Source organism: Poeciliopsis prolifica, unplaced genomic scaffold (assembly GCF_027474105.1).
Source record: "Poeciliopsis prolifica strain line A6 unplaced genomic scaffold, Auburn_PproV2 SCAFFOLD013, whole genome shotgun sequence".
In the NCBI taxonomy this organism is placed as follows: domain Eukaryota; kingdom Metazoa; phylum Chordata; class Actinopteri; order Cyprinodontiformes; family Poeciliidae; genus Poeciliopsis; species Poeciliopsis prolifica.
Window position 1 is genome coordinate 12,920,856 of NW_026562388.1, and position 111,905 is coordinate 13,032,760.

Here is a 111,905-nt window from a genome sequence, read left to right on the forward strand (position 1 = left end):
AGTCGCTACAGTTTGTGAGCTTGTGTGTTCGCCAACTGTCAGCTGTGAAATTAGATCAGCCACCCTCTACAGATGTGACGGCTAACAGGGAATGCAGCAAGGCACTGAGACAGAAGCTCTGTCACACAGGGATAAAATGTGTAGGAATCCATTTTTGTTACCCAACTGATTTTTGAACAGCAATTTTCCTAAAAAATGTGTAATTTAGAAATCCTTGACAAGAGACAAAAAGAAAGCGTGCATAGCTAAAAAAAACTACTGAACAGGTGGTAAATGTCTTTGTGACAATACAAGGTAACCAAGTGAGGCTTTTTTAGCTCTGAAAACACTGAAAAGTTTTAGCCTCGGTTCCAAGAAAGAACAAACAGATTAGGAGGGTAGTTCATATTCCAACTTACAAGAAGAGTACCATGAAAACAAAGGAGAAGAAGCTCAGGCAATTTTTTAAATGAAAACACAAAGTCATGCTCAGGGTGATAAGAGAGCATAATGGAAATAGTGTACCCTACAAACTCCACTTTGAGACAATACAAAATATGTTTTATCTTCAACATAAAAAAATCATCCAGGAGTCTGGAGTTTCAGAAAGTTTTGTTCATAATACCAACAATAAGTGCAAGAGGGACATCAGTTCAGGGAACTTTTCAGGGACTGCTGTACTGGTACGTCACGGTGAGAGAGTTGTGGGTAATTTGTGAAAGAATAAACACATAACTACAAGTTGAAATGAGATTCTGCAAGAAGGCTAGACTCATTCTTAACGATACGGGACAATGAGATGAGAATAGTCTGATTTTTTTGCTTTAAAATGATCAAGCTCAGGTGGTTTGGATGTCTGAATTCCTCCTTCGGGAGGCATTTTATTCATGGTAAAAGGTCAAACCCAGCATTTACTGGAGAGATTTTATTTCATCACTATCTTTAGAAAGCCAAGATGAGCTGGAGGAGGTAGCTGGGGACTTCTACTGAAGCTACTTACTCTGACTGGATCAAAGATGAGAGTCTAAGATGGATGGATGACTTTTAATGTATAAATTTCTAACTTTTGGTCCCTTTAGCCCTCGATCAGTGCTGACAAAGATATATCTGTAGATCATATTTACATGATTACTCATTTTGAGCTGAAAATTCAGACAAGAGTATGAAGGTGAAGCCTTCAGGATTAAGAATTGCATCCACTTTCCACTGGTGAATCTGTCATTACTGGAATCAAAATGAGTGTGAGACTAAAAGAGCAGTTAATCGTTTTCCGGTTGAAAACATTGTCTCAGACTTTGAGGAGCTGACTCAATAAACTGCAGACTAGAAAAAAAAAGCTGAAAGAGTGGAAAGAAATTGCATCTGTGTTCTTCTGCAGAGCATATGTATCGATCCATTATGTTGAGAAGCAGTGGTTCTACTCTGAGTCTCTTTTAAATGACCAAGCATCTCACCATACATCTAAGGGAGAGTCCAGACACCCTGTGAAGGAAACTCATATTGGACACTTGTTCAGTGACTCCTCAAAGCTCTTGTCCAGAGATAAGGGTAAGAACATAGACCAATTGGTAAATCAAGAGCTTTCTCTTCACCATGAGCATCTGTCTGTTGATCTCTGCCTACATTTAGTTTGTTTTAGAAGAGCATGAAAGTAAGCAAGCCGTACTAATGAACATTCATGAATAGCTCATAAGACCTCATGGACAACATGTTACCTTAGGAGTCTGCTGAGGTCTGTAATACAAAGTTATTCTCAAAAGTTATATTCTCAAAAGCCTTTTCAAACTTTATGGTGTAATAATAAATAAAACATTTTCTTACCTTATTGAAGAGTTGTTAATCAGTTCTCTGGGCTGGGAGGCATTTCAGATGGATCATCACACTATAGAAACGGTTGGTTCGATTAGCATCTATGTCAGAGGAAATGAAGCAAGTAAGAGAAACATAATATAACTGCTTGTCAGAAACGAGTTTCAAATCCAAAGTTTGTGATAGCATGAGATACCAATGGCCTTGGCAATGCTACTGTAAAAAAAACATTTTGCCTTGAGGACCAAATCTTTGTGTAGATGATTGTCTCATGCTATTGGTTTCCACGAGACGTTTGTGAGGAGAATGGGACAAAAAGCATGTAAAACGTTTCACACTCTAGACTTCTCAATACCAGATTGAGCTGAAAGGATTTTCTGGAAACAATCCAAACAGCTTTCCTGAGAGGTAGAAATAGTCATAATGATTAATTCCACTGTAAATCTGAAATCAAACTGAATCACATCCATCATGTTGGAGGTGGAGAGCAGCAAAGGCATATTGGATTTTTAATCAGAAGAAAATGTCAACCTCAGTCTAAATAAGAAGACATTACGACAGGAGGCCTGAGTGAATGAACTCACTGTCAGGAGAATAAAAAGGCAGGACAGAAGGAGGGATGTATTGGGGAATTGAAACACTTACTGTTTACTTACCTCAACGGCTACTGTGTTGTGGATAGCGTGGGCCAATTCCCAGTGACACCTCATTTATTACGCTGAACACACTGGAGCATTGGTACAATGACACTGCTGCCGCCCACACTTCATAGAAGGGCAGCAGCATGTTTCTTCAACTCTTGACAAAGCCAGATTCACCTAACCTAACTCATGGTCTAGGATTAGGGTAAAAACATCGTTTTGTACTGTAACCTTTGGTTCCATGGACTTCGGTTTATGACAACTTTATTTCCAGAAAAAGCTGATAAAAGAAAATGCTGCAAGCAGATGTGGGACGATGATGGTGAATTTGTCGTCATCATCCACTTGATACTCACTGAAATGTTGACTTGTTGATTTTAATCTCAGTCTGTAGTGGACAGACTTTTATTGTGGCACAAGATTTGCTTTGTTGTTTGTATTTCCTAGTTGGATTTCATTAAAAAGATGTGGTTGATTGATGTAGGCTGTGTCCTTTGTCTACTGTGAATACAAAAAGTGAGCCACTATGAAATTGGATGATTCAGATGTATCTGAAGTTATAATTGTATATTTTGCAATTGATTGTTCTGTATGATTCATCTGTATCCCACAAGAATAAAAAAAAAATAAAAAAATTGTGTGGGAATGGATGTCGGACTGGTGGCAAGACGATAGGTTCTTTGGACAAGTCTTTGTGGATAGTGCTTTTGAGTATTCAATATTTTGGAGGCATTGGAACGCTTTGTATCTTTTGAAGATCCAGCATTTTCTGTTTGTTATATTCAACTCTGCTTCATAAAATTGTCTCAAAAGATGCTTTTTGGTACGAGCTCATATTTGTGCAACTTGTATATTAAGTGAAACAGCTTACATGCCAGTAGTGTTTTCATGCACAACACTGTATTGAGTTAAAAAAAAAAAATAAGAAGACGAAGATCCACAGAATTTGTCACCATCACAATTTTAAATGCGTATCTGATCATTTTGTGACTCTCTGTACCACTCCAGGTTTGTTCCATAGAGGGAGGAAAGAGAGAACTGCCCTTATTAACAGTGGCAGGCCTGGGTGGCTCTGGATGATAAAGATGGATGATCCAACTCTCCAACACACACAGAGCGATACATCTGCTGCAGCTATAGCACTCTGGCAAACAGTGGAAGCTAATAAAGAGGAAAATGTGTGGTTTTTGTGTGCATATTACCTCCTTTATGAATTCAATAGCAGCAGCAAAAAAGCTGTTCCTGATATGGAGGCCATAAGAACAGACCCCAAGCTAATTTTAATTCCTGCAACATCCAAAATAAGCACATCCAGCACGCTGTTATAGCAAAATTTACACTGGATTAGATGTCCAAAGTGCAACAGAGAAATTATTTTTCCCTTTTGGACATTTTTCTGCAATTATGCATTTTTGCTGATGAACTGCAGAGAGAAGCAAATTATCAGCCGACTTGGTGAGTGTGTCTCTAAGATTGGCTGCTGGAGGGATTATGGAAATGGAAATGAGAAGTTGATATTTTGAGTCCAGGCTGAATCTCGGGACAAAATGAAAGCTGTTCATTTTGTCCAGACGGTTGGTGTTTGCAGCATTGGGTTGTCCCTGAGGTTCTTATGTTGTGGGCATCCTACCCTCACTATGAGCTGATAAACTCTTCTTATTCCTTTCATTTTTAAGTTTTTTATCACCATTTGGATTAAATAAATCCAGTTTGACTTCAGTCTTAAAAATAACATCCACTTGAAAAAATCTCTTACCTGCTGCACAGAAGAATGTTACAGCCATTCTGAGTATTGTGACATGCCTGCTGACATTAGCTTTCAACTCGAAACCCTGCTGTGCTTAAGTATTTTCCTCACAGCGTGGTTGTACTCTTAATCTGGATTTTCTGAGGTAATTATGGCCTTCCAGCGGTGGATAAATGTACAACCTTAGATATTCGTCAGGACAACAGTACAGTCGGTGTTCTGGAGCTGCTGTGACTTTTCCAATAACTTGCCACTGTGACTGACGTCAGCAATGTCAAGAAAAAGCATGTTTTTTTTGTCTCAGATACTCAAAGACTATATGAGGAATAGTTTGAAAAATGCCATACATTTCTGCATCTTGGGTTGCGACATATACCCAGAAAAGTTGGTTTGTCTGTACTTTTGTGATTTGTGATAGGTAAACAGTCATACACTTAACTAAAGACATTTAACAGGGGTTTAGTGAAGGATAGTGTCTGCATGATGTAGAGATGCACCTCATCTATGATCCTGTTTATGTTCATGAACAGGATTTTAAAGTGTAGTCATGGAAAAGAGGGTGTCTTTTATGAGACATTCGAGGTGTACTCTTTAAATTCTGTGGGAGACTTGAAGTCACTTGCCCCAACTGGAACAATCTGCATCAGTGGGAAAGGGCACTACTCTCATCTGTCATAGGGAAGAAGGAATTGAGCTGAAAGATGACACTCTCCATATACTATCTCCCAAACCTCACCTATGGCCATGATTGGGGTGGGAAATTATATACTTTTGCTACTTTGAAAAGCAAATTGTGATAATAAACAGTCAGGGTGGTAGCAAACACACAACTGAAGTTTGCAACCTCTCTTCCCCCCACACAACTGAAAGTATAATTGAGATTATTACTTTAAATAAACTCTTTTTTCCCACTGTACCTTGAAATGAGTATATGCTGCATTTGCATCTCAAATTATAATTTGGTGTTTGCTGTAGAGCAACTTTCTAGAAGACAAGACTTGTACTGAAGACAAGGGTTGTGGTAAAATACCCAATTTGATGATTAGCAAGTTTACTTTGAAAGTTGCATTTCTCTTTGTGAGACTCTGAATGCATGTAGTGAGAGGCTAACATTAAAAAAGGTGATTAGTTTGTAAATACACTTCATAGGCCATCTGTTGACATGACATATAGATTATGACTGGAAAAGCAAGATCCGGCGTACAATGAGACAGAATGAGTTTCCTATGTAAGGTGGCTAGACTCTACTTTAGATACTATAAGGTCAGGATCTCTGTTATCTGGGTAATGGTTGGGATAGAGTCACAGCTGAGGTGGTTCATCAGATCAGGACAATTTGCAGGTTTTCAAAACCCCTCTTACTGTTACAGACTCAAAACTGTCTTTATATCCATTCTAGCCCAGGAACACCTTGACGCAACTCTGAATTGATGGATGAATAGATCTGAGATGGCACTACCTCAAGACTATTGAGTGAAAAAGAACCAGGTTTTTATCCCCTAGATTAAAGCAGAAATAAGTCACACTGTACATGGTTACTGTTAATTTATGCTTCATTTTAATTAATATTCTCCCTAAAAATGCAGGGTCAAGCATTTAGGATCAAACAACTGAACTTAGATTAGTCATCAGATCAACAAAAACTAAGATGGCAGATAAATAAAAGAATAAAAAAAGTTAAAACGAAATGAAATTAAATAAAGTATCACATTCTTAATCTTTATAAGGCAAATGAACTTAAGAAACACCACAAAACTCTTGATCTTCAACTGCTGAGGTTATTTTTATTTTATCTCTCTGAGAGTAACTCAGAGAGATATTCTCACATTTCTCCCTCAAATGTGATGTGGAACAAGAGGTTAGTTAATTATTTTGAAAGCACCATAAAATAATATCAAAGGATTTGTATTAAGGTTCTGATAGCAAATACGGAGTGAATTCAAAATGGAGAATTCACTCTGTGTTTTGGTTGAAGTTGTGGCACATGAGCATTTGCTCACAAAACATTTGATTTCTTCTTTTTTCTTTTGTGATGAAGTGATTCCAGTAAGTTTAATACAATTAACACAAGCTGGAATACTAATGTTTTCTGCAAGTTTGAAAAACATTGACTTGCAACTTTAAATTTTTTTTTTTTTTTTTTTGCTTCTTCCAGAAGTGAAAAGCAATATTCACAAGGTCCAACAAATAGTCAGAGAAACGTTCTGGAAATAAAAAGGCAACAATCTGCAGAAGTTCAGAGCTGTCCCAGTCATTCCCACATTCCCACATAGACAGACTGAAAATCATCCGAGGTGACATCCCGTTGACTTTGAGTCCGGGAAGAAATGCAAACTCTTGGTGTAAGGGTGAAGGAATAGGATGTGACCAAAAAACAGCAGTAAACATAATCTGTCGGTCTGTAGAAGCCAGGTGGAAAACTGTGATGTGACGGACATTTTGAGGTATTCTGTTGAGTAGCAGGAATGGAGCATGCAAGCAGGGAACCTCAGAGTGAAGCCGCACAGATTCAGATAAAACTCCAAAAATCAGGTCAGCAGCTGCTTATGTCCCACACCTCGGTAGAATTTGAAGATGGGCCTGATGACTCTCTATTTCCAACACTTTGATGATGTTTCAGCAGCCTGTTTGTCATTCAGGTTAAGACAATTTTCCATTTTCATTCGGTCAGTCGTTCATTAAGTAACCTGACGAGCAATGACTTACAACTACATTATTTTCGATAATGTGATACCTCAAATGATAGCTTAAATAAATACAATTAAACTAGTTTTCACCTTATCACATGAGAATCTTACATTTTTTCCAATGTTGCGGTGTGATAAAAGTAAAAAGTACAGTTATGTTTCAATACGAAGTTATGTAACAATATGTGGGACATATGAGCCAGAATGTTTCAGTGTCTCTACCCAAAGATGACAATGATGTCCTTATTTCAGATTTGCCTCAGTGCAGAAACATCAGCAAAGCAGAGAGCCAGCGGGTCATCATAGATCCTTTGACCCACAGTAGAAGTTCATACACGGAGAGTTTCCACAGACTCAAAGACTCAGCCAGCGTAATCTGCAGACGCCGTCTTCTGGACTGCGTCTTGCTCCTCTTCTGCCTGTTAGAGCAACAGAGGAAGAGGAGCTGAAGAGTCACATTTCAGGGTTTACTTACATTTAACTAAAGGAATCAGATTGGGAAGCAGTGAATGAGAAAAAAGGCAATCCTTACTGCTTGCACAGACTTACACAGTCAGGTTTGTCTTAACAATTTCAGGATGGAAAGACATAATGACTCTTTCTACAGTGAAATTTCCAGTGTGTTAAACAACAAGGACATTTCTGTCTTTTTGTGGGATTCTTAAACATTTTCAATTTCAAGATCAAAACTTTCCATTTCAAAATCAAAACTTTCCAATATACTTTTTATTTTTACTTTCAAAATTATGGATGCTTGAGTGGAAAACATTCACCTTGACTATACTTTTTGACCTCTTCTTTTATTACCAGTGGTTTAAAAATCAATTAACTATCAATTAACTCTATCTTTGAGTTGACTTTCTATTCAGCAGTGTGGTAAAGGAATATTCCTCAGTTCTTTAGGGGATCTAGGCTAACCTGGATTTGGTCTTTGACTGAATATTTACCACTTAGAATTAGCACAAACATCTCTGACTGGGCTGACTGTTTGGGCTCGGTTAGCAACCAGAAGAACTAAGTACCATGCATTACCACAAGCTTCTTTGTTGGATAACTTTGTATGTCAAAATTATCAATTTTTTTCTGGTTTAAAACAACAGAATCAAGGAACCCACCTGGCAACAGCACGTATGCAACAGCGGGACATGTTGATGAAGGACGATGACGAGGCTCTGGTTTGTAATGTGGTCTCGATACCCCTCAGCAGGTCATTGGTCTTCAGCAGTAACAGCATCTGTCGGGGAACTCGGTTCAGCAGGTCGCTGATCTGAGGCAGGTAGAGAGCAGCATTGGTCCGAATTTCAACGTCCTGCAGAAAGATGAAGAATATGGATCACCTCTTGGTCCGCCTATTGGTTAAAACCAACAGCTGTGCACCAAAATGTGGACTTACCCATACCTCCACAAAACTGGAGATATGGGATATTTTTTCACACTTTAGTTCTAAAAGTAGCATCTGTTGGTCCATTTATTAACAGAGAATGAGCGCATCGTATCAAGTGTTCAGTGAGTAGAAGGAAACAAGGTTTTCACATGACTGCAACTACAGACTTCCACAAAAATCCAACCTGCAGGATAAGGGTATGGAAACAAGAACAAAAGAGCAGAGGACATATAAAAGATGCAGGAAGAAAGAAAGCAGCGTTTACCTCTATGGAAACCATTTGTTCTCTTTGATGTTGCTGCTTGAGCACCACTGTCTTCCTCTACTCCACTTCAAAGGTTCTGCCTGCTGCACATCAGCCGGCCTAAATTACACTATTAGTCATGGAGGAGAGTGGACTGCAGGCTTACAATCCTTTAGACACTCAGCAGTCTTTAGGCAGAGAGGAAAACCAGGACATGAACAATCTGCACGAGGACGTGACGTTTCAACAAGAAGCTCAACTGCTGTGAAATTAGGAGCTGATTGAAAGTTAAACAGACAATTCTAATTCTAAGCACAAAGAACTGAGTTTATTTGATGTTTTATTAACCTGTATCTGCACACACAGCTCAATTATTTTCTACAGCTAATCGCTGAAGATGAAGAAAACATTTACACCAGTAAATTTCTGTGTCTGCATCCTGTTATTTAGGTGTAATTTAGCATAAAAGAAGCATAAAACAAAATGCCGTTTTTCAGCCATGTTCAATGCATTTGAACAAGAACCGACAACAAAAAAAAACTGATAATTCTTTGGGTGTGCTTCAACACTTATTTTGTGAATGTTTGTGACATTTATTCTTTGGTAATAAATAATGTCTTTTAGAGTTAGTCTGAATTATAGTCACCGATTCCCAAATCTTCAATATTCACTACAGTTTACAAATTTCAATACTGTAATTTAAAACATTTATTAAAAAAGATTCAATTTGTTTTTCCAAGTAGACTGGTCATAATTCATTGCAGCAACCATGTGGAATGAATGAATGAATTAGTTTGCAGAACAGAAGAAGAGCAATTGAACAGAATAACATTAGCAGCCAAGCTTTGGGTGTGCTTTGATCTGAAACACCAACACTTTCTTGAATGGCAGAAGCATCCACCCATGGTGTTTTCATGGTCCTGGGGACATAATTCCCATCTCCAGCAGCCATTGGGTGAAACGGGGGGTACACCTTGGACAGAAAGCTAGTCCATCACGAACAACACAGAGACACTAAGGACAAACTGTTTCCACTGAATCATCCATGGCTTTCTTTAAAGATTTACAGATTATAAATCATTTAAAATATTTCTAGATTTCTAAACTAAACAAAATCAGACAACTAAATGTAGAAAATCTTAGATTTTGTCTCGTCTCATGAGAAATTTTTCATCACGTACGCCGATGGAGCAATCACAGCAAGTGGTGTTGGGTAAATTCTTTCGATATCAAGCCAAACAATAATTCTTGAGTGTGTACTGTACTATGAAATCCCTGGAAATACCATAACTTTTTAAAAATGAAAACCAAAAAATGGCTTTATTTTCAGAACCCTTAATCTAAACTTTTAAAAGAGACAAACTTTGTCAGATCAATTGTCACCTTTACTTAGTTGAATTCACTGTGTTTTCATTTCTTGCAGCAAATACACTTCAGGGTCCAGATCTGTGTAAGCATAAGTGTAACATCATGATTGTCAGAGCTGTCGGACTAGATAAAGAGAGATTTGAGACGCACAGAGGGAGACGGACAGCCAGTCAACAATATGACATGGATAAACCCTGCGTCTGTCTCTGATGCCCACAGGAAGTGCTGAGAAGTGACAACCTCCGTGCAGCAAACATGCACAACCATAATATCCTGCACACATATGACAGAGCATGAGAGGCTTGGCAGAGTAATGTTAAACAGGATGTGTTATCATCATGACATTAAGCATGTTTCTTCACAGAATTATGTCACTTGTTACCTTTAGAGTAAAAAAGGAAACTGCCTCTGTGAACACAGTACGCCTTACTCATTTTCCATAAAAACTGCCCAGTTCATTTGTCAAAAAGACTCAAGTTAAATTCTACACAACACAAGCAGTCAAACCAAAGCAAAACCACAGAATACTTTGTTCTTGGCAGTGCCACTCTGCTTCACAGGAACAGGGCCATTTATAGATGAATGTCGGGATTTAAAAAAATATAAACCACCCAACAGAACAAGGTGAATAAATACTGAAACAAATAACTGTGATGTGCAACAATAACTCGAGACAACATCATGAGTGATTTATGCTCTACGGTCGACCTGATCTAAAAATCTGTGACACCCAAATGCAAATAATTGGTTCTGTACAGAATCTGAGGCAAGTCCAGTAAGGTTTTAGGTTTCTTTTCAAGATAGTTTTCAAATTTTAAACTGGATTTGCTGCACAACATTTAATAGCTATAGAAAGAACAAACTTTCTCTAGAAAATAGACTTGCATTCAGATCAGCTTGATTTTTAATCAAGATTAGATAAAGAAATGGTAAGTGAATTATATATTAACTTGACACTGTTATAACGTAGAAACAAATGGACAGATACACACTGAAGGTGTTCTTGTGTGGGTTTATCATTCCAACCGTTTAGTCTGGTTATCTAAAGCCCATTTTTATTCTGGCTCAAAATACTCAAAATACATGCATTGAGCTGAAGGACCATTACATAAAAAAACAAACAAACAAAAAAATCCTTAAATATTTTAAATAACTGGCATCTATATGAGATGCCAGCATCTCAGACGCCATATCTTCAGAGTCCTCTTGCTAGTAGCTATTGATCTTTCTCAAACTATCTGGACTCTGTGGTTGCAGGTTTCTTTAAAATATTCAGTTTTAACAATGAATCCCTCGCCGACTCGTTTTCCTTGAAGAATTGTGACCCATCCCCTTCACTGTCTCAACCGACACCTCTTCATTTCCTCTACTTACATGATAATCTAAACCCAGAATTACCAAGCTAAAGACATCAACATTCAACACAAACCCGCGCCTCGCCCCCCTCCAGCCCAAATAACAGGGTCTTCAGGAGTGCTCCGCTAAGTCCTGCCTTGGGAATAACAATTAGTAACAATTATCGGAGGCTGGGAGGCTGGCCTCACAGCTGCCAGCAGGACACAGAGAAGGTGAAGGCGCTCTCATTTGCATCTGAATGCTTCAATAAGGACATATTGTATTGCGAGTGGCGCAATAATGGGCTATGCTAAAGGCAAAGGAAATTCATTTGGGAAAGGGAGAGGATCAGGCTGGTGATTTTTCTTTTTCTACAGCATATTCAGAATCAGAAAGCAGACAGTTGGATATAATACTCAGACATGCAGGCAGAAAAAGATTATCAGAACTGTGTTACTAGCTTTTATTAAAGCATTTCTTCAAAAACTAAGAATGTAAAATGCAACTAATGCAGTAAAAGGGTTGCTGAAAGATTTGCTTTCTGGATGTAATGCACAACAATTCCATTTTTCATCTTCTCAGGTCACAATAAATACTTACCAAATCCTCAACTAAAATAAAAAGTTCATTGTACCTGTAAACAACTAATTAATTTAAATAAAAGCTTTAGTTTATTTCCTTGATTAGGCCAAAAAAGCCTGTTATAATATCTAAGATGCATCACTAATCTTCAATAAATGCACAAATAGACCAGCTCAAGGGCGAGAGGGAGCTTGTCCAACTCATCTTCATGTTTTGTTGACTGGAAAAATGCTCATGAAAATGTACTTTACTAATCTTTGTGAAGATAACATTGGAAGCTTGACAGAGTGCAACTGGACAGAGAGGGTGAACTGTATGTCCTATGGATAACCATGAAAAAGTCATGAGATATTTGCTATAGCTTGATAACTTGAAAACAAATCCAAAAGTCAGTTATTTATGTGAAGGAGTGAAACTACTTATACAAAATGTATTTGAATTATTATTATTATTTTTTTTATAAACTCAGAGGAAAGAAATTCACATAAAAAAAAAAAATTTGTAACTCAGAAAAACAACCTTTTTCTCTGTCACAAATTGCAAAGGGATTTATGGTGACTCAGTCTTGTCACAAACATCATAATCCATCAGCACAATAACAATAAACTCCAGTCAGACCAATATTCACACACAGTTCAGCCTCTGCGCCACAAAACTCCACCATTTCTCAAGACGAAAAATACTTTAATTTAAGAGACATGTAGAGACAAATGTAATAAAAAAAAGCATATGCATGAATTAATGCATAAATCAGAAAATATGACCAAAGTATTGACACTGAACTGCTCCACAAGCCCAAAAGAAAAACAGGACAATAAAAAAATGCAGCAGAATATGCTTGGCTTGTTTCAACAGTATTGTTTTGGCTGCATTTGGTAGAGAGACATTCATTAAGGAGGTAAAATATTCCTGCCTGTGAAAGAAAAGGCAGCAAAAAGCCACAGCTTTAAAAGCACTCAACACTGGCTGCGTGCACGTGATTGCATTAACACTAATGGAATGCATCATCGGCTGTTAGGAGAAGAGCGCCAAAATGATCCATGGACAAGAGAGCTTTGGGAGGAAAAAAAAAAAATTGGTATAAATGAAGAGGAGAGCACAGGAAAAATGGAAGGGAACCAAAAATGAGACAATGCAAGTGAGTGGACGTGAACAGGGCAAAGTCTTCACATTTAAAATGAAGAATAAATATGGTGTCGGAATAACATTATACAGTAAAAAGCAACAGGTAAGCCACATGTTTTCAGACAAAAAAAGACAAAAAGGATGCAGATGCAGGCACAACAAATAATATGTGGAAAAACAAATAAAAGTTTCTGCACATCAAAAACAGTTCATGAACTGGTACAGCGTGGAAATTACTGAGCTAAAATAGTTTATGAGAACAACAGAATTTACCGTGAAAAAATACAATTAGAAATCATTCTTCTACACATACTTTCCATTTACTTTATGAAAAAAATTTCTCATGAAGGCCGACACTTGAAAATGTCAGAAATGAGCAGTCATGTCTTTAGGTGTGTAGGAAGGAGCATAAATAGGACATTAAACAATGACTTCCAACTAAAATCTGGCAAATGCTCACCCAGTGAAAGTATAGCAACACATAAAACAATTACTTCTTTTAGATTTTGTTTTTGTATCACTGATGCCTAAATGTGGGCTGGTGCAAGTTTCACATCCAATCCTTTCCCAGTGATTATCTTGAAGTTTACATACTCTACAGATATGTAAAAAAAAAACAAAAAAACTGAGCATTACTTGAGAAAGGTAAAATCCCTTGTTTGTTTATGTTAAATTGTGATTCCTGTCATAATGGACAAGTCTATAAAAAGTTTAAATCAGTATTTCTGCTTTTACGCCTCACCCATGCTACATATCTGGTTAATAAGCACAAAGATTTCCTTTTTCCCCTCAGTTATTTATGTCATGGCCCCATCATCATGTGTGAGGGGGTGGCACACTGTAGCAGACCGTTGTGCCGTACTTCTGCCAGCTTCAACACGTTGCATAAGAGAGGTATAAATAACCTCTCTTGAGGACAGATGGTGTTGTAGAACACCTGAGGGTTTGATGAGACCTGGTCCAGGATGGAGTCTGAAACTCATCTTAAGCGAAAAAAAAAAAAAAACCCAAAAAACTGACAATTATGTCACCCTGAATCCACAGCTTTCAGCACCAAATCCCCCTGTTAGAGGGTTAAACCACCCCTAAATGACTGTGTGTGGAAATAAGCTGCCAACAGGGAGGAGCTGTGATTATGGAAGCTCAAACTGTACAACTCCAGGTTGTACAGTTTGGGATACATTTCACAATGAGTGAAATGTATCCCAACCTTCCTGCTGGAGCTTCACGGGCTAAAATATGAATTTTTACTCTTCTCTCTTAGACCATGTTGATGTTAAACTAGCTCAGTGTGCATATTCCTTTTTTCGGGGTGATTTTCTTCTGCTCAGAAGAAAATTTGAAAGACAAATTAAATTTGTCTTTTGAACAAATGTAATTTGGATTTCCAACTGTTTAAACCACTGTTTGTAATACAGAAGATAATCCACCAGCTGCAGTCAATCACGATTATTATCCAAAAGTTAATAGACCTTGACCATTTCTATTTAAAAAAAAAAAAAAAATGAGGTGAACGTAGGTATATATTTGAGACTAAATATAATTTCAGTGCCGTATGGATCAGAAAAATATAAATAAAATCTACTTTAAGCCACTTTAAGTAATGCAAGCTACTTTTTAAAAAGATCACTCCAGATGTATAGTTTATGCTTATTTCACCATGGAAAAACAATGTTCAAACAAATCACAAAACCTGCCAAACTAATATGACATTTATTCCTATGAGTTTGAAATATACTACTTGTTATGTCAACCAGGTTTGGTCAAAGACGGTTTCTCCAAGCCTCGCTTTTTACGGAAATTCCTGCTAGATTTCTCTATTCACATTTGTGCTGTCTCATGGTTGCCTGTCTCTACTTATCTGTTGGCTTCTGTTTGTGTGTGCACAACCATCAAAACAGCAAAACAATGGTATTTACAACAATCACTTTACTACTACTAAACATATGCAAGCAAAGCCGCAACGATTGAAAACAAGAACCTTGCAGGTGGATAAAAAGGAACAATTAAATAGAAATATTCTATTCAAACCTCAAAATTGGTTTGGATTTCATTTTTCTCCATCATTGAAAATGGCGTATGAAACCTCTTTTTTTATTTAATCAAGGTATATTTGAGTGATATTTAAACTTCCTTGGTGATATGAAACAAACAAAAAGTAAGGGGGCAAATCTTTTACTTGACACTATATGTAGCTATATGAGTGAACAGCAGGATGCCATACCTCTGCATGTGTCACAGGAACAGAACTGATTCCAGTAGTTACAGCATTCCAGGAACGAGCAGTAAGCACACAAGCAAAGAGGGGGTAGAGATCTCCAGCTCCCAGTCTGCGGCTGTAACGCTCCACTCCGGACAAATCGCCTTTAATGAGAGACATCCAGAGTCGGCAGTAGTCCATCCTGAAATCTGGCTCCAAGACCTGAAACGGGACGTTAGTACAAAGCTGAGTTAATGTTTTTGTTATTTATTTCTGTTTAACAACTCAATGGGTGAATTCAGAGATTTCACCCATCTCTGAAATATGAGGTGCTTTTAATCTTTAAGTCTGATGCTAGCATATGACAGGTTTTCCTTTTCATATGAAATCACAACAGCTGTGGAGTCTCAGGACACATTTCTTGACTCTGCCACAGACATTGGTTCATCTGGAGTTTTAAGGGCATTGGTCTGGTCTGTCCTGGTGCAGATCAGAAAGGCCAAACTCTGGATTAGTGGCATATCCATAATGCTGCCTAACCAGTGGTCATGAAAAATGGATCAGGGTGGAACATACAGCATCTGTACCTAAAATGAGTTATTGACTAAATGCATTTTATGGCGTGTATGTCTACTGATCCACCAGAAGGAGCTAAAGAGTGATGTCTGGGTTTCCTTCCTGGACCTATCATACCCCTAGTTTAAAAATGAATTGTGGAGACTCATTTCCACAATTCAATTTGAATTTTTGACTGTATTATTCCTGAAAAGAAATTGATTGCTGACCAATCACACGGACAGTCAGACAAACGGATGTGTAAAGGTGTCGCATAATTCAGCTAAATCTTTTGTCGAGATCTTTACTTATCAACAGTTATTGATACTATCTGCTGATTGAGCCAAGCTTGCAAGGTTAGGGTTGTTGTCTCACACTGACAACCAGGTGAGATTTTTCTCATCTTTAATCTGTCTGGTTAAATCCAAGTAATTCCCAAATAGAAAAGAGCAACTGAAGAAAACAGGCCCTATTCTGGGCTGTTTTCTGAAATTTACTGATTATTTATGCAACATGTTGAAATAATGTTTATTTATGCAGAAAGGTCGGGTTCAATATTTAAAAAATTCAAGTCTCTCAATTTATACCAAGTATCAAGCTTTATCCTACTGATTTTTCCATGTTTTTTTTTTTTTTTTTTTTTGCTTCTGTGTGCATGTGCATTTGTGTGTGTGTGTGTTTGTGTGAGAACACTGGATTAATATTTTATTCCAAAATGACATCTAAAATCACAAGTCATTAGGAATAAATTGGACCCATTATGGTCCAAGGCAAGCAAGTGCATTCATGTGTGTGTATGTATCTGGTTTGTATAAGAGTGTGTGTGTGGCACATTTTGTTCCAGATGATGTAGTTGCATATGTATGATTAAAGTCTCCCATGAATATGGCAACAAGCAGCAAACAAAGTCATGTCAGAGCTCTATGCATCAGCCTGTGGGTGTTTGTAGGCGCAACAGTGTGTGTCGACATGAGCGTGCGTGTGCGCCCCTGTGTGATTAGACTGCAATGCATTCAAACCCAGCACACGGCACTCTGCTAAGAACAACATCAAATTAGTTGTTTATCAAAAAGCTTTTATCCTGCTGTACTCTAATAAAAGTGTGTCTGTCTCTGAGAGTGTGCGTCATCTCTGTGTTTGCGTGTTTGCTGCTCCACCAATTTAGCCAAAGCCTCGGTCGGCAGCATGAAAAATGGGTTGCAATATTACAGCAAACGGTGTTTTGTTTGTGTGCAGGCAGCCTGCAGATTTCCTACCTGATACAGGCCGTGATCGAGCAGAACGATCTCCGTCTTTTGGCTCGGGGGACACTTTCGGACCAAAACGTTGCCTGGGTGGGGATCGCAGTGGACGAAGCCGTGAACAAAGATCATTTCGCTGTACATTTTACCCAAGTTTTCTGAGATCTGATGAAAATATGAAGGAGGGATGTAAAAAATTCGGAAGAAAAAACAAAGGATTACCTCTAACTGATCAAACTGAGCAGGAAACTTCAGCAGAAATTCCATTTGGTCCTTCATAAATCATATGACTCGACATACACAGACACCAACATACAACATAATAATGCATCCATCCAAAAAGCATCAGTTAAGTATTTTCTTTATAACCCATTTTATTGTTTACTGTTTATTGCATGGTACATGCTTTCTTTGGGTTTTGGATTTTCCTACACAAAAAGCTCCTATCCTTCAACCATTAAGGTGTTCATCACCAAATTGTCATTAATTTATTCATCATATCAAATATCCATCCACTATCATTCGATTCATCTATTCAGACATCCTAAATGCATTCATCAGTCCAAGAGTTTTTATCAATGCATTGGTGGATGCATCCAAGTGATCAGATATTTGTCCACTTAGGCATCTACCAGTGTCAATCAATTATTTATCATCCATCCATTTGTTTTTCCATGAACACATTCTGTACTTTCATAGAAACCAATTGGACAAATTATGAGGAATTCAACTCATGTTCTTTATGTAGTTACACAATTATGCAACTACATAAAGAATATAAACAAAAACGTCACAATTATGAAAATACTTCTATTTTCTGACTTTTAACTATCATCCACAGAATAAGTACCTCATTGACGTTGATGCAATGTTTCTTCATGTATTCTCTGTCGTTGACTTGTCCTCCTTCTAAAAACTCCATTGTCAGAATTCTCTTTGTGGACAAATTCCAATAAATCATGGGAACCTAAAACAAAAAGCAAAACATGGGAGATGTGATGTGATGATATGCTTCTTTGACAGCAGAAAAGTCAGATATTGCTTTCAATATTGCTTCTTTTCCAGCGATGTCCATGAAAACCATTCCAGACAGTGGAAAACCACATTCTACATAAATGGCAACCGTTCAGCTGATTATAGGTGTAATCATACCAGGAATGTATTGTAATTTTGAATACACACCGTGGTTTGCTCGATTGTATTCACATTGGCACAAAATATCTGGACCAAAAGAGGAAACCAACTCTGGTTTGTTGAAAGCAAACCAAAAGTGATGGGATAATAAATGGGGTGATGATAGCCTGTTTTTTTTTTTTTTAGAAACCTTAAAACGTGTTTGCAGGAGGAATCCTCCAGAAGCTCTTCATAGCTTATTATTTTCAATATCAGACCCTCTCAGTGCGAGCAGAAGGTCTGGAGACAAAACAATATGTGAAACCTCTCCCATTGAACAAACTTTCTAGAATTTGTTGCGATTTGATGAAATAAAACTTGCTCAATAACTGCAGATTCCTTTCAACAGTTATTTCAATTGTATTTACAGACACAAACAATTACATTTCATTCTTCAAGAGTAATATCTTTCTCAAAGGCCAAGTCATACTATTCAAACGTGCAGAATAAGAATCACTAACTGGCTAAACATAGATGTTTTAATATTTTGAATAACAACAAAAAATAAAAACACAAAAACCCCGCAGAGCATTAAGAACTTAATTCACATTCAGAAAGCTAATAAAAATTCTCAAAGCAACATATTAAAGAAAAGGGACAAAGGGAAATTAAACGATAATGACATGAAATCCAACTTTATCTAGTAATGAAAATATGATTCTTCAAAGGCAGCTTTGCTTGAACGTAGAAGAGCTGACGGGCAACACAAAGAAAGATCTCTGACACAAAGGAAGACTCTGACCTCTATTAACGACAGAAAGGAATGTTTGAAATACCCCGACTTTAATTAGAGACAGACAGCTGTGGAATAAAAGAAGTGTGCTCTTGGTTTACTCAATTTCAGGCTGTAAAACAAAGCTATGGAGGCAAATAATATTAAAATGTGTGTACCTTGAGAAAAGGAAAGTGAGACAGCATTTTGGCCACCTTTTCAGCATTGTGACCCTCGTTTAGGAAGTCTAACTCCAGTGGCATGTTCTTCTTGGCTTCCTCCACCAACCACATGAAGGCAAAGTCTGGAAAGAGCCAGTTCACTGCCTTTACCAGCACCTTCAATGTAAAACAAAGACCCAGAAATTTTAATGGCAAAAAATTGGTTTTATAAATGTTGACCATCTATGTAGATGACATAAAGCTGTACTTTAGTATATAGTTACATATTTGACTGCATCCTGAAAGTAAAGTCAAATCAATTCTAAGAGGAATCTTGTTATAATCCCTGGATTTTTATTAGTCATATCTGAAAAGCATCAGCAGCACATGAAGCAACGGGAGCATATCTGCTCCTTTCAAACTGTTGTTTAACAAAACACCATCTTTGGGAATTGTAATTGTGTTTTTTTGTATTTTAGAATATAAACACTAAAATATTCAAATTTTCCTAGACTGAGACTGAATTCCTAAAAACAGCTTTGAAAATGTAAATGTTTCAGTTAAATATTTTCACACAGGTTAGATGATTTTACTATTATTTTTCAAAATAAACAGCATAAAATACTGTGACATGGTTCCTGAGTGGATGGGTTAGAATGTTGTGTCTTTAAGGGAAATTAAATTCACTCCAGTTGTATAGCTTAAGGTTAAAAACTGGAGTATATCAAACTGGGATGTCAGAAAAAAAAAAAAGTCTGAGTATAATCAACGAGTAGGAAGAGTTTAACAAAGTGCTAGAATGGAGTCCGTGAAAGAAACACACCCAGCACTGCTCTGTATTTTTATTGCAATCTGAAGATGGTGTGCTCACACAATGCATAGTTTGGTCTTGTCCAAGTTCCCCATAAACTTGCATCCAACTCTAAATTGCCCATCAGTGTGCCTGCGTGCGTGTGTGGTGATGGATGACTATGTTACCCATTGTGGTCCATTGATTCCAGCCCTTTCTAATATGAACCTAAACATGATGGAGCTGATACAGAGAGAGGATGTATGGCCCTACGGTTCAAAGAGTGACAAAACAGAAAATCCCACCATCTCAGACTCACCTCAATCACCATTATATCCTTGGCGCTTTGTCGTTGGACTTTGGGGTGCTGGACCTTGACAGCTACCGTCCTCCCATCATGCAGGACAGCTTTGTGGACCTGTGCTAAAGAGGCAGCGCCCTGAGGATCCTCCTCGAATGAAACAAATAACTCACACAGCTGCGGGACAACAGACACAGAGAGGGAGAAAATCACAACTCATTGTCTGGTCATATGTCATATGTAAGAAGTTATAAATGCAGGTAAAAAATGAATTTACATTGCTAATTTATGCACCTTAGATTTTTCTCCTTGGACTATTTGCAACTGGGTGACGCAACTGGGCATAAAACAAGATTAACTACTCATGTCTTGTGCATACCACGATCACAATGTGTTGTCCCATCCATCCCTTTATTTTTTACTTATGTAGTTAAAGGTTCCAAACAGGTATATTTCATGTTGCAAGACTTCTTTTGATTAAAAAAACTAACAAAAAAACAACATTAACCACATGAATATGCATAAAGGGAACAAATTAGTGCACAGATCCAAGCCTGCAGTCTGATCTCCTCAGCCCACCAGCATGTCTCTATCATAGCATTCAGCCTCCAGTTTGTCCTCGGAGCATAGGTGGTCCCTCATTAGTCGCCACTGCTCTCCGTGGACTCCCAGAACACACACAGTAATTAGTGTGTGGGTTTGAAGGTTAAACAGACTTCCCGAGGGACCTTCAGTTATTAGAAACGACTTATTGTGTACTTGGGAATCTAAGAATTGCCCTGAGGCTGCCCTGCTTCACGGAGACAAATCTGTTCTGTTAACAAAGGAAAAAGCAACATACAGCCTCAAGAAAATACTTTTCCCTCAGTGCGACAGCAGCTCCTTGCTGACATTGTTGTTATACACAACAACTTTAAGAGTGAAATGAATCCTGAAGACATATTTAGACAAACACTTGAACTTTGAAACAACACTTCAAATTCAAACAGCAGATTATCTTCTCCTAGGTTTGAAGTGGAGGAACTTTAATCCTCATGTTTTTTTTGTTTTTGTTTTTTCAGAATTAGCTTGCAGGACTATCATTAGCTTCTACCTTTGACAGAATAAGTGCATTCACAAAAATACTTATAAAATGCATTGTTAGTTATTGTAAGAGAAGGATCAAAGCTGAAAGTATCAAAGCAAATTTAATATCAAGGCAAAATCACTGTTCTCCAAAGCAATAAATGCACCGTTTTCCCAAACTCAAATTATTTCTTACATGATTGTGATTTCTATGTTAACAAAAATAACTGACTCACCCTTTTCCACATTTTCTTTTTTCCTACATTCTGAAGAATGTAGGAAAAAATAAAATAATTACTGGTAGTTTCTTTTTTTAAACACCAGTTTGATAGATTACAACTCCAGAAGCCATCAAGCTTACTGTTATGAGGCATAGGAGGTTATTCATTTAGGTCTCATTCCTCTCCATTTCCTCCAGGAGCCTGTGTTGTACTCTTAGAACAACCATCATATTGTTTCCATCTCAAACCAGTCCATAAGTGGGAAAAACTCCCCTGCTGTTTGTGCAACGTGAAAAGAGGCTAATTTGAACATGATGTTGGCCCATCAGGTACAGACAGAACATGAGCCCTGCAGACGATGCCACCAGATATTAAATTATACATCCAGCATGAGCTGCTGTGCGGCCTCAGCTGAGCTATTTATTATGCAAATATGCTAAATGGAATGAAATTGTCTGCACCCACCAGTCTCTACACAGGACGACAACAACAATCCAGTGGGATCTGACATGCCAAAAGTACTTTCATGGGTTAAGAAAACGTGTAATTTCTCTGATAAGCCCATCAATTTAAGCAGCAGCCTGAGCTCCGAGATATTCCAACAAAATCCAAACAGAAACTCGGATCAGCATGATCTAAGAGAGGAGGGAATGCTATGAATGTTTGGAGCTCTCTGCTATGCAGTCAATGCTCATGTTCAATTCGGTTGTGGAGTTAATAAACATGGTAATGCATGCGATTGGGCCCTGCTCCCACAGGGCAGACCCTCAGTGACATACGTTCCCTGAAATGAGTTATGGCACAAATAAAATGGCCCCTGAGGCCTCGCAGTTGGATGGAAACACATCGGTGTCTGTGTCACAGAGGAAAGGTGGCCAGTTTGGCTGCTGGCAGTGAGCCACAGCCCCAGCTGGCTGAAAATACATAAATCATTACAGAGCGGAGAGAAGAAAAAGAAAGAAGCAGGAAAGAGAGATTGCTTTGCAGAAGTTGAAAAACTAACGACCCTTTCAAGGGATCTTAATGCAAACCTCAAAGCCATTTGAAAAAATATATACATCACTTTCTCACATTGGATATATATATAAAAAACAGCCAAATAGCCTAAGAAATGTAACATTTTGCATATTAAACATAAAAAAAAAAGCTTCTAAAATATAGTATTCAGGCAAATAATTAAAAAGGAAATCCATCTCTATTTCAGACTCTAAAAGCATTAGATAGCATGATAAATGTTAAAGTCATGACAGGACAATAAAAAAGAAACCAACCAGGTTGTTTAGGAAAGTTATGGGAGAATATATCTTATGTCTACAAAAAGTATAACCACACTTATTTCCCCATCACAACAAATAGTTATTATTGTTTCCACTTCCAAAGTGATTGGCATCAATCTGTACTGAACCAGAGTTTATCCCCCTGCAGTGAGAAGCCTGGATGCTTTACTTTCCACCACATTTCATCAGTCACTGAACTCATCACAATGTTGGCATCTTCCATCTGTAGTCTCCATCTTCTTGCTCCCACAGGGGTAAGAAAATCTGGTAATCCTCTTCATAAGTGGACTCTTTACTGTCCATTGAAGGTACATGTCATTGAAAAAAGCTTCTGGTGCCCCGATTAATAAAGATCACTTTTCTCCAACATTTAATTTTTTTGCTGACCGCCTTAAGTTAGTATGTTTTTGTCTCTAATCACTGTTTAATTGTACAGGTCCGTTTTTTATGCCGCTTGGACATTGTTTTGCTTGAATATTGACAAAAATAAATATCTAAATGCATCCTGGATTGCGTTTTGATCAGCTGGTGTGTCAACAAGGATTTCCCCTTTTGAGCCGCTCGGCGACTTTGTTTGACAGTCGCTAAAAGGACCGACATTCCACTTCCTGAAAAAGCTACGTCCACAGATGTCCCCACACCCACACTGCCCAACCTGAACAGCCATGTTGCCATCATGTTCTCCCAAGTCACGCCTTTGGTACCAGCTAAGTGTGACATTTGTCCTGGACTCAGTTTGGTAAAACAACATATTGTGGAGAGCAGGCTTTTCAGCAGATTTGCTGCAGCCAGATCTGTGCACAGTGGGAATGCATATGTCGCCACAAATGGTGCTGGAAACAGCATAGCAGCTCTACGCTCCACTCGATCCTTCTACATGACAAAAAGGCCATGTTGTAAAAAAGATGCATGTGCAGTGAAACGGAAATGATGCTGGAGCGGCGGCCGCTTCAGCTCCGGAGCCGCCTGGTACAGCTCATCAGCATCGCTTCTTTCCCAGCCACTTCAGGAGGGAAGAGGGCTGATTCATCCTATTCCCCCTGCTTTCCACATACAAGAGTTGTATCATTGCCTTTTCAGGGATAATGACGCCCCATGCAGAAAGCAGAAGAAATCAAACCCAATGAGCACCTTTTGTAAAAAGCTTGAGAAAAATATTATGTATTGGTTATACATTAGAGGACGAATCTGAATAACTGTACAGATATAAAATATAAGATCAAACTTATAATTTGTGCTTTTTTTCCCCACTCTGAGGGTTTTACAAAAGTTCCTCTGAATGTTGGAGATGCTGCAGGTGCACTGTTGTAAACATGGTTTGAAAATCAAGTGGTACTAATAATTAGCCTGCAACTTGGAGCTGCTTCCTGCTCTATAAAAATTCAAATCTCTAATAATGTTTTTTTTAATTAACTGGATGTGAGTGCAGTCGCCATAGAGAACAACTGCATAAGAGTGAAACTATATAAAATTTACCTGCATAACCAGGCTATTAGGTTTGGTAAAATATATATTTTAAAATATGAACTATTATTTTCCCATTAAATCCCGTTCACTCAAAATGTTCATTTTTTTGAAACTGCACTGCCTAATGAAATGACACAATTGATTTTGTAGTCTAAAGAAATGACTATGTATGTTTTTACATATATAAATGTACAAATTCAAACCAGCTATATAAAGCTGTTTCACAGCTGGAGAGTTCTTTTAGTGACAGATTGCTGTATGCTACATACACTATGGTATGAATCACGGATCCTTCCTCCCAGCAGCTGTCAGAATCTGTAACTGGATCTCTGGTTCCAACTTATTCAGTCAGTGTTTGCATACATGCTGGTATTTTCAGTTATTTGTCGTTATTTTGCAGTTATTTATTTTAAATAAAATTTATTCTAGAATCTGAACATCTCAGTTGTTGCACAGTTTTTATTGTCACTTTTTCTATAGTCTGTTGCTCTTTTATGCTCAAATACAGATTTTGTACATTCTTTTTAAATTAACCAACATACATTGGCTTGGATCAGAGAATGCTATATTTAATAACTGCACAGTATTTACATTGAAACTTTGCCCTCATGTAATTATGTGTTCTGAACAATAAGGGGTATATCTATTCTACTCCAACACCCTTTGATGGAAACAGTAGCCACTTTCAGCAGTGAAATGTGTTTTGCCTTATCTATTCCAAAACCTATTTGAATTGTAAGCCTGAAACTGTAAAATTGTGAAAGTTCAAACCAAAAGTGATCCAACAACAAAAATACAAAGAATGAAGATATGATCAACATGTGCAGGGTAAACTGTGTCGCTCTGACCTTTTACCTGCAGAATGTATTCCTTCTGATCCAATGGAAAAGATTGAAATAACCAGATATATGTAGCAACAGAATAAAGTTTAGTCCAAACATAATGGGTTTTATGCAACTTGACTGAGGCTGCTGATTTAGTGCGTCTAAACAATGGGAACAATAAGTCCACTTCTTTACCAGGGGAGTGTGTGTTAGGAGAGGACCTGTGTATCTGAGTATAACAGAATAATTGCCTGGCCTCCTGCAGGCCCTAAAAGGCTGTCATAACAACCAGTTTGAGAGCAAACATTACACTCTGTGCCAACAGCTGTAACAGCTTTTGCAGCTTATAAAACCAAACAAGGACACAATGTCAGCCTGGTCCAGTTCTGGTTTATTTGCCCTCTCTTTCCCCACAATCCACAAAGTGCACATGTGCAGGCAAGTGCACATTTAACATCAAATCAAAGCTTGTCACAAAGGAGCCTCACTTGCCAAAAAGTGCAGATATAAGTGCATTAAGGAAAAATTGGGAGCTCAAAGACATACTTTGTTTTCACAGAGAATGAAATGCTCTTTGTATTATTTTATTAAGGCAAATCTCACTTTGCTTCAACTGCTGTTATTTGTATTTTAACCTGTACTTTCTCCACTTAACTGTCAATCCACACTGCTTTCACAATGAGAAAATTCCCATATTTTACAATAATATAACAAACTGGATTGGTCTACAGCAATGTATACAGGCTCTTGAACGCCGCATAAAAATCCAAGATTTTCGTAAAACGTTCAACATCTTTTCCACTTCAATGTACACCAGTAGTAAAGAAGCAATGTTCATAAAAACACCTTTTTCTCTAACCTTGCAAATATAAAGCCATTGAAAAAAAATAACACAGGGATGGCTGTACAGTTCAACAAATATGTTACATTTGCTCTGAACAACTGTAACAAATTATTTTGCTAATCTTAAACATGTCTAATAACTCTTATCAAACACCGCGGTTGAGAGAAGAGACTTAAGGTGACATATAGGAGTTGAATCATTCAGGATTCAAATCTGTTTAATTAGTACAGCTTTCATCAAAAGGTCTGTATTTCAATCTGCTGTGGGACTTCACATCACGCCAGACTTTGCGCTGCATCCAAACTGAGCAGATTGTGGTGCAAAGGTGGGAACAAATAAAGCTCTATTTCCAAGGCAGAACAGAGAACTACTGTTGTGCACATAATAAAATACAAACATTTTCCATCCCAATACAGGTAACCAGCAGATTTCTCTGTGCATGACATCATGAAAATGATATAATAATACTTTTTTCATTACTAGTTGGTCAGAGTATTTAGGATGTAGTAGAAAGTATGAAGTATTTATATTAGCTAGTTTTTAAAATAGGATAAAGGCTACCATTAAATTAAGTCAGATATGTATGAACCATCATGAATCTCAAAAATACTACACACTGTGCCCCTAATCATGTCCACATCTACTCAGGGCAGCAATTAAAAAGTGTACCGCATGTGATACTGTGACACACAAGGCTGGACACAGTCAATCTACAGAGAACAGGTGATAAGGACATAAAAAATACCCTAAGATCAAATCATGAATCACCAAGTCTCTTTAAGCACCACTGGATGCTATCTACACACCCACAGGTTGTTTGGAAGGTATCCCAGAAATAACACTTTTTTTTTCTTTCCATCACAATCATAAGCATCTGAGTTTGCAAAACTCTACTCAGACTTAGGTCATATCAAATAAAGACTGAGTTTTTCAGCTGCAAACACTGCTGGTTGGACTGGCATGAAACAATAAGCTTAGGTGAAGCTCCTCATGCCTATTGAGCATGGAGGAGGATTGGTGATGCTGTGGGCAAGTTCCTTCTATAATTTCATGTCTAATCAAGTAAATCACAATTAGCAATTTCTGAAAATATGGTAACATTTTGTTCTCAACCAAACGATCAATGATAGCTGAATGTAAAACCTTTGTTTCATTGTATAAGTACATCAGATTGACCTTCAAATTAACCTAAAATCTGTCATTATTTGGAGTGGCAGGTAATGTTAAACCACATGTACCTCCTTTCCAAGATCTTCTCTGATGACCTGCTGAATCTCCTTCATGGTGCTCTGAGGAGCTCTGCTGTGGAGCACCTTCAGGGTGGAGGTGTACTCCTCGGGTAGCAGATAGTCCAAAGCACCAAGGTGTTGTCCTACTTTGATGAAGGTGCCCCGGTTGGCACAACACAAGTCTCGGAGGCGCTCTGCTGATCGTTGGTGCACCTACAAGAGAAGGAGTATCAGGATAAAATCTGATTATTCTGCAAAACACATAATACTATTTTCTAATTGGTCTCAAAAAGATGTAAGCAGTTATGAGTGGCTTATGAATCAAGATTGGATGAAATCTGAGAATCTGCAGCACGGAGGTTCAAAATTGTGTCTAAAACCTTTCTTCCTCCACAAACAGGAAAATGATAATAGTTTCTTAATGTATCTAGCTTTGTGCTGGAAGGCATCATCACATTGAGACAGAAGAGGGACAAACACAAAGACTGTGTGCTGGTCTCGTTTCGTCTGTCCCATTTGAACCAGCTGGAAGTGATAATGCTTATAGAGACTTTGTCTCCTGAGACCCGTGCAAATAAAAAGGCGTGAAATTAGCTCCCCTTAACCCTGGTAACCCCCACCCCACACACTCACACACACAGCTGACTCCCACAGGAGCGTTTGACACCAGTGTCATCTGGCCGATGATGACAGCGCAATGACAGAAACAAGTCACCAGAGATTACCAGATGAGCCTTTTCTGCTCAGAAATGCATTTTGCTACAGCAGTGCCACCTTCTCACGCTGGGGTGTATGGTCCACTTCTTCTACACCAAAAACAGAGGCTATTATAAAAATGCTTCTAAAAAGACACAAATGGACAGTAAGGTATTCAAAACTTCAAACCAGCTTTTACCCTAAGACATTTAAAAAAAAATATGAAAATAAAGATTGTTCAAATACATCTCAGATGCAACTTTTGAAAGTAATTTTTATTTCAGAAGAAAAAAATATTTTTAATTTATGGTAGCAAAAGATTGTAAATTTTTGGGTTTTTTATATTTTGTATTCTGTATAAAATCTCATTGCAGACTTTGGCAGTAAATGATTTAGTTTTGTTGCTAAACATAAACGACTAAAATATAATGTGATACAACAGAAAACTTTCTACAACGAACCTAAAGGATGGAAAAATTATGTACTTTTCATTTTATGAAAAGTACATAATGTGTTTCAAACCTTGCTTAACCACAATAAAATACATGCATTTTTTTGTTTGTTTGTTTGTTTGTTTATTCCCCATCAGGGATTGTTGCATGAGTTACGGACCTTGTAGTTAGGATGGGGATTTATCTTTCCTTTACAACAATCTGGTAAGGCCCTCCATCATTTAAATACCTATTGCTAACTAACTTGTATCTGCTCTTCTGCTTTTGCTTTGCAGAATATTATTATTGCCCAATATTAATGGCAATATTAATATTGCCATGTTAGAAACTTTCATTTTACCCTAAGTTTGTGTTAAAATAATATTTCATAAACGCTTATGTGATGCGGTTCCCTTTTTGTCATGTTTTTTGAGTAAGGTTTCAAAAACTGTAAAAACTGCAACATTGATCAAGGGAAAACAACAAACTAAATTTTTAAAGTGTTCAGAAGATAAGAAATACATCTTCCTAAGCAATTTTTGTTGCTATTACTAACACCAAAAATTACTTAAACGTGTATCTATACTTCATATTTTTAACAGGAGAAATGGCCAAACAAATAAAAAAGTAAAAATAAAATTTATCAGAGTTTAAAGGTGGTGTAAAAGAAGTACTTAATGGACTTAAAACATTTTTAAAAATCCTATAGGCTTTGTTCTTCCTTTTGATCTGCGTAAGGGCCTGTATCAGAAGGCCTTTTGGTTCTGGAACCATATTGTGAGCATAGCTTTCAGTTACATTTTTTACTGCAACTCTGAAAATGTTGCATTCAGATGAGATTAAATTAAACTGTATGAACCTCTCAGCTTGTTATCATGATTACTTGTTCACAGAAGATTATGTCATCATGATGTCAGTCTGATCAACAGCCTTTAAGGGGAAAACTTTAAAAGCTTGTGACTTAGGAGACGCATCCTGCAAGCTGATCAGACCCAAAGTGACGTCGACTTGTGGTTCGATCATCAGATTGATCGCTGCTCTTCCTCTTCTCTCCTCTCCTCCAGTAATCAGTCAGCTTTGTTGGATGAAGGCGGGCGCTCAGCTTGAGCATGACATCACCATGGCGATGCAGCTCCCTGAAAGCCAGAGGGGGAATGCTGCTCGGGGATAGGCTGGCACCCGCCGCCGCCCACCACCTCAACACATGCGCAATCGAATAAAACGGACTATTAGCGATTGAGACACAAGGGTTAATTTGTGAGAGACATGGGTTGGTGCAGAATGCCTCACAGTGTTTCCACACTCATTCTCCGCACTCAGATGGTGATTTGAAGGAAAAAATCAGCTGCAGGCGTCTGACTGTGAGACGGATACGAAGCCGAGGCAATAGAGAGGATGAAAAACAAAGACTGAAATCCCCAAAAGCTGGTACCTTTAAAAGCCTCAGATCCTTTCATCAAAGTATAATTTTGTTTAAAGCAATAAACAAAAAAATCTCTAAAGAAGGAATTCTGCAATTGCTTGATTATTTGGTAACCATGGGATGCAGCTCTTCAGCTGCCAAAGAAAAACGGCTTTAACTCTTCTCCTGATTTATCCACAGATTTATAAAAAGTGATAGTTTAAAGAAGACTGAATCTTGTTTTATTTATTTTTTTTGTTTTTTATTGTGTTAGTGTTTATTCTGTTTCTGTTCAAACATGGAGACCTCGAGGCCAGCTCCCTGTGGAGCCTGACGGTGGATGGTCTTCAGATGCCATTAAGCACAGATGGCAAATTGTTTTCTAGGAGTGCACCCTTCTCCTCCTTGCTTTGTGCACTTTGATAGTGTTGAAGGGTAAAGTCAAGAGACGGAACACACTGGGCAAATCAGTTTGAAACACATCCTCACTACAGCGATGTGTTCAGTGAAATAAACTCAACTATAAAATAAACCTCAAATTAGTCTAAATATTAAAGGGTAGATAGAAAAATAGAAAATGCAACTGTTCAAATGTACTATATCACAAATAAATCTAGAAGCACATTAAGAATGTAACTCTTTGTCTCAAGAGTCAGGGGGCTGGACATGTGTGCAGCTGGAAAGCAGAGAGCAAGCTCCAGATGCTGTAATTGATTTCTGCAGCCTCACCACGACTAAATGACTGGGATTAGTGGACTATGAACAAGACCTATTTATTACTGGGATGCTCATGATTAGCTCGTTACTCAGTTCACTGGGGCTCATCTCTCCGCCTGTCACTGGGGAGGGGAGAGGCTGTGCAGTGTTTGTGCTTAGATTTAAGCCTGTACGGTCAATAAGGCCTTTGGTTACAAGTATTATCCAGGCAAAGCAACTCTCAAAGAGTCCTCCTGCAGTTAATGCACATGCTCTGCCGCTCCAGATGATATTAAAAATACATTTATTTTAACAAAGCCTGCGAGAAACATGGCAAATCGAGAAAAATTTTTAAAGCCGTTTGTTATGTCTCTGAGCCGTTGCAGTGTTGCTATGATGCAGCTTTCTCATTGTAATGTCCTGAGAACAGCCAGGATGTGGGATTCAGGGGAAACTGTCTGGGAAGCAAAGAAGCGAGAGGGCACAGAAAGATGGAGGGTGCTGATTTTTCCAACAGCAGGCACAGTTAATTTCATGCTCTGCATTTTATTGTCATGCCTGAATGGTGGTGCCTGGTGCTGGAAGAACAGCAGAAAGACTCTCTGCCACAAGCCGGTGGACGCTATGGATCAGTAAAAACCAACCAAGCTTCCAACAAATACAGAATACACTCCAGAAAGCCACCGTTACTGGTTATTACAAATGCTTCCTCACCATAAGAAATATTTGAAATTGGTGGAACTAACTTATACCCTTAACCCTCATTATTAGGTCCACCAAATACTGAGGCAGTTTCTTTTTCACTTCACCAGGCTTGCTCACATCTTAGCAGGGATTTTGGTCCATTCCTTTGTACCAAAATACGCTTTGCTTTAAAGGTTTAAAGTCTCCTTCTTGATAAGTTAAAGATTAAATTCTTTAATTTCTTCATCACATAGAGTAATAGACTTTTCACTTTTATTTTTTGCAGTTTTAATGATTATGGCTAAAGGTAAGGAAAAGCCAAAAATATGTGTCTTAGAGTATTAGAATATCACATTAGACAAATCAAAATTGATGTTTTAAGCACAAGTATCAGGCTTCTGAAAAGTGTTTACATTTCTATGCTCTCAATACTTGGTTGGGCCTCCTCTTGTATAAATTACTGCATCAATGTACCATGGCATAGGGGCATGTGCATAGGTGAAAGCCTCTATTGCTTGGATAGCTTCAGGTCATCTGCCTTGTAGGGTCTGGTGTCTCTCATTTTCCTTTTGACAATACACCATAGATTCTCCATTGGGTTTAAGTTCGGTTTGCTGACCAATCAAGAACAGGGTCACCATGGTTATTGAACCAGCAGCTTTAGCAGTGTGAGTCAAGTGTCAAGTCTGTCTATTCTAGAATTTTCTGGCTGCATTGACTGTGGACTTCAGAAAACGGAGTCGTCCAACACCAGCAGTTGACGTGGCACCCCAAAGCATCACTGACTGGAAACCTCGCACTTGACTTGAAGTAATGTAGGTTTTATGCCTTCCCACTAAACCTCCAGAGCCTGGAACCTTGATTTCCAAATGAAATGCAGAATTTGCTTTCATCTGAAAGCAGGGCTCTAGACCATTGCACAACAATCTACTTCCTTTTCTCCTTATCACAGGAAAGACACCTCTGACACTGACTCTGGTGCAGGAGAAGCTTGATAAGGGGAATGCCACATTTGTAGCAGATGTCAAGATTTTGTCTGTGTGCGGTCTGTCGTCTGGAATGGATTTTACTAGACAATCCTCCCAAGGCTGTGGTTGTCCCAGTTGTTGGCGCACCTTTTCCTACCGCACTTCTGCCTTCCACTTAAGTTTCAATTAATTTGCTTGGAACTCTGTGAAGAACCGTCTTCTACAGCAATGACATTTTGGTGCATACCCTCCTTGATAGTGGTGTGGATGACTATCTTCTGAACATCTGTCAAGTTAGAAGTCTTCCCCATGACTGAGTGGTCTAACACAAATAAAAAAAAATATGTCTCCATTTGACACAATGGTAGGGAATTATTAGAAGTTTAGAGAGCCATCTAAACTGCTTAAGCATATCAGTAACTGACCTGAAAAACAAAATGTTGTGTCTTATTAAATGAAGGACAGAATTTTGTGCGTTCAGAAATGGTGCAAATATCTGTGGATGTAATTTATTTAGTGAAATATGCCTTGCAGTCTTTCTTGGGCAGAATAAAATCTTCTATAATTAATTTTATCATAGAAAATTTATGAGAATAATATGAGTTTCATCAGACGTTTGTAAGGTATATGTCCAGTGACCTTTTGTTTCCAGCCGTGTTTGATATCTGTGAAATGAGCGCTATGATTAGTTGAATGTGTTGTGAACAGGAACGGTTTGTGGTTCTACAAATGTCCCCAGATAATGATTTGTTAAGGTTGCAACTCTTGTAGACAATACACCTCTGTCAGGTCAGAAAGCTTATACAGTATAATACAAAACACAAAGGCAATTATTTTGTTTTCCCTTGCTAAGTTTCACTGAAATGTTTTTAATTTATTTGCCTCCACAAACTAAATAATTTTCTTAACGGCTGTTCTATGTTTACAGTTGTCTTAATTTGTTCCATCGCAACAACATTCTATCAACACTGCTGATCAAAGGTTAAACAATCGTCACCTGTGATCACTGATCATTTACTGTTGAGTTAAATCACTGAGATGACCAGAACCTTTAAGCTTTAAATCATGAGGGTCATAGTAAGAATCCTCTTTTTTGTTACAATTAGAGTAAGAATAATCTTTTTTTTCTTTCTTTTTTTTTGTTGCAGGCAACATCTTGGGTTCCTTTACAAATGCTATTTTGAATACAAATCATATAAATAAGAATTTCAGTAACTTTTGAAATCCGAAAATTCAGCCAGCGGCTTGTTTTGTTACCTATTTAAAACAATTTTCTGTAAACCCCAATTATCAGGCTGAGATTTAACTCCTCCTCCAGGTTCTCCTCATTTTTATTCACAGCAGTAAACAGGGATCATCACTGCTGTGGCTGTCTGGCATTAAACATATTCATGAAGCAAACACAAAAAGAAATGATTGCTAAGAAACAAACAAAAAGAATTAAATTGGTTTAAGCTTTACCTAGAAACGGCAATGACAGAAACAAATTGTAAACACAGTATCTCTAAAGAATAGCAAACTTTAGTTACTTTTAATGTCACCATGGAAACAAGCATGTCCAAACCATGTCTTTCATCTCAATTTACTCGCTTAAACCTTTTTAAAATGATTGCAAACATTTCAGCTTCACCAACACATTTCTTGCTCTCTAATCCAATAGTGAGGTGTGTTCAGGTTTAAGAGAGTGGGGAATTTGCCTAATTAAATTATGCTGCACATCATGTTGCAGTGCAGTGGCCACTCCTTTAAAAAAATAACATGGTGTGATTTCTGCGGCACCCTGCCAAATGCCGCTGGACCCGTCTTCTGTAGTTGGCACAGCAAAAAACAATAATAAAAAAAAAAAAAGACAAAAAAAACAGCAACAGTAAAATGGAGTATTTACGCCGCTGTTACTGCTGGAGAGCAGCTTGTCAGCCATGATGTAACCACAGCAGGCAGTCGGGAAGCAAATGTTAAACGTTCCCTCCTCTCCATCATCCCTCAAGGATTTTCTTTCCTCAGACTTGTTTGGCTGATAAGCTGCTGCCATGAGCGCGTCAAGGTCAGCAGTTATCTGGCCCCACCCCGTATTTACATAGCTTGTCCCTCACTAGAGCGAGAGCTCCAGGAGTGGTGGTGGACCCTTATCAGGACTGAGCACACCCCCCTTTCCCTGTCATGATGTCCTGACTAATGCAGTCACTGCTGACATCTGCTGGTGGAAACATCTGAGTGCAACACCACCAGAGATTTGCACTGTAACGTCACTCTCTTTAACTTAAAGGATCGAAACTCTAAAGTCAATAAACATCATGGCTCTTGGTTTACTGCTTGCAGGTGGGCTACAAGCAGGAAACTCTTTCATTCTGAAGATACACCCTTCAGAATAACTTAACTAATAAAGTTAACTTAACTAATAAAGTTAAGTTATTCTGAACTGAACTTCACACTCCAATAGAGCTGCTTTCCTCCTTCACCATTCCAGAAGAGCTTCCAGTGTGTCATCCCTTCTCTTAGATCTTAAGTTGATTTTAATCATAATATTCTGAATATTCAAAAGTTAGAGAATTTATTTTGTGAATAAGATTCTTCAATGTGATAGTCTTATCAAAAAAAAGTCTGAAGAAGAGTTGTACAACATGAATATGGACATGTCTTCTAAATATTGGAGAATTTATAATTGACATTATATAATAAAAAATAACATTTTCACGACTTTTCTTTTTCATCCTTCATCCCAATGTCGCACTTGTGTCTCCTTGTGAGTACTGGGACCTCAGCTACTAAAAAATATAAAAGTTGTGGGCATGCATTATGCATGCATCAAGATAATTTATTCACATTGACAAATATAGAGGCTGGCTGTAATACAAAAAAAAAAAGAAGTGGAATCATTTTGAAAATGTCAACTTTCAACATCAGAACTATCACAATAGAACATTAAAAAAAACACCTTACTTCTATCCAAATATTTTCAGACGTTTTGTTATTAATGTATTTCTAACATTGTGTCATGCCTACAGTTTCTAACCTTAGTTGATATTTCATTGCCACAACTGTTTGCATCAACCAACAGGTCGCTCCAAAGCAAAAAGCCAGGCAGTTCTGGCCCAGACCATTGGAAGACTGGGTGATTCTGATTGTTGACACTGAGATGAAAACTTCAATAAGACAAGCAGAATACCTTGTTAGATCATTTACAACATGAACTTAATTATTCTCAATTTTATGTATTAAAGGGGAGGTGGATATTAAGTAAAATCTACATTTTTGAGCTTGAAATCATGTTAGGATGTTTGTTTCTCATCAAACACATACCCAAAGTGTTGCTTAGATTCTTTCATCTATGTTTGAGAAATCTTTGGATTTCCCTTGAAAGCCTTTCAGCCTTACAAAGAAACACCTATTTGCCCAAAGCTCTGCCTCAGTGCTTCAGTATCCAGCTAAGATCCCACCCCACTGAGAATGTCCTCCTCACACCTCTCCCAGACAGATCCTCCAGACTAGTGGCAGCAGCAGATAAACACCTGATAGAACTGCATGTCTGCTGAACTTTTCATACAAAGTACTTATTTATCCAATGTTCCAAAGAACATTTTTGTCATTTATCTCCATAAACGACATAAAGGAGAAGCACTGTTGTGATGGCGTATTGGAGAGAGTAAAAGTTTCTTAAAGAGACAGTCAATTTTGAGGTATTATAGATGGCTATGAAGTGAAGTAAAATTTATTTTAAGTTATTTATATATACAAAACATTTTAATAATAACTAAAGATAAATACTTAATCATGCTATAAAAATGGCAATAATGTGCATGGAAAATACATGACTCCCCGACCAACCAATCAGAAATGGCATTGGGGTCACATTTAACAACCAAAGAAAGTCTAATCACAAGCCTCAACGAAAACATTACCATTTTGGCTTTACTGGTTTTCTAAAATGTTTAATCATTCCACTGAATGAAAGAGATTCAAGGTTTGACACCATCAATCGATAATGAAAATGAATTGTAGATTTCAAAGCTTTCTGAGTTTTTGAATGATGATATTTTAAAAAATGCTTAAGCATATCACACTAAAAAAATGCTACAAGCTTTTCATATTTTGGAGATCCCAGTGTTGGACTTACATTTTACTAACAGACAGAAAGAACTGCACCTCCCAGCATGTATGACACAACTTCAATGTTAAGCCACAAAAGCTAAGCAAGACGGGACCCCTCCCCTCACATCACTGGCCAATTCCTGGGGAAAAATGTGGAAAACTTTTCTTATAACCTAAAACAAACAAAATGAACAAGCAACATTATCTACAGCATTGTTTTTTTAACAAATAAAACATACAGTTAAGGCGCTCACTATTGAAACATTTCTTAAACCTGTTTACCAGAACAGCGTCCAAAGCTCAGACTTGACACTGAAAAACACTACTACAAGTTGTTGAAAACCAACATCATGTTAAAGCAAACGGAAGAGAAAGGGTAGAGGTTTGAACATTTCAATTCAAAGACCTCGCAAGGACCAGGTCTGTATTTTTTCTTTCATTGCTATTGATTTCTCTGCAAGTGCTTCTAATTAATTTCCATCCATTAAGTATTCAAATGCATTTACATTAAAAGTGAACATTAGCTTAAAGCTGAAACTCTGTCTTTTAATACACCAATTTAGCAAAAAATAATATTAAAAACCAAACAGTCCTGATCTGGACTGGCTGGTTATATAAACGACCACTGATTAGATGATCTTGTGCGGATGATTGCAGAGCCCTGCAGCAATTTGTGACCGTGTCTGTATTTTGTGGATAAGAGAGTAAATCACATATGCAAAATGTAACACACAGTAGAGCTCAGCATCAGAAAAACATAGCATGATTTGTTGTTCTCTGGTGAAAAGTCACTAATCAGCATCAGCTAAGGCTCTGATTTCCTTCCCTTCTGTGGTTCTTTCATATCACAGTGTCAACCTCAGACATATTCAGTGTAACGGGGGCAGAAAGCAACGCTTTATCTTTAACCTTTGGGTGGTACTGAGACAGAAGCTGGATAATGCTGTGCAGATGTGTCGAGTGAATCAGCGTTTTTGTTCTTTTCATCTCAGCCATGAAAAGCCACCTTCAAAATGGCTGCTTGCCTGAAGCTGCTCTGCCTCCTGCAGCTGAGGAGGCAAAGAAATCATTAGATGTCACCATCACCGGTTTATCACATCTCTCTCCATGCTTTGCTTTTCTCTCCATCAGATAAAATGAATTTAAACACCTGCAGTGTATCTTCATCTCCTTACGCCTTTCGTTTGTTCCAGTAATTTAACCCAAAAGCTCTCTCTTTGTATGCCATCACAGCATTTAGAGTTCATACTGGTTCATTGTGGAAACAAGAAAACAATACTTTCTCCCACATCTGACGTACCAGTATTTTTCAATTAATTTTGACCAAGAATCAATATTAATACAGATGCAAGTTTAGCAAAGTGGGATATTCTTTACACCTCTTTAAAATTTTATATTTTAAGTCTAGCTGGAAAAAACTTCAACAAAAAATATCTTATCCACATTTTTAGTCAATGCCAGTAATTGTATTTAAATAATTTATTTTGCCATCCAATGTCATTTGAAGAAATTAAGACACCACATAAAAGTAAAACACTTGGCGTACATTAGGTAAACTTAGATCTTATAGAAAAAAAGGATCAGCAATCTGATTCCTTCAGACCCTAAATGTGATGGAGAAGCTAAAGGTTTCAAGACTTAATGGTTTAAAGGGCAATAAGAAAAACATTAATTCATATGTTACAGTCAAACCTGACTGCAAGAAGATTTCAAGGTCAAATTGTGATGATTATGTAATAGGAAGTTTACAATCCCATCTTTGCTGCCTCCATTTCTTTTTCTAGTGGATAAAATCAACCAAAGGTTGTCAAAAGAAATAAAACAATCATTATATGAGGTAAAGAAGCTCCAACCAGACTGCACCCATTTTAAACTAATTGAAATACCATCTCTGACAATTTTTCTAATAAGTAGCCTACAATGCAAAGTCACAAGAAGTTATGCTTGCGGCTTTGCTGGATGTGCAAATTCAACAATGAGTAAGATTTTGGTGAGTGACTCATGTGCAATCACTTGCCGAAAAAAGTAAAGTATCCAGAAGGAATGGTCTGATTAGGATCTAGGTTGGTTGCCTTGCAGACATGCAATAATGATATAATTTCTTTGGGAAGGGCTTTGCATTTCTAGGAGAGTAAAGCAAAGTAGACAGAGTAGACAAAATCAGAAACAGCTACTGCAATATGATAGAAGTTGTATTCTCTGCTATGGTGTTTACGGTGAACCCATCCTCTACCAAGCATGATTGTTGCTGGTGGGAAATTAAAATATATATATATTTTTTTTTTTAATTCTGAGCTTTCTGAGCTGGAGGTTAAACACATGAAGAGCCCGCTTTTAGCAAAACACATTCTGCTAATAGAACCAGCAGTAAAGAAGCATCACAAAGCAACTTCAGGGTTTTGATTTGCAATTGGATGGCTTCTTTTGGAAATGGACAGTAGACAGAAGTAACAAGCATCTTTACCTTTAAAACACGGCAACGTTCAATTACTGTATTTTCAAATCTCTATATTCAAGGCGAACGACCCCTCCCAACCTTGCCCACAGGCCTCAGTCATGCATTATTCATTTGTATTAAGTAAGCTACATTTAATTTCCCAATCATGTGTTGGCACGACTTGTAATGAGATGCTAATAGAAGCCTGTACAGCTGGAGAGGGAGAGAGTAGGAGAGAGACAACAGTGAAAGAGGACCAGGAGAGGGTTGCATAATCAGTACAGAGATAAAGACCTATCTCCATTGCACAGCACTCTGTAACATTAATGGTGCTTTTGATGTGCATTTTAATCTGTCTGATTGTTTTGTCTTTGATTTGACTCACTGGCATGAAGAGCTGAAGGGCAGGTGGAATGACCACAAAGGAATAAAGAAAGGAGTGCAATCTGAGGATACCACTGTCAACAAAATAAGAAATAATAAAATCGGAAAACAAAGTTAAAATCACTGTTGTTCTGTACAATTTGGAATGTTTTACTATGGAAGGTATTTTAAAAACACAAAATGATCAGTTTTTTTTTTATTGCTGATTATGCCGTGTTCTGGCTTTATTCTGATCAGCAGTAGCTGAAAATCTTTACGAGTATAGTATAAATGAAGAGCAACACATATTAACATACTGAGGCCACGTTAGTCTTTACTGTCCGGTAAACTTTTAAACCTGCATGACATAAATGTTGTCATCAACATCTGTCCACTAGAGTGTGCTGGGCATTTTCAACATCAGTGTATTGCTGAGAGCTGCAATGTTTTATGCTGACAAAGACGACACACCTTCGATTTAAAGGGAGGGACCAATACAGAAATTAAAGAAAAACAATTACAGATTACAAGAATACAATAATGCTTCTTTTTTAAGACAAATGGTGTGGCTCTACATTACAACATTTTCAAGTTACTATGAACCCATTAAAGCTCATCGCTTCATGAAACACAAGTCAGTCCATGGATATAAAATAATTCTCTTCAACAGAATAAAAACATAACTCACACAATGATCTTAGAACCAAAGGAAGAGTAATCAAGAATCAGCACACATATTCTGTTATTACTAAAAACCACTGACCAGACACATAATCTGGAAATAGTGATGGACTTAGACAGAACTTCCACAGACAGATAAATACAGTTACAAAGTCGGCCTTCCATCAGCTGATGCACATTTCCAGGATGACAGGACTAATGTCTCAGCAAGATATTGAGACACTCAGCCATAGATTGAAAGCAGAGCACATCACCCCAGTTCTAACGTCCTTAATGCTCCCTGTAGCCATACTTTTGCTGGTTTATAAATCACTGAACAGCTTAGCACCAGAAAACATTAAAGATCTGTTGTTGTTGAATCAATCTTCCAGACACGTCTTTGTGTCTTCTGGGCAAAATCCATTCTGCATCCTCAGAATCAGAGCCAAACATGGAGATGCAGCATTCAGTTGTCATGCTCCAATAACTTGGAACAAACTTTCAGTAACTGAAAAACAGCTGCAACGCTGAGTTCTTTTTGATTAACACTAAAAACCCATTTGTTTACAGCTCCCTTTGACTGTTCCATTTATTACATTAATTGAAACATTTTCGTCAGTAGTCCAACTTTTCATTACGTTGCTGCAGTGTAAATTGTTTATGTTATCATCATGTAAAACACTTTGAAATATGCCATGCAAAAAAAACTTGGCTTGTCTTACTCAATTTTAAGGCCTTTTTCAAAGGGTGTTTGAATCTAACTTTTGTCATCTCAGAAACAGTTTTAATAGGGTTAGGAATGATTTGAAACTATATTTGACTAAGTCATTTAGTCAGCCAACTGATGAGATTCTACAGGCATGTTCCAGCCCTCATTTGGCAGACTTCAGAGTGTTCGCATGCTTGTTCTGTGATGCTCTCTAATTGGTGGTGAATGGCCCCTCGGGTTGCGCAGGGAAGCCTTTGATGAGCCTCTGAGACTGGCTGCTCAAGTGGCTTTTGAATCAAGCTCTTCAGGAGAGGCTGAAAGCAGCTGGCTGCACCGTGGAGCGATGAACATGCAGCCAGGACGACGAGGAAGAAGTGGAGGAGCACTTACGACAGCTCATTAACCATGCAGTCAAACAAGTCGGAAAGGGGAAAATAATTTTAGAAGTCAGTGGGTGCTGACATAATGACTTCATCTGACATGCAGGATTTACATGGTTTTAACCTGCTTTTTGATATTCACTGCCTGGATTATAGTAGATGATTTCATGAAGGATTAGGGATTCCACAGGTCGTATTATTATTTTATTTTTTTATAAAATACAAGACTTTCAGATGCAGTGTATCTTCTGGAAACCAAACTTTATGCCCTGTGTTCCTTTTTTTTTTTCCTTTGTTGACTTTGGTCACCAGGTGACTCTGAACCCATTCAATCATTGAATAAACTTTCTCCAGCTGAACAGAAACAAAACTGAAGTTAACATTTTTGGACCTAAAGAGGTCAAAGCACAGCTTCAGTTATTACAACTAAAAGCTATCGATCAGGCCCGAAACCTGGGAGTTGTGATGGACTGACCTGAACATTCAAAGCCACATAAAGACAGTCACAAAGTCTGCCTGAGGAGCATCTCCAGGACGAAAAGACTAATGTCTCAGGAAGATCTAGAAGAGAAACTCATCCATGCATTTATCTCTAGTCGCATTGATTACTGCAACAGTGTCTTCACAGGTATGCCCAACAAATCAATCAAACATCTAGAGCTGATACAAAATGCTGTTACTCACATTCTCACAAAAACCAGGAAGATTGATCACATAATACCAGTTTTAAAGTCCCTCCACTGGCTCCCTGTAGCTCAAAGAATAGACTTTAAAATACGGTTGTTAGTTTACAAATAACTGAACAGATTAGCATCACAATACATCAAAGATCTGCTGTTGTTGTATCAACCTTCCAGACATCTCAGGTCTTCTGGTTCTGGTCTGCTTTGCATCCCCAGAACCAGAACTAAAAAAGGAGAAGCAGCTTTCAGCTTCTATGCACCACAAATCTAGAGCAAAAGTCCATAAAACTAAAACAGCTGAAACACTGACTTCTTTTAAATCTCGATTAAAAACCCACTTGTTTAGAGTTGTAATTGAAATGTAATCAGTTACGAATTTAACTATGGCACTTGACGTAATATAATGTTTTGATTGTTGATTCTATGTTGCATGGCTGTGTTTTTGTATTTGTTATGATGTAAAGCACTTTGAAATGCCTTGCCGCTAAAATGTGTTATACAAATAAAATTTCATTGACTGAACTAATTGATTTGTAAAGGGTTTTTTTCCCAAAAAAAATATAAGACAAGCTTGTGTTTTCTTTTTTACAGGCTGAAGCAGACTTTAAGTCATTGACCCATTATCTCTACCTGTGGTCCTTTGAGTCTGCAGCAGAAAAACTCAAGAATGAGCTGCAGCTCTGAAGCCTCACCTCTTTGACTTCAGGATAATTAGGAGCTGAGCCTCCTCCCTGGAATAAATCAGTAACATGCATTAATTCTAATCAGCGTGTGCAGTCGAGCTTGACCGGCGCAGCCCGAGGGGCAGGAGCACTTGTCTGAGTGTTTGAGTCCCATCCATGTGGCCAGCCATGCTGAACCATGCTCTTCAAGGTTCACTGCAGAGTTCCTGCACCATCAGCAGCAGCAGCAGAGCAGGTTGTTTCTGCAGAGCTCACCTGAATAACCCTAGTTGACCTTTTTGACAAACACTTGCAGGAATGATGCACCTCATCAGGAGATGGTTAAACTCACCATGCAATCTGCTGATGAACATTTTTCCCCCCCTTTCTTTTTTGTTTGTCTACAATAAAATTGTATCCATATTTTTTCTCAAGACTACTGCTCCTGTCTGAAGGACATGCAAATTGTGTTAAGAAGTTTATTATCTTTTTTCTTTATTAGTACTCAGTTTAGATATTTAAATCTTTTCTTCACTGGACAATTGTGAAAGTTGTGCAATGTTGAGTAAATTGGAAAAGTAAAAACATAAAAAAGTTTAACTGATTATTTTAAGAAAATTATTAATCAAATTTTAATGGATTGGAAATGTTATAATTTGCATAATTTTTTTTATTCTAAAGAACTGAGTGGTTAATTTTATTGTTTTATGAAACATAGTTTGTAGTTTGTTACGTTCATATTCCAAAAATAGGTAAACAGCGATACGAGAGAAAACTAAATAGGTTTTAAATAAATACTGTAGATCCTCTTATCCCTTCTGTAAAATCAAATTGGTCCCATTTATATTACCTATGAAGCGGCAGGATCTGGAAAATATTTCACCTCGGCCCAAACACTTTTGAGAAACACTGACATAGGAGTAAGTTCAGTTCTAGATTGTTATAAAACCTTTAACATTGATTAGAGTTACTAATGGTAGATGTTGCAATGACAATATCACAACACATAAATACATCAATTACAAATGTCTCTGTGGCCTTTAGCATCTTGGATACAGTAAGAGTCATCACAGATGTCACAGTCCAGACCATAAAATCATACAATACACCAATTAGGAATGATTGCCACTCTTATCCAGAAGATGGCGCTACATGTTTTTATTCCTTTTTTATAAATAGGCAAAGATACCATCTAAAGGATTCCACACCAAAGCAGATTATTTCACTTATATTATAAACTAATCAACCTCTATAAAAAGTAGTTCTTACCTTGGACTTGAGAGTCCAGTACTCCTCTGTGCCGTACTCTACATGTCTGAATGCTGTCAGATAGTCATAGCTGATCACTGCTGTCTGCAAACACAAGCATAAATAGGTGAGGAGATTCTATGCAGTTTTTTTTGAGACATTAAACCAAACAGAAACAGAAACATGTTAGATGAACATGTGTTTAAGTCTTTAAAAATATCAGTGTTGATTTAAGGTCTTTTTGCATCGCTAAAAGCAGGTTTATGTTCCAAACAAACAGTCCAACTTCAAAGCTACCTCTCATCAGAGCTGTTTGATCCCAATGAGAACATCTTAAAAACAATAATGTGCAATACAATGGGGTACCTAAACACGAGTGACTTACACTGTCACATACACTATACATTTTTGCTGCTAAAAATCATGTCACATGTTGGAGTAGTGAATGCATGTTGTAGTCCATATCTCAGCTTAAAGACAGCAAGGAAAATAAGTTTCCTTCTATCCCAACTAAAAGTGCAAACACTGACCACAAATTGACTATATTAATACTTTCTAAGTAAAAGTATTATTTAGAAATTCTCATTAACATCTTCTCATTAACAGCCCATTTGGATAAGTTTGTTTCAGTGATGTTTTCTGCCTTATAAGGAAGCAGGCCATCATTTTATCTCATTATTTCCCAAAAGTTGGATATGGAAGAGGAAACTCTTTAGATTACTGGCCATTTACTGTTGCTGAATGCTTATTTGTAATCCGGCTGTGTACCAGCTGCTTCCTAAACATAATGCAAAGAACAAATAGTTTCCGTACATAGGGTGCATATATATTGCCCTGTTACTTTCTTTTGAAGTTTTAAAATAGTTTGACACCCAGGTATTAAAAAAAAATACTGATTGAGCTTTATAACCTCAGTAAAGCCCTGAAATCATCATGTTTTCATGTTCTTAGTGCAGTCAAAGGAATCATCTCAGAGGGAATCAGGCTTTTGCAGTGGTAAGCCCTATACTGTGGAATAACCCTTCTCCTGATATCCATGCTGTATCATCTATACGATCAGTTAAATCTTTCATTTGTTTTTCAAGTTTGGTTTCAGTATAATGGGGTCTTTTATTTTGACGTTTCTCCTTGTTTTAGTATGCTTATACACATTTATGCTCTTTTCTGCTTGTTTTAAGTAGTTACATATCCAAAAAGAAACTATGTTGTGGCTGGTGTTTTATAAAGCTGGAGTTCATAGACCTCATCCAACCTACTGACAAAAAATAACCGAATGAACAATAACCTTTTCTGCTTACTGTCACTGTCTCTCAGATGATGTGATTAAACTCAAATCAGACATACATGTGAGAACATTTAAGATGCGAACTCACGGCGAATGCTGCTCGTCCGAAGCGGATCACACTCAGGTCACTGAGGTCGAGCTGTCTGTTGTAGAGGTAGAACCCCGATGAGGCGAACACTACTGTGGCCAGAGATGAGACTTTTAGGACCCGGCCTGCCATTGGAGAGCTGTAGAAGAAGAAGAAGAGGTCCAATTAGTTTACATTTTAAAGACAGATAAAACAAAAACATTATTTTTTTTGGAAAGATAACAGAAAGAATTGATAAAATTTGAAGATACTAATAAATGGCATACGGCAGTTTCAGCAAATGCCACCATTCTGATCTTAAAGCACTTACACTGGGAAGTAATTTTAGTTTCTTGAAATAGAAGCTAAATCTAATCACATGAAAATGTCACTTCTAAAAACAAATATTTTATGGACTTCTGCAAGACTTAAATTTTATAAGGAACTGAAATTTGTGGTTTCGCTGCTGGTCTTTTAATTTTATAATTTCACAAAAATAAAGAAGCAAATAATGTCCTAATAGATCTAAATTTAGGTTTTAGTTTTTGAACTAAATTTTTTGGAAAATTAATAATAATCATAAAAAAAATAATAAAAAAAACCCTGAGATGCTTCCCGAATGGAATGCAACATGAATACGTACTCCTTATTAAGGAACAGATTACATTGTTTTAATACAATCTCCACATTCCATGTAAAGAGTTATTCATTAAAAAGGGCTTCTATTTTTACACAGGCTGTCAGCTGAGCTTAAATTATAAATGACAGGTTGTACTCACGAGTGAAACCTGCTCTTCTCTTCGGCTCTCACCCCACGGAGGAAATAAATCCCACTCCCGATAAAAGCTCCTCCACAGCCGTCTAGCAACGGGTTTCAAACACCATCTTTAAGTTGTGTCTTCACAAAAATACCATATTTAAAATGACACAAATAAGTTTCAGTCCGCTGGCAGTGTTGACCTGAACGCCTCTTGAACATCTGAGTTATGCAACCACTGTTTGTTAAGTGCTGTGAGGGTTTTGTAAGAGCTTACAAAAAACAGAAATTCGTCGCACAAACAGACACGCAAAACGCTTCACTATCTGAAGTTAGAATAGCAACTTCGCTAAAAAAAATCAACCACAGCCTGCAATTCGCTCTCCTTCACTTACCGGTTTGATTTGCGACCCCTTATCCGGGTTTTCGAGCGAAAAGGACCTCTGGGTAATGTAGTTTCAAAGAAAAAGGTAAGGACTTAATTCAGATTTATCATTAAGTTCTAATAGCACTGTGAGGCATTAGGACTATACTCAAACTACAGCAAATATATTTTAAAGGTATTTAATATAGTACAGTAGTTTTATACGCTTTCGTTTATGATGATTACGGCAAATTTAAACTACATTTCTGGTGACCTTTGTGACGTATTTATGTGCGTCTCGGTCAACAAAACGTATTCCATACAACAGTGATGGATTCACATGAAGTTTTGCTCAGAAATGAAGCAAATATTTATATTTATTGTAAAAGAAAAATGAAATGCAGGATTTTCTTACAAAAAATAAAATAAAAACTGTCTTTAAAGAACCGAAGCAATATTTTTCCATTTTCCTGGAAAAACAAATAAATAATAAAACATGTTATTATTCACGCTGTCAAGCGTTTTGACAGCGTGAATATTTTATTGTTGTGCTCATAATTTTCAAATGCAAAAAGAAATTAAAATAAAGTTTAAAATTCAGTTAAAATAGAAAATACCTCATTTCCTCACTTGAAAAAAATAATTAAAATGTTTGTGAAATGTGGGAGATTCAATGACTTAACTTAAAAAAATATATATATATTGCAATCACTTAATGCAACGTCCAAATTTCCACATACCTAATAATTTGACAACAAAGATTAATTTTAGTATTTTCTTTCTTTTAAAAAATGTAAATGAATTTTTTCCAATATTAAGATCAATTTAATAGTTTTTGCAATATTTAGTTTTAGGTCTTGCTTGTACTGAGAGGGAAATAATTAAATTTTGTACTTGCACTTTTCAAAAATGTAAAACATATAAAACATATGCACATGGGGCTGTACAGTGTCCAAATGTACTCCACTGACCATTAGAAATTGACAAAGGAATAGAATATATATTACTTTTGTCAAATGATCGTGATTAAATGTAAATGTTAACTCTTCTGCCCCACGAAAATGTATCCATCCATTGCATGGAGAAATACTGAAGATGAACAAAAACCCAAGTAAAACAGCAATAAACATTTTTATTGATTGAAAACAACTGACATTATGTGATGGAGAGCAATCTTTCTCACAATAAATACAGAATTTATTAGTGAATAAACTGACAGTAACATTTATGCTCAGTTCAAGTGAGTCTGAATAATGAAGAACTTTTTCCTGATGTTGGATTCCAGACAGACACATTGATCCTCCTTCTGTCTGAATAGTTCATTCAGATATAAAGCAGGAGAAATGAAGCGTTTCAACAAAAAAAAAAAAAAAAAAAAAAAACACGTTTGGTCTCATCTGCTCAGTAGAACCACCAAGCTTCAATCAAAGTCTTCATCTTTGTTGGACTTCTGTCTTTCAAAGAGACGTCTGTTTCTCTGAACAAGAAGCTGGAACCAAAGAATAGCATCAGTTAAATAAAGTGGGCTGGACTTTTTCTTTTTCATACTGAAACTGACACCGCTCATATCAGCTGTGAATTCTATCCAATAGTTTACCTTTGCTCCTTCCAGAATATGGGGGTCCTTCTGCAGCACGTTGTTCATTCCCTCCTCTGTGGAGAATGAAACCCAACAGAACCCTTTATGGAAACCAGTGTCTTTGTCCTGATAAAACACAAAGATCACAGTCAAATAATAACACACAAACAAGACTCATTTTTACAAAAAAATATATATATTTTTTTGTATCTTCATCATCCCAAAATGCACTGAATCATTGACTGAATAAAGAAATATTTCCTTACTTTGGATTCTATACAGACACATTGATCATCATCCTATCTAAATGGTTCATAATGTTAATGTTCATGTGCAATGGTTTGCAAAGGAGTAAAAACTTACAAATGGAAGGATGCACTTCTTCACTGCACCAAACTGTCCAAAATACTCCCTGACCTCCCCTGAAATATAAACAGATTGTTTTAGAATTCAGAAGTCATTCTTTAATATCCTGAAATTTATCAGACTTCAAGTTCATCTTAAACAGCAACATTGTCTGAAGTCTTTCAAGCATAGACTCCTAAAATTAGTTAAAATCTAAATGAGTTTTTGAAAAATATGTACAGGTCAAATTTAAACTGATTTTTTAAAATATATTTTTTAGATTTTTATTTGTATGTCCAGTTTGAAGACAGATGTCTCTTCTCTGATTTTACAAAAGAAAATAAATTCTAAGTCTTCAAGCGATAGATTGATGTATCCCTCTTTTTCTCTTGGGTGGCAGTTGTGCTTGGGTCTGATGTCAAGTTCTGCACTTGGTTTTCTTAGATTGACAGGTGCTCACTTTGTTTTCTATGTGTATACAACTTGTTTTCGGACGTGGAAATTGATACAAGTATCCTGAACTACTAGTGTGGATGTAGCTAAAGAGGAAAAAAGCAAAAACAAAAACATGTTATTGCAAAAGTCCGACACATTAAAACCAGACAACCACAGGCTGAGTTGACCGTTCTGTCCTCACGTGTTACATCACAGACAATTAAAAGCACCTAGAAAGAGCTTTTTCCTTAGCTTAAATTTTCATAAAAATGCTATAAGTCGGCAAAAAAAAATTGATAACAGGAAGAAACTCACTGCTAGCAACAGTCCAGGGGATTTTAGACACAAACACCTCCAAGACTTTCTTCGCCGAGGCTGCCATCTTGTCTCCTTCTCCTGCTACTATGACCCCTGACGTATACAGACACGTGATCCAACATGCGTCAGTTACGTCATGGCCAAGATGGCAGCCTCCGTGATGGCAGAAAGCGGAGAGGATGTTTTCAGGAAAATGTTTAAGTTTTATAAAAGGAGGGATCCACCTCCAGACTTAAGGGAAGTGACGGACTTCAGCAGCGGAGCGGCATCAGGAGGAAAGGTCTGTTGCAGGATATGTGACAAAACCTGAATTTTGATGGTCTTACAGGTTAAAAAAACTGTTCCAAAGTGATGTTGCTTAACAGAAAACAGAGTTCGAAATGCGACTTTAAATTATATAAAGTCACATTTACAGTATTGGGTGTTGAACAGTGGTAGTAATTTTGATATTTCTTGATGTTTTTTGTGCTAAAACGGGAAGATCGTTCCAGTAAAACTGGATCCAGCTGCTGTGAGTGATGAAGAGGCTGCCTGTGTTGGTTTGCAGCCCATCAGAGACTGGAGAGCTTTCGGACTGCAGGGATACCCAGGTACATGAAAACACTGTGGCTCAGAAAGAGGAGTTTCTTCTGGACTCCTGCCTTACACTATTCCAGAAGCTCTGCATCAAGCCAATGCTCAAGGTCCACTAACTTTAATAATGCTCTGTGTCTTTTGTAGGCTTTATTTTAATTTCAAATCCTTTCCTGCGGGGCTCCCACGCTTTCTGGGTAAGACAATGTTTGAAGACATACCCTCAGAAACCAAACGTGTGCAACCTGGACATGCACATGTCACCCTCTGATACACAGGACATCTGGGCCAGGAGTGTGCAAGCTCTGAGGTGGAAAAAGTTCAGACTGTAGTATCATTATTTCATATAAGTAAGTAATGGGTGCTAGTATTTTGCTTCTGATAGTGTCAGCTTGTTGGAGTAACTCTGTTATGTTTATTTTTATTTTATTTTATTATTATTTTTTTTGTAGACTTTTATTAATAAATGACGAGCAATGACTCTAAATCCCACAGGAGTTGAAATGCAGGTTTGATGGATGCAGAGTAGGACCAAACAGAAGAGGTATCAGAATGGGCTTGGACCCCATTCCTGACTCCAACATATCTGTCAGTTTTCTAGCAATGTGACCAGACGGTTTTAAAGAGGAGCAGCAAAAGCAAATTAGGTGGATTAGCAGTGATTGCCAACAACTGATGGTGTCATTCAGTACATGTTACATTGAAATATTGCTTCTTGTACCTGGAAATTGAGCTATTATCATTGCATGACAGCCATGGGTCTATCATGCAGCAACAATGTCTTCAGTCAGAGGTCCCTTTTGATTTTCTGAAACACCAACTACTACTAAAGATCATTCCTGCCCACATTGTCACCGCTTCAACAACTCTTTGAATATACTTACGTAAGATACTTCGATAAATATTATCCCCACTGGAATAAGTAAAATATTTTTCAATTGAATTTTTCTACCAGCAGATGGTGCTATAGTGAAAGAGAAGGCCCATGTTTGAAGAATCCCTTTTTGGATGGATGGAAAGTCTGATAAATCAGTTTCCAGATTTTTTAGAGTTCACCCTACAAAGTTGCTCTAAAGTAAATCATCCTTAAGCAGCCAGCATGCACTGACCTGAGTATATAAATCCTCTCCACAGGATTCCTGCTTCTGTGAAGAGACAACCAAAAACTCTACTAGAGAGGCTGCGCTGGGTAACCCTGGGATACCATTACAACTGGGACACTAAGGTGAGTTTGCAAGCTACCTGCACATGATAAACACTGTTATCAGTAAAATTTTACATAAATAAAATAATGTTAGTGTTTGATCAGTTCCTAGGTTAACCCTTAATTAAAGGACAGGAAACATAAAAGCTAAAATGTATTAAATAAATTGAAGCATACATTTACACAGATATTTATTTTCTCTTGTTTTGTATGTTGTGTTGTTGTGTATCTTGTGGACCATGAGTCTGTTGAATAAAGTATCTTCATCTACTTGAAATGTTAAAATGAATTTTATTTTTGTTTTCATGTGTAATGTTTTTTTTTTGATTGCTTAAGCTTTAGTAGTGTAGTGTTATCTATTGGCATTCCTATGTATAAGGTTGTCCAAATTGCCTCTACTTCCAGTTTACTTTAGAAGATCTGGCAGAAAATCTCAGAAATCATACATTAAAATAAAATTCCCTTAAATTTCTAGGAGCTTAACATATTCCCACTGTTTATGTGTTCCAAGACTTACTCTGCCAACAGTTACACGCCATTCCCGGCTGATCTGCACATGCTCTCCGAACGGATAACAGCTGCCTGTGGCTTCCCGGGATTCAACTCAGAGGCAGCCATCCTGAACTACTACCGATCAGATTCCTCTCTGGGAATCCATGTGGACGAGTCAGAGCTGGATCACTCTCGTCCTTTGCTGTCGCTCAGGTGAGAGGAAGAAACTAAACTGCTTCAAAGGATCTGCAGGATTGTGGGAATGTCCCCAGTAATGTAGTTTTGTCCCCTCAGTTTCGGACAGTCGTCCATCTTCCTGCTGGGTGGCCCCCAAAGGCAAGACGCCCCCACTGCTATGTTCATGCACAGCGGAGATGTGATGTTGATGTCAGGACAGAGCCGGCTGCTGTACCATGCTGTCCCGCGGATTCTTCCGGCTCCTCCGCAGCGTGCAGCTCTTTTAGAAGAGCTCAGCTGTGCCTCAGCCCTGCAGACAGGCAGCGTCCTGGAGCCGGTGTCTCAGGAGGATTGGGATGTGTGTTCCAGGTACATTCAAAGCTCCAGAGTGAACTTGACTGTCAGGCAGGTGTTGGGACCTGGACAGAGCTTCCCAGAGGAACCAGTGTCCGCTCTCCTAACCTGCGACGAGGGTCGGATGGTTGGGTGTCATGACAGTGGAAACAGTGGGAAAAGGAAGAGGACATGCAGTGACCCTGTGGAGATGGTAGAGACGTGAAAGACCACAGAGCTTTTTATATGTAAGGAAAGCCACTTCTGAAATGCATTTTTCAGACAATGAAATTAAAAGGTGTTTCAGAGTTCTCAAAAGGGTTTGGAAATTTAATTCCCAACCTATGAAAACTGTCTGCATCCTGCACAAAGAAGCTTAAAGAGATATTTATTTTTTTAATGTGTCTTAAAATATTTTAAAGTTACAGAAAGCCAAGTTTATCACAACAGAGTCAATAAATCAATGACTGAAATGCTTCTCTGATGCTGTTCAGCTCACCTCCATGGATGACAAGTTTACACCACTAACTCTTGAAAGAAGTCTTGATGGAACAAATTGGAGAAATCATTAGGTTTATTTGCATAATCAGATATTTAATGTAGACTGTAGTAAAACTGAATGACTATAATTTGTGTGTGTGTGTGTGCTGCAATAAACGAGAAGCTTTGAGATGCTTTAATGCAGGGTGTTGGCGTATGTTCAGATTTGAAATGTCTCCATTTAACTTATCATCCACTAGGTGACAGCAAATCACCAAAAAAGTAGTGGAGCTTTGAGATACAATAAACCATGCAAAACCAAATATGAATTTATTTAATGTCTTGCTTATATAAATAAGTCTTCCATATGTCTAAACTGTGCATGTTTTTCATCTGTATTTACTTCTTACTTGATTAGACTCAACTGTACAATGAACGTCTGTGGTTTCATCCAGTTTGACCAACAAAATGTGTAGAAAAAACATTTTCTAAGACAACCGTCCTCAGATGACATTGCCATGAAGCTTTCCTTCTTGAATAACTGTATATAGATTATATAAATATTTCTGACATGTTAAAGACTTAAAAAATAACTAAAAATGTTTACAAAGGTTTCTCTTTAATCAGTACCAGAAGATCTGTGTCAGACCCTTAAATCTTAGCTCCTGTGCAAGACCTTTTCCAAAGATTGTTCTGTTCATGTTATGAAAAGGACTTTACTGTCAATGTCTGTTTTGCAGCCTGGACCTACACAAAGATGTGCTATGCAAACTTCACCAATTTAGGATGCATTTTTGTTGTATTTTGGGGGAAACAAGCATGAAACCCATGCAGGCATACAAGGACATGTTCAGACCCCAAAGAGAGAGACCCCAGCAAAGTTTTAAGTAGAGGAATGTGCTAGTTGCTAACTACCACTTTTACATAAAGCCTGCACCGCTAAAGTGTGCAGAGAGGATTAACACCTCAGAATTACAAACGAAGGTCCATATATTCACTGTATATGCAACATTTATGTAATCAAATTATAAGACAAACCAAGGTACCATGAGGAAGTCATGGAAAGGAAATTTATTCTTTATAGCACAGGTGTCCTCTTCATTATAAACTCCAACTGCTTGTTTTTATTATGCCAATGTTATTGCAATGATGCCCAGCTTTACTTTTTATCCTAACTAACCAAGTTTCTGCTCAAATGTCAGCTTCTTATACATATCAGCAAAGATAAAGATAAAGACCAACTTTAATAATGACTTTTGGTGACCCATTTTTTATTTTAATCAAGCATGCATCTAAAACAATATCTATCTCAGTGCTGTATCTATTCATCATCAGTGAAATCTGGAAACATTTGTCTCAAGTATCCCCACAAACTCTTGGAACAGGCTATAATCACATTAAAGGTTAACAACTATAGATTTCCTGTTTTCTGATGACTCACTTCTGAAAATACCTCTAAGATCTTAAGACTGAACTTTTAGCTGTAAATCTGTTACAAAATATTTAATAGGTGGTATAGAACTACTGACTGTCTCTTGATAAGAATCAGCCTCAGATCTCCATGGGTGACGTTTTGATTTGAGTTCCATTCAGCTTGTTTGTATGCTAGTCTTGAGTCAGACTCATTAAAACAGGACCAGCAGTGTCTAGTTTGAACAAAGCAGGTGAAATAGGGTTAATCAGTGTCTTTAAGCTGCAGCTGTGAGCTTGTAGTTTCCACCATCAGTATTATTAAACTTCCATCTGACATTCTTCTCCACCTTCAACTCCACTGCCTACTAATGAACAACATTCATGCACATCATTATAAATCCCATAAAACACGTCTGTGGTGGGATGACTGTGGATGCTGTGATCATGCAATTACTGTGATCATGTTTTCTTATTAAAACCTGAAGGCTTCAAGAAGAATCTTCTGTCTAGCTCTTAGAGCAGAGGATAAAATCCCAAAGTCCTCTTTCTATCCACTGGTTTTGAAAAGTGGACAGAACTTCAAACTATCACAGATAGACAAAAAACAAAAGTTTTATTGGTGACAGTGACTAAAGAGATAACCGTTTGTCCTGTAACCAGGTCAAACTCTGTACCCAAGGGCAAGACTCTTCACCCACCTGGCCAGCTGGTGACTCTTTTGGTGGTGGCACTGATTTTATTGCAACCTCGTTTGTGTCAGTCTGCCCCAAGGCAGCTGAGGTTACATGGTAGCTTATCACCATCAGGGTATGAATGGGTAAATGACTGAATGTAGTGTAAGGAACTTTTGGAGTTCACTGGACCAGATATGGCATTGTGCTAAAATAGGCAATTTACAAAAGAGTGTAGCCTGAAGATTTCCAAACCCCCCACCCTCGGTTCTATGGAGTTCGGAAAAAAAATTCAGAAAGTCTACTTTACATTTGTAAATTATGACAATTATTTGAAGCTATGAAGCATGAACTCAAAAAAGAGAAGAATGTACGCAGTAAAATGTAGAAGATGCACTGTGCATGCACAAAATAATGTCACTATAATCAAGAGCATTCAAAAATGTAACATAATCAAGCTTTTTCCTGGCTGATAATTTACCACATTACCTCTTTGAATAAATAAAATCCCAGTTTAATTCTCAGATTTTTTTTATTACTAAATGCTCAATATATATTTGTAAAGAAATTTCGAAATTTAATCAGATAATGAGATTGCAGGACAACACTAACTCAATAAGATTTTTTTTTTTTCCTGAGAGTACAGACATTTGCATTATTTGAGATCTAAGATTTGGTTCTGGAAAGCATAAACTTAGATCTTCAAGCCACACAGTTAAACCTGTGAAAGCTAAGAAGTATTATGAAGCTATTTACCTGCATCAGAAAATCACCAAGAGAATAAACCATCCTTATGCAGACGAAATCATCTGCATAAGGAGACAATTTAAGTGTAGAAAGAGATTGTTCTTCCCAATCTCTTTAATTCCAATGGAAAATCAAATGGAGTGCTAAAAGTGAACCTTGGTTGAGTAACTTTAAAGCTGTTTTCTTGTTTGTGAAAATAGTGGAGAATGATGTTTGTTTCCATTGATTTGTTTCTAATAGGATGGAATCAAAAAGTAATATAGCACACCTTCATCTACTGGGAAAATACCACATAATTAAGCACTAACGACCTTCCTGGTTTGCCAATTTCTTTTTTTGCCACATATCTTAAAAAATGAATCAAAGCACCACTTGATCCCAAAAAATGTCTGGTGAAACCAATTGAACAGTCTGGTCAAGGTCTTAACTTTGATTGAACCATTGCAACAAACTTCACTTTGTTGTAGGTTTGCTGGTATGTTTCAGATGGTTGTACTTTTGACAATTCAGTTTTAGCCAAGTTTCTGCAAGACAGCCGGCTTTACAATTTGGATATGTTCAACTCAATATTAGTGCAAGGTGCCTCAGTCCTGCAGCTGCAAGGCAAATCCATTTCACTAGACCTATGTGCTTGACAGCATGGGCTGTGTCTGTACTGCATTAGGATTTTCTGTATTGCTTTCAATAATGGCTTAAAATATATTGAAAGACAGTAAGTGTATATAACTCTTTGGCATTTTCCTCATATAAATGATTAATAGCATGATAAAATTTACATCATATCTACTCTAACGCCACTCCAGTAAAACACTCATCAGTTAAAGCCTATAAAATACTTCATGTTGTCATTACTGACCTGTTGAGCCCATTTTTTTTCTTCCACATTTACAGTTAAAGTTGTTTATGCATTGGGTATGTTTTCTGAGTTTATAATTTGCCATCTGCTCATTTTTACCAGGGTTTGTTCTAACATTTCATTGTAGCTGTCATTAATTTAGCAAAGCCAAAGGCATTTCATAGATTATGACAAAGAACAAGTGTTTTATTCTGACTGTAAAACAACCCTTTTGGTGACATCATGCTCACTGATGTTGTTTAGATAGCTGACTGTTGAGTTAATGGGAGTTAATGATGGGCACATGTGCATGGTCCTCTGAAACCTTTTGTTTGTGTTTACAACTGCAGGTTTGCAGTAAGTGATTCAGTATGTGACACTTTTCTTTGTCTGAGCTCATCGTTTGATACACCGGAGGCCTTGGCTTGTGGTCCTGCTGCTGTTTGTCTCCGTGGGGGGATTTTATGGCATCACACCTGTCTGTTTGTATAAGCTATGACTCATTTACCTCTGTGTTGTATTGTTATAGGTTGCCTTTAGTCATCTTGTTTTGATTTGTTGAAGTTCATAATGACACTCTGAGGAGTAATGATCTCTAAGCTTGTTCTTTTTATTGTTTTATTCCCAACGGAACGTCTTAGTTGTTAGAAATTCTGATTTTAGACTCTGTTACAGTAACACTGGTTAGGGGTAAAGCGACCCCGATCTTTACTTTTTCATCTGAAGGTAAGCTCCACAAGGTAGGTAAGAAGCAGAGCGGGACGCCTCTTTAGTTACTCCAAGCTCCTGCCAGTGACTAAGCTCCAGACCTAAAATTTTGAGTGTTTCAAATATGTTGAAGTAGGGAGATCACAATGAATAGTGCACTTCCCCTGGAACATAGAGAACAGGATGCCCACCCAGTCATCCCTCAGGATGTTCTGAGAGATGACCAGTGGTGTGAAATAGATGATTGAGTAATAACTCTTAAGGTTTGACCTGAAAATGTCAGACCTGACCCATAACCATGGGGGAAAAGTATAAGATCAGGGGCCACTTCAGCTGGGAGGGAGGCAAGAATAAGAAGCTGACATGCCTGTTTCCAAACATTACATTTAATGTAAATTAATGTAATGTAAATTTATGCAAGAAGCCCAGATTGTAGAAATTACTTTTGAATTAAATTGCTGTCAAATGTATGGTACATTTGCATTTTTCTCCATCCTTCCATCTATCTGTTCACCCATTTGCCCATATCACAATATAATCACAATATATTCATTTATTTTCTAGATAATGGTCTCAACAAAGACTGCTGTTGCATAAGTTTCACTGAGCCTTCTGGTCTCTCTTGCATGGTCTTTGGAACTTTAAATTTTTAAGGAAACCTTCTTGATCCAGTTATTTCAGCTTCCTCAACACCTGACTGACACCTCACTGCTCAGACAGGAGGTTCCATGAAATGCCCCATAGTCTGTTGCTCCTTCACAAAATGCTGCGGATACCCGTGGACATCTTAAGAGAATAGGCTATGGTCATCTGCAGGCATTTTTTTCCAGGAAACATTTAGAAAACTCATAACTTCGTTGTGTCGTTTTGATGTTCATAGTTGTTCCGGAATTTCATTGAAGAAGGATGAATACCAGAGTAATTATGTAACAGCAGTCACTTCCTCTACATGTTGATTAGCGGACGACAGTCCTACGACCCAAATAAAAATGTCCACCTGCCCTGATGGAGAGTTGTCACATCTTCTTGTTGACATCATGGTTGTAAAATTAGGAACCTAGTTCCATCAGTCTCCCAGATGTGGAAGCTTGAAAATTGCATTCCGGGGCCTGTGCCACATTTCATCAGTGAATTTTCCCCCTCGTCGGTGTCCAAAAAGGGGGCTTGGCTGCACACAGTTCTGGTAACACCCGCCCACCCTCGTTACTCGGCGTGCAGAGTGAAGTTTCACCTCCGCAGAGTTTGGATGGAGGCACAGCTGCTCTATAAGAAGATAAAAAAAGTCAAGCTGCTCATAATCTGGGCTGTGTACTGGCTGCATTAAATGGAACACAGACATGTAGACAAAATTACAGAAACTGTCAGGATCCTTCTTCATTTCAAAATATCTGATTAACTTTTAAGAATTCCGTCAAGGGGTGGAAAAAACCATCAGCATATAAGCCCAGTTTTGCAGATGTGCACTGTAAGGGAAAAGTAATGTTACATGTGTGTAACATGTAAAATTTATGTGCAAATGAATCCTCTGATAAAACAGTCCAAATGTTCTAAAACACAAACTAAGGAGTGATTGGCAAACAAAAAGTTTGGAGGTGCCTCTGTTCACCAGTGTCAATCGTTGCACGTTTGAAAGAGTTACCTGCAGAGCCGCTCCATTAGCAAGGAGACTGAAGAGATACGCAATGTGTAAAATCATAAGATGCATGTATAAGATTAATGAGAAAAAAATATATATTTAGGGATTAGGCAAAATGTTTCAGTATTTGGTTTGTATTTTTGCCACAGTCCTTTAATCTGTTCAGAAGAGAAGAACATTGGATTTGGCCTTCATTCAAAACACAATGTGTACTGGGAAACTAAGATTCCTTGTCATTTTGAACACAAGATCTCGACTTAAGCATACATTTAAGGTCAATGTATCTGTGAACTAATCTGTTTATTTTGGTGAACAGATATAAAATGTGTAAATGGCTAAAAATGAATATACTCCACCTCATTACAGACACAAAAAAGGCACAATGAGTTTTCATCACCAAAACTTCACCGAACCTTGAAGATCACAGATCGGGAAACTCTTCTCCCCCTTTGTGTGTTTTTGGCAAAAGTCGGCTGCTGCTCTCCAGTTTCCAGTGCGGAGCTGTCGGATCCCCAGGCAGAGCCCACACCTGTGGTTGATAGGCTTGTTCTGGAGTACAAAGGCTCTGATTTACTGCCCCGATGGGCTGCAAGCCCGGCAACAGCTGCAGAACGGCAGGAAAAGGAAGCTGTTCATCACACAGCAATAGATGGTGGACTGTCTTTGCAGAACTAGAGCTTGGTCTTCACCCAGTTGAGCTACCAGTTGAGCAACAGGTAGCTCAACTGTGTGGCATTATTTTTAATATTTGAGATGACATCAGAGGAATTCAAAGGTTAATGACATTTGTTTTCATTTCAACTGTCAGCAGCCCATTTGAAGGCTGAATAAGACTAAGAGGAGGTGATTCAGCTGCTAATTTGCCTGAGTCACACAGACAAATTAAAGTTTATATCCTCCTACTAAATGACTGACCCAAACACTAAACTGGATACTTTCATGCAGGCAGTCTGATGGATCCCAGAAACAAAACTGAACACATCCCGGAAATGAAGAATGACTTTGACTGTCAAGAGTTTGGAGTCTCTTTGGAAAAATACTTTCACTGAGAGGAATGTGATGAAATGTTGAGTTCTTATGCACATGTGAGTACAGAGTGTTAATATGATGCATGCAGAGTGGAACTAATGTATTTGGTTAAGCTCTTTAAAATGATTTCCAAACAGTATGCTGTCACAATAAAATAATAAATCTCTTATGCGCTTTGGGAAGAGAAAAATGAGCTCAAAAAATGTTCGATCATTGTGAGAGCAATAGTTTTCAGTTTGGTTCTTCATGTCAGAGGACTAGCAGAAAAGAAAAAAACAGGTATAAAGAAAAAAATACCTAAGAGAATCAAAGTACTAACGAACAACTGCATATTTCCCAGGAAATTATGATTTTATAAAGAAAGAGGAAAAGTTTGATGTTTGAAACCACAACGGCTGTCTCCAGATCCAAAATCAGTGACTTGAGGCAGAAGGAGGCCATGCTGTTAGCTCAGGCTGTGAACCTTGGCACAGCGATCCCAGACACAGCTGTCTTGGACCCCGCTCACTTGTTTGTGTACCCGTTCACACATGCACGCTTTGGAGTTTTATTTGCAGATCCCTGAGCATCGCAGCTATGTTCCCCGAGCCAGGCCACCTGCAACAATTAAAAATGCCTCTGCAGCTTGCTGGCTCAGCAGGGCTCAGATCAACACTGCATTACATTATAAAGAGGGGTTGTTTTGCAAGTGGCTGTAAAAGAGGATCTGGTTTCAGCCCCCTGAGAGCATGTTTGCTCCGTCATTTTCTCCACTTTGTTCCCACTCTGAACAAGGGGAGTAAACTATGGAACAATGTGCACATCCCGCAGCCACAAACTAATGTTTTACCTCTTTGGGCTTAAAGCTGGAGGTAACTTGTGTCTGTTACTAATTAATGTGGTACATAGTCAAAGAAGAATGGAAGCCCAAGGAAAAAACCTAAAAAATTAATGAAAAGCTGGTCTCTAATAAACATTTATGGAAGTGCATAGATTCTGGGCCATGATGCTCAATTGGGAAATTTTCAACACAACATAGAAACTAAAGGTGAAGTTCAAGTGTCAAGGAATAAAGCAAAATTTTGGCAGCAAAGTGTTAACATGATGACACATTATACAAGGCTATATAATAATTAATGAATTTCTTTATTCATTGGAAATTATTTCAGGCTTGCAAGACCACAAAGTCATGTGTCTGCGCTATTCTACAGGGGGCTATTGGTAAATATTGATGTAAGCACTGTTCCACTGATACTTATGGGTAAGTACACCTATTTGCAATATTGTATTCATGGATTCACCCATTTACAGATTTTTCCATATGTAACTCAAAATTATTCACAGAAAATAATCACCTATTCTATTCTCAGAGAAAGTACTGTTTGGCAAGCTGAAATACCAAGGCACTTTGTCATTGGCTGTTGCCTGCAAAAGCAGCCAGTCCAGGAGCAGCATTCATTTTGTTCGGTGGTGACTGACTGTACAAGTAAGAGTGGAGAAATGTGACAGTACCAAGATGGTTTATTAAGACATCTTAAATGTATTTGGGAATTAAAATGATTAGAATAGGTAATTACAAACTTTTTCAGAGGGGATTCCAAGTATTTGCAGATTTCAACTATTCATGGGTGCCAGTTGTCCATGGACCATCGCTAATGTGTACTATTGGGGGTCCTCTGTACTATGAAACTTGTTAATGACAATCTACCACTGTTTGCAGAGAAACAAACATTCTTGCATGTTTAAAATTAAAAACAGCTATCAGCAGGTCAAGACAGAAACATAAAATTCCTTCAGAATTTTAAGTACTTGTGCAAATCCCTGAGCTGCATATGACACTAAAACCTTATAAAACTAATGCCTGCAAACTATAAAGACATATCTATTCCAATCATATTTATTTGGTTCATTTGTTTTTGAGTCATTGATTAGTGGAAAACAATCTGAAGGAAATTTGAAGAAATAATCAAACATTAACTTTGATTTTATTTGTTAATCTCCCAAAACATGGGCACATTTTATATTGCATGTGAGAACTGAATCTGATCCATGAGTTTGGACATGGTGAAGGGAGAATGAACTCACTCCAGGATGAGCTGTTCTATCCAGAGAACAGTAGTAAGGCTGTGACAGACATTCCTGTAAAAATGAACCGGACAGAGACCAATATTTCCCTTTTTCCCCCCCAACAGAAGCCAAAGCTTAAAGCTTTTTTTTCTCCAAAGTCTCACAGAGGACAGAAGAAATATAAATCAAATCATGTAATGCTTCTTTTCCCATGTCAAGAAAAGAACAACATTCACAAAACTAGGCCTTGGAGAGGCGTTACAGTCTGTAAAACATTTAAACACTTCATGGAAAAATAAAAAGAAATGATGAAGGTCAGATATTTGACTTGCCTGTCAGAGGAACCTTTACACTGACCAGGCCTGGACTTATGACTTATGAACATTTTGAAATTTTTTCTTGAAATGATCAGCTATAACCCATCAGAAATGCTCTTGATCAGTTGTGTAGAATTTTCTCAAGATGTTATATTTTAGCTTTTAGGTGCTTTTACTGACTGTTTACTAAACAAACCATCTGCAGAGAACTGTCTGGATATGTTTAGCACATCTGGAGAAGGCTAACAGCTGTACCCTCTAACAGTTTGTGGGGATTATGCGGGCACTGTGGTCACTTTCACAGGATATTCAATTCTTCACATACCCAGACCAAGATCTGTGTCTCCATTCTCAAAACCAAACTTGTTCCCGATATAAGTTCAATTCCTCCAATGTTTGTATCTCAGGCGCTGCACATTCATTCAGCAGTAGATATTAAAAGGCTTCTATGTATATTATCTATGGAGACTGCACTATCCTTCGAGAAACATAAAAATGATTATTTCAAAAGTGCAGTATTTATTATGTGTTAAGTGCATTGAGTTTGTAGTGCCAGCACATTAAGCAGCAGCTAAAATAAACACTGTGATACCACAAAGGTTCTCAAGTGATGACAGATGACTTTAAGTATGCACAGAGACGTTCTTGGTTTGTACAGCTGCCCAAGAGGACCATATTAAGGCTGAACACATTCCAGAGCAGCGATGCATTCATGTATAAAACGAATGTGCCCAGAGGAAATTTCACCTACGCACCAGTTTTCAGAATGGATATGACTTGAAATTGTCTGTCACTGTTAATACTAGTTTTTCTTTTTTTCCAAATGTTTTTGGTTGGTCATGAAAACCACAGAGGATACTGAACCCATGGCAGCCATCTGTCAGTAGTTTAGATGATCATAGTGTTTTAAAATAATTCATCCATCCAGAGATGAAAATTAGTCCATTAAAGGCTACATTTATTAGTAACATCATCTTTGAATGCTGGGGAAATGTTTTGACTAATGAACACAGTTTATCATGAGTTTATTTTTTTGTTTTTGTTTTTTTTTTATATAATTTTCATTTAGCCACTTTTTGATATGCTATGAGGACAGAAATTTATTATGAGCTGAGAGGTCTAGAATTTCTCTGGCTCTCCCAGATAAACCTTGAGACATGAGCTCTCCACTGATTGTTGAACCTACATCTTGCAGACATCTGAGGTCAACGTTTATGGTTCTCTGACCCAACTCAACAGGTCACTTTTCAAACACAGGAGCAGTGTATCTACACTGATCCTAGCATGAATGACCCAACCTCCTCGTCCTATTCCAAAACATGTTTTCGAAGAAACTCTTATATTTTCAATTGTATTCTTTTGATGATTTTCAATGATTTTTAATCATGAAGACTTGAATCAGCAGGTACGCTCACAATCCTAAACATGCCAGAGCTCAGGTTTCACATCTTAAATGTTGGAATGGTTACATTTTTCTAATTAACTCCCAAGTCTTCATATCTTCCCTGACTGATTAATAAGAAGAGAATAATTAAACTTGTTATATTCCCAACACCCAAACTAAGGTAATTTCCTATGTTTTCTGACTTTGAAATGTTGAGTTGTCATTCTGGTTTCTTGACATGAAACCGCCTTACAGTTGAAGCAGGTGTGGCTTCAACAGCAACTGAACGACTATTAGCAAAGATGGGCATAATTCCAAACATCCACCAGTGTCATTTTGAGGCTGAAGCCAAGTCAACATCAACAAGACCGAGGCATGCATTGCATCATTTCTTCTGCCCAACTCTTGGATCCAGCTTAGACTTACTCAGGCAGGAAAAAATATTTACTTGTAACTATAAGACAAAAACTGGTCTTGCTTTGATGAGGACCATCACAATCATAAGCCTCTCCAGAAATGGTAAAGCTCTCCCACCATATTTTTACCACACAAAACCAAACCTACCTCAGCACTTTCAATTCAGTAATTGTTTAAGCCACATTTCTTCAAATCTGACAGGGACCAACCCTGCCACCTTAGGTTTGTATTATCTCAGGTAACAGCAGCTTGTTTAGTCTGTTCTTACCTAGATCCCGTTGGCAGTACTCCAACCACCATGCTACTGCCAACAAACTTCTCTGGCAAGACCTGGTTGGGCTTATATGTTTTTTCTTACTCTGTCAAAGTCAATGTGATGTTTGGATTTTGTCATCTTGAATGGTTACGGCAAATATGCTTTTGCTTGTAATTTAATCTTGAATATGTTTAATGCTTCTGATCCATTGGGAAAGAAAGCATTATTTCATACTATGTTCTTTTCAGCAGACTTTCTATACTTTGGAGATGCAAAAACACAGATTTTGGCAAAATCATTTCATACTTTAATGCAAATCCACTTTAAAAGATTGAATCCAATGGTTGGTAACTCTTTTTATTTATCAACTAAAATAATATAGCTGTGTAATTTTGCTTATAATGTCCAAAATGTGAGTAGCGCCAAGTTCATATTTGATGCTTTACAAGCTACTGACAATAATTTATGACAAAGTCTAATCAGGTATTTCCTGGTTATCCAATCCTTTGAACTGGGACTAATCCCCAAAATGGAGCTAGTTCTCTCTATTTAGGACCATGTTTGATCTGTTGGCATGAGAACCACATCTCCTACAGGTTGGACTGATTGCTCTCAATCTGCTTCATGATTCAATCTGAATTTCTGAACACACTAAGGGAAAGAGATGTTTTGGATTTACTGTGTGCATCCAAGGGAACATCAGTGTTCCGAGAATCTGTTTCATGCAGTGATTAAAAGGAAGCAAGGAGAAGAAATGTTCACTGTGTTAGTCAAGTATCTACAGCTGCTTCGTGCAATCTGCAGTAGCTTTTCCATGTGGAACCCATTACTGTGCTGGAAGTATGACTATGATCCACAGGTAGGACATATCCTCCATCAAAGCCAAGTCTTCTCTTTGGAATATTATCCTCAGAGCATCCATGTCTGGCACAGAAAGGCATCAGTAACCTCCTGCATCAGATCAAGGACAATAGCTGAAGATGGAAGAGCAGCTTCTGGGCGCCATGATCCTTGCTTTCATCTTTTGGTAACAAGACACGGTAGTTCATGGATTTTTGATTTATACTCCCTGCACCAGCCAGCACTGATCATTTATTATTTTTCCTGTATACAACAAATTCAAACCGCCTGGCTTACATTGTTTCAGTCATTCTTCTGCTGCCAAAATATCTCTGGGGGTGTCGGGTGGTGGAGTCTCCATCTACTTTTCAAACATATCTAATCCTTGACTGGTAGGTTTATTTTAGTGTAGCAGTGTTATTAATTTAATGAAATGATGATCTTTATTGTTTGCACATTTATCATTTAACTAATGCAACATTTGCACAAAAGTTTGTGTGCTTTTCTTAAAGTTTGCATTAAGCCTGCTCTGCAGACTCAGTGTGGCAGTCATCCAGAAAACTTGATCTATTGGTCCTCATTGTCGCAGTATTGAACTAAATTATTTAATGTTTTCAAATACGTAAGCCATTTCTTATCAAAGACAATCTCTTTATGAATTATAGGAAAAAGCACATCATTAGGTCCAAAATCTCCCTTTTTACCACTTATTAAAACAAATGGAAATCTGTATGTGTGTCATTTCAAACCTGCTGTTCATATCAGCCAGAAACAGACGGGATATCAGTTTTGGTACAGGTTGTTCAAATTCTGGGTGTTTCTTGCTTTAGATTTGGAAATAGAGAAGAAGCACAAATGAGAAAAGTATGCTACACTGTACAATCACAAGCATGTAGACATGATTTTGAAAAAACAAACAAAGCAAAATCTTGTGTTGTAAAAGAGGAAAAAAATGAAGAGCACCATACAATTCAAACAAAGAATAAAATTGAATGCAACCAAACCTCAAAAGTTTGCACAATCTGTTCTTTGTCAATTGTGCAAGACCTTCTTGGAAGGAGACCTCACAAAGTATTGAGCAAAAAATCAGAAGTGAACATTACAGATGTTGGGGGAGCAATAAAAAAAAAATTCTATATTTCTTTGCAAAGCATTTTGAATGAGATAGATTAAAATTTTTCAGCAGTCGTGAAAATCTCATAACTGAGTTTTTCCACATAACTATTTTTTTGAAAACATGTAATTCTTTGTTTTAGAAACTAACAATTGAAAGTTACAGGTAGTTATGAATTATTTTAAAACTTCCAGGCCTTTAAATGAACAAAAATGTCCTTTTATAATCACAGGAATGACACCTGCAGGGAATGAGAGGTTATTTTAAAATCTGCTGAGGAGGTGTCTCAACTCTTATCCAAGAAACTCCTTAAAGGGTCAGTATCATGTAAAATTAGCTATTTGAGCTTAACATTATAATGTTATTCCCTCATCAAAAACATATGGAGTGGACTGACTAGCGAGCAGCAATTAGCAAATATCTGGTGGAGCTCTGCATCTGCTGAGCTCATTTTACAAACTAATTCTCAGTGCTATGCTGGTAAAAAGTTTGCTAAGAGGACAGATGTGGCAATTAGAGTGTCAAAAAGACCAAGCATTTCTCAAAGAGACAGCGGCCCAATTTGAAGGCTTGAAATTAGTAAGTCATGTTTGGTAAATACAGCATTTTCTAACAACTGGAAGTAATATAGTTACTTGATTGTGCTATCAGATGACAGTGTTTGGTTGGAAAACCTATAATGCTGCCCCTTTAAGTTCAAAACTGGAGAAGGCTCTGGGGTTTCTTCAGTTAAATTGATTTCTACTCAATCCTTTAGGATTGTCAGATCGATGATGACTGAGAATCTAGACCTGCGTTACATTTAGAACTGCCACCAGATGGCATAATTGTGGTTACAATTGCCATAGTCGCCAATAGAGCATTGTGATGTGGTGGAAGATTCACATAACAGATGTCCAGCCAAGAAAGTTGCAGCAATTAGGTCAAAATCTCAGAGGAATGTTTCTGACACCTTGTCAAAGCACAAATAATTTATCATTACAATGTCATTTGACTTGGAATTGCTTGTGTTCTGTTTATTTTACCATTTACTTTTCCATTTCTCAGGTTTCTTTGGATTCTGTAAGCCAGCTCACCTCTTGCCACACTGAAAAATACACCAGAATCACTTTCATAATGCTCCCCCATCAAAAACACCCACAGCAAACACATGATGGTCTTGGCAGCTACTTGCACATTATATTGCAGCGCTCCAGCGCACATATAGAACTCTTCAAATTAAACCTCCACATTGTGATCCTGAGAACAGTGTAAAATAGTTCTAAAGCAATAAAAACCTGCTCTCCAGCAGCAGTGGTTACTGCAGGAATGCTGAAATCATAGAGGAATAAACCCTGAGCCCGCGGTAGTGTGCTGTCTTAAAGTACGTGTTGAACACACACACTTGCATGCACAAAAGAGCACCTGCACGCAGGCCTAATTTTGTCTAAATCAAAAGCAGCTCCAATCCCAAATAGTTGCAGCATGAGTCAACAGTGTTTTGGTTTCTACGAACAACCACCCTCTATGGTTTCATGTGATCATAAAATTACACGTTCTCATAGTGCACTGGCCTGGACTCAAACACAAGAACTGAAGCAAGTCAGGTAAGCTGTGGCATCGAGAGGAGCAGAACATGCGTCAGAGGGAGACCATCTCTGGTAGTTTGTTCAGCTGTCACTCTGTCTTTCAGTTTGAGTTCAGATAGGATACAAGTGATGGGCACAAGCTTGTAGCTGAGCTTCCTTCATCTAACACTGAACAACTGCTTCTTAAAAGGCTGATTGTTGAGCAACAATATGAAGTTACACCAGCTGTTTTATCTCATTGTTGTGAAACGATCAGAAACTTCAGATTCATCAGAATGCTTCCATTCAACCATCACAAACACTGAGTTTATTGGACAAAATTTATTTTTTAAAATCTCTCAGAAAAAAAGAAAGTTTGACAGAAATGAGTATGATATAAACACCAAGAAACCTGCATATCTAAACAGACTCAGTAACATGGACAAGTGAGGATGAGAAAAACTAGATTATGCACTGGGAAAACTAAAAACATAAGTCCTGCAGACAGGACATAATTGAATGAGAAATAGTGAATGCATTAAATGTGGAGTTTTAGGAGTTTGGAGGTAAATACGGATAAACTGGATGATTTTATCCAGAGTTGATTTCATAATGTAGCAAAAAGTGGCAGACTGGATAGAATCAATAAAAGTTTTAACGGGTATAACAGAATTTTACTTAATGAAAATCACATTTCAGCTCAACCAGATTAATAGCAGACTAAAGCTGGTGTAGTAAAACTCCTCCACCAGGTGGCATGATCTTCACTCAATTAGCTCACCTGTCTTTGTTAAATGTTCCAACCAATATTATGACTTCCATAATATTTTAAAGCTTTATTTTCCAACTTGGGCATTCCAATACACCTGGTCATCTTATCCAAGATTCCAAGAAGGTCATTGTGTTTCATTTTGCAGCAACATTTAAAACTGTTTATCTCTCAGCACTGTTGCAGCTCTACTTTGTGCAAACATTTCAGAGCTTTCATCTGTTCTAAATAAAATATATAGGTGCCTTGTGTTTCTTTCCAAGAATTTGCTGCCTACATCATAACTAAGTGAAACCATCAAAGTGAAAAAAAGATTTTCTTAGCGTCACATCAGCGCTGTGCAGGAGGTTTTCCAAACAGAACCTTAAAAAGTGGATCAAAGCTGGATAACAAACTGGAGAGTCATTTTACTATTGGGTAAAGCTATCATCCCAAAAGCTCTCTGTCAAATATCATAAGACATAAAATGTTTGAATGCAAAATTCTTAAAAGTGTAATTTTCCCATGGCCTGGATTTTGTATTTTTAGCAGAAATTACTTTGAATGACACTGAAACTACTTACTACCTACTTTAAGCTATAAAATGAATTTAAAAGTCTTTTCATCAAATACATTTTTAATCTGAACTTTATTTTGAGCTCAATATAAGTTTCTAAAACTGACAGAAAAATGTCTAGCTGCATGGCAATTTATGATAGTCATAGTAGTCGTAATAGTTTATTTTTGTAATTCAATTCCATAATATGAAGTGTCATACAGATACTTTACATAGACAAGGATATGTTTCAGATGCTAACTTTTGCTAATTTTGTTGATTTGGTTCCCATCTAATGAAAGCCAAAAATTGAGTTTTCAATTTTATGCAGAAATATTTAAAAAGAATAAATAAAATAAGTCTCTATATGTCATTGCTGATATTTGGTATTCAAAGAGAGTTGTATTTATACTCTTGGTAGAAAGTTGAGTGAAAGGAAAAACTGTAGTAGAAAAATGGCAACTGTGATGCATTACAGTTGTATAGCTGTATCAGGGACATGTGTCTGAATTACTGCTGAATTACTTTGGTTTAAGCTATTCCTGAACCAAAGACAATATTAGGAATCCTGGGCTAATAAGAAAAATGACTGGAGTGTTGCTAAGTGGTTGCATTTTGTTTGGAAATCAAGATCCAAGAGTTTTGAGAGAGAGCAGCAAGGCACAGAGACAGAGGTCCAGTGGGAAGTTTCTATAGTAAGTGATGATTATTTGAGCTATGCCATCTAATGGTGTGACTACGCTATATTATATTAATTAAGTGAAGTTGTCTATCAGGATGTTTCAAAGCACTTCATGGTTACCTCTGCAGGAAAGCTTTATGGAAATGTTTGACATTTTCCTTTAGGACATCACACCTATTGGCTGTCCCGCACTCTCAAAAACACCAATAACTATTTTGATGACTGTGATATCACTGCGCCTGATTGAGGAGCAAACTGGTCTGACTGGAACTCCACAGTGAATCTATTGACAATTGTCAAGAGGAAGCTGTAAGATGGAGGTCAATAATGGAGGTAAGATATAATATTCGCATATTAAAAATGAATTCTTGCTTTTAATTGATTGCAAGCTAAACACATCCACATTTAAAAGAATAGACACTTGAAATATATCTCTCTGTGTCTGGCAAATCTATATCAGTTTGACTTTTTTCATTTAAATTATTGAAATAAATCAAATTTTCAATTAATTTGTTCCGATGAGCCTGCAAAACTGTGTTGGATTGAGAGCCTGGCTTCATTACAATGAATTTGAAAGGTGATGCAACACTGATTAATTATTTTTACCTGCTTTTGTTTGGATTTTTGTTGTTGTTTGCAGATGGACTGTTGATTGACTGTAACAACTATTATTATTAAGTGTGTGTCTGAGTGTTTTAGATCAAATACTGATACAATTTTGGACTGACTACATCAAGAATGCTGCATTAATGAGCAGTTAAAAATATTGCTTGCTGAAGTTAGCTTAAGGCTAGATTTTTCAAAATTATAATATGGACAGTCAAAGTCATTAATTTGACAATCCTTCCTAATGAAGCTTCTTTGACAAAATCTATATTAAGTATTTTTTGGATCTGCAGCGTCCTGCTGTAGTAACATGTTGGGCCTACAGGGGTCGTTATTCTCAAACATTTTTTGCTTGTGGAGAACTGGACGTGCGCTGCGCTGATGTAGGTAATGGTTATTAAAATGACCAGAACATTATACATGCAGATGTGCACACGTGGTGTGAGCTGCAGTGGGACAAACAAATATGTAAAAACTTCTTTAAAAAAAACATTAAGACTCAAAGTGTTGATCAGTTATCACAAGTTTCCGTCAGTTAATGCCACTTTGGACACTTTGGATGAGTCCAGAAGCGTGTGCGCACCCTGATGGCCAAATAAAGAACCACGCCATCACGCAGGCCACATCTTCTCATTGTCCAGCTGTGCATGCTCTCCAGAGCGGTGCAGCGGTTATGGGCTGGCTGGCTGTGTGACGTGCCAGGAGGTGTCGGACTGTGGGCTGAGATAAAGAGGCGGCTGAGAAGAGAAGAGCGCGCAGAACAGTGCGGGAGAGCGCAGAGACGAGAACACCAAAGTGCCTGAACATCTGAGCCCAGATCAGACCAGAACAGAACAGATTAAGGGAGCCGGAACATGCTGCTGCCCCAGCCGACACATTAACGCCTCTGTCCCGGTTTAGACTGCGACACGGCGGGCTTTCACGTTCAGAGCGTCCGGTGGGAGAAAACTTAAACAACTCAAATTTTATTGGTAAGTTTATTTATTTATTTTAATCTTAATAATGTTAAGTAACTATTTTTGGTCACAAGTTTTATTAGAAATATTTTTTAACATAGGCAGGCTATTCCCATATAGACTTGCAGCGCAACAGGTGTTTCTCTTCGTGGCTGCATGGCTTTTGCTGATGCTCAAAATCGTTTCTTTTTCATTTTTAAAGCGGTTTAATTCTTCTATATCTATATATCTATGAAATGTGTCAATTTCACTTGCGATCAACAATTTTAATAGCAATTGTCGATTAAACGTAGACTATATACAGTGCGCTGTTTTGAATTGATGAATTCCTTGTTTAATGAGCTCCAAATGGAAAAACAAGATTAAGCTTCTCTGAATAAACATTTCTGTAGATACTTTCTGACACCTTCACACCATCCGGCCTCATCAACAGATTGATCACGCTGCTCCACCAACCCACACAAGGGATCTAATTAAGTTTATATGCATACTAAAGCAGTCTTTGCGGGGGGAAATCTGACGGCTCAAACGATCAAACTGTGATTTATCTCAAGTAAAAAGCTTCCAACTTAACTCAGAATCAGCCACTACTTTGGTAGAAGTTATGCTTCCTGTAGTCAGTTTGCCCTCCCTTAGAAGATTGTTAAAAAAAAAAAAAAAAAGTTTTAACAATGAAACTCTGCATTTATAATAACAAATGTGCCATATGGTGTTTTGCAATGTTAAGTTGTTCAGATTTAAGCCTCAGTAGCAACATCCCAGATCAGTGTATTGTAATAAAACTCAAATGAAAATTCAATTTCAAACAAATATATAATTCAATTCAGAAAATATACAGAAATTTGCTTTTAAAATGTTCAGAATGAAGTAATTCACTCTGTTTTTGCTTCCTTTCTGTTGGTTCCATTCAAATGCGCAACTATTCTACTTGTGTTTGAAGTTCATCAGCTTTTTTTCATTTGGAGCGAATCAGATCTTCACCAAGAAAAAGTTCTGTTGTGTACCTTTTTTTTGTATTTCTAAAGTATAGTAAGTAGATCTTCACCCAGAATTTCAGAAATTCTGGTTTTAACATTTCACTGAATCTAAAGTTCATGAGAGAGGTCTGGGTTTACAGTTTCCTGCTGACAGGTGTTTATTCTTCAGAGTGCAGTAAAGAAATTGTGCGCTTGCCGAGTGCATGAGGACGCCGCGTTCTCCAAACACGCAGCCATTCATCATCTGTGATATAACGTCCACAACTTTTATAAATCATTGCCGCAGCTTCATAGGCATTAGAGCTCCTCTGCAAAGTTAATGCATTGTTTCAGCAGAAAAAAAAGACACTTTCACAGACTTTCTGGGCTCACCTCCGAGTCGACTTTTTTCATCCAGCTGAGAGAACAAACTCCAACAGGCCTTGAAGTGGAACTTTCATTTAATTTCGGATGTTATCCTCATATGGGGTGCTTTAAAAATGTTTAGTGTTTCATGTTTGTACATAAAACTTTATAATACCCACATAAACTAAAAGGAATAAAGAAAACAAGACATTAGCAAAAACTGCTCATTCTTAGCTGTAAATTTATGTGCCTTTAAATATGGTTCGGTTTTAATTAAAAATTTAAAGAAACAGGCAAAACACGCACATGATTTCTTTATACCGCTTGTTTCCACTTTTTTGTTTTTCTAAGTGTGTTAAAATGTAAATTATCGCAGCAGAGTGAAACAAATCCATCAGCAGGAGGAGTCCTGCATATCTTCTCCTTTTGGTGTGTTGTGGTGAAGGTGAGAAGAAGCGTCCCACTGTAAAGCTCTCTGAGGTGCTGAATCTCATGATCCAGATCGAAAAGAGAGGGACCGTTTGACACCTTGGGGGCCCCTGCCGACACAGAAGGGTTAACAGGAGCAGGGAACTTATCTCCTCTAATGACCTCCTGCATAAAAGTCAATTACTTCTGCATGGTGATCAGAAAGGAAGAACCGGCAGGGGGGCTGTTTGAGCTCCTCTTCTCCTCATTAGCAGTTTCAGGAGGGACCTCCTTCAGTTCAACACTTTCAAATATCTGCGACGTTTGGCTAATTCTTGAAGATTCTCATTTTTTTGTTTCCACTTTTTTTTTTTTTTTAAATCACATACACATTTTTAAATAAATTGAATTAGATGCCCCAAAATTTCAAATATAAAAATACATTTCTTTAACAATAAAACTCACGGTAGTTCTAACCCAATAAGGTGGGATTAATTGTTTCATGCACTTTTTATTTTGACAAAAGTAGCCTTAAAAAATTCCCGTAATTTTAAAAATTTTACTTTTTTAGAAATTCAGCTTTTTATCTTTATGAATACTGAAGGAAGCATATTTTTTTAAACACCAGGACTCCTCCTGTCAGCTCAATATGGTCAGCAACTTTGAGGGTTTAAAACCACATAGGACACTGTAAAAGAAACATGTTCTTGTCTCGTTGAGTTATTGACTGAAATCAAATAGTCTTCCTTTATCCAACACCTGCTCTGTAAAATGAGCTTTAGTTTCTGTATCAGTAGAATTGGAACAAGAAAAAAAAGGAACAAACTGTATGAAACTGTTCAAGAAAATATGTCAGTATTAGGAGAAAACATGCTTAACATAAAACATATCTAATTAGAACATATTTTTTTCAAACATTTTATTTCAATTTTATGTTGAAATATGAATTGCATTCCTAATTAATCTGTTCTGGAGCATCAACATTTCATTTGAATAAAAATCTAAATATATATATAACATTATGATGAAAAGTGATAATTTTCTCTCTAAGGAATATAAGATAAATTATCTAACTTATGTTCCCTAAAAACACACGTGATGCAAAATAATTGCTTTCCTTCTTTGCGTACGTGATGAAAATTCCCTGCACTCAGTTTTTTCCCCTTGAACAATACAGAAAACAATGGAAATCACTGTTATTTTCTTAATTATTTACCTAATTGCACACTTGCTTATTTAACAACTAATTTATTTACCTTTTTTATTGACTTATTTATGTTTAGTTATTTACTTAATGATGTATTGACATTACGTGCTGTTATTTATTTCACTATTTAACCACCTATTTCAAACTGGGTAGCTGACCTATCTATTCATCAGGGGCTTAACTGATTACTATTTATTTCCTCATTCAATTTACTTTTGACTAATGTATTTTACTTATTTCTTAATTACTTTCCATGCTATTTCAAGTTTTAGTTGCTTGCTTATTAAGCTACAAACTGATATACTTTATTTTTACTGAAATATGCTATAGTTTAGATATGTATTTTTTTAACTACTAACTTTTTATTTCACCTTCTGATCTACTGATTTACTTTTCCATGTACTAAAGCTTCACCAAAAAATACTGACATAATAAGATGAAGAAAATAAATAAAAGGACCTCAATCTATAAAGCTACTTTTTTTAAAGAGAATGTTTTCACTTTTTTAATAAATAAAATATGTTCTATATATGATTTTAAAAAAGTTTGCTGGTGTAGGTGGTTCCATAGGAGCTGACACTGCCCAGTTTAACTAAGGACAACAAACAGCAAGCCTCTTGTAATATATACTGTCCTTAAGAGGACTTCATAAAAGAAGTAAATAACAATTTTAGAGACATTTTGTTCATTTTGCTGACAGGCTACAAGCCAATAAGAAATAACAGATTTTTTAACTTTCAAAAAATGAAGCATCTATGCTCACAGACATTATATCTCTGTTATTAAAGATAATTTCTCAGTCATGGCCCTCGTGAATTTCACTCTGAATAAAACAGGAAATAAAGGTTAAAGAAAAAAAATCTAAAGCAAATATTTTTGTACACAGGTTTTTTTGCATTTATATAAACAGTGAAATCTTTTACAAGGTGCTGCATCCTTATGACATTTCTCTTCTACGTTTCTGGCTAACTTGAAATTTCACAAAGATTAAATCTAACAGAGCCTTTGTGTGAGACATTAGCGATAGTAAGCATGTACTTGTGAACACAGAATCACTTTAAAATGAACTTAATCTTCTCAAACCATGCGAAACGATGTTTACATTTAAAACTGTAAAATTTTCTGCATGAGATGAGGTATGACCACAAATTCTCAACATTCAGATTGTAAAATTATGGAAAACTTTATGCATTCCTCCAGATATCTTTCTTGGAATTTCATTCACATAAAAGTCAACAAGTCCTTCCTTCGGTTAGTTCACTTTAATGAACTCAAAACAGCAGCTGCAGATCTGTAAGCAGGTTTGATGTGAGCGACGTTGCGCCGAGGTGTGGCTCGTGCTCAAAAAAACTTGAAGCTGCTGCTGCTTGGCGGCTCACGTCCATCATCATCTGCCTCAGACAAAGCAACATTATTGTCTATTGTTACTCTGGCTTATCAAACCTGATGTAACAGCTCGCAGGTATTTCTGTGGCTGAATGCTGTCATTCTGTCTCTCTGCCCTCAACAGCCTCGGGCATGTTTCTGGGAACAGGAAACACCCACACACAGCTTCAGGAGTATGCACAAACGTTGGCAGTGGTTCTATATTTTCATTTACAGTCTCGAATATTCCATTAAAAAATGACGCCCATTCACAGTCAAGGTGATAAATCTTGACTTAAATATTTATTATTATTCTTCACTGTTAAAACCAAAGTTTATCTTCACACAAATGTTAGAGTTTGAGCAACATTTCTTTTTGATACATGATAATCAACCATAAACTTCTCTGGATGTCAAAGTATTCATGATGTCACACCAATGTGACATCATGTGTCCCACTGCTGAAGCTTGGACCCAACAGTGAAAACAACCTCATAAAGATTAAATAATATTGAGGTAGTGCAACGGCCCAATTAAAGTCCTGACCAAAAACCGAATAAAATGTGAGCGATAAAGTGTGAATGATAAAACTATCAAAAGAAACGACCGCAAACATTAATGAACTGAAGCAACACTGGAAGGAAGAGCAGGTCAAAATTTCTCCGTAACGATGTAGCAGAAAGATAAAGTCATACAGAAAACCTCTACTTTATTGCTACTGATTGTGTTCCTACAAGCCAAGAATTTTTATTCCCATAAATAATGGATGTTGGACACAGGATAAAATGCAGCTGCGTGGTGTCAGTTATTGTGTCTGTGGGCTTATCAGACAGAGTGGGTCCTTCAGAGATTTACACATGCATGTCTAAGGATTTAACTAAACCAAAGCCTGATAGCAGATCTATTTTCAAAGATCTGTCAGTGAAAATTATGTTTTGTTGGTTTATTGTTTGGACTTGGTTGTAATGAGTAACATGTTTATTTATTTTTATTCTGGTTCTCTGTGTTTATCAGACTGCCTGCCGGATTTCCAGTAGCAGCCATGGGCAGTAAGACTCTGCCAGCTCCCGTCCCTCTTCACCCGTCCCTTCAGCTGGCCAACTGCTCCCTCATCCAGACCTCCTCGGGTCTCCAGCTACCAGCTGATCATTTTCAGAGCATCTACAGCTTCAGTGCTCTTCACGCCATCCACCTTCACCAGTGGACCCTCGGCTATCAACCTCTGGCCTTCCCCCGCTGCACATTCTCCAAGCTGCCTCCTCAATTCTCCTCCATGGCCTCCATCCCCATATTCCCCCACCTCCTGCAGCCAAAGCTGGACACAGTAGGATTGCTGCAAAGCTCCAAGAGCAAACCACGCTTTGACTTTGCCAACCTGGCGGCAGCAGCTACACAGGAGGACCATCTGAAGGTGGAGGACCTGAGCATGACGGGTGCTGCTGCTGCTGCTGCTGCTGCGCAGGTATCATCTCAACACCAGACCTCTGCCAGCCTGGGATGCCTGCTGGATGTGTCCAAACTGTCCTCACCTGAGCGCAAGTCCAGCCGAGGCAGACTGCCCTCTAAGACCAAGAAGGAATTCGTCTGCAAGTTTTGTGGCCGACATTTTACGAAATCCTACAACCTCTTGATCCACGAGAGGACGCATACAGACGAGAGGCCGTACACCTGCGATATCTGCCACAAGGCCTTCAGAAGACAAGACCACCTCAGGGACCACAGGTTAGAAAAATGCTTTATCAATGCAACACCTTGTTCTCATTCCAAAGGCACTGTGGCTTTTACAAAAATGTGATTTACCCAAGTAAGCCAGTCAAATCCAGTTTTTTTTCTCACTCTTGTTGAAAGAGTGATGACTTTGAGGTATTGGGTTAAAAATAAGCCATTAAATCATCCTCACATTTGGCAGCAGAGAGACAAAAACAAGACACTTCCTGTAACGATTAGAAGATTTATAGCATCAGTTGAACTTGTACATGGAAAACTACAGTTACAAAACATTCAAAGTATCGTCCATAAAAAACTAAATTAACCTAGTCTCAAGTCTACCAAAAACATTTCTAGTCAAAATACATTCCTATCAGTTTCTTTGTCTGTTTTTTTCAATCCAAATTAAACACTTTAATATGGCTGCTGGCCACGTGAAGAGAGATATTTGATGACATGTCTACAAAGGCATTTGTGAATGTAGGTCACCTGTGGTAGCTGCCATGAATTAACTGCTGCTTGTGTAGCTGCTACATCATATAAGTGTATGTCCTTGACTTTATTGTGAAATGTAAAAAAACAAAAAAAAAAAAACTTTGTTTTGAAGCCTTCCTGTAGCATAATACTGTGCCTCGTTGTTTCCCCCTGCAGATACATCCATTCCAAAGAAAAGCCCTTCAAATGTCAAGAGTGCGGAAAAGGATTCTGTCAGTCCAGGACGTTGGCTGTCCACAAAACATTACACATGCAAGTCAAGGAACTGAAACCAGCCAAGATGAAGTGATTCACTGCAGCAGCAGGGAAAGGGACCGGGAACACTGGAAAAACAACACGACCAAAGACAACCGCCAAAGATATTTTCTTTCTTTTCTCATCTCAGCCGTTGGAGGCGCAGCTTTCAGTGTGAACATTCCTCAAAGAAGAAACGTTCCAGCAGCTGATTCTCAGTAGAAATAATGCAGAAAAAAGCCTTAATAAAGACTGTGCGTTGGGTTAACAGTGCCTGATTTGGCAGCGAACTCAGTGGATGTGTGGAATGTGAAATGGACCTCAAAAAAAAAAAAACTCCTGAGGCTGCTCAGCACAAATATTTTGTTCCAAAGCTTATAATCTAAAGATGGACTCTGCATGTATGCAAGATATGTTTCTAGAAGCCATATTAGCGACACACAAGTATCACATTCCATTGTTATTTTTGTACAAATGCATTATATCAAATTGTATTTTTGCACTTTAACCTGATTATTAATTATTGACATATATCACTGGATTTCCTAAACTTATTTTTTAAATAAATAATCATTTCTAAATAAAATATTTTACTGTATCAGGTTGGCTGTGTTCATTTTATGTTGTCATCATTTAAATGATCTTAGATAGCCACTCATGACTTCATGTAAAGGTCCAGAATTAATGCTCACAATAACATGTTTTATTTGATTATGTTAAACCTTTAACCATATGTTAGCATCTTCCTTTAGAGTGTTAAATAGCAGAGAGATGCATCTTCTAGAGACTCAGCAACACCCCCTTGGAAAACAAAGCGCAAAAGTGATGACTTGTATAATAACCATTTTTGATCATAATCACTTTGGAAATAATCCAAGCTTTATATAATATTTTGGTAAAATAAAAATAAAAACAATAACAAAACTATATTTATGTAGCTTCTCAAAGATGTAAAAATCACATAAGGCCCTAAATTAGTTTTACTTTCAAAATGCTGTTTACAGATACACTCCACAATGAACGAGTCAAACACAATGACTCCTTCATTGTGTTTATCACATGCATCTTTCCACATAAAGTCAGTTTTGTGCTGATAAAACATAGAACAGTTATCTACAGTTTAATAAAACAAATCTTAGATTATGTTTTGTGTGTTTTTTTTTAGCATTTTTAAAATTAGTTTTTCACTTTTGAGAAAAAATAAAACTGGTATTTCAGCCTGTGTTTTCCCCATGGCTGACCTTTTTTTCTGCCTGTGTTAGGAGCAGATCAGAGCCGATGCCCACCTTACCAAGAAGTGACAGATACCATGGGGGTGGAGGGATTTCCAAAATATGACAGAAACTACTTTGTGTTCATCTTTTCACTGATATAAGCGAATTCTCTTAAATTTGACATTTTATTGTAGAATCAATTCATGCTGAAGTCAAGTGCTCTAACCTGGGGTCTGTCCATGGGGAACAGTTCAAACCAGAAGTTTTATGAAGTGCACATTATCTGACAAAAAAAAAAGAACAATTTATGCCTGTAATGTTATTTTTGCATTATTTGAAAATACAATAATCACTCTATATATTCTGCAGAATTTGCAGAATGTGTCTGGCACATAAACAAAAATTACTTGAACTTACAGCAGTGAAGTGCAAACATCCAGAGAATACTGACTCCACTCATGCAGTGTACCATTTGAACCTCCTTCCATCAAATTTAATACATTTCCATGCTAAAAAGTCAGGATATAAACCTTCTAGCAAAATATGGTTCTGCATTAACCTAGAACTCCCTACCCAGAAATATGAGTTTGACTGTAAATGTAAATGATACAACAATGCAACAATATGCAAAACATTTCAATCCTGTATTCAAATAAATGTTGCAGAATATGTTCTAAAATATTTGGACAAGAGAGAAAAAATTTAAATACAATAATTCTTTTATTTGACTTTCTTACTTTTGCACAGTGCTTGATCTTGTGTTTTGTTTCAGAAAAGGTGCTTGAAGCACAGGAAGTATTTAGAATTACTGCTGATTTATCTAATGCTATCCTGTATCTCTTTGCAGAAGAACCCAGTACAAGATGAAAACCAATAATTTATTTAAATGCAGTAACAATTAAAAGCAGCTTAAAAATATTAGAAACAACATTCACTAAAAACAGTGCAATCGCCAGCTTAAAGTCAGAATTCAAATCTGATTTGGTCTAATGCAAATGACAAATGGAAATAAAAATCATAGGGTGTAGAAATAATTGTCAAATGTGAGGTGCATGGACAGGATCACTCGAGTCTGACATTCATAGATTGGTTTATCTACATTTTGTACATTTATTGTTATACAATTTCCTCTTCAAAAAGTCCCACCATACACAGAAAAGGAATCCCCAGAACATCTTTGTTAAGCTGTTTGCTTCCATTATCAAAAGAACACAATATCTTCTCTCCTCAAATTTAGCATCAAAACAGGAGGGATACAGCACCTTTCCTCTTCTGATCTTGAGCTTAAGATCTTTCTCCTGTTTCCAATTCTCTTAAACAATGTTTCTTCCAGCTTTTTCTAAGGTTGGGAAACTATTGCAAAGACTACACTGAACTGTTTTCAGAAGTTCAGTCATCTCTCTGTTAACTTTCACCAAGAAAATGAACCAAATGGATCTTTTGGTAGCTTGACTTCGGAAACAAAGTGTGACCTGAACAAGATAAACTTGAAGTTAACTCTTCGAGGGCAAAGGTTAAGGAGAGGCCATATCCCTCAGCCTTCGAAGGTGTGACCAGACATATCTGCACATCATCTACCATCTTTGACCTTGTTTCACTCAGCTTTCACAGTAACTGAATGCAATGTGTGTCTTTGTGCGCTTAACATGTTTAGTGCGTCATGCAGGAAGAAAGCTGCTGGTTGAGGGGAAGGAGAAGAGCTGAACGGATGGCCGACCCACACACCGTTTCTCTTGTAGTCAGGAACTCATCAGTCTGTCATCGAGTCCCTGAGTAGCCAGAGACACAAACACAAGTGTACAGCTGAAGCCAGCAGAGGGTTGTGGACGTGACTCGGTGGTTGTTGATTTGGGTACTGTATTACTGAAGGGACTTCTTCTTTGTCTAGTTGTGCTACTGCTGCCAAAGCTACAGACTTTTAAGTACTGAGACGGCTGGGAACAAAGAGCATTACTGAGAGAAACATGTTGCCTTTTGATGGTCTTGTCATTGCAAATGTAGTGATTGTCCACAAAGTCGAGCAGCCAGTTTAAGAGGCCCTGGAAAGCAGTACTAAAATGCTTTAAATGTAAGCCATCAGCCCTGTTACAATGGAAAATTGTTCTTTTATGTGTCCAGAAATCATAAATCAGTTTAAACTGCCCTTTTCAACAGCATGGCAGTATACGCTTTCGAGCTTAAACATAAGTTTTATCAGTGTGAAGGGAAGCATCCTAGATATAGGTTTGGAAACTTTCAAAGGTGACATAGCTCAGCTTAGCATGGGTCTTAGTTGGTCCAAAAATAGGAAGAGGACCGTTGCAAACTAAGTTCACATTTAATTGTGTCAAATTTCACCCTGCTTGTTTATTTTTCCCCCTCTATAATTTTCTTTCAAACTCTCAGTTTGGTTGCAATTGATCTCACATCCCTATTTTTAGGTTTTAAACCAGCTAGATCCATATTAGGTCACAAGTTCATCATTGGGCTGACAAACATGAAAAACAACAATGCATCAGACCATCACACCTTTCAATCAATCAGCCCAGAGCCACAATGATTTACTGTTGGAGTAAACCTACATACCTGCAGAAAATCCACATATGCATAGAGATGATAGACAAACTCTACATTGGAAGATCAAGATTTGAGTTTGGTATCTGTTGTGCATGATTGTTTTGTTTATTTTTGGTGTAAAAGTCACAGAAACTACATTTGGACAGAAAGTTTAGTTCACATGCAGAGGACAGCGGTAAGTAGGAAGACATTTAAAAAAAAAATTTTGATATACTACAGAAGTACCAAAAGGAAATTGTTTTACCTACGACCCATCATAGGTGTACAGGTGGGTACTGACAGGACATCTGTTAGGCACCATGAGAGAAACAAATCAAATATCTATTTTTTAAAATATTGAACATTTTCTTCATTAATTAAAATTTTTAATCTTTTCAAGAGTTCTGATCACTGAAATTATTCTGCTGCTCTGCATCAGATCGTCTGTGCAGCCAGTTAGCTCACCAAATTTTGACAGTACTTGTAACACAGTTTATTACTTTGATTCCTGACTTATGTGTCAAGCTTGGCCACATTGTTGGATTTAAAACTTGATTTATAAGAATGTATAAAATTTGTACTTTTAGACCACATTTTATTTAGGTACAGATGATGCAGATTTTGGTTGGATATATCTTCAAGAATGCTCAGTGGCTAAAGGAATGTAAAAAATAACCATGAAAAAGGTTATAGAGCTTAAGAAATCTCACCTAAATTCAGTACAACGTTATAGGCTTTGGGAACTGATATGTCTGCTGCATCTATAAAAGGCATCAGGGAGCATAAGTTGTGAAGAATCAAAGTAAATCAAAATAGTGGGTGAAGGTCAGTAAATACAGATGATGCCAGATCGCTGCAGAAGAATGATTTGCCAGGACTAAATGGAGTTTCTAAAAACATTCTGGCTGTACTGTTTGTTTCTCTTTGGCTTGCTTTGGTCCTTATTTCATAATATATCTAAATCATCCAGTTGTTAGAGCTTGGATTTTTTTTGCTTAACACATAAAAATAATTGAAAGCTGTCAGACCCTTCGTTTACTGCCCGTGTAGAATGACAATAGAGGGAACGGCTTTCCCGCTGGCCTTGAATTTACCTCTGTGTCCTCTGGGCTTGGGGGAAATGTCATTCACTGCTACTGTCCTCACCAGGGGATTTAGGAAGGGCTGGAAGCCTCCGCAGTGCTCTGAAGGTGGTGCTGTACACAGTAGATGTCACTCTGGTTCACTGACACTTTTATGGCTTCCACCCGGCAGTTGAGTTGGAGGGTGGCAGGATGAACGCACCGTGAACTGACAGATATAGAGCTGAACTGAACTGGCCTCCCTGGCTACCTCCAGTGAGGGAGGAAAGAGGAAAGAAGCCCCCCTTTGCTCCCCATCTCCATTACAGTTGTTTTACAGCAGCATCAGAGCAGACCAGGAAGGTGAAAGCAGGTCTTGATGAAAATCATTTCCACATGGCCATTGGCCTCTTCACCCAGTGTTATACTGGGATAATGGCACAGGGCACATAGTGACTCTTGCCACTGCTGGGGTCTCATAATGACACAACAACCTGCAGCTGCATTGCATTAAAGCAAGGCGGTGGCTGCTGAGATCTTTACAAGCTAAAAAGCCAACTGTTATCCTGAGATCACTGGATAATATTTGGCTTTTGACAATCCATCCACAAAAGATATAAACACATCAGTTTAAAACAATAAGCCTTTCAACCATCGGCAAAGGTCTACTTATATTTTTCTCCAGTTCTGAAGTCAGCTTGCATCTCAAAGATTTTCACAACATACTTTAGAAGACCAAATTGATGTCAAATGCTCAATCATCACTTTACAAACATATGGATTATCAACATGCCAAATATTCTTATCTGCATGCTTTCCAACTCTGAAATTGGACAAATTTTCTAATAAATCCTTAAAAAATTGGGTAAATTCTATAGTGGAATGATTTTGTGTTATTCAGCTTGTTATAAATAATCTCAGACTTTAAAAGTTGCCTTCTGTTTGACTATTTCCATGCTATTTTGTAGTTTTCCCTACTTTGTGGGGATTTTTATTTGCACAATACTGTATAAAGGATAACATTCAACAAATATTAACACCAAACCTTCCATGGGACAAGTATCTGACAAGTTTTATTTTGACATGCATCATACACATTCAGGCAATGAGAGTTTTTGAAAGAGAATCATTTGATTAAATTGGCCCTTTTGAGTAAGTAACAGATTCCACATCATTGCGCCAAGATGGAAAATAGCAGTTGGATTTGTACTGTCTCTCTCCATTAAACAAAGACTCTCAAGACATTCTGTCAGGAACAAGGAGCAACAGAAAATTCCAGCAGCGAGTGAGGGCAGTTCTTCAATAAAGAAGCTTGATGACTGATAAAGAACAGACAGCTGATTGGTAATAGGGTGCAGGTGTGAGAGAGGACCAGATAAGCAGACTGAGGGAAAGAGATGGCACAATTTATCAGAGAGGAGTAAACAAACATGCAAAACATAATTCTAATTGGGCAAAGAATGGTTAAATGCAGGAAGTGAACAGATTTAGCCTAAACAACAAAAGAAAAGACTGATCTAAAGAACAAACAAAAACTATGGCTTATCATATATAAAGGAAGTAAGGAAGAAAAACCAAAACAACCCAAAAACCACAAGGATATGAAACATATTGTTTAGAACATAAATTCAGGTGAATGCAGTGTCTTTATTTGGGTTAGAAAGTTGTGTTTAGGGGCGTATCTGTATTTGATGTGCTGATGATCAATGGTTGTATTTGCTAATTCAAGCTAGTTCTGCTTCAAATGAGTTAAAAAGACAACCCCAAAGACATTTAATCTTGGCTGGAGATAATTTTCCTCACCTTATGGAAAAATAAAGGCAGAATGATGGCTTGACCTGGAAGAGTGATAAGTATGTGTGTGCTGCAGTGCAGGACAAAAAGGACATTGTCCAGCAAATAGAGCATCCTCAACCTTTCCAGGAAACAGCAGCTATGCAGAGAAATGACAAAACAAAAAAAGCAACCTAGGACTGTGACATGTTCTGCATTAATCATAGAAGTGGAAATGGGCTTTCCCTTCATGGAACCCGTCACCGGTCCTGGCTGTGGAACTTGTTGCTGACAACAAGCTGGATGCTCCTTTTCCTCTTTAATCCATTTCATCCAACTAAAATATGGAACACTGGTTCATTCCCAACTCAGATGCATCAGAGCCATAAGCAGTGGATGCCACCAAATGACATGGTAGACCTTTTGTATTTTTTTCAGGCAGGACACTATCGTTGCTTTTTATTTATTGACATTCATTTTTAAACTGAAACTGTGAACCTAAACTGTTTTGCAGTTTCAGTGTTTAAGCTTAAAAAGGGTCTATAAATCATTTGTTAGATGATTGCAAACTCTAGTAAACACTCAGGCATAAACTGTTCAATGTAACTGAGTAAATATTTTTCAATGTCAAGCAACTAAGTTAAATACTGTAGTCAAAGGTAATGGATCTTTAATGTAGGCACTGTGCATGGGAATACTGAACAACGGTTGCAGATAGGAACATTTTGAAGGAATGTTTAAAATTAGTGTTTGCATTAAAATACAGCCTGCATTTACCTTTTAACCTCTGAAATACCAAGGAGGCATTAAGGCATCCCAGAGGTAACATTACTGCTTTCGGCAGTGGGTCACTCCATAAAATGGGCAGTAATAAAGATCAAAAGCAAACTCTTTGCATGAAATAGTTTTGTCAGAATCCTAAATGCATTATTCTCTGCACCATATCATATATTTGGATCATAAAACAAAGTTAAAGCCATGTTTTTTAAAGTAGATGTGAGGTCCCAATGCTTCAGATTTTTTTTTGCTATTAACTCAATATCTGAGGATGAAAGAGCGGCATCTTCAAAAAACTGTAAATTGGTATTCAATTAATCAATGGTGGTGGGTTATAAAGTGAACAGTGCATTGTACAGATTGAGCAGGGCAGGTCAGGATCCAATATGGGCAGCTGAGGAGTACTTCTGGCTGGAGGGACCTCTGGGTATTTTTGTGACAGTAATATTTCAAGCATAGACATTCTGTATAAATGCAAACCTGTTGAACATCTTAGAAAGACAGGATGACCCATCTGCCACCATGATGGCCCCTGTGAAGAGGTGGAAAGACGTGGATGTTTTGTCCTCTTTTACAAATTATAGCTTTTGTCCAAGTCTAGCAATATCCATTGTAAAATGAATCGAAAAAGAAAAAAAAATTAGTTAGGGATACTTTCCTTGTTGGATCATTTTCAAAAACATGCCTTGTCGTCTTCCAGTCTATGCAGCCAACACAAATGCAAACAAGTGAGCAGTCCCTGTATTTTCCATAAACCACTTTTTCTTTGTAGTATTAGTCAATGTCAGTCAACATGAAATACAGAAATAGCTCAAATGCTATTTAGAAAAGGTCTTAGTCACTGTTTTTTTTACTGTCTGGTTGCCTCAGCAGCTGTATTTTTTCTGCTGGTGGTAAAATTTTCCTCCAACTGTTCATGTTTCCATTTGTTCTCCATTTGGAGCTAAACAAACATGAATTGAAAAACTTTCTTTGTTCAACAGAAAAATAATTATAAATCAAGAGCTGTTTAAAGACCATAGGTACAAAAAGGCAACACCTTGATGGTTGAAATACTCAGTGAATTAAGTGTTGACTTGCTAAACACTCAAACAAGCAGGTTGACATTCTACCTTCAGAACACAATGTGTTCTTTTCTTTTTGAAAAACACCTGTGAGTAAATTCAATTTACTGATTCATACCTGACAAATTAAATACAGTAAGAGCTGTGACGCTAAGCCCTTTATGTTTGAAGTATTGGAATTGGGAAGGCAGTTTTTTTCCTTCCAGTACTGGAGCTTTCCACTTCCACATGACATGTGGACTTTTGGAAGTTTTCTCCAAGGGCTCAATCACACGGATTAACATGCACATAATGGATGTGTTTTAGGAACAACATACCCCTGGATTGAAGTGCATAACCCTAAATGCAAACATGGAAATTTCCAACAGTAATTTAAGTATTTTTGTTTTTTATTTTTTATGTCGTGGAAGCCTAAGTAGATGTTTATACATTCTGTATTAGATGTACTTGCTACAAACTGTGTTTATGGGAACACTTGCACGAAACAGAGCGTTCTGCAGACTGTTGTACGTCTGAACATTATGATCAGTGTTTCACAGATTGACTCTGATCTCCCTTCAGGGAAAGGTTCACAGCACCCAGCTGGGAGTAGCACATGCAGGTGGAGAAAAGAAGTTATTCTGATTCAAAGCACATAATTTAGAAATAAGAGGGTTTGTCCAAAGGTTTTGTGAGTTACTGTGTTGGAAATTTATTGTTCTGAGCTTATCAGGATCATGATTAATTTGAAGGAGAAAATTATCACCACTAAGGAGCATAGCCCTACCTGCAATTTGTAAAATAGAAAACAAATCTCCTTTCGACCATCCTAGTGTAACTGAGTAGTTTATCTTTATCCACACAAAGGACACACTGAAGCAGTTTTAAAATCCTAATTCTACAAACTAAACTTCATAACATAATTCTTGAATCAAATAGCGACTAAATGCAAAAATGAAGAACCACTCAAAAAATCTTCAGTTTTCAAAGCATGTGGGTCATCCAGGGTGCAGTCTCGTGCTCTTAGAGCATTTTTTTATTAGAAGAGGATAAGAAAATGCTGCCTTGTCTTTCCATTTTGCAAGACCCTAAAAGAGCCTATTAAAGAGGGCGCAAGAAGATGTTACTACCTTTCCATTTTATGTCATATTCACTGACTCCTTGTGTGATTTCATGGTGAGATGAAATATCTTATTCATCAGATGCACCACAAACACCTTTCAAAAAATATACTTGAACATTTTTACAAAGGTGTTGTGCTTGCTAAAAGTTCCCTCCATGGCCTCTCAGATTAAATTATATTCTTAATAAATGCTTAATTTTCATTTTGCTGTATTGTAAATCAAGTCTCATTTTGAAATTTTTTTTTTCACCAATCTCAGCTCAAGAGTAAAGAAACACCTGTGGTGTTGTCGACAATGTCAATGCCTGTTTGTTGGTTTAATCCATCTCAGGTATACGTTCTTACTTGACAAAGTAAATGAAAAGATTTTAGGTTTTTGCTCAATACTCTAATGAAAACATTTAATTAGTATTATATTCCATGTCTGTTCAAAGATCTAAATCCTTTTCATTAGTTCTTGATGTACTGCATCAATTTGAACCATAACAAGAAGAAGAGAGTTCCATACTTAGCTCATGAGAAAGCTGATTCTAATAAGTGTGTTAGCATGACACTCCCATTATTTCATTCTTGTGTATTTTGTAATGCCCCGTGGGCTTACTCTACCCCATCAAAGCCCTCGCCTGGTCCAGCAGTTCACCGGTCCAACTGGCAGGCCGCCCAGATGAAGGGGAAGTGCCTGCCTACATCAGATCCTGATGTGGGACAGCTGCCAGACGGCGCTGCAGGACTTTCAATGTGGAACCCCTTTGAGACTTCTGGCAGTCATATTTATTAGTTTGATACTAGTTTGTTCGCAATTGTTGTTCAGACAAAGAACATATAACTGAAATGAAGCAAAGATAAAATCTACTAAAGTGAAACAGAATGTTATTTGATGCTTATTTATCATGTTTGATACGGGAGATCAAACATGATAGCATATGGTTCATATTTTGGTTGTAATTGGTCCTACTTAATATAAGAAATTCCATATTTTATTCTGCAGTGTGCAGCTGCAGAGTCAAAATCAAATCAGCACAAACTAATTCAAGTGTGAAATTATATGCAAAGATAGTAAGGAGATAAAACAGGAACATACAGGCACCTCTGAATAATTCCAGATTTTCTCAAAAGATACATAAAAAACTAAGACAAGTCAGACTGTTTTATTTCTTCTCACATACTCATGTCTCACAGCCTGACTTTCAATGTTGTGTTGGGCTAATCTTACACAAGTTAGTACCAGTCATACGGGTATACATGAGTCCATGAGCTAAATAAAAAAACAAAGGCTGCAACAGCAAAGTATCACATAACTATTTGACAAAAGGCAGTGCTGCAGTCATGTGACTAAAACAAAAGTACAATTTCTGTCTTACATGAGGTTTAATGTAATCTGATCGGTTCTCAAAATGAGGGGAAAAAGGAAAATAAAAGAAACAAACAGTCATGACACTTTGCTACTTACAAAAAGGAGCACCAGACATGGCTTGTAGAACCTTGCGCAGCATTAACTTTGACTAGTTGTTATCTGACTGTTTTTAGTCTCTCACGTCACTGTAGAGGATTTTTTGCCTTCTCTTCTTTCCAAAGGGACTTCAGGACAAGGAAGTTTTCAGAAATTTATTTTTACACTGCTCCCTGAAATTTGCAGTACAGACAAGCTTCCACCACTGCATTTAAATCAGGTTGAGGTGTAGACTTTAACTAGGTCACTGCAGCTTGATGATTATTTTATTTTCAACGATTTTGCGGCATATCTGCATCAAGGTTTGGAATATTTTATCCACTTAGATGCAAGAGTTTATGGTCAACACTGACCAGTCATGCTGCACAAAAAAAAAAGTAAGAAATTATCAAGCTTCCACCACACTGCTTGTCACTAGGTGTGAGATTTTCTGCAAAAAGGAAATTCTATCTTAGCAACAATATGCATTGGTCTCATCAATAAGATATTATTCCAATCTTTTTTGATTCATTCAAATGTGGCTTTGCAGACCTAACATACTCTATTTAGAGAAAAAATCCTTTCTCCTCCAACCATTCTGAACAAGATACTGACTTGTTCAAAGTATGTTGTTCTTATCATTAATATTTTACCTGCTAAATGCATCTGTAGATACTTTTGTGTCATTTATCTGAGCAAATTTGTGGGTTAATATGATGGGACAGTTGTTGCATGTTATAAAACTATGGAGTTAAGGAAAATTTAAATATTAGATACTATCTCAGATTGTGAGAAAAGAAAATATATATTTAAAATGTTTGCAGTTCAGACAATTAAACTATTGCTGCAGGTAAGGAGCCTATATAAACTGAGCATGCACTGGAAATCTGTCCTAAAACACAACAGAAAATACCACATTTGACCAAATGCACTTGTGAAAGAGAGAAGTTAATACCAAACATAGTATGTGGATTATTTGTTCTTTAGTTTGTTTGCTGACTCTGTATTTCCTCCTGTGCGGCCATCAGCTCACATTCCCTTCCAGCAGAGGATCATCCTGTGCTGCCCTGAGAGCAGTCGGAATGCTTGCTCTAATCTCCCTAACAGAAGTCTGAACATCCACTGAACTCCAGGTAGGAGTGGGAGATCACAGGGTCAAAGGGGCATGCACCATGCACACTGTAGGGGGAGAATACAGTGTGGGGGTGGCTGAACCCCCCTGTGGCTACAGAGGCAGCGCTGTTAGTATGAGCCAGGATGAAATAGAGTTCACCAACTGAAGATAGGCCCCTGCAAAAAAACTCTCACAATGAAGTGTTTTCTCTGAAAACTTCTGGGACACTTGAGATAAGTTTTCACCCAGAGATGCATCACAATGTCTTCCCTGTGCTTCCTTGTCCTTGGCCCAGCGAGCAGTGGCTGAGCAGAACTCCGCGACCTGAGGAGATGGTGGGTGGTGGACAGTGGAGGTGCTGCAACATGCAGGAAAAGCATCCCCAGAATCCTTTGGCGGCTGCCAAAGTTAACATACATCAGGGGATTCGGTATCAAAGTTTCCAATATTTGGCTCCACAAACACAATAGTCACTACAAAAACTCAAGCGGAGGAGTTCCCTGCTGCCTGTTCAAATAGAAAACGTTTAATTATGAACATTTGGGAAATCTAGCTGCTGTGCTTCGGGTACTCAGCACAGTGCTCCCTTCTGGGCTTAAAAGCATTGCTCAAAGTCTTCTACCAACAACCAAACTCTTCTTGTTCGCCCTGTTGTCATCTCCTGCTCCTTGAAGTGTTTCCCCATCGCAGCTTCATTTATGTGGTTAAGAGAAGAAGAGCCACATTGTATAAAGCTGATATGTTATTTCTCCTGTACAGAGCAAATGTTTCCATAGCATAAAAAAGACCTGAGGAAATCTCAGCCAATCAGGTCATAGTGAATGATAACATCGAAGCCTAAGTGTCATGTAAGAGTGTTTTTCACTTCACTCTATTGACTTTTTTTGATCCCTTCTGGATGCAACATGAGCTGAAGTTCACAGTCATTATTCTGAAATGTGTGTGTGTTTTTTGTGTTTTTTTGTTTGTTTGTTTGTTTTTCCATCTTTTATGCACTTCCTGGTCGATCATTTGTGATTTATCTAACAAGTAATTTGTATTTTATTTATATAGCATCCTGCTGGTCTTCCTGGGTGTCTGGACATTTTTTCTCTGTTGGCAAACATTAGATTTAGGATTTTGATACTTTAAATTATTTAGTTCATCAACATCCAATCAATTTTAGAACAATGTAATATCTCTGTTCTTACCAGTAGAGCTCGATGTTTAAATGCACCAATATGTACTTGAGGAACCCAGAAAAACAAAGCCTCTGGAACTTTCTCACACCAAACTTAAAATATATGGACTCTGTGTTTTAAGATACTTTTAAGTAGAAGTAGTAATAAATAATTATTCTATTTACTACAAAAACTTATATTCAAGAATTGAAAGGAACTATATACACCTTACCAAATTTATTGATTGTAAATAAAGCTTTGAATTTATTTTGTTTGAAAGTTGCACTGAACTTCACAAGTTTATGAAGGTCTAAAGTAGATGTCATGACAATCATTAAAGCACATAAAAGGGAAACTGTTTTATAAATAAAAAAATAACTTAAAAAAAACAGGGGTCTTTCTTGATTAATTGGGTATGGCATTACATTGAATTTTACTTTAACACCTCACTAGTTTTTCCTCTGTCCTGCTCCGCATCCCTCCACCTCCACGTCGGGTGGCCAGGCGGCTCCTGCGCAGCAGCCGCAGGTGGCTCCTGCTTGCCCTGCAGCTTCAAGCTCTCTGCAGCCAAACACAACAGCTCTCAGGCCCGTGAGGCTCATGTCAAATAGCTTCTTTAGAGAGTGCACTGAGGTCTGATGGATCATTTTCCTCCTTTCATCTGAAAGTCTCACTGTTGAGAATTTGGCTTCTGAGGACTACACAAGCACATTCCGCTCTCCTGCGGCTGTAGGTCTCATTGTCATGCTATCATAACATGTCAGTAAAATGAAAGAATGATGGTCAAATTGGTGAAATCCTTGAAATGACATCAGTTTGGCCCAAAACTATCCCTGATGTCTCTCCAAATTCATTTATAGCAAGGGGAATGACAAAATCAAACATTCTCCAATTATTTCTTGAAATCCTTTATTTCTCACATTAATGACTCAGACATTTTATTTCCCAATTTCTCCCTACATTTGCCTCTTTACATAAACTTTTTTTATAGTAAACTTAATTCATATCACCAGGTCATTACCAGGTTTGAGTAAAAGGTCAGATAAAAACATGCTCTTCTGCTCTATGCAGCCCCCCACGTTTATTATCACTGACTGTATACAAAATCAACCAGGTTTTTTGTTTCCAGTTTTCAAAGGTTTTATTGGCTCTAGTGGCCTTTATTTGATAGTAAATTGACAGGAAAGAGGGTAATGAGAGAAGGGGGAAGACATGTAACAAAGGTCGCCAGGTCAGGAATCAAACCTGCAACAGCCATATTGAGGACTAAGGTCTCCATATGTGGGTAGTGTTGAATCCCTGCGCCATTTTATTTACTAATAAAATGTAACTTATTTATTGTGAGGGAGCACAATATATTTCTAAGAATTTCAATACTCCTCTGATTCAAAGAAGAAAGAAAGAAAAAAATCATTTTGTCCCCTAGCGAGCTCGGTAATAGCATGGAGCAGTCATTGCCATTAAGAAAAATTAGTTGTTGATGTCCTCTTAGGCCCGTGACTTCTGGGAGGTTCACCTCTTTACCATATTTTGTCAAATTGTGAATGACTCTCAAAGCTTTAAAAATGTTTTTGTGACCTTTCCCATACTGACAGTTATGGTTCCTTGTCTGTTCTTGAATTTTTGCATAATTGGTATATTTGAGATTTCTTAGCCTACTAAATGCTTTCAGACAGGTTTGATTTAAGTCTAATAGGAAAGTGTGGTTATTCTAAATACCAAAAACTGTGACTAATTATAGATAGTTCATGATTAAATAGGTAGGGCAATTACTTTTTTCATAAAGGGTTGGGTTAGTTTGAAAAGCCTTTTTCTGTTAATAAATAAAATCATGATCAAAAGACTTACTTTATTTGCTCTGGTTATCTTTGGCTTCTATTACGCTTTTGAAGCTTGAAAGAAAATAAATGTAACATAAAAAAAACCAGTAAAAGAAAGGCACTCCACACATCTTTCAGTAAACGGTGACTGGATCAGGTGCTATATGGCTAAAAGAGTTAAACTCACAAATGCAGAAAAGACTTGAAGTCAAGGTCCAATGTTATTGACTAATCAGTGAGTCTGTATATGGATAATTGAGCTTCAACCTTTTCTTGCATCTAAAAACAGAAGAATTACTTAAGGAGGAAAATAGTTATTTCATAACACCAATTGAGTTGTGTGGACAAGTCTGTGAGGTCAAACAATAAAAAGTTATCCAATCAATCCAATTGCTTTTTTCTTTGTTTTTTTTTTTCTCTCTGGCTTGGTAGCTTATTGAGATTCTGAGTTGCTCCACAGATTGTCTTTTTGTATTTCAGGGTAACTGACCATTTGTTACCCAAGACAAGAGGCTAACAAAATAGTTTCCATGAGACCCCCCACAAAGGACAACATCTCCTCAAGTGCTCCCTGCTCCTCTTCTAAGATTTGAGCTGCAGAAAGAAAGACTTAAATGATGTAACAGCCAGTAGGTAGATGGGTAAACGCTGTTGTAATTCTTTCATTGTTTCAGTGTTGAATCATAGCCTTGACTGCAGATAACGCATATTACTCAACTAAAAATACCTAACAAAGGAAGATTTGTTCTTGCTGCTGGGCAAAATTACAATAAAATCCCACAAAAATCAACAAGCTATTCCTGCAATTAAAAATTGTATGATTTGTTTGGCATTTATTTTTGTTCCGATGTTGTTCCTACTTATAAATAATCATGAGTAGGATATGTTTATTCTCCTATTACAAGTGTTACAGACTCAGTCAACTGTACTGACCTGTTACTTGTTATTAGGACAAATAGCAGGTGAGTGAATACTTTGAATCCTTCTGGCCGATTGTCCTTCATGTCGTGTTCTTTCAAAGGGTTAAGATGGAATTCACTTGCTTTCTCAGGATCGTTTTCTTCTTCTTTTACGTTTTTCAATACATTTAATAATCTTCCCGAAGTAGAAGTGGCAGAAATACCATCATATCCACTGGTAGAAGCCTAAACAAACCTCAGCACAGCGAGGGCACTGCTTCCTCCTTTGCTTGGATTTTCTCACCTTCTCTCTGCCATTGATATCATATGCTGTAAAACCCAGCTGGATGCAGAGAGCTCAGCGAGGCTGTCAGGATGCTTTTACACAGTTTCTGGGAAAGAAAGAAAATCTTTACAGAGGTAGATATAGTTGGCAGCTTTAAAGAATGTAAATATGATCAGACATCATGGACAGCATTGATGTGAGGACCATAAGGAAGACTTTTTTTGTCAATTTTATAGCTTTTTCTGCATAAATAACTAATAAAGCGTTGACCTTCATCAACCTGCGTTATGTTGTGTGGTGTGTTAATTCAGTCACATCTAAGACTTATTTACTTCCACACACTTGAATTTAATTCATTCACCCCATCTATGATGTTCCTTGTACAGGAGTCATCAAAAGGTTCAGAGTCCTTTTCAGGTCCTAATGTAAACAGAGAGCAGCGCAACCATCTAAAACAGGGGTACCAAACTCCAGTCCTTCAACTTTTGGTTGTGCCTCTGCTGCACCACACCTGAATAGAATAATTAGGTCATTAGCAAGGCTCTGGAGAATTTATCTACACAAGGAGGAGGTAATTAAGCCATTTCATTCCAGTGTTTGTACCTGTGGCACATCTAAAAACTGCAGGACAGCGGCCCTTGAGGACTGGACACCTGTGATCTAGCAGGAGATTTTGAATCACTGCATGTTTCCTCCTGCAGACAAGCTCTGTTGGACGTAGGTTTACTTTACAGCAAGGCTTAGCAATTGCCCACACAAACGCACCAAAACCATATCGATACCTGTCACTATGCTGGAATGGTCAGCAAACTTATCTGACCTAAAACCCATCAGGGGATAAATAGAGTGTTTTCAAGAGGAAGATAAAACCCAGCAGAGCCAAAAACTCCAACAAGGTTGCAATTAAATCAACATGAGTTTTCTTAACACTACAAAAGAGCTTCAAGCAGACTGCCTTCTTGTCACAAAGCATTGATAGGCATGCATACATATTTTAGACCATTCCATTTCTCTAATGGAGTGTTGTAATGTTCAGAAAACATATTTGTGGGTATCAAAATTAAGATTGCCGCAGCTCTACCTTAACAAATTTAGCCTCGTTTCATGTGAAATTAGGACAGGTATATCATTATGAACTGCAATCCATTTTTGAATGTGTACATATCTGTAGAATATGCACAAATATTACAATTAATTGTAATACATTTTCGCAGTTTCAATTAAAGCCAAGTTACTTCAATGGATCTCCAGAGTTTCTTGGACTTCCTGTACAGGATCTCATGTAATCAAGATAAGGACAAGAAAACATTTGAAAATTTTTACTTAAGAGATGCAGATTTTTCAACACCCATTTCAAAGTAATCATAAGCATATGATGGTCATTGAGGGTCTTTAACCTTAAGGTTTTATCACTGCCATCATTAAATGACGTAATACCACATTAAAACTGTTATTTCAGTAAATGTGGCAGATACAAAGAAGCCCTGATCCTAGTGCTGGACTGACCCATGAGTAGGAGTTTATCTAAAAGTCCAAGCATAAGACGGCCAGCAGGGATGAAGCATGATGATGAAGGGCCTCTTCAAGGTCTGATCTCTTTCCAAAAGCAACTTGGGAAACCTTAGCCAAACAACCCACCCTCATGTACTTGTATGTACTTTATCCCTTCCAGAGTGTGTGGCTGAAACCACTGTTTTCTGTGGATTTCTAGACAAAACAATTGTCATGGGGATGTTGTAACAGATCATGTGGAAATGTTGGCTTAGAGAGGTTAAGCTTTTGACACAACTGTAACCTTGCTGGCACCTATGAAGAGTCGACAGCTTGGAGTGATTACAGGCTTGAAATTGCATTTCCAATCAGCATGTCAAACCATTACCTACGAGTCTAATTTCCCATGAAAATCAAATGACAGATCTATAATACTGTGCCAGTTTCAATGGTTGATGTAGATCAATTTTATCATTGATGCAATAAGCAGGCCAACATTTGTTTTAGAAATGCATGTAAATAAACAAGGTAGGATTTTACTTGATGTTGCACTAGAAATAATGATATTTCACCACATGAATTGATGTTTGTCGTCCACTTAATCCTGTTTATAAAAGCAAACTGTGAGTAGCTGGGAAGCAAAATGAAAAAAAGATAAACACTCGGGCTGGGACTAGCTAAATTACTGTGTAACATTTGCACCTAAACAAGGGAGAACTTGAGATATGTATTCAATTCCCAAAAACCTCTCAAAGACATATTTGTCCCTCAGATTTTGCAGCCAAGAAAATATGGTTTTCTGCAATGACACTTCACTTAACAAGTAAACATCAGGAAAAAAGGGGGTCAACATTCCAAGGATCAGTACTTCCTGCTGCAACTTAAGATTTTTACAGCGTTTCTTCACTTGTGATATGAAAACCTTTTTTCCAACAGGATCTACTTCACACCTTCAAGCTTACAAGTTTGAATGCAAAACTATCGCATTGCAATTCCTGCCTAAAGTGTATTTGCAAAAAAAAAAGCAATCAAATGAAAAAATGCAAACTTCCCATGAATTTTCAGCTTGATGATGTGTTTGCAGTTCCTTAATTCTATTTGCTTTGTAAATTGTGAGCGACAGAGCAAAGACAATCCACAAAAGATCAAAGTGTGAGTGATTTTGTTTAATTTGACTAATCTAATTCTAAAATAAAATAAAAATTAAAGTTCGGATGAAAGAGCTATGTAATTTAACAAAAAATCATAATCTATTAAAATGAACACAAAGTTTTATTGTTAGATTTAATTTTTGTCCCATATTAGAATCAAATGTAGCAGTTTACGCTTTCATGCTTATGTGCTTCCTATATGCTAACTTGAGCCCATTATCAACTGATTGTGATTCTTATTTTTTTTTTTTTTTTTTTTTGTTTTATAAGTCTAACGTTTATCAAACCAACATTTATGTTGGAAGGAGACCACATGCGTCCTGAAGTGTCAGCTTTAGTTTCAACCTCCTGTTTGGATTAATCAAGTGTTCATTCCTTGACAGAAGCATTTTGGACATTTGAGATAAAGCAAATATACTCCAACTAAGATTGGACAGTAGGACTCGTCCATGGGAATCTCTTAAAAATAATTTAACTCCAGCATCCTGAATGAATCTTCTGTTTTAAATGGAGAGTGAAGCTGTTTATTATCTGCTCACAAGCCAGTGGTTTTACAATCATTTCTGTTTTTTTGACTGACGTTGTTACATTTTTTCTTGTCCTGGCCTTGTGATAGTATTTTTTTAGGACTGAAAGTTTATAAAGGATATTATTCCGCCTCGAAATTGCCTCTTAATGTAGGATCTAACGTATCCTGGTAATGAACATGTTAATCAGATGTACTGAAGCAGGAGTAAAAGTTGCTGAAAAGATCCTCACAAGTTGAGGTTGGAGACTCTTTGGCCACTAGGCAGTGCCTGAATAAAGATGCACCTCTTCCAAATACCTGAACTTTAAACTTCAATGATCTTTTAAAATGTGCCTATGTAAAATATTTCATTGGATAGCCGCACATTAAACTAAGATCAATTTTTCTTGATCTTAGTTTAACACCAATTGCTAAACTTAACACAACAGAATGTTTTACTGTATTTACTCCTTTAGCTGCTTACTCAACTTTTCACCAATGAGCTCAACACATAGTCACTGCAAATATTTACAATGTTTTCAAAGATTTCCTACACTGCAAAAATTTGTGAGACATATAGATAACTTCAGTGAAGACTCCATGAGCTCTGGGCTCTTTTTGACAGTACAGATCTCTGAGTGTGGGATGGTGAAAGATAAATAACCAACAAGCAGCAGCAGGCTGCTGCTCCCTTCAAAGGGGTGCTGATGGTCAAGGCGTCGCTCTTTTGAGGTGTTTTTACTCTACAAACGGGAATGAGGATGATTCATCTTCCAGGATATTCACTCCTAATCCCCTCTGATCCTTCAGTTTCTGAAACCTCTCAGCAGTGTTTGTGGTCAGATCAGTTCAGCAGAGATATTGGAACAGTTTGCTGAAAGCTTCCACAACCCCCCACTGAAGCAGTTTTTATCCTCTAAAACCGCCTGAATTGTCAAAGTTCAATTTTTCTACAACAATTCTGAGAGGTTTTTGTAATCTCGCAATGAGATGCTGATCAGAACTTCCTTCAAAATGTCATTGAAAAGTTGTTTTTTAAACTGGACTCACCATTGTTCATTTTGACGTTGTTTTAGTAGACACTACAAAATATGCTTATTATCACTTATTCTGTCCTGTTTATGACCAACTGGTTCTCCATATTTACAGTATGTTAAAGCAGATCTATCATTTGATCTACATTTGTGACATTTCTTCAAAGATTCCAGTGAATAAAATATGTATGCTGCCTTATGGGAATGCCATTGTGTAATAAATTAATATTATTACACAATGCCACCTTTAAGACCTTTAAGTCCTGGTTTCTTGCTTGGCTAAAAAACATTCTTGCTTGAAAAAACTAAAGTATAATTCAAGGAAGATAGTCAATTACAGTTTAACAATTACAAAAACATATTAGGGCATGGCACTTGAAAGAGGCTGGATCACTGGATTCCAACAGTGTATTGTGATATAAAGGTTTACATAAAAAATCCAACAAAACACTGGGTAACATGGTCAAATACTGTGAGAGTGAGTGAATGCTGGAACAATAGACTGGGGCTGATTGGCTAACAGGTTGCAGGTGTGAGGGGAGAGAGCAGAAGGGAGACTGAAGAGAGAGAGAAAAAGAGAGAGAAGGACAATGGCACAAGAGGGCGAGAGAGAGTAAACAAACAGGGGAACTTGGAAAACAAATCTAATTGTAACCAAGATTAACTAAACACAAGAAATACAAAATAAGCAAAATCTAACTAAGAACAGGCTGCACTAAGTAAAACAGAACAAGGTTGATCAAATCAAAATAAGAATAACTTAGGGAAACACATAACAAATAAACAAAAACTACAAAACCAGAATAACCCAATATAAGCCTAGATCCTGACAGCAGGACTGATTGTTAAAATTTCAAACTCATTGTTCTGGAGGTTTAAGGGGACAAAGCATCTGCCTCTTAATGTAGGATCTAACGTATCCTGGTAACAGTCGCAGTCGTATGTTGGTGCATGACCCAAGCGGTCTAAAACACATAAAGAATAAGGCAAAATATATATTAAACTTGATGTTCTAACAAATTCTGTTCCACCAAACAGAAACCTACAAGGTGGAACTTCAAGAGGCACCAGGGTCAGATAAACCACCTTACCTTTTAATATGGAGGAGCCACAGTTCCACTCTTCAGTCACCATGACACTGAGAATCTCCTCATAGAGACACATTTAATGACCACAGATGAGAGCTGGAGGCTAGATATACGGTCCAGTAAATCTAGAACTTCACTTTCAGCTCAGCTCGCTCCCCACCACAACCAAAAAGAAAGAGTTTATCATTACTGTGGACAAAATCCTCATCTGTCTTTCCACCTACCTTTTCAACATTTCAACATTCACGTTGTGATCATTTTTGAGTAAAATTCTCAAAAGCAATTAAACTTTCTGGGCCTGTAATAAGTCAAAAAAAAAGAAAAGTGATACTGATTACGATGGTTATAATAGTGTAAAGTGTAAATAAACTCATTTATCGTTGCTATTTTTCAGATTTAGACTTTAATGCTAGCTGATACTGTCAGCTAGCATTTGCTTCACTGATTAAACTACAAAACTCAGACTCCAATGTTTGAGGTTTGATTGTTTTTGTTTTTTTTGTTTTTTTCCAACTCTGCTTTTTGTTGTTGATTCTGGGCTGGGAGCAGCCCAGTGTGAAAAAGTTAATTAATGAAGCAAACTAATGACAGGGATTTTCTTTAGTAGTAACAGCTGGCCATATTTCAAAATCCTTCAACAAGACCGACAGTCATTAAATAGTCTTCATCGTCACATATCTTTGAAATGCTTTCCATGCATAACAAATTTTTCTTCAGTTGCCTGCAGCTAAAGTTCTTTTCTATTACATGTTACAGGCTTCTCCCACACCGTCATTATCACTCTTATCTGGAGTTTAGGGCAGGTGTGTTCCTCAGAAATCTTCTCAAGCACCTGAGAAGCAGATGGATGGGGCAACTGCAAATGTGTGGTCTGAACAGAAACCTCAGGCTCTGCTGATTGGCTGATGTTCAAGAATCAAGCTCAATGTGATTCATTCAAGCTCTGTCAAAAAGAAAATGAATCGCATTCAACAACTATAGAAGAAGCCATGCATTTATGGCGGGAACATAAAGACATAACATCCCAGTTGGTGCAACTTTTAAGAATTGGTGTCATACAGCGCCAGTGCAGCTTGTCAAAAATGTAAAGCACAACAGGCAACTGTGACTTAATTCCTGGCACTAAAAGGGTAATGATGTAGGATTATGACAACCAATCTGCCAATAAACATGTTAGCATGCTCATTTGCCCTTCATTCGCATTGGGGCAAAAACTAAAAAGAGCTTGAACTATCAGACATGCTAAATGAGGTCAAAAAGCTGAAAAAAAAGATTCTTTGTTGAAATCTACTTTGTGCATCAAGTTTGATTCTAATTACTGGAACTTTATTTTTTCAAAATGGAGAAGCATGTGGCATTAGTCGCATCTTTTCGTTTTGTATGCAAGTAATAATTTTTATACTAGAGAAAAAAATAGATCCGGAATCAGCACCCAGCTTTAACTGTTACAGCTAGAAATGACTGATTAGCCCCAAAATGTTGGGTGCAATGATTGACTTGAACATCCACAGAGATATAAAGACAATTACAAAGTCAGGCTTCGATCACCTGAAGAACATGTCTGGGAATTAAGGACCAATGTCCCAGCAAGAGTTTAACTCTGGTCCCATTGATGACTGCAACAAGATCTTCTTGTTGCAGTCATCTTGTTCAGGTCTGCCTGAAAAATATTCAGAGAGCTGCAGCTGATCTAGAACACTGCTGCTCACATTATCACTCAAATAAAGCAAATCACTACAGTTTTACATTGGCTCCCTGTATCTCAGAGAATATACTTTAAAATAATTCTGTTACTTCATGAGTCACTGAACAACTTAGCACTAAAATAAATTAATTATATTGTATCAACCTTCCAGACTGCTCTTGTCTACTCTGCATCCCCAGTATCAGAAACAAACATAATGAACTTTTTTTTTGCTCCTCTGCAACAAGCTTCCAGAAAAATGCTGAAACACTGAGTTATTTTAAATCAAGGCCTAAACCCATTTGTTTAGAGTTTCCTCTGATTTATAATAACTACAATATCATTATAATTCTAGTGTGTACTCCCAACTGTTCATCACTTTCCTTTATTCCTTTAGAAATATAATGTGGTGACTTGAATCTGATTAAATGTATGTGAAAGGACACAAACATGACAGTGTCAGCAAGGAGGGATTTCAACCAAAAGGACGTGGAGCTTATTGGGAAAATTAAATAAAAAAAATACCTGTACAAACTTGCAAAAAGTTGATTGCTAATCATGGTTCTACTGAGTATAAAAAGTTGATTGCTAATCATTAGAGAGGCTTGATTCATGTGTGGAAAACAAACATGGTTCTACTGAGTATAAACCACCTTCTTAATTGAATAAACATATTTTTTGACAAAATCTGCCAGAAGTATGAATAGTTTTGGACTCTCACACATGTTAACATCTTTAAAACAAGGGATAAAAGGCCACAACAATCTTATATTAATAGTTTTATGTATATTGACTTATTTGTCTGCTATTTTCTTGTCAGTAATACATTTAATGAAAAATCAAATGGTCTAGCTGGAAATTTCACACCAAAGTTTTGATGAAGTGTAGCCCCGGCTTTTTATTTCGGGCATATCTGCAATTTCAGGGAGATTAAACAGAGGAGACTATTTAGTATCAGGAGACCGAGTTAGAATCTGCAGTTTGAAACAAGCCACAGCATGCAGTCGTATGTTGGTGCATGACCCAAGCGGTCTAAAACACATAAAGAATAAGGCAAAATATATATTAAACTTGATGTTCTAACAAATTGTTGGTGATGAACGTATCCTATGGGTGGGTTTTCTGTTGGTCTGGCTGTGTGGCCAGACCAACTCATCTCATAAGTGATTTATTAGTTTAATAACGACTTGAGCTGGAGGTCAGGTGTTGGGTGTTGGTGACAAGAAGAAAGAGTGTTTTGTACGGAAGAATCTTTTGCAACTTCCAGCTGCCAATTTTCAAACAATGCATATTTGTCAAAGACTCGCTGCAGGAAAACACCTTTCAGTCTTCTGGCACATGTCAGGGCAACAGGTTGCCAAAATTGGACACACTATGGCTTTTGTCTGGCTGTCTGTTTCCCTATGGCTTAGATATAGGTGAGAGATAAAACAAACTTAGTGGAAATATATGCTAAACATTCGTTGACAAACTACTGGCTGTTGTCTGTCAGGGACGCCTGATAACATCAACTGCATGAAGAAAGATGCAGTTCTTCTCTGAGTGAACCATCTGGGTGATCAATATTTACCACAACAAGAGAAATGTATTAACATCTTACTGTAATGTCCAAAAATCCCTATCTTATGTCATCGTTTTGAATTTATTTAATAGGCAAAGCCTACAGATGTGGATAAATTTGGTAAGAGGCAAAAGAAAGTCACCTGGGATGAAATGATTTGGTTCCTGTTAAACACATAGTGACAGAGGCATTTAAGGAATCAGTCGCTCTTGAATGTGACAGGAAAATGTTCCAGCTACTTCCTCCTCGCGTTAGATTAGATTAGAAAAAAAAAAAAAAACAATAACAAATGTCTGTTTACCAAAAATGTTTAGTTACTGCCTGTCAATGAGTAATTCAACTAAGTCATGAGTCATGAGCTTATTCAAGAACCGCATAAGCTTTGCAGACACTCAGCTTTTGGTCTAAAATAAATAAAAAAAATCTGCCTAGTACCTGGTTTTAAAGACCTCTGCCTACCGTTATTGTGTACACCAAGCCTTAACAAAATGTCAAAGTGGCTAACTCGCTATTTTGTAAGCCTAAAATGTTTTACAACTGTGGGGTTTGTGTCTGCAACAAAACTGCTTTTCAAAGGAATTGGTCCTGGAGCTTCTTCACTGCAACTGATCGTCTGACGTTTTAATTAGTAAAATGATGAGTCAAAACAACATTGATTTCAAACACATCTGACCTGTCTTCATAGCAATGACACTCATTGATTACATTTTGTGCAAAGTGTTTTTTTTTAAAACTAATTGTTATTTGGAATTAAGTAAACCAGTTTAAGTTAGGCAAACATGCCAGTGTTGAGACCCTGAGAAGAATTGTATTTTCTTTTCTTCAGAATTTGAATTTGCAGAAATTTGTTCCCATTCTTTAAATGTTCCCATTGAAAGAAATGGGAACAAATTTTGATTTTCTGACTGGATGCTGGTTCAAATAATAAGCTGCATATTCTGTCCCTCCTCTTAAATACAACCTTTCCAAACTTAAGGTCCTCAGGCCTAAACCTTGCTTTCATTGACATTGTGTCATGCTCAACCAAAGGTGAATGAAAAAAAAACTGAATGACCTTTAGGACTTGATCCAGAGTGAACAAAACATACTTTGAATCTTCCAAGAGGTTTGGGAAAGAAACTCAAACTTCAAGTATTCTTTGAAAAAGAAAGAAAAAAAACACAGATTACAAATACTACACATTGCAAGTGTGATAATTCATCCAGGCATATAAAGTAAATAAATGGAATCAACAAACACAGCAATTCAAAACGACATAAACCGTGAGAATTTGATTTTATTCACGTTCTGCATGTGCTGCACATAAGACTGTGGCCTGTTCTCCATGTTGTACCTGGTAGGAGGGGTCAATGTGTTCAGTCATGCATACATCTCTCAGAGTTTGAAACGGGATTAAAAACAGGTTTCTGACATTGCACCACTTTCAGAAAAAAAACATACAGATGTTTGTTATTCTTAGACTTAGCATGGTCAGACAGCTCCTCCGATTCCTGCCTTAAATCTTTCACTGTATGTGTGCTTGTCTTCCTGCCAGACGTTTGGAAGTACAAAACATTTTCTCACACTGAGTCAGTTCTGGCTGCAGGAGCTGATGTGTGGTTGATACTCTGGCAATCTGATCTTGTTGATCAGGATGAGAAGGGTGCAAAAATAAGTAATATAGACAGAAGGCTTTGACAAGTGAATATTTTCTTGGCTATAATTATTCACTGTAAAGAAGAACCACTTTATAGTTGTGTCACATGTTTATTCAGTTTCACTTTGGAAGCTCGGGATGCAAAATACGACTAAAAATATACTTAGAACCCAGTTCCTCCAGGATTCTGTATAGAGTAAGATGTGAATTTCCAAAAAACTTAATTGACATCAAGATCTCCCACCAAATAGGTCAACTGTTCTGAGCAGACCTACGAGTTTTCTTAAATCTGATTATAATCACATTTAGGAAATGATTTGTGAATCTAAAACTTTGCTTTGACATATGATCCTTTTGAACATTGAATGGTGAACCCGCACATCTCAGAGTGTTTTATGTTGCAGTGTCATATTTTCCTTTTTTTAATGCTCTGTAACATAATGTCATTTTCCAGTGAGATTATGGAAAAAATGATGGAAGAACAGATGATTGGAGCTATTTTTGACTTCTGAAACAGACCATGAGACAAGAGAGTAAATGTTCACAAAGACTTGATTCTTTGGAGTATTTTGGCAAAATATTGTTTTGGAAATCAGGGCAGTCTCTGGGAAAACCATGGTTGCTTTTAACTGTGATGTACAACTACCATCAGTGGAGCTCCCCACTGACACAAAATACACTTGTGTCATTAAGCTGTGATCCATGAAAAAACACTGATTAAAAGTGCAAACCAGCAGGTTCTTGCTGCTAACTGTGGAACTAATAAGCCCTTGTCATGTGGATTTTGGCATCCTTCTCCTCATGCTGGTTTTCATATCTGCAGCTATTTTGTATATGCTTGTATAAACAATAACAGTGCGTCAGTCGGTAGGAGGATTCGCCTGCAGCGGTTCAGCCTCCTTGACAGACAGACAGCACTAACCTCCTTTGTTTCATCTTGAGAACAGAAGTTGTATTGTGGTTTTGCTGTTTCACTTCTTTGGAATGTGCTGTTCAGAGAAGCCAATTGAAAATACACACCCAACTGTTTTGCCTTCAGATAACATCGCTGGTGTCATAACGATGGCTGCTAATTTTCTTGGATGCCCAGAGATGAAGATTTACGATCTATTTATGGTAGAATCAAAAAAACATTCCCAGTGTGAAACAAATAGGAGTCTGTCTGTGAGATTCAGTTTCACTGTCATTATGATGTGCGCTAGTTATAGAGCTCCACCTCCAGACCAGCAGAAAAAGCACAATTTTGAAATCAAAATTTATAAAACCTGCAACTTTTCACTACTTTCAGGAAACCTGTTTGAAAAACAACAGGAGAACCCCTGATTTACACTGTCAAATGCTTTTCTGGGTCATTATACCAACCTCAGAGCTTTGTATAGTGTCTGTCTTACCACTTCCTTGGTGGTGAAGACCGCCAGTTATAGTGTTTGCTGCCTGGGTGATGAGTAAAATGGGGCCTGTTGGTCTAAATTTCACCACCTTGTCTCCAGACTCTGTTCTCTGTAGCTCAACAAGGCAACTTTATGCAACAGTTCACTGGAGATTTCTTTCACTGATCATCTGTAAACATTGCAGTTTTGTAAAAAAACGAAACAAAACAAAAAAACATTAAAGAAGCAGTCGACTTTTCAGTTTTTAGCCATAATGAACACAGTTCAGGCTTCAGATAAGCGAGACTGTAAATCTCTGCTGCTCTGGGACATGAAGGCATGTGCTTCCACAATGCCAAGAAAGAAAGGCATTTAAATATTTAAGACAGATGCCAATCCTCCCACGAATGGACATCCCAGAATCCTCTGTGAAATCATAAAACAAACCCCAAAAGCTCCATGTCAGGCTCTACGGGCCTAAGTTTGGATGTTTAATATCAAAGCCCATAAATAGAAAATGACCAAGCAAGTTTAGAATGTTTGCAAGAGTGGAAGGAGAAATAATGTTCTCCCTTAAAGAATAGTATAGCCCAACTTAGGTTTGCAAGACCTGAAACACCATCCTTTAAAAAATTTTAAACCAAAGTAGAGCTGTTCAACTAAGAACAAAAAACGTCAGCACAAATACCTCATCCTTACTTTCAATCACAGTGGTGGATGGGTGATGATTTGTAATTGCTTCACTTCCATAGGACCTTTCCACCTTGCAATCATTGAGCCAACCATGAAACTGGAATAGTACGGCATCCATCCATCCATCCATCCCTTTTCTGGTCACCCTTCTCCCTAACAGGGTCGGGAGGCGCTGGTGTCTATCTCCAGCTGCGTTCCAGGCGAGAGGCGGAACCCCTGGACAGGTCGCCAGTCTGTCGCAGGGCAATAGTACAGTATTCTAGTTTCAAATAAAAACCCCTTTGAGTGACAGCTGAAGTGTGGCCAAAACTGGGTCATCAATGAAATCCTAAATAATGTAGCAAATTCACAACTAAATGGTTAAAGAAGAAAGGAATCAAATTATTGCAATGGTCCAGTCAAACTCCAGATCACAGCCTTGCTGAAATGCTGTGGTTGGACCTTAAGACAGCTGCGCAGAACAAATATCTCCAAATCTTATTGAACCACAGCAACATAGTTCAATATTCCATGTCATTCATCCAGGGTTTTATTTTTGTAATGTTAATGACAGTAATGATAAAGTGATGCACACACTGACATACATTCATTATCATAGTGTTCAGCATTCATCTTTGGTCTTTCTGTTGATGGCCACACACACAACACACAAGCACAGAAAACTCTCAGTGGGTCTGTGGTTCTTCAGCTGACTCTAATCCATCTCCCCAGCTACCCCATAGAGACAGAGTAGGAATTGTTAAAACAGACTTTCTCCTGTAACATCCTGCACATTTTTACCCTTCAGCTTAAAATCAACTAGAGTCACACAACATCTAAGTGTTTGGAAGAACTGACTGGAAGCAGGACAGGAGCTCAATGACTGAACTTGTGTTAAAGTTTCTGTATGTTGTCAGAAACTGTTCCCTCTAGAGGAAACATGAAGATGTTCTATGCTATCTCCAGCCACAGACCATGTCAAGCTGTCCTTATAATAAATGTTAGAGGAGAGGCTATGTCTGGGCACCAAAAAGGATAGCTTGATAGTTGAAGCTCAGATTGAAGAGGAATGGTACAGTTATTTGTCATAGTTGTAGAATGTTTCTTTATTGTATTGTACTGAAAAAACTAGAAAGTGCATTGGAGAATAGTCTGGCAGTAAAGAGAGACTGAGAACTGCAAGCAAATCTTTGGTGGACACTCCAATCTATGTTTCAACCCTCACCTGTGGTCATGGACACAGAGTAAAACTGGAAAGAAGTTTTCAGTGTCTCACCATAAAACTCTTTTTAAAAATAGAAATAAAAACATTTTATTTTTAATCTAATTTTATGTATTGTTTATTCTGAGTTTTTTTTATAAGTTTTCTTCCTCTCACATTCATTGCTTTTATGTTTGAAATGAATATTTCATTTTTTTTATCCATTATGTTGTAAATGGTCCTCAAACATCAAGTGATCTTCATTGAAAAAACAATGGGTTTCAATTATGATTTGCAAAGAAAACACAAATAAAAAATTTTTAGGCTTAAAAACTTTGAAACTGTGAACCCAAAAAAGTTTCATTTGATAAAGTACATGTGTATGACTCATCTAAAATGTATTAATAAAATTTTTTTGCAAGAATCACACTTATTTGCAACTTTAATTTGAAAAAAATACTGGACGTTTTGTGGATCATAAGTGGCAGGAAGACTCTTTTATAGAAGGCTGTAACATCTTGACTATTGTTTTTGCCTCTATGCTTATTACTCCTGTTTCTCAATTAAATAAAAAAAACTGACTCAGGAATCCAAAGAACATTAAGTAGCAATTTTGAACAATTTACCCTAAAAATCTCAGAGCATCAAAACAATCTTTACATTATAAACTGACCTAAATTTTACTTACTCAGCCCAATCATACCATCATTATTGATCATTGAGATTTTATTTAAATTTAACATCATTTGAAGTTTTTTGTTTGAAAAGTAATGTTTGGGAACACACAATAAATGTTGCACTGGAGAATAACAGAAGAAACAGTAAATGACACTCGAGCAGCAGACGTTTTACTGCAGTGGGAAGCTAGAGGGTGCAGTAGTATTTGACTCAAGGCACAAGGCCAAATGAAAACAAAACAGTTTTTCTATCATATTTTTTTATTTTTATGTGCTTGATGTTTGTTACTGTTTTAAACAGTTTTATATTTTTGTTCTCACAACTTTAATCTCTTAATTTCACTTTAAGTTCACCTCAACAAGCCTTTTACCTCAATTAGTTTAGAGCTTTTAGAGCTTTAAGTTATAAGTTGTAGCTCACATGGGAAACATTTCATCAGCTTTTTCTCTTCCTGTAATTGTGAGGCCCTCTTTTGCCCACATCAATGATTTGTAAAACAACATTCTTCAAGAAAAAATAATTCTGGACTTACTTACATAGTTTTTTTTTTCTTTTTTACTTTTGGGCCCATTTTCCAGTTGTACCATTCCACCTGGCAATAACAGTTAATGTGCACAAGTTGTGACTGGAGATTAACAAAGCTGCACATTTCTGCTTTTAGTTGAAAAGGGAATATTACATCATCCTTCAAGTCAGAAATTTTATTTTCAGACTTTGATGTTGCAAAGAGCATGGTCATGCAGATTATTTTGCAGCTCTCTTCAGGCAACAAACTTTACTCTTTAAAACAAGGAAAACTTTGACACAAATTAATATGCTCTTCATTACAATAAGTGGTTGGTGAAAGACTGACAAGTCTGACAAGTTGTGAATCGTCTCAGTTTTATTTCTTGCTGAAAATCCAGAAACAATTTGGAAGTGCAAACAACCAATTGAGACAATTAATGTGTCGATATAAAGAACACGAGTTAAATAGTTTGTTTCCATAATTATTTTTGTCCTTCAGCTGTTACACATCTGTCGATTTCTCCTTTTTTTCTCTGTACCTGTGAACAGATCAGTAGAGTCTGACGTGACAACGGGTAGCTTTAGCTGCAGCACACAAATAGCTCATCAGCTTTGTAAAGTACAGAATCTAAAGCCTGATTCCTTTGCAGAAACAGGCCTGCTTTAGATCTGACACACACGGCTTCTGGCAGTGGGATGACACTTGAAGAACATCCGGTATTTTCCCTTCTCCAAAACCCTTGTGTTTTGACAAGAAATTCCTGCAGTGAGCCACTGTTTGAAATGTGGGAGAGTGTACACAGTCTGAATGGCTGCTCCTCTCCGCTGCTGACACAAGGCTTGATTGTGTTTGTCAGTCGTCAGGTGGTTCCTGTTTGTGTAAAAACCACTGCGAGTCATTTTAATTCCTCTGATTTATACCGGGCAATATGAATGGTTGCTGAGTGAAAAAGGTAGTTTGTTTCTCTGCTGCGTGTGTATGGGTTTGACAAAACACACAAGGAAGAAATGTAGTCCACTCACTGAGAGAAAAAAAAACCTAAAAAATCATAATTTAAAACAAAACTCCACAGCTTTTAGTAATTGAATTGCACAAATCTTTTTAATCAGAAACATTTAGAACATGTGGTTTGTTAATCTTACATTTTTGTTGGACTCCACTAAAGGATACATAACAGGGTGTTTCTTAATTTTTATAGCACACCTCATAAATCGGAACCAAACTCAACAAATCACATTGGGCAGTTGCTCCAGGAGCCGAAGAAAGTCTGACTAACTTTCTAAGAGCAGCAAACAGCTTACTAGATGGGACTGTCTCTAGTTATTTTAGAGCACAGCACGGTGAAAACAGAACAAAAACATATTTTAAAAAGAGGAATGACTTGTGTCAATCCCACGGAATAGCCATCGACATGACATCTGGGCACCATTTATGCTTGTTTCACTCACATAAATATACCCACCTGATTCTATTATGTTTTCTAAGCACTGCTCCACTTTAGGGCAGTTCTGGATTAGCTTCTGAAATTGTAGGTAAGTTTCAAAAAGTATCCAACATGGCAACACATTAATGCAAAAGAGACACAGCCTCTGAATACACTGTAGCATTTCCACAGAGAACATCTGCCAATTGTGTCATTGTCTTCTTCAATATTCTGGATGGTCATGTTGTTGCACAACTGTACATTCATAATTTCACTAAAGTCTTGGGGGACTAGATCTAAATTCTTAAACTTCACCTCAAATCATCAGCTAGATGGCTATAATGTGAAGTTCAAATAGTTGTCCAATCTGATATTGATACCAAACTGATGTCAAAAAACACAAATCTGAGTTTCATCATACCTCTGTAGTAATCCTGACCTCAGGACTTTGTTTAAAATAGCTTAAGAATCAAGTCAATCTGAAATTTAATTTAATTTTACCATCTCTGCTGAGAATAAATAGCCAAATGCCAAGCCAAGATAATCAAAGAAGCTTTCATTTCAAATACAACTCTAAACAGGTGTGTTTTTAGGTGCGATTTAAAAGAAGTCAGGGTTTCCGCTGTTTTACAGTTTTCTGGAAGTTTGTTCCAAATTTTTGGTGCATAGATGCTGAAAGCTGCTTCTCCTCTCTTGGTTCTGGTTCTGGGAGCAGACCAGACCAGAAGACCTGAGAGGTCTGGAAGGTTGATACAACAACAGCAGATCTTTGATGTATTGTGTGCCCCGTTCAGTGATTTGTAAACTAACAGTATTTTAAAATCTATTCTTTGAGCTACAGGGAGCCAGTGGAGGGACTTTAAAACTGGTGTTATGTGCTCTATTTTCCTGGTTCTAGTGAGAACGCGAGCAGCAGCATTCTGGATCAGTTGCAGCTGTTTGATTGATTTGTTGGACAGGCCTGTGAAGACGCTGTTGCAATAATCAATGCGACTAAAGATAAACGCATGAATGAGTTTCTCTAGATCTGGATGAGACATTAGTCCTCTAATCCTGGAGATGTTCTTCAGGTGATAGAAGGCCGACTTTGTAACTGTCTTTATGTGGCTCGCAAGGTTCAAGTCCGAGTCCATCACTACTCCCAGGTTTCGGGCCCGATCGCTACTTTTTAGTTGTAATAACTGAAGCTGTGCATTAACTTTAGATCGTTCCTCTTTAGGTCTAAAAATAATGACTTCAGTTTAGTTTTTGTTCAGCTGGAGAAAGTTTTGGCACATCCACACACTCTTCATCACAATTTCTGTAACACAGACCACTACAGGAGATCCTTCCTGTTCATAGCCAATATCATGTAATGACTCCTTGAAGAAACATTTATAGTTTGAATAACAATAGCATTTAATTTCAATGTTTTGGGATTATTAACATATTTTTGAAATTATTAACGTATTTTTGAATTATTAACATATTTTTGAATTAACTTCAAAAACATTTAGATACTATTTTTCTTCTACTTCTCAATTATGGACTACGTTTTTTTTTTTTAATCGCACAAACTATTAATATCCAGAGCTCCAAAGTTTGTGACTCCAAAGCAACAAAGTCTGAAAAGTGGTTCAAGGGTTATAAAAACATTTATAGGGTGCTGTAATTCTGAAGCCTTGTTCATACAAGAAAAATCACAGAAAATTCACATAAAAAAATAAAAAATAATTGCATTTATTTTTTTAACAACAGTTGTATAACAGTTCCACTGCGGTGGTGGGATAGGGTCAAGGGGGGGCATTGGAAAAGAAATTATTAAACGATCTGAAATACACAACATTCATGTCTGATGAGTGGTTGGCACTTCTGTTGAGAGCTGCGAGTTTAAAAAACAAAGCGAAATGGTGAAGTCTTGCAACAGATGTGGAATGACCCCAGGTCTAAATGAAGACATTGTCACCCACTTCCTTGAAATCACAGCAATGGATGTTGGGTAGTGAAACAGTGATTAGGATGAATAAAAAACAGCTGGACACCAAAGCAGTTCTGTTTACTGCATGTTTTTCAGTGGCCGTATTAGTCAGTTTTACCATTTCCCCTAAACACCTTGCAGTTTTACTGGAAAAACTTATATATGACATTTTACTTAAACTACATTTGGATATTGTTGAAGCTCTAAATCAATTCACTTGCTTTTTGAGTGTGTTTTTATCTATTGAGAGTAAAAGAAAAAAAAAAAGAAGCAGTTGGTGAGGACAAAGGTGGACCACCAACTTTGAGCATTGACAGAGTCGGTCATCCCCAGCGTATGTTCCAGCCCTTTTTTGCCAGCGTCAGTGATGTATGGTTTCTGAAGAACCTGGCACACACCCTGGCTCCTTGAAGTGTTGACCTCTTAAGTCCTACTTGTGGAATTTCTTTTTGGCGTCACTATTTGAGGGACTTATTCCCAGCTGAGTCACTGGGGGGGGGGTCATAAAGGGAAGGCGTGAGAGGGGTGTGGACAGACGCTCATGTCCCATGTTTGAGTTTCAGTGCAGGAAGGTTAACATGTATGAATAGAAGTTTACTGAACCATCAGAAACAATTAATGACGGCTTTGATCTCAAGTTCAAAAGCAGCTCTCTGGAATAAATCAAAACGGTTAGCTTAAATTGACCTACAGCAGTGTTGTAGCTGAAAGGCTGCACAAACACGTTGACGTCTGAAGGCTGCTGAAACAGTGGGGATGATAGCGATCGTAAAAAACAAAGATTTGGTGTTTCAAACCTTGATTTGCTTATGGTTAATATCTGATAAAACAGTGATGAAGTTATCAGCTTGAGTTGTTTTAAATAGAGAAAATCATAGTCTTTACAGGCACTTTTCTTCAAATCTTACAGGAAGGTACTTGTCAAACACAGAAAAAGTAAATATTACTGACAACTTCACAGAACCTTGTTACAAAAAATGTATGT

At 37.4% G+C, this 111,905-nt stretch overlaps 4 protein-coding genes across 4 annotated transcripts; 2 read left to right on the top strand and 2 right to left on the bottom strand.

Moving 5' to 3' along the window:
* Positions 1-5,715: 5,715 nt before the first annotated feature.
* On the bottom strand, positions 5,716-45,573 carry adck1 (aarF domain containing kinase 1). Its single transcript, XM_055038764.1, has 11 exons — positions 45,201-45,573; positions 44,443-44,581; positions 43,091-43,174; positions 26,971-27,174; positions 20,053-20,211; positions 18,962-19,120; positions 17,748-17,864; positions 16,913-17,062; positions 15,126-15,323; positions 7,979-8,172; positions 5,716-7,282 (listed from the first exon to the last, which is right to left on the bottom strand). Exons 2-11 carry the CDS (start codon positions 44,572-44,574, stop codon positions 7,123-7,125), a joined length of 1,557 nt encoding a protein of 518 aa, XP_054894739.1. The 5' UTR covers positions 44,575-44,581; positions 45,201-45,573; the 3' UTR covers positions 5,716-7,122.
* Positions 45,574-46,654: 1,081 nt separating this feature from the next.
* On the bottom strand, positions 46,655-48,311 carry slirp (SRA stem-loop interacting RNA binding protein). Its single transcript, XM_055038557.1, has 4 exons — positions 48,217-48,311; positions 47,485-47,543; positions 47,140-47,247; positions 46,655-47,031 (listed from the first exon to the last, which is right to left on the bottom strand). Exons 1-4 carry the CDS (start codon positions 48,281-48,283, stop codon positions 46,963-46,965), a joined length of 303 nt encoding a protein of 100 aa, XP_054894532.1. The 5' UTR covers positions 48,284-48,311; the 3' UTR covers positions 46,655-46,962.
* A 44-nt stretch (positions 48,312-48,355) lies between these two features.
* alkbh1 (alkB homolog 1, histone H2A dioxygenase) lies at positions 48,356-51,801 on the top strand. Its single transcript, XM_055038980.1, has 6 exons — positions 48,356-48,499; positions 48,701-48,809; positions 48,940-49,102; positions 49,927-50,017; positions 50,508-50,701; positions 50,783-51,801. The coding sequence occupies exons 1-6, from the start codon at positions 48,356-48,358 to the stop codon at positions 51,222-51,224; spliced, it is 1,143 nt and encodes a 380-aa protein (XP_054894955.1). The 3' UTR covers positions 51,225-51,801.
* A 17,972-nt stretch (positions 51,802-69,773) lies between these two features.
* On the top strand, positions 69,774-77,322 carry osr1 (odd-skipped related transcription factor 1). The gene is made up of 3 exons (XM_055038966.1): positions 69,774-70,001; positions 75,303-76,010; positions 76,647-77,322. Exons 2-3 carry the CDS (start codon positions 75,331-75,333, stop codon positions 76,777-76,779), a joined length of 813 nt encoding a protein of 270 aa, XP_054894941.1. The 5' UTR covers positions 69,774-70,001; positions 75,303-75,330; the 3' UTR covers positions 76,780-77,322.
* The last annotated feature ends 34,583 nt before the right edge of the window (positions 77,323-111,905 follow it).

What these genes read in the sequence shown, in the direction of transcription:
- adck1 (XM_055038764.1), bottom strand. Translation starts at nt 44,574, where the DNA reads ATGGCAGGCCGGGTCCTAAAAGTCTCATCTCTGGCCACAGTAGTGTTC. An exon ending in TCGGACGAGCAGCATTCGCC is followed by an intron (nt 43,175 to 44,442) that starts GTGAGTTCGCAT and finishes TTGTGTTTGCAG; the next exon opens with ACAGCAGTGATCAGCTATGA. An exon ending in TCGATCACGGCCTGTATCAG is followed by an intron (nt 15,324 to 16,912) that starts GTAGGAAATCTG and finishes GTCCCGTTTCAG; the next exon opens with GTCTTGGAGCCAGATTTCAG.
- slirp (XM_055038557.1), bottom strand. Translation starts at nt 48,283, where the DNA reads ATGGCAGCCTCGGCGAAGAAAGTCTTGGAGGTGTTTGTGTCTAAAATC. An exon ending in CCCCTGGACTGTTGCTAGCA is followed by an intron (nt 47,544 to 48,216) that starts GTGAGTTTCTTC and finishes TTTATATTTCAG; the next exon opens with GGGAGGTCAGGGAGTATTTT. An exon ending in ATATTCTGGAAGGAGCAAAG is followed by an intron (nt 47,032 to 47,139) that starts GTAAACTATTGG and finishes CTTTGGTTCCAG; the next exon opens with CTTCTTGTTCAGAGAAACAG.
- alkbh1 (XM_055038980.1), top strand. Translation starts at nt 48,356, where the DNA reads ATGGCCAAGATGGCAGCCTCCGTGATGGCAGAAAGCGGAGAGGATGTT. An exon ending in GAGCGGCATCAGGAGGAAAG is followed by an intron (nt 48,500 to 48,700) that starts GTCTGTTGCAGG and finishes TAAAACGGGAAG; the next exon opens with ATCGTTCCAGTAAAACTGGA. An exon ending in CGTCCTTTGCTGTCGCTCAG is followed by an intron (nt 50,702 to 50,782) that starts GTGAGAGGAAGA and finishes TTGTCCCCTCAG; the next exon opens with TTTCGGACAGTCGTCCATCT.
- osr1 (XM_055038966.1), top strand. Translation starts at nt 75,331, where the DNA reads ATGGGCAGTAAGACTCTGCCAGCTCCCGTCCCTCTTCACCCGTCCCTT. An exon ending in GACCACCTCAGGGACCACAG is followed by an intron (nt 76,011 to 76,646) that starts GTTAGAAAAATG and finishes TTCCCCCTGCAG; the next exon opens with ATACATCCATTCCAAAGAAA.